This window comes from Apostichopus japonicus, chromosome 3 (genome assembly GCF_037975245.1).
Source record: "Apostichopus japonicus isolate 1M-3 chromosome 3, ASM3797524v1, whole genome shotgun sequence".
In the NCBI taxonomy this organism is placed as follows: domain Eukaryota; kingdom Metazoa; phylum Echinodermata; class Holothuroidea; order Aspidochirotida; family Stichopodidae; genus Apostichopus; species Apostichopus japonicus.
Genome location: NC_092563.1, coordinates 17,320,974 through 17,439,638, shown reverse-complemented (window position 1 = coordinate 17,439,638; position 118,665 = coordinate 17,320,974). Strand labels below are relative to the sequence as shown.

At 37.5% G+C, this 118,665-nt stretch overlaps 6 protein-coding genes across 13 annotated transcripts; 3 read left to right on the top strand and 3 right to left on the bottom strand.

The window, feature by feature from the left end:
* The first annotated feature begins 8,643 nt into the window (after positions 1-8,643).
* LOC139965255 (NFX1-type zinc finger-containing protein 1-like) lies at positions 8,644-22,179 on the top strand. Of its 2 annotated transcripts, XM_071967427.1 has the most exons (4): positions 8,644-8,854; positions 9,696-9,812; positions 17,459-17,778; positions 19,686-22,179. In XM_071967427.1, the coding sequence occupies exons 3-4, from the start codon at positions 17,513-17,515 to the stop codon at positions 22,177-22,179; spliced, it is 2,760 nt and encodes a 919-aa protein (XP_071823528.1). In that variant the 5' UTR covers positions 8,644-8,854; positions 9,696-9,812; positions 17,459-17,512. The 2 variants fall into 2 exon arrangements, with proteins under 2 accessions (XP_071823528.1, XP_071823529.1); XM_071967428.1 differs by lacking the exons at positions 8,644-8,854; positions 9,696-9,812 and adding an exon at positions 14,746-14,833.
* Positions 22,037-27,356, top strand: LOC139965253 (NFX1-type zinc finger-containing protein 1-like). The gene is made up of 3 exons (XM_071967426.1): positions 22,037-24,074; positions 25,058-25,154; positions 25,714-27,356. The coding sequence occupies exons 1-3, from the start codon at positions 22,180-22,182 to the stop codon at positions 26,746-26,748; spliced, it is 3,027 nt and encodes a 1,008-aa protein (XP_071823527.1). The 5' UTR covers positions 22,037-22,179; the 3' UTR covers positions 26,749-27,356.
* Positions 27,357-35,740: 8,384 nt separating this feature from the next.
* LOC139965252 (NFX1-type zinc finger-containing protein 1-like) lies at positions 35,741-55,859 on the top strand. Its single transcript, XM_071967425.1, has 4 exons — positions 35,741-36,112; positions 39,310-43,593; positions 52,509-52,605; positions 53,010-55,859. The coding sequence occupies exons 1-4, from the start codon at positions 35,841-35,843 to the stop codon at positions 54,039-54,041; spliced, it is 5,685 nt and encodes a 1,894-aa protein (XP_071823526.1). The 5' UTR covers positions 35,741-35,840; the 3' UTR covers positions 54,042-55,859.
* Positions 55,860-60,372: 4,513 nt separating this feature from the next.
* LOC139965251 (NFX1-type zinc finger-containing protein 1-like) lies at positions 60,373-81,287 on the bottom strand. 3 transcript variants are annotated; one of them, XM_071967423.1, is made up of 10 exons: positions 81,047-81,287; positions 80,498-80,595; positions 78,993-79,281; positions 75,384-76,034; positions 73,815-74,465; positions 72,101-72,209; positions 70,390-70,590; positions 65,362-69,735; positions 64,469-64,565; positions 60,373-64,068 (listed from the first exon to the last, which is right to left on the bottom strand). In XM_071967423.1, the coding sequence occupies exons 3-10, from the start codon at positions 79,048-79,050 to the stop codon at positions 63,049-63,051; spliced, it is 7,161 nt and encodes a 2,386-aa protein (XP_071823524.1). In that variant the 5' UTR covers positions 79,051-79,281; positions 80,498-80,595; positions 81,047-81,287; the 3' UTR covers positions 60,373-63,048. The 3 variants fall into 3 exon arrangements, with proteins under 3 accessions (XP_071823524.1, XP_071823525.1, XP_071823523.1); XM_071967424.1 differs by lacking the exon at positions 80,498-80,595; XM_071967422.1 differs by lacking the exon at positions 81,047-81,287 and having other exon boundaries at positions 80,498-81,036.
* Positions 81,288-82,895: 1,608 nt separating this feature from the next.
* On the bottom strand, positions 82,896-90,937 carry LOC139965249 (uncharacterized). 5 transcript variants are annotated; one of them, XR_011792195.1, is made up of 7 exons: positions 90,549-90,937; positions 88,920-89,009; positions 87,880-88,045; positions 87,513-87,703; positions 86,215-86,373; positions 85,284-85,402; positions 82,896-84,652 (listed from the first exon to the last, which is right to left on the bottom strand). XR_011792195.1 is itself a non-coding variant. In XM_071967420.1 (4 exons), exons 2-4 carry the CDS (start codon positions 87,953-87,955, stop codon positions 86,230-86,232), a joined length of 411 nt encoding a protein of 136 aa, XP_071823521.1. In that variant the 5' UTR covers positions 87,956-88,045; positions 88,920-90,211; the 3' UTR covers positions 86,209-86,229. The 5 variants fall into 5 exon arrangements, 1 of the variants encoding a protein (XP_071823521.1); XR_011792196.1 differs by lacking the exon at positions 90,549-90,937 and having other exon boundaries at positions 85,284-85,366; positions 88,920-90,211; XR_011792194.1 differs by lacking the exon at positions 90,549-90,937 and having other exon boundaries at positions 88,920-90,192.
* Positions 90,938-97,800: 6,863 nt separating this feature from the next.
* Positions 97,801-109,430, bottom strand: LOC139965250 (NFX1-type zinc finger-containing protein 1-like). Its single transcript, XM_071967421.1, has 3 exons — positions 105,037-109,430; positions 103,948-104,044; positions 97,801-100,382 (listed from the first exon to the last, which is right to left on the bottom strand). Exons 1-3 carry the CDS (start codon positions 109,392-109,394, stop codon positions 99,366-99,368), a joined length of 5,472 nt encoding a protein of 1,823 aa, XP_071823522.1. The 5' UTR covers positions 109,395-109,430; the 3' UTR covers positions 97,801-99,365.
* Positions 109,431-118,665: the final 9,235 nt, after the last annotated feature.

The window sequence follows — 118,665 nt, the reverse complement described above, 5'->3', positions numbered from 1 at the left end:
AAACAGATTTGCAATTACGGATTTTTCAGTCGATCAGAATGCTGGTTACGTCAGCACCAAAAATGACCATTGTTTCGACGACATACACTGAGTTACACACTGACACTTAATTCAGTCTAGTTACGGGGTTTCCCTTCAAACGCCCTAACTTTACTTTTAAAGCTTGGATCACATGTTGACCTGACTTATTATACATACGGTACTTTCCATTGGGTTCGTGTCTACGTTATGTAAGATTCGTGAGCCGTTCTATTGATATCGGAATTCGTTTCGTGGAATGGGTACAATAAAATCAACTTCTGGACGCGAATTCACAAGTCTTGAAAGAATATACGTAAAACAGTTTAGTCTGCAGTTTGATATATTTCCGTTACTGCACTGTGTACAGACTATGCTCTTTCTGTCAGTATTCAAAGATGATCAGCATGATATCTGACTTGCCTGGGAGTGTAACAACCCCCCCCCCCTTCAATCAACAAAAGATGTTATCATTCCCCCCTTCGGGCCCTTCTTTTGCACTGTCTAGGGCTATTCTGATGACTGTCTGCGAACTTATCGACGAATTACGCGCCAAATGTCGGGCATATGAGCTCAATACGGAAACACAAACGTATATACTAGGCTGTTCTGTGTTGAATGTACCTAACCCAAGAAACACAACGCGATTGGTCGCGTAGGCGTAGCAAAACTTGTTGTAAGTTTCAGTCAAAATGCAAATTGTTTCTACATGCTGTGATATTCATTCTGCCATACACGTCACTCATGTTTGAATCATTTCGGAACACAATCCAGGGATCTGGGATAACCATGTGAACATATGAACTGAACGTAGCCTCCGCTTGTGAGTGCCGAGGAGACCGTTTAATTAAATTTCCAACCCGTTTCCACATTTGACAATACAGAGACAGTGGCGTTTTTTACGCTGCTGCTTGGGTCAAATTCTTTTTCAAGGCAATGTTCCCATGGAAGTGATTTTCATTTTGGCCACCCAATTTCGCAGATAGAGAATTAGGTAAAAGGTAAAAGAATAAAAATTGCATAAAAACCATGGTAATATGCACATAGGCCCAGTAACATATTTAGTGTGGATTCAAGTTGTTTTCTCAGTCAATAATTCCATTGGGGGGGGGGGGGGCAAGTGGGGGGGGGGGCGAGCATTTCAACTGGGGGGGCTCCCGCCCCTGCCCCCCACTGGCTACGCCACTGCCTTCAACACATAATGTGATGCACCCTGTACGAAACTTTCATTGTGATGTTATCGATATGTTTCACAGAAAACTTTGATCAAACATCGATAATAGATGATATAATCATTACAAACTAGTGTGCAGGCTAAATACTGTATGTCTAAACCAATTCCAAATGTACGAAAAGCTCCGGGTATATGTCTCGACAGGCGCGGCGGAACGGGAAAATTATTGGGGGGCTAATGTGTGGAGACTATCTAAGCGGAGCGCCACCATCGGTTAGCGCGGAGCGTCCAAGAAAATGTTGGTTTTTTTCAAACCCCCAGATGGCCGGAAACGGCACTTCCCGAGTGTTTTATGCTGCGAATACCTAGCCCTAAAATATGGGTCTCAATCCTGCAATTTCTCAGATTGCACGTAAAAGTCTGTAAAAACATTGTAATTTGTATATTCGATGGTGTTTTAAGAGAGTAGCTATTACTCGTAGTGTACTCGCAAGACGTTTTTGAGTGTAGTAAGGGCAGTGGCGGGGCTAGGGGTATTGGTCAGGGGGGGCAAGAATGGTCTGTAGGGGCGCTTTCGACACTATCTAAGCGGAGCGCCACCACAGGTTGGCGCGGAGCGTACAAAAAATTTTTGAGTAAAGATACTCCCTAGATTGCAGGAAATGACCCCTTCCGGGCCTTGCTAATTTGCAGATAAACGGAGAATAAATAGGTGTCGTCGCCATTTTGTCGGAAAATTACACCAACAGAATATGACAAATGTCAATAGGTATATGACAGCGCAATAAAATAGTCAATAATAAGTAAAAAGGAGTGAAAAGCTGAAAAGGGCGCCAGCAGTCCATTTGAGTCCGTCAGGGGGGGGGGGGGGGCATCCGCCCCCTGACTGTATATATGGACGCTCCGCCACTAAGTAAGGGGATGTTGGAGATCTGGCTGAAATGAGGCAAGTCATTGGCCTAAGACGAAGTTGTGTTACGCTTACCGGTACTCACACTCACTGCTTCCACTTTTCACGGGGCGTGAAGACGCGGTTGGGGTGACAATGTGGTCTATAGCCAGGGGACGGTCCCCCAGCAATTACTAAAATTATTACACCTATATAGTATACGTGTGCATCGGACAGATCGACAAGTATGCATTGAAAAATGGGCAGATGCACGTTTCGGAGCCTCGGTAAATATTGGGGGGGGGGGCTTATTATGCATTTGCCCCCTCAACTTTTTCATTGGGGGGGGGGGGCTGAGCCCCCCCAAGCCCCCCCCCCCCCGGTTCCGCCGCCACTGTGTCTCGATCGTTGCAACGAATTGATGCAGACTTTATGTCATCCCGTGTTGATAGTTGTAATAGTTTACTATATCGTCCCCGTTCTTGCGTAGTGACGAATGTTCAAAATGTGAGTTTTGAGAAAACGCGCTCTAAAGATTTTCATATTTTGACTTTAGTATAGCGTAACTAAAAGAGGATCTTTTTTTACCGAAAGTTGTCAATATTTTAAATATAACAAATAGAACTTCGAGTTCTCATGTTTGTTGCTGAAATTTCTCACATAGTAGTAATTTTAGTGTAAACATTTTCGTCGTTATGTCATGTCATTTCAGTTAATTTTAGACATTCGCCACACATTCGTCACTGTGCTAGAACTAAATTTTGAAGTTTCGTCCTGTCACAGACTTGTATTCGTCACTTTTGTGTGAATAGCCATAGGGTACACCGTGAATGTTCACTGTCACATGGGGAGAGGAAGGGAGGGGGGGGGGGTTAGGTGGAATAACCTTACGATAGAAGAAAATAATCGAAGGGGTGGTACATTGGTCTTATTAATTTTAAAAAGAATGTCCACGGTTTACTTTAATGTACAAAATAGACAAGGAATGGGTTATACGCAGGTATCAACATACGTGTTTTAGTATGTTTTTCTTGAGTGACATGGATGGAGTCGGATATGATGAGGGGAGGTGGTATATAGGGCAAGGAGAGCCGGCTGTTGAAATGGTGGTATATTGGTCTTATTAATTTAAAAAGAACGCCCACGTTTTGTTGCAATGTATAAAATAGACAAGGAATTTGTATGGGTTATGGGTGGATGTAAGTGTTTTAGTACGGTTTCTTGGGTGAAATGTAGGGTGTCGGATAGAGAGATGTTGAGGTAGGGAGGGCAAGGAGAGCCGGCTGCTGAAAGGGTTATATATTGGTCCTATTTATTTTAAAGAACCCCCACCATTTTCTATAATGTATAAAATAGACAATATGATGAAATGTGAACACATGCAGTTGCAAAAATAATAGTTCCAGTGGCGTAATCTGTTAAGTCGGAACTCTTATAAAGCACACAGACTACGGAAAATTGTGTGCAATTCTTCATTTTCAAGTTAGTGTATTACGTGAAATGTCTCTGACAATAGTTTCTAAGTATCCTTCAAACGCTTTGGGAAGCTATTCCACTATACTATCCCCTTAAACGGAATGTGAAATTTTATTACGCTCACAGGCACATTCATAATAACCAACCCAACAACTGTGCCATTGTTCAAGTGTTTCCAAGTTGTACTATAGTATGTTGTTCCTTCTTTTTATTTCCTTCCAGTATACATATAAAAAATTTCTTACGCTCACAGGCACATTCATAATATCCAACCCAACCTCGTGTGAATCCTCAGATTTAAAGAAGGAAATAACTGTGCCATTGTTCAAGTGTTTCCAAGTTGTACTGTAGTATGTTGTTCCTTCTTTTTATTTCCTACCAGTATACATATAAAAATTATAGAGAGGAGTCATATAACACCTCAACAAGAAGAATAACTCATGTAAAAGTTTTTTTTTTTAAGATGATAGGATACCAAACAGTCCAAGAATAACTAATATAAAAAGGGAGAAAATGTCAAGATGATAAAATATCATATAAAATACATCTACTAATACAAAAGTTATTACATAAAACGATATAGCAAACAGACTATAACAAACATGCTAAGTGCTCGAATGGAATGTATAAAGCAGCACGGTAAATAAATGAGTTGCTGTAAACTTACGTTCGGTATTTTGTGTGGATTTCTTAGATTTCTGCTCTATTTTTGCAGGAGAGTTTTCAGTACAGTATACAAAGGGTTATTCTGATCACTGTAAATCTTATTAGCCATTCTTGTAAACTCAGGTCTTGCAGCAGCATTTACCTTTTCTAAAAGTATATTGCATTCCAAATTAATATAGATGATGTGTATTTAAGAAACTTCATTCTTCTTTTCTTTGCTTTTTTTTTTGCAATATAAAATGGTACCAGACAGGCACTGTATAGATCACATGTGCCAGGGTAGAATAATAGTATTGAAAACATTTTCCTTAGCATTTTGGTTAAAGAAAGACACAACGTAAGCCACACTAGATACTATATAATATACTTTTTTAATACCTTAATGATTTGCAAGAAAAGGTCAAACTGTCGTCACTGTATACTCCCAGTACTCAGTTTTGGAGGTTCTAGCCACATCAGATCCCTCAATAATAATATAATACGTTGCGACCTTGATAGAATGAGACCTTCATGTTTTATGGTTTATTTTCAAAAACAAATTTCCCTTATTTTTTTTATTTTTTTTGGGGGGGGGGGGGGTGGGAGTTACGCAATAAAGTCTTGCGGTCACATGTTGGAACTATGTCATTTACAGAACACTGAAAATTTCATTGGTCAGTTTCAACAGCGCTCTTATGAATTGTGCATGATACAGCAGTATCATCGGCATATTTTGTTATAGAAATGTGTGAGTTTGACCTAATTTCATCAGTATATATAGAAAATAATAAAGCATATAATGAACCCCCCCCCCCATCCCAAGGCACACCAACCTTTATTTCCAATATTTCCGATAACCCTTTATCCAACCTTACTTGTCTGGGCCATCCTTGAAGAAATTGTGTCAGCCAATGAATAAGCCATGTTTCTTTGATAAATCGTAAAAGATCCTTCATTAATTGAAGCATTTGGCAAGACAGTATTAAAGGTTGCTATACAGATTTTCTAGGTATTCGGTCTAAACGCCCCCCCCCCCCCCTCCTCGTCCTTTGTAGCAAAGTAACTACTTAAGTATAAACTATGCTAGTACTTTGCAAAGTTTCATGTAAAAGTATGTGACCTTCAATTATGTAACTAGGTATTACTTAGCTAGAAAAAGGTAGTTTTAAGTTAGGCTAGAGTAATGCTCGTGATGAGCAAAGCCACCAACAGCTAAGAGAAACCGTACTTCTTTAGGGAGATGTTACATTTGTAACGATTTGACGATTTGTATCTCGGCAAAACGTCAATTTTCAGATTGTTCTCATTTTGACGAGTTGTCGTATCTCAACAAAACGTCAATTTTCAGATTTTTTTTTCATTTTGACGACTTGTTATACTTCGGCTAAACGTTAAAATTCAGATTTTTTTCATTTTGACGACTTGTTGTATCTCAGCAAAACGTCAATTTTCAAAATTTTGTCATTTTGACGACTTTTTGTATCTCGGCAAAACGTCAATTTTCAGAGTTTTGTCAGTTTGACGACTTGTTGTATCTCGGCAAAACGTCAATTTTCAGAATTTTGTCATTTTGACGACTTGTTGCATCTCGGCAAATTTAATAATTTTGTCGTTTTGACTAGTTGTTAAACTCGGCAAAACGTCTTTTTCCGAATTTTGTCATTTTGAAGAGTTTGTTTCTCTTTCATCACCATGTCCCTTCTACGCTTCCGTAGTATATGAATACTGTATTAATCAATTAAATGACGAGGTGAACTAATAAAGATATTACCTTCCCATAATCCTGGGTGTTTTCAAATGGCAGTTAGTTGGTTCTCAAGTCAGTATGACATGGTTGTTATGTTCGGCTTGTTCCAAAGGGTAATATTCGTCGATATGCAAAAATGCATGGACCTTAGACAAATAGTGTTACTGAGTGGTTGTAATGATGACTAAAGTATTCGTCAGTATGTAAAAACGAGAGTGGGTCTTAGGTGGACATTCGTCAAAAATGAGTTAGAAAAAACGAAAGAAATAGACAGTTTTAAAACTTCTAACCCGGCTCAACCGATTCTTCACCCTCGAAATAGGTAAGAACAATATTTAACTCAATTTCGCCAAAAGTGCACGTTCGCTACTACGCGAAAACGGGGACGATATGGAAGACAAACTAAAACGAATGACAGCGAATGACAGCGAATGACAATTGACTTTGTACAGGGTTAATTATCATTCGCGAATGACAGCTAGCGAATGACACCGAATGACAACGAAGGACGGTGGTGAGTGGAGATTGAATGATTAACGGAGTGGAGTAAATGCGGTTATTGGTTTTCTGTGCTTTTGACATTTACCTTTGTAGATTTGTAAAGAAAGATAACTGAAGTAATTGTTAGGTGCTAGCTGGCTAATTGGTATGTTTGAAACTAATATATCCACGATTAATTTGGGTGGAAAAATGCTATGATATCGTAATATTAAAGTATAAAAATTGTAGAAGCAACGACTGTTTTCTCGAAAATTTTCTAGGATCAACGTTTGCCTGCAGTTCGAAAAAAAATACTTTTAAAATCAGACATACAACCAGGCGTGTAGCCATGAATTTGCCAAGGGAGGGGCGGAACTGTAGATTCGGCATTGCAAACTATCTAAGCGTAGCGCCACCATATTTGGCGCGAAGTGAACAAGAAAATTTTGACTGAAAATGCCTCCCAGATCGCTGGAAGTGGCACTACCCAGGCCTTGTAAGTTGCATCTAAGCATTTTCTCTTATGAAAATACTAGCGATATCATAAAAACATTAAAAATTTAGAAAATTTTAGAAAATATATTGGAATTTCCAGTCCCCCTGGGACCTTCTTCAGCAATACTTGTAAAGAACATCTGTTCTGGGAGTGTAGTGTGACATCCACTTTTATTTAAGGGGTTGAGGCTATGTTATTGAATAAGCAATTCTTCTTCTTCTCCAAGTAGGAAATCCTACTTGGTGTCGGTGTCGATGTAGCTCACCCACAATTTTCTTATTTTATATATGAAGCATTTCATCCTGTAAAATGTAATTACAATGTAAATTGAGCATATTTATAACTGTTGTAGAGGATTTCTTCTATAAATTTAAGTTTACAATAAGTGTAAAAAAGTACACACAACATCGTCATCCTAGTAAAAGTAATGTTAATTTCATGCAGCTTAAACAAGCCTTCGGGACATGCGATTCTATTTTCCATGAATCTTGTTCGATCAATGCTGTTTATCAGAACAACTGTTATTGTGTTATGACGTTTATTTAATTTGAAGCATCTGGTATGGAAGTATGAAGTTTGTTCATTTGACTTAATATATAGATCGATATATGTATAAACACGCTATTCCATTGCGCTGCAATTCAGAGTTTTCTTCTCACTGCGGCGATCATCATCTATATGCATCAATTGTATTGAGTAATATACTGCTATAACTGAACTTTATATACCACGGTTAATATATATATATATATATATATATATATATATATATATATATATATATATATATATATATATATATATATATATAAATGAAAATCGTAATGAGTTGGAAAATCAAGAACAGTGAAAAAACTTTCAGCCTCCACCGGGATTCGAACCACGGGCCTCCCGCTCTGTACGCGGACACCCTAACCACTAGGCTATGGACGCTGATTGTATGTCCAGAGGTTCGAAACCGGTAAGGAAGATCGTAATTCCACTGTAGGCGTTTGTCACCTGTATCGAACAATACTAGTTCTGTTTTTGGTGACATACTTTGCCTTACTCTAGAGATCAAACATGATGCTAACCAACTCGATATATATATATATATATATATATATATATATATATATATATATATATATATATATATATATATATATATATATATATATATACAGGCCTATATAATAAAGAAATAGAACAAAAAAATGTGCCCCTTTGAAGAAGAACTGTCTTGTGGATATCTTAAGCCTTAGTTTTAATATTTACATGCTGTACATCCCATATCTTTTTGTTGTACGGTTAACAATAAACAATCTCAATGAATACAAAATCGATGTTGCAGCGCACCATCATAATATTGATCATATCAATAAAATGTAAATCACAATGGTGTTTACTGGTGATTCGGAATCTCCCGATGTGTCGCAATATGTAAATTTGAGTATGCAACAGCTTACGGGCCATATTTTTCAGGAAACAAACCTAAAAATCAGTTTTTCGGTCAGTTTGTCTCATGAACGATTATGCAAGATATGTATAAACATATATATGTATATGTTTGTATATATATATATATACATATATATTTAAATATATATATATATATATATTTATATATATGGCCCGTAAGCTGTTGCATACTCAAATCTCAATATTGCGACATATCGGGAGATTCCGAATCACCAGAAAACACCATTGTGTTTTCAGTCGTAAATACATTGGTTATACTTTCCATCCGACGAAGCTTATATCTACGTGAACCCAAATAGCAGACTTTCACTTCTTTACTGACATTTCTTTGAACATTTTGTGACTTTCTTCCGTAGATTGACGTATGGAACATCTTGATTGGTTAGTGTTGGAGTGAGACCAGTCAAAGATAGTCACAAGTTCGGTGCTCTGATGACATTGATCTTCAAACAGGACTTCTGTTTATTGGTAAGTTCACTTTTAGGATAGAGAAGAAAAAGTTGGCCAACATTTGAGAGTACTAGTATAGTTTCTTCGCTCAGTTTCCTTAGCAAAGAAGAACATATCACCTTAGCCGTGCACAGTATTTCAAATGCTGCTGGGGATGTGGGTAGGGGGTGGGGGGTGGGGGGACGTGGTAAATTCTTTTATTTTATCCAACTGATTTAGGTATGGGCATGGATTGTAGGAAAGAGCAGGAGAATTTGGCCCTTCGACATTTAACGTTGACTTCCCGGGAGAACGTAACAGTTTATACGTTAAATGGTGCCTTCTGAGGCATATTTAGACTTACATTAATTACCGGTAGCTCTCTAGTAACGTAAATAACATTGAACTTTTGTGTTAGGTCTGGAAAATTGATGGACCGGTTCCTGGAGGTATCCCGGGCTAATGGGAGTGGTCTAATTCCCCCTATCCAGACTTAAAAAGTAAATCCACCGAAGGAACAAATTCCCGGATATGACAATGGAAGGTCAAGGGCGGACCCCTCCATTGCATGTCCTATATATATATATATATATATATATATATATATATATATATATATATATATATATATACGCTCATGAGACAAACTGCCGGCAGAATCGATTTTAGGCTTTGTTTCGTGTAACATATGGCCCGTAAGCTGTTGCATACTTAAATCTACATATTGCGACATATCGGGAGATTCCGAATCACCAAAAAAACACCATTGTGTTCAGTCGTTAATACCTTGGTTAGACCTTGAACCCGACTAACACTAACTAACACTAAATAAACTTCCTTACTGACATTTACTTGAACTTTTTGTAACTATCTTTCGTAGAATGAACTTGCGTATGGAACTTAAATATTGGTTAGTGTTGGAGTGAGACCAGTCAAAGATGGTCACAAGTTCGGTGCTCTGATAACATTGATCTTCAAACAGGAATTCTGCTTATGGGTAAGTTCACTCTTAGTATAGATAAGTAAAAGTTGGCCAACATTTGAGAGTATTAGTACTACTACTGGGAAATGTAGCACATGAAATTTCTTAAGCCCTTTTTGCTACCTCACGGGTCTGGGAAACATACAACCAGGGTCATACATTCACCATTTTCAAGATAGGATGTCGATCGATTTGGAGACCGTAATTAACCAACAAAAGCTGTAACTTGCTTTATTAGTAAAACTTTTACACAGTTATTGGCTGGTAGTGCAGGCCCCCAGAATATGCAGCACGTTTAGAAAAGATACATGTCTGAAAGCGGAACTACACTAACACATAATCTTAGAATCATTAGCTTGATCATAAAATTGTATGAGCTGAGACAATTTATGAATTTTAATTTAAGAAAAAGCATCGCTGATACTGAAAAGGATTTTTCATCTCACAGTATGTTCGCATTCATACCACAGTAATTTCTTCGTTGGAAACTTGTGTACATTTTCTTATTTAAGTGTTTTGGAGCTCCCTCTGATATGGGTTTTGTTAACCTAATCCTGTAAACCACATTGTCAGTATGAGGAAAAATTATTATTCTTGTGTCAGTGAGTCAGGCTTGTGGGAAAGTAGAGGTCCATTGTCCTTTGTTGAGTCATTTCCTCCCAGACACTGCTAGGATGAGATGCTGTTACTCATAGGAGAAATTAATTTTGAATTACAAGAAATGTAGAAAATTTTATCCATCTATGAAGCCAAAGCTATTGGTATTTTGTATACGAACGGTTAAAGGTGCAAATGTAAACAGTCTCTCACAGTCCTTGTTTTCCCATGGCTCTATGTAATGTATTGTGTAGGCTACGTGTGTGTGTGTGTGTGTAGGAGTACCGCCTTGCTTGTAAACACGATATCTCAAGAAGGGAAACTTGAATCAATCTCATTTGTCGTGTGTAGGAGTACCACATTGCGTGGGAGAAGCGTATTGTTTGTTGGGGAGGTCAAAGGTCAGTTGGGTCACGTGGGTCAAATTATGAAACATTGTAAACACGATATCTCAAGAAGGAAAGCTTGGACCATCTCATTTCCAGTATGTATTGTGATACGTAAAGTTTCAGATCCTTATTGTTTTTGGTAGAGGTCAAAAGTAATTAGGGGTCACAAGAGGTCAAATTGTGGAAACCTGGGTTTATTATCTACCGTATCTCCAACCGACCAGCCTATTAGATAACATGTGCGTTACGCCTCATAAGAATAGAATAAGCTAGTAGCCATTGGAAAATTAGCTTATGGGCATCCATAGATAGAATCAGAAGTCGACCAAATCGCCTTTGGCTTATGTGTCGCTTTCTACGTACGTAGCTGCATACATGCCTGTACACAAATGTGTACTGTTTGTACATACAACGTTGCTATTAGAATGGATGATATCATTGTGAATCATCGGTATTATATCATTGCTTCATTTGTTTCCCGTCTTATCTTGAAATTGTTGAGATCAGGTCCAAACAAAAACTTCAGGTTTGGATGTAGTAACGTTTGGGAAATGACCAGGCGCCGTTTACGAAAATTAATTGTCGCCTACATAGATATTTAAAAGGCAAACCACACGCAAAGTCTTGGGGACCATGGGGTAAAAAATCGCCAGGCGCCTGCTTTATGTTCGGCTTGTAGGTGTACCAAATTGAGTAGAAGAATTTGAAGAAGCCTGTTGTCTTTGGTAGAGATCAATCTGTAAGCTGAATAAGAGAAACGCTAGTTTCCATCTCGGTCATCAGCTGCCAGTGTGAATTTTTTGGTCACATCACAATGTTATTTGCTGTACTACTGAGATTGAAGTATGTTTTTCATCCTGGATACACGCTACAACCTAGTGTGTCACATTCATATAGGATTATTCATGTAGCATCATCGAAACCACACTGCAGTTTTGCTGTCTGGTTAAGTTCAACACTAATGATCTCTTAATTTTTCTTCTTATATCTTCGTAACAGAAACAACCATCTAAGGTCAAAAGGTCATGAACATAGAAGTAAAATATGTTTTTTATCAGTTGACTGGAAGGTTGTTTAAGGTATGAGAGGGTTATGCATTGTCTCATGATCATACAGTTCTTTGAAAAAAAAATAACATCGCTCCATTAAAATATGCAAAGGTGACTTACTTTCATTCTCCATAAAACCACGAGGGTGGGGGCTAGGAGAACAGCTCATATTCTTTTATAGAGAACACACCAAGAACTATTATAAACATGAGTTACATTAATTTTTTCGTCATTGAAGTCACTTTGGGCATGCATCCAAAGAGCCATCGCTTTTTACTTTGATTTTTACAAGAGGTCCTTTTTAATACCCCCCTATTTGAATGAACAATGTTTATAATGGTAATAGATAATGAATATCTCTACTAACCCTGTAATGTTTAGGTCGGTGACCCTCTTAATGGTCTTTTCTTCAATGAAAACTCATTAAGTGAAAGCGCTCTTGCCCTGTAGAATCACGCATACGCCGAAGTTTTAATAATTAAAATGCTATACTAGTAATAGCATTCTATATCCTCTGTAAAAATTGTGTTCCTTTAATCTTGTTTAATGGGTATGAGAGGAGATGATCTGAAAAAATATTTACTTTCAGTAAGAACTTGCTGCCATTTGGTTCTGTATAAGTCCTTGTAACAGCAGTATTAGGATTTTTTCTAAGTGAAAAAGGGCAGAGTCTGCGCTAAAGTAAGACATCTTGTTAGCATTTGTTTCTTAAGGAAACTTGATTTATTAATATGATATGATTTTTATAAGAGTGAAAATTCACTCGTTTTTAGAGTGTCTATAAGTATTAAATATATATATATATATATATATATATATATATATATATATATATATATATATATACATATATATATATATATATATATATATATATATATATATAAATATATATATAAATATATATAAATATATATATATAAATATATATATATAAATATATATATATATATATATATATATACATATATATATATATATATACACACATATATATATATATATATATATAAAGAAAGAGATACTTTGAACAGACTTTATGTTAATGCAATGGAGGTAAACGACAAAGGCAAATGAATATATATAAATGAAATCGTAATGAGTTGGAAAATCAAGAACAGTGAAAAAACTTTCAGCCTCCACCGGGATTCGAACCACGGGCCTTCCGCTCTGTACGCGGACACCTTAACCACTAGGCTGTGGACGCTGATTGTATGTCCAAAGGTTTGAAACCGGTAAGGAAGGTCGTAATTCCACTGTAGGCGTTTGTCACCTGTATCGAACAATACTAGTTCTGTTTTTGGTGACATATTTTGCCTTACTATAGAGATCAAAGGGTATATATATATATATATATATATATATATATATATATATATAAATATATATATATGTATCTATATATATATATATATATATATATACATACATATATATATATATATATATATACATACATATATATATATATATATATATATATATACATATATATATATATATATATATATATATATGTATATGGCATATGCCAATGTTCATGGTGGGTATACACGAACAAATAAAGCATATGTATGCATCCATCCATCCATCCATCCATCCATCCATCCATCCATCCATCCATCCATCCATCCATCCATCCATCCATCCATCCATCCATCCATCCATCCATCCATCCATCCATCCATCCATCCATCCATCCATCCATCCATCCATCCATCCATCCATCCATCCATCCATCCATCCATCCATCCATCCATCCATCCATCCATCCATCCATCCATCCATCCATCCATCCATCCATCCATCCATCCATCCATCCATCCATCCATCCATCCATCCATCCATCCATCCATCCATCCATCCATCCATCCATCCATCCATCCATCCATCCATCCATCCATCCATCCATCCATCCATCCATCCATCCATCCATCCATCCATCCATCCATCCATCCATCCATCCATCCATCCATCCATCCATCCATCCATCCATCCATCCATCCATCCATCCATCCATCCATCCATCCATCCATCCATCCATCCATCCATCCATCCATCCATCCATCCATCCATCCATCCATCCATCCATCCATCCATCCATCCATCCATCCATCCATCCATCCATCCATCCATCCATCCATCCATCCATCCATCCATCCATCCATCCATCCATCCATCCATCCATCCATCCATCCATCCATCCATCCATCCATCCATCCATCCATCCATCCATCCATCCATCCATCCATCCATCCATCCATCCATCCATCCATCCATCCATCCATCCATCCATCCATCCATCCATCCATCCATCCATCCATCCATCCATCCATCCATCCATCCATCCATCCATCCATCCATCCATCCATCCATCCATCCATCCATCCATCCATCCATCCATCCATCCATCCATCCATCTATATTTATATATTCATATATTTATATATATATATATAATATAAAAGACAAGCGAGTATCTTTAACAACGACATACTGCTCTATTACGGAGTGGTCACCACTCCATCGTCATGCAATTGTACAAGATCAATTAAATACAAGGGTTAGTATACAGGCTACCATGTGATAACACTCAAACTCGGTTGTGAAAGCTACAAGACATGCCAGTTATGGTCTGATTTAATACCCGTATATATTCGGATTAATACGCGTATATTCGTATTAATACGAGGATATATTATTCGTTGTTTGTCCCATATGACTTGCCATATGCGTGAACTCTAAATGTTGCACAGTTCCTAAACACTTTCGCTATTTCAAAGTTTGATTGCATCAATACGGGCACTGCAGTGTTCACTTCCTCATTTTGTTTTTGCAAGTCATCCGACTATAACTCAACACATCATCAGCTTCAATTTATTGTCTTAGTTCTAAGGATTTCATGTTTTCGCCTTATTCAAATGGGATCAGTCTACGATAGTCATAATCCCGGTATATGATTATGCCTTGATCTTCAAGCAGGAAGCCTTGTTTCTGTTAAGTATGTAACACGTAAGCCAACAGTAGGCCTATACATGAATGTTATAGACGTAGAAGCGGGGAGGGGCACTGTGAAAGCTATCTTCACGATTAACGACGGTAACGTGGCAGGCGTTTTTCACACGTGGAGATGATATATATTACTTTTGAAATGTTCGTGTGTGTTATTTTGGGGGGGGGGGGCGCAAGGGGGGTGGTGAGTGGGTAAGAGGAAGGGTTGATAAACGAATTTAAAGTCCTTTGAAGTTACACATCCGTAAGCATGTATACTTCTATACGTTAGCCACGCCTTCTCTGATCTATTAAGGTACTATATGTTATTTCTTACCGGATTGTCGCCGTATTTATAAGGTCTTATTCGGAATACTGTTTGGATGTGCGATATCATCATTTATCATTATTCTATGGCCTACATTCAGCAATGCTGATTCATTAGCAAAATGAACAACTATTATAAACAACAATCAATATATATACATTTATCGTATTCATTTTTAATTAATAAATGATTAGTGTACTGCTGTAACATGCATGTAGCCGTGACTGAGATAATAATGAATTACAATTGTTACGAAACTATGACATATCATTTGAGAAACGTAACTTTCAGTTTAACTCTTTTAAAGCTGCATTTCGTGTTGATATTCACCACAGTAGCTGACTATGGTGATATCAGGTTAATCAAGCAAGCAAAATGGTCCAGAAATGGTCTCGTAATGATACGCATAACTGCTTGTAATGAGGAGCAACAATCATGTTAGAACTTCTCATGGTTAATACTTATGTATAAATATGGTTTCGTGATCATATGGTTTCGTGACAACACAACGTCAATAGATAGACTACAGTTGTAAGTGCACGGGGTAATTCCTTGACATGCATATGGCAGCAGTTAACATTTAACTGTTTGTCTAAGATATGTAAGAATTGAAGTTAACTATTTGCTTCCAAAGTGCAAGATAGGCTAAATTGTAATAACGAAACCAAAACTGCGGATCTTTCCAATGTTTGTTAAATGACACAGCGTATACGGTGTAGTTTGCGTGCCTTCCATATGTGTAATACATCAAATGGACATAACGTGCCGTACAGTTCTAGAAAACCTTTAACGGAAAAGGGGAGTGACACCAATAAGATGTATAGGACCGGCAATATATGCCGACTATTCTGTCACCATCGACGGTAAAAGGAGGCCATGCAGCTTATTGCTTCAATTTGGGTTAGGATTGTGTAGTAAACACTGAGATGGGGGAAGTCACAAAAGGTATCCCTCTCACAGTCAACTTGGTCTGGCTTTCCCTACCTGCAGCAACATCATCCAGAGAAGGGTCAGCGGGCGGACTTTTCGTCTCTGGCTCTGAAAAGTGATGAAAACTACTTTTGTTTAGCTCAGGTGATTCCTCCCAAACTGACCTACAGGAAATACCCCAATGTATTCCTGAACTGCTTGGAGCATGTTAAACTGATATTGCATGTCACTCCAGATAACTGTTTAGTTGCTTAGAATAAAAGGAGAGAATTGACTGCGTTCTTTGCCAAAAGCATGACTCATCGGGATTTGTAAACCACAGCATCATTGTAACAGTATGTACAATAGTCTATAAGAAAGCTTACTGAAATGCTCACTAGATACATTGTTCACCTCAATAGCATATCCAGTCCAGTTAAAGGTTGTGCATAGGTTGTTACATTGTCTTCAAAGACAGTTACAGGGGAAGAGAGGTGAATAGAGGGACATATTTCATGATGAAACATTCAAACTGGTTGCTCGGCAAAGAACAACAACGACAAATTACCTTATTCTCCATTGGTGGCAAGCACTGGTTCCTGTAGTTACTACAGTAGATCTCTCATGGAAGCATCATGATCTCTTTCTGATGTCAGGGTTGTTTTGGATGTGCTGTTATCTCATCTAACCAGTAGAGTCCATTGATACACACCCATTCAAAGTATACAGCTATGAACCCCGACGACTTAGCACATCAACTTTATATGAAATTGTACCCAAAAAACATACTAATAATGACAGTGAGTAGTCTTACAAAACCCTTGATACACATATACAGGAGCAGAAAATTGCATACTTTGGTGGATTTTTTTGCTGAATAAGACTCAAAACATTCTATGTGCAAGGTATTAGCACTCAGCAGCGACTCCACTTAGGATACATACCTCATTCAGCATTGTGCTACAGCTGGTGTAGACCTTGTCTAGGATACTTACGTAGCGCCATTATGAACCTGAGGCCTAGGACTAAACTAACACATTATGGGAATTTCATGCATTGAAACTGAGATTTTGCCCTTAGTTAAACACTAGTTACTTTAGCAAAAATAACATGAAAATGACTACCATGTACTTTAAGTGCACACAGATGTCAAATTTCACTGAAGGCAAGAACCAAAGAACGGAAGCCTTGACAGGTCAAGGCTTAATGAACCAATAGTTTAATAGGAAGGAAAAACTGATCAGACATGCACAGTAGGCTGTTCTAGTCTCATGTATTTTTAAACACCATATCAACTACTTTGGTCCATGAATGGAGTAGACAGTAGACCTACATAGTCAGATTTAGTGGAAAAGAGACATATGCAGATACAAATTCGGTTTTCTCTTCAATTTACAGTTTGTATTTATAGTTCTGTACTGGTACTGCAACTTGGAGTGACGCAATATCATTATGGCAAGCAAGTTTCCAACATCGGTAAGAGGTCGATCCCGTCGGGGACGTGGGAATCGACATGACCAAAGCGGTCCCACAGGTTTTCGCGGAGAGGTGACTACTAAAGGACCAGACAGATCAGAAAGCAATGCATCATATCAAGGAAGAGCTAGAGGAAGAGCTAGAGGCAGAGGTAGAGGTAGAGGTAGAGGAAGCAGCAAAAGCACAGACAATGCAGGAGGTAGAGGAATCTCTTCAAATCAAGGATCACATCCTCATGACTGGTAAGAAGGATAACCATTGGCAATGAATGCAACCGTGCAATAGTGTCTCTTTTAGATTGTGCAAAGATCAGCCTAGCTGGAAGTATGTCTGAAATGCTTAAGCCACGAGCGTGAAGATTTGTTTTAATTGGCTACCAATACATAAACATAGAACTGTGAATGCCATGACTTTAACGTTTGAAAGGAATGAAGCAACAAAACTATCTACAAATAATACAAAAATTCAGGCTACGGTATTCGGATACATATACAAAACACGCATCCCCCCGTCCCCCGCCCCACCCCTAAAAGACGAGCCAAAAACGTCCACTATTTGTGTATACAGGATCTTAAGATCTTTGGTCGTGAAATTTTTCGGCCTACTCTCCACTTTATAGGTATTTGCTATGATGGGACTGGTTCTCAAAGGCCCTCTACAGAGACATGTGATTCTCGATGGTCCCCGTAGAAAACAAATTGAGAGGCCCTGCTATAAATTCAGTTCGTAGTGTGAGATATATTGTGCATACGTTTTCGTGATTTTCAAGGAAGCGCAAGCAAAAATCCTGTTAGATTCACGCGCTAGTGAAAGTAGTGAAATAGGTATGTCGTATTGTAAAAGCTGTTAACTCGTGTCCAAAATCTTCTACTATATACCAGCTGCTTGTTTACGACGTTCTCTTCATAATGTTGTCGTTTATTATTCGGGATGTTTCTCATAGATTCTCAGTTATAATGTAAATGTTTTTTTAACGAAGTTGGAACAAACTTGATTCATTAATTTTGACAAATGAAATATGTAGGAATCATGAGGATTGTGATTGATTCATCGCGAACTCTAAATTATTCCACGCAGTGTTACTAACAGTAATACATAGATAAATGGAAACGTAATAAGTCTGGGTCGAGGAGAGCAGAGAGGGGAGGGGGGGGGGGGGGGAGGAGGCAGGGCTTATTTTCTTCAAAACTTACTTAGTTAGAAAATTCATAACACAAAAAGAAAATAAATTAATTTGGATCGTTTACCTGCGAAATGTCTTTTTCATTAATCACTCAACATTTCAAACAAGCGTAAATTTAAATTACAAATAACCCTTTTAAGTAAGAGACGAACAACAAAAGCCCACTTTTTATTCATAAAAATAGTAAAAGTGTACATTTAATTGAAAACAAGGTTCTTCTAAACTTAGTAAGCACATCATGGTTAAATGGTTAAAGCTACTTTATCTTGAATATTGGTTAAATTATATCAACAAGAGCTCGGCAAATACTTCTACTAGAAAGAGCAATCTAATGGGCAAAAGTCTATTGACTATACTCATTAAAGCTGAACCAACTGACTTTACACGTCAATTGTATGAAAAAGAACACCGTTAGAATTGTCATTATTAATAAATGAGCGTTAGAAGTGTTGTTAATAAAAGAAAAATAATAATCCTTACCCCTAATTTCGCTGAGTGTCGTTTTTTGAACTGTTGATTAATCATCCTTGTACTGTGAAAGCCCTTAACTTAGTGAAAATAAAGGGAAGGAAAGAAATTGTATATAAATTAAAGCAGTTTTTTAAAACACGATCTCATAGGCTATGGTCCTCATCATGTAAAATGCATTCCTATACCAATGCAATTAACACGATATATGATTATTTACATGTCCAGTTAAATAAACTGTGCACCAGTATATAATGCTCATAAGCAAACTATGAAATTAAGTCAATGTTTATAAGTTGGACAGCAACTGTTTCAAACTTGGCTACACTAATAATTATAAGTGGATGTAGATGCAGTTACCTATATTTGTTTAATTTCCGTGAAATTAAAAAAACAAAACATCGTGTATCAATCATTAGTGGGCAACAGTATTTAGCTTTCAGTGACTTCTAAAAAGAGAGTAAATTTCAGTGACTTCTGGTTTTCATTTATCGACAGGCGATTGGCAAATACTTCTACGAGAAAGACCAATCCAATGGGCATAAATCTATTGACAAGACTCATCACTACTGAACCAAATGACTTTACACGTCTCCTGTATGAAAATAGAACACCATTAGAATTGCTTCTTAAACAACAGAATATGGACAATGAAATAATACAGTTACTGATAAATGTTCTGTCTAAAGCTTGCAGAGTTAGTGATCAACAATCAGAGAGAATGATAGAAGTTTTCAACATTGTTAAAGTAAGTAACTTTCTCGACATAAACTTGGTGCAATGGATCCCAAAATGGACTCAATTGTGTTTCACACAAGACGTTTTGGAAAAGAATTTGCTTTCCACAATCGATATCTGTACAAAAATGTTGGACAAGTTTCCTGGTACCGTTAGTGCTGTTGGGGTGACGCTTCTCGTTTTGAACTCAGTCGTCGAAAGTTTCGAGAAAAATGACATATTCGTTACATCAGAAGTAAAAGAAAAGTTTACTTCATTGCGTGATACACATGCAACCTTCCTCAGAGACAGCAAGGAGTTAAGCGCTCGGAGAGATAGAAGAATGCCCGACAACTCCCGCGAATCACCACCTGACGATTTTAGAGAGATACCTGTGCTACCGTGTCCTGATGAACTGCGAAGTGACTATAAACCGTTTTTACGAAAAAATATCGTTAATGGCGAATATGACGACCTAAATCATTACTTGGATATACATTATCGTCTTCTGAGGGAAGATTTCATAGCACCTATTCGCGAAGGTATCGCGGAATACACCGATGAACTATCCCGAAATGGGGCGAAGGCTAAAAAAAGGTTTCAAAATTTACGATTGTACAACAACGTACAAGCTGTCGGAATCGACCCATCTAAAGGAGGAATATCTTACATACTCCGTTTTGATGTTGACAATCATCTGAAAAGGGTAAAGTGGGAGCTCGGCAAACGACTTATATTTGGTTCTTTAATATGTCTATCGAGGGATGATTTTAAGACACTCATATTTGGTGTGGTAGCGAACAGTGATCCAAAGCAATTAAAGCAAGGATTTGTAGAGGTTACGTTTGACGTCAAACCTGATTTAGTGCAAGAAATCTTCACGTACTCCTTCAAAATGGCCGAATCTCCGTCATATTTTGAAGCATACCGTCACATTCTTGGTTGTCTTCAAGATATTAACGAAGATGATTTTCCTTTTGCACAATATATTATTAACACAACGCGTAAACCTGATCTCCCACTGTACATCAGAGAGAAACCTGGATGTAAATTTGACTTGAGCGACTTAAACAATATTGCACTTGAAGATGCAGAGCAAATGTCGTGTCAAGTTGATGTGCAAAAATTAAAGGAAGTTTGCGTTCGGGATGACGAAAACTGGCCGAGTCATGAAACTTTAGGATTCGACGAGTCTCAAATGCTAGCTTACCAAGCGGCACTTCGGGAGGAGGTGTGTCTCATTCAAGGTCCGCCAGGCACTGGCAAAACGTATGTTGGGTTAAGGATAGTGAAGACTTTATTGAGGAATAGAGCATGGTTGGGCAACAATATGCCATTAATGGTAGTATGCTATACAAATCATGCTCTTGATCAGTTTTTGGAAGGAATAACTGAATTTGAACCTAACGGTGTTGTGAGGATTGGTGGAAGAAGCTCAAGTGAAAAACTGAGAGATTTTAATCTAAGAAAATTAAGACAAAGTGCTGGCAAAGGCAAAACAGCAAAATGGGAATATGGGCAAGTCAGAAGAGAAATGGTTTCAACAGCTAAAAAGATAGAAAACTCTGAAAAATTAGTCCATGTTGCAAAAAAGGGACTGTTAAAATATGAAATACTACAACAATTTATGGACTTTTCGCATCGTGAAAGCTTAACTTGTCTACCTTACCTTTCTGCATCGAGTGATCCTATAGCTTTCTGGCTAGGTATCCTAGATGAAGTTGGTGAATGCTGTGTGGATCCAAGTAATACGTATCAAAAGGATGTTCATTTCTCTGCATCTAAAGAAAGAACGGAGCCTAAAAGAAATCTTAATGCAGCAATTAATGCAGAGATGATCTCTGAGGGTGAGGAAAGTGATATCTCAGAAGATAACAAAGTAGATTCTTTTCAAACAAGAGAGGAAGACACCACTGACACCGAAGCCTCAATTGTTTTTGAAAATGAAGAGTTTGAAAGACGCTACATTGACGACGAAGATGACACTTCCGACGATGAGTTTGTAAACACCTTCCATCGTCTTGCATTGAAAATACCAGAAGAAACCATCGTTGCTCTGCCAGATGCAAATAAAACTACTGATGAAAGTAAATGGGTTAAAGTAAGACGCAGAAACGCACAAAAAACGGCATTGTTTATTAGACACAGGCTTGCAGAAGGTAATGTGATGAACGAAAAAGAAATCAAACGAGTTAGAGATGTTTGGCATCTTCACAGTCACCAGCGCTGGAGCCTTTACCGGCACTGGGTTCAACGTTACACTGAGCAAATTTAAATGGAACTGCGTGACCAATGTGATGAATATAACAGATATGCAACCGTTCTAAACGAGTTGCGAATTGACGAAGATTTACAAATACTGAGAGGGAAATCTGTTATTGGTTTGACAACAACTGGAGCTTCCAAAAATAATAAACTGTTGAGATTAGTCGGACCGCGTATTATCGTCGTAGAAGAAGCTGCAGAAATCTTAGAAGCTCATGTAATTACTTCTCTTAGCTCTTACACTAAACATTTAATTCTCATTGGCGATCATCAGCAACTGCGTCCAAATCCCACGGTCTATAAACTTTGCAAAGATTACAATTTGGATGTATCCTTGTTCGAAAGACTTATCAATAATGGCATGCCTCACTATCGACTAACATTGCAACATCGCATGAGACCAGAAATTTCAAAAATTCTTAAACTGCACAAAGATTTCTACCCGGGGCTTCGTGATCACGAATCGGTGATGATATATGAAGATGTGCACGGAATAACAACGAACCTGTACTTTGTAGAACATGACTTCCTAGAAACGCATGTTGACGACAGCAAAAGTCGATCAAATATTCATGAAGCACAATTTCTCCTGTATCTTTGTAAATACCTCCTTAAACAGGGGTATACTCCGAATCAAATTACTATTCTCACCGCTTACAAAGGACAGGTTTACAGTATTAGACAAATTATGGAAAAGAGTACATTCGAAGGTGTTCGTGTTTGCCCCGTTGACAACTTTCAGGGAGAAGAAAACGACATCATTTTGTTTTCATTTGTAAGAAGCAATTTGGAGGGAAGCATTGGGTTTTTGAAAGTGTCGAATAGAGTTTGTGTTGCGCTTTCCAGAGCCAGAAAAGGTCTGTATTGCATTGGCAACTTTTCCCTGATGTCTCAACAAAGTGAACTATGGGCAACAATCGTTTCGTATTTACGGTCAGAGGGGTTTATTGGTCCAAGTTTAAAGTTAGTCTGCCGTAATCATCCAGAGCGATTCATTGAAGCGAAAACATTTGCAGACTTCAAGGAAGCACCAGATGGTGGATGTAAGGAACCATGTTCTGCTCGACTCGATTGTGGTCACACCTGTCAGTTAAAATGCCACCCTGTGGACAGAGAGCACAGAAAAATACTTTGCCAAAGACCATGTGAGGAGAAAGTGTGTAGTCTGAAGCATGTATGCCCCAAGAGATGCTGGGAGGACTGTCCCAAATTATGTCCAACACTTATTGTGAAAATGTTGCCATGTTCACATGAACAGAAGGTTCAATGCTATCAGAAACCAAGTAATGTTTTTTGTCGCAGCCCGTGCAAAAGGGAGTTATCGTGTGGTCACGGTTGTCGAGAACTGTGTGGGTCAGAGTGCACTGTCTCCTGTCCAGAAGTAGTTGAGAAGGTATTCACACCATGTGGCCACAAAGCGAAGGTACCATGTTTTGAGTCTCTGTGTCCAAAGAAATGCAGAGCTCTGCTTAAATGTGAACATATCTGTCGTGGGACTTGTGGGAAATGCAGAAATGGAAGGTATCACGTAAGGTGCAAAGAAGTGTGCAAGCGACTGTTGATATGTGGCCACATATGTAAACAAACGTGCTCAAGAACTTGTCCCCCGTGTACCAGACGTTGCGAAACTCGATGTCAACACAATAAATGTCACAAAACATGCGGCGAAACCTGCATACCTTGTAAAGAACAATGTAAATGGAAGTGTAAGCATCAAATTTGCAGAAGACCTTGTGGAAGTGACTGCGATAGACAAACATGTGACTTGCCATGTCCACGACGACTAAAATGCAAACACAAATGCATCGGTCTTTGTGGTGAGAGATGTCCAAAGCTTTGCCGTAAATGTCATAACAAGGACGTTACGACCATCTTGTTTGGAAATGAGGATAATCCGAAAGCACGGTAAGTGAATAATATTGAAAGCAAGTGTACAAATCATTCGTCTTTTAACTCCCGATGTCCCCGATCATGATGAACACAACTGTTAGTTATTCGTTTCCTTAGTAGCCGCCTGGTGATGACTCGGCACTGATAGACTGATTCAGTGTTATCAAAATACGAGACTGGGGTCACTGTTTATTAATGAAATATTAAACTAGACTGGACCACAGTCACAATGACTTTAATATATTTGACTAGATTGTATTCACTGTCTATACCTGTAAAATACTGACTGGTTGGTTCGGAGTAGTTTGAGTAACAGTGTGTTTCTAAACGATTGCATTGAATGTGGTTACTGTTCTAGAGCTCGGGTCAGTATGAGCATTTAATGACTTTACGGTGGGAGTGATTGATTGAAAGTGTATGTTTAAAAGCCTGTCATGTAACAAATCGACTCATTCTGTGCCTTCTAAAGACCAAGCAGAACCCGGGCACTTTTATTCCAATCTGAACATATTTTGATATTACAAACTTTCCGCAACAGAATTGAAGTACGAATATAACAGCATGAGCACCATTTAAACTAGCATACTCCAGTACGATTACGAGTACAACATGCCTGTCTACAAGAGTACGGGTAATTTAATTTGCACTAGTTACTTAAATACTATCCAAAATGTCTCTACGTAAAGTACAAATCCACGAGGATGAGTAGGACTACAGGTAACTATGTTATAATACGAGAACTTATTTAAAAATAACACACGCTCTATGTCTCCACCCAACCAACCCACAATCCATCCATCCATATATCAGGCCATATGTCCGACCAGTTTATCCATGAATCATCAATACATTCATCCATTGATTCGTCCATCCATTTGCCGATCCGTATTCGTCGATTCACCCACCCGGAGATCCATCCAATAATCCATCCATCCACATTTCATCAGTCATCTACTTCTTAGTATCTTATACTTCAATATGTTTATTACCATTTCAAGGTTCATTCAACTGGAAGACTGTAACCACATTGTTGAAGTACAGGCAATGGATCGCCTCATGAAACAGTATAAAGATTCAGACGAAAGCATGATCAAGGTGAATACTTTTAAACGTTCCTAAACTACGTGTTTTGTTATCACGTCTGACATATATATGATCGGACAGATCATTACGATCAAGTTCTGCTGATAAACTGTACAAGAGGTCCGTGTGTATTTCCTTATAATTATAAGTTCGTTATTTGTTCACATCCACTCAGTTCATAATATACTTTTACTGACAGTATGTCATATTAATGATTGTTCACACTAAGGACTGTTCATACTGTCAGTAATAGTGCTTCGAAGCATAACATGGGAGGACAATGCAGAGTAGTATTATTATTGGCAAATTGTCCCAAGTGACTAAGCTCGTTATATTGTTTCATTTTAATGTTATCAATTCAAGCCGTGTTCTACAAATTATAGCGTTATTCGCTAGATATGTATTTGTACATCTTTGTTACAGTTATCAGGTTATAGACAAAGAAACAAATATTACAAACACCAACACAAACAATGGATGCGTTCGTCGTATATGCAGCCAGATAGGCTCAATGTAAGCAACGTTTTAATTGAATGGGACAATTAAATCTTTTACCTTCATTTCTCAACAGCTTCCGGAGTGTCCGTGGTGCAAGACCCCAATAAGGAATAACCAGAGGTACAAAAACATAATCAAAGCAATAAGAAGCGACGTTGAGAAAGTTAAAATTCAAGTCAAAGGAGATATCCACGAAATCAGACGCAAGCTTTCTCATTTGATTAAAAGAATAGATAAGGCCCGTAATGTATTAGTAACCACCAATCGTGACCGACGACTCGAATTGACCAAATCTACAAAACGGAAAGGACTTGGGCAGGATACCCAATGGCGTGTCTTTTTCAACAACTTGAAAGAGAAGTTGGACAAAAGTCGTTACACGATATCTCTTGAATACCTCTCCGGTATGAACATTATTTTGGATATGTACGATAAACTGCTGAAGATAAATGACGTTAAAGCCGAAATGTTGAAAGGTATCACACCTAAAACTATATCAGACATGAAAGAGTTCACACAATTTCAAGAATACTACGAGTTTCTTAAAGAAAAGACCAAGTGTTTCCAGGACACACCCAGCGATCAAGAAATTGAAGATTGGCAAAATGAATACCAACGGTGTCGACATAGTTTGTCCCTTGTGCGTGTACTAAACGCGTTCTTGAATTCGGATATCAAACGCGATGAGTTGGAAAGAGTCAACAAGATGGCGCATGAAGTTTATGGTTTGTTGTCAGACGGATTTCCGTTCAGCAAAAACAAAGATGACAGAGTGAAAATTGTTTTAAGCGATATTAAAGATATAAATCCGTTGCTTCTGGAAATAGGCATCAGTGAAGACGAACGAAAGATGGTTGTAAAGGCGATGGGGTTCCGTAAGGGTCATTGGTTTAAATGTGGCAATGGACACATTTATGCTATAGGTGAATGTGGGGGTGCTTCCCAAATAAGTCAGTGTCCAGAATGCAAAACGCGTATCGGTGGTTTGAGCCATCGGCTGGATGCCAGCAATTCACTGGCGACAGAGATGGACGGTGCAAGTTTCGCTGCGTATTCAGAGGAAGCAAACGATGTGCTTAATTTCGAATTGAACGATAATGATATTTAGACAACCAGGGTCAGATTATAAGCAAAATTTTAATACAAATCGATCGTTCTGATAAATATTATTTTGTCGTAAAAAAAATGTTCAAAGTAGTATGTGTAGTGTTAGTATTGTACATGTTAAAGTAGAAAGTCATGTTAGTGAGTCAATTTCAAACTAACTGTGGATAGAGATAGCACATTTGAAGAGAAGCATATGGTAAACAGAGCAATCTTTAATGTCTTCGGTCGTATTGCATTTAGTTGTAACTATGTGGTATTGTCAGCTTTCTCTTTTCTCTTTTATTATCATGATTATTCAGTCAAAGATTTGTGAAAAGTGTCAGTGATTTTATGTTTTCTGCTTTCGAATTTACATACATTGAAGTTTAGACACTGATTTGTTTCTGCCTGAAGGAATGGTCTGTTATAGGACTATCATTAGTAAAGCTATTTAGATGACCAAATTAGGCAAAGCTTTAATCTTAATATGTTTAAATCCAAGAAAATGTGCTAGCAATTTTTCTTCAGCATTTCTGGTTTTCAATATTTTTAAGTAAACTAAGAACTTCTTTAACGTTAAATTGACTATTACGTCGGTTTTTCGGTGTCGGCCTTAATGTCAGTGTTATTGCGTTGTTTCTAAGTTATTGCTTTTTTTTTTGCATCTGAGGAACTGCTCCATGGTTTGTGCATTAGACAATACGATCCATTCACTCAGCTGTTTTACAGATAATTTCCCAAAATGCCCCATGGGCTACAGAGCTGCCACCTGGACTAAAAGGAGTGTTTGTCAATGGTCTGCATTATATCAAAGATAAATATCGTGTCTAAAAACATCCTTTGAAGTCAGTTGAGAATTTAAAGCTATAATACTATTTTTAAACAACGAGAATTCTTGTAAACTGTATTATCTTGCATATACATGTTTCTGATTTCAAAGATTGACTACCCATTAGACCGTTTTTACATTTTTTAATATTAATTATGGTATTCTCTTTTGACATTTGCCAACATTTGTTCATTTCTTAATTAAGAATTTGTTTTTACGTACTTGAACAACATATGAAACATAGGTTGATGGTATGAGAAAATACTTGTTCTTAAATTGAAGAACACAAACTATTGCGGTATAAATACTGTTTTTTATTGGTCTCATGCAGTGCTTATAAAATCGATCAAAACGAAAATTGAAAGGTTTTATTGGAGCAGTGAACAGCAGAGCAGAGAGACCAAGAGACTCATTTTTTGTTTATAACATTTCAACCTTCTCTTTCTTGATTAATCCAGTAAAACTCTCATGTTTGTAAATGTTCTCGGTTGAGGTAAGAAAACTCATGAAATAAAACATGGATGGTAAAAAAAGATTGTTGTTTTATTAGTATTTAACATATTTTAGGCACTACGGTGTGCATAATATAAACTTCAAACACAACGAAATCATATATATATATTTATATATGTATATATATATATATATATATATATATATATATATATATATATATATATATATATATATATATATATATATATATATATATAGGAATAACGGAAAAACTGTTAAACAACTATGCTGCATTTAGAGAAAGGCTGGATCTCGAGTGAGATACAAAAATTGAATTAGGTAAGTGATTGGAAGTAAAACAGCCAATGTTTGGTTTTTGCAGAGCTTTCGAGCAAAACTAGCTCTTCTTCAGTGCATGATCACCGAAAGTGACAAGGAGTAGCAGGAATTGAAACTGTTTTATAGAGAAGATGTCGGCATGGTTGTAAAGGCAAAGCGACTTACTAATTTCTGCTGAATAGAGCAGAAGTTTTAGAAATTCGGATTATTTTAATCCGCGTCGGATTATTTTAATCCGATTCCGTCGTAATTGTAAAGGAATTGTTTTGGTTTATCTGGGACGGCAAATCGTTTCTGATGTTTAAACCGAATGGTGCCGTGGTCTTTAGGTTTAGTTCCCAGAAATTTTCTTTCGCTTTCCTAGATTTATCTGTCCAAGAATCGTTCTGGTCAATGGCAATAACACGCAAATTCTCAATTGAATGATTTTGGAGATTGAAGTGATTTGCAACAGGTTGGTAGATCTTTTTTGTTTTGATCGCCGATCTATGTTGTGTCATTCTCATTCTAAGAGTGTTTTTTGACTCTCCAATGTATTGTAAGTTACAAATATTGCAGTAGATGAGGTAAATGACATTTTTGGATAGGCAGTTAATTTTGTGCCGAATTTGGAACGTGCGTTTGGTTTGGTTGCTCTGAAAGGCCCCGGTCGAATCGACAAGTAAGCACGTTTTGCAATTTTGTGTACAGGGCGATGATCCTGTAGTTTCTGTTTTGCTTTCCCCTAATGGGGTGTCATCCCGAAAGGATGCCCGAACTAAGATATCCCGTAGGTTGCTGGGTCTTTTAAAAGCGATGACAGGTAATTCTGGGAATACTGATTTCAGGCGTTCGGTGCCTTGAAGTAGGTGAAAATTCTTCTGAATGATATTAGCCAGTGGTGGGAGACCAGGGTGGAATTCAGTAACCAATGGTACCCTTTTGGAACTGGTTTGACGAGTTTTGTACGTCAATGTTTCGGTACGGGGTTTGCTTTTAGCCTTTTTGATGGCATTTTCAATAGTACCCCGAAAATACTGTCTGTTTAGGAGGTGTTGTGACAGTTCTTTAGTGCGTGAATCAAAATCGACTTCAGAGGAGCAAATGCGTCGAATGCGCAACGCTTGACTGTACGGAATATTTCTGGTACAGTGACGTGGATGGCAACTGCTTGGTAAGAGGTAGTTGTGCTTGTTCGTGGGTTTATTGAACAAGTCTGTTTTGAGTGAACCATTTTGTAGGGTCACGGTGGTGTCCAGAAAGTGAACGCCATGTCCAGAAAAATCAGCAGTGAATTTGATAGTGTGATGAAACGAGTTTATGTCATCAATGAAGAGTTTTAGATTAGCCTCACCATGGGTCCATATCATAAAGATATCGTCAATGTAACGTAACCACGTGTGTGGTTTCAAGTTTTGTCGAGATAAAAATTCTTTCTCGAGGTTTCCCATAAAGATGTTGGCAAAAGACGGTGCCATTTTGGTACCCATTGCGGTGCCATGAATTTGGAGGTAGTGTTTGTTGCCAAATACCAGATTATTGTTGGTCAAGATAAGTTGCATTAATTCGGCCAATTCTTTCTTCGTGGGGGTTTTGCCACGTATCGGTTTGAATGCTTTTGTGCAGGCCGAAATGCCCTCTTCGTTAGGGATATTTGTGTATAACGAAGACACATCCAAAGTAACTGACAGAGAAGATAAGGGAAGATTTTTTATTTCCCCAATTTTCCGGATGAAATCCGTAGTGTCCTGCACATAGGACGGTAGGGCCGAAACGAGAGGTTGGATGAGGAGATCCACGAATTTGGAAATTTTTTCAGTCGCTGTGCCATTACCCGATATTATGGGCCTCCCGGGATTGCCTTCTTTGTGAATTTTAGGCAGAAAATAAAAGCGACCAGGTTTGGGGTCGTTTTCCAGGAGGTTTTGGCCTAACTTGCGGTCAATGGAACCGTTAGAGACTATCTTTTGGATGACTCTTTTCACGTTTTGTGTGATTTCTTGAGTTGGATCAGAATCCAGGAGTTTGTAGTGTTGAGGGTTGCCGAGTAGTCTGTTGGCTTCCTCTCTGTAGAATTGTTTGCCCATAGCGACAATTGCAGAACCCTTGTCGGCTGGCTTGATGACAATGTCATCGCGCTTCCGCAGTTCATGAATGGCCTGTCTCTCAGTTTTGTTGAGATTGTCGCGAAAGTCTGGGGCGGAGGTGTGTGTTTTGACATCCTCTTCAATGGCCGAAATAAATGATTCAAGAGGCGCACAATGGGCCTTGGGTGGATTCCACGAGCCTTTTGGCTTAAACTTGGAATGCAAGTCGTTGGTTTCTTGCGTGGTGTTATTGCCATTTTCGTCGGCAAAAAATTCACGGAGACGTAAGCGTCGATAGAACAGATTTAGGTCAAGAGAAAGTTTCTGAGCGTTTACTTGCCGTGGTTTAGGGCAAAAATTTAGACCTTTGGAGAGTAGGTTTGTTTCTCCTGCCGAGAGTTGGCAATCAATGGTAACAACTGCACTTTTGGTGGTGTTGCATGCGGTCTGTATCTCTTTCCGACGGAATCTGCGAGACCTGGTTCTTTTTGAGGTTTCAAGTTGGGTTTCACCAGAAGACTTAACTCTTTGCGTGACATTATCCCTCTTCAATTTGTGACATTGTCTTGAAGCTAGGGTATGTGAGAGGTTCAAGCAAATTTTGGAGATGGAGTCAAGCTTTCTTTCGAACTCGTTCTTGGGGAGTTCTTTTTGCAGTTTTCTGGTTTTGGAATCAATTTGCTGGCTAAGTTCGTGAATTGTTTTGCGACAAATACTTATTTGCACAGCCATTAATTCAAGCGAAGCATTCTTAAGGATGCCTTTCCAATTGGCAAAGCTGTCGCTATCAGAAAGTGGTAAACCAGCACGGACCTTGATTTTAAGTCCTTTTGGTACCGTTTTGTTTTTACGGTATAGTCTGTAGTTGGATAGATGATGCCGATACCTAACCCGTTTTTCGGAAAGGCGTCGAAGCGTTTTCAAAGTTTCAAAGGTGCTCTCCATTTTGAAGCATAGTTGGATCAATTAGATACCAACAGTGAAAGATATAGATAGGAATAACGGAAAAACTGTTAAACAACTATGCTGCATTTAGAGAAAGGCTGGATCTCGAGTGAGATACAAATATATATAGATATATATATATATATATATATAACTCGGTTAGACTGTCATTCCCAAAAATTGATATATTAATTAAAGTTCCATTATATGATTGAACTAAATTTCTTTTGTTATCATTGCGTGAGCATTTTAGGATAAATTTATAATGTATAAATTGATCTTCTCAATCAATGTGAATAGTCTTTGAGTGATTACGTTCGAACATGTCATAAAAAGTAAAACTGAAAGAAAATACTAGTGTAACGAATAGTAGACGTTTGGTTTTGGTGCTTAGAACGTTCATTATTATTTTTTTTTTGTGACAAGATGATAATGTTTAGTATTTCAAACGAACTAAGATCAGTAATGTCAATGGGTTTTCATTGTTTTTGATCTAAGTTTTACAAGTGTTTCTAATCTGTAATTCTGATCATCTGAACCTGAGCTGAGGTTTGCTCAACAATTGACTTTGACGGGTGCTGAATATCAAATTGTCATATCCTATACTGATGCAATAAACAAAAACCCGATAGCGTCCTACGGTAACAATATAAACGTCGTTAGTGCATGATTAGGGCAACATGTAAAGATATAACGTATCCATGCGTATATGTTAGACAATTGGCAAATATCTAACTCCATGTGAATAATGGCCATCCAGAGCTACGGGAAGTCCTGAAAGTAAACAACAATACAGATTTTCAACCTCTACCGCACCAAATGTGACATTTGACTTTTAGTTTAAAAGTCAGACTTAAAGTTGAATTATTCACCCTCCTACTTCCCACAGGCATACACATACACACTTTTCAACATCACGCACAGTATGTACACAGTATGTACACCCACACAAGCACACAAAGTATATTTACACTGCATTCTTAAGGATGCCTTTCCAATTGGCAAAGCTGTCGCTATCAGAAAGTGGTAAACCAGCACGGACCTTGATTTTAAGTCCTTTTGGTACCGTTTTGTTTTTACGGTATAGTCTGTAGTTGGATAGATGATGCCGATACCTAACCCGTTTTTCGGAAAGGCGTCGAAGCGTTTTCAAAGTTTCAAAGGTGCTCTCCATTTTGAAGCATAGTTGGATCAATTAGATACCAACAGTGAAAGATATAGATAGGAATAACGGAAAAACTGTTAAACAACTATGCTGCATTTAGAGAAAGGCTGGATCTCGAGTGAGATACAAATATATATAGATATATATATATATATATATATAACTCGGTTAGACTGTCATTCCCAAAAATTGATATATTAATTAAAGTTCCATTATATGATTGAACTAAATTTCTTTTGTTATCATTGCGTGAGCATTTTAGGATAAATTTATAATGTATAAATTGATCTTCTCAATCAATGTGAATAGTCTTTGAGTGATTACGTTCGAACATGTCATAAAAAGTAAAACTGAAAGAAAATACTAGTGTAACGAATAGTAGACGTTTGGTTTTGGTGCTTAGAACGTTCATTATTATTTTTTTTTTGTGACAAGATGATAATGTTTAGTATTTCAAACGAACTAAGATCAGTAATGTCAATGGGTTTTCATTGTTTTTGATCTAAGTTTTACAAGTGTTTCTAATCTGTAATTCTGATCATCTGAACCTGAGCTGAGGTTTGCTCAACAATTGACTTTGACGGGTGCTGAATATCAAATTGTCATATCCTATACTGATGCAATAAACAAAAACCCGATAGCGTCCTACGGTAACAATATAAACGTCGTTAGTGCATGATTAGGGCAACATGTAAAGATATAACGTATCCATGCGTATATGTTAGACAATTGGCAAATATCTAACTCCATGTGAATAATGGCCATCCAGAGCTACGGGAAGTCCTGAAAGTAAACAACAATACAGATTTTCAACCTCTACCGCACCAAATGTGACATTTGACTTTTAGTTTAAAAGTCAGACTTAAAGTTGAATTATTCACCCTCCTACTTCCCACAGGCATACACATACACACTTTTCAACATCACGCACAGTATGTACACCCACACAAGCACACAAAGTATATTTACACTGCAAGGTCTGCTGCACTTGGCAAAAAACAGACCATTAGAACCACGGAAAGCACTGTTCCACGTGAGTATAGTACGTACGTGACGAAGGTAAACATCAGAACTCAATTAGTCAAATCATAAAAGGCGTAAGTGTTCTCTCCAGTAGTTATATGTATACATTTAAAAAAACAAGAATTTTAAAGTCATTCAGTTATTACATATGCTACAATTAAAGAATTAATATTGATGTGTATCTATCTGCTGACACAAACCGTATGATACTTCAACCGGTAATTCGATTTTGTTTTTGCTTCCTGTAACCATAGTTATCATAATAACTATGCTGTAACATGGCCCGTAAGCTGTTGCATACGTCAATGTACATATTGCGACATATCGGGAGGTTCCATATTACCAGAAAAGAGCATTGATTGTCAGTCGAAAAGACCTAGGTTAGGACCCGACGAATCTTATATCTATGTGAATCCGTTTAACTGAATAACACTTCCTCATCGACTCTCAATTGAAATTGTTGTAACAATCTTTCGTAGATTGTATTTGCGTCTGGATCATCGTGATCGGTCGATCGATGATTATTGGAGTTCGGTGCTTGATATGATTGATCTTCAAACAGGAATTCTGTTTATGGGTAAGGTCACTCTAAGGATTAATTAGTAAACGTTGGCCAACATTTGAGAGTATTAATGCTACTAATAAGGAAACATGGCGCATGAAATTTCTTTAGCCCTTTTTCGCTACCTCAAGGGGAGGTAAGGGATTTGAGAAACATAACCAGGGTCCTACATCCACCATTTTCAAGATGGGATTTCGATCGATTTGATCACTCTTAGGATAAATGAGTAAACGTTGGCCAGCATTTGAGAGTGTTAATGCTACTACTTGGGAACATAGCACACGATTTTTGTTAGCCCTTTTGCTACCTTACGGCAAGGTAAGTGTGGGAAACATAACCAGGGTCATAAATTCACCATTTTCAAGATGGGATGTCGATCGATTTTGAGATCCAATTAACCATCAAAACTAGCAATTTGCTTTATAATTATAACTTTACACTGTTATTGGCTGGTAGTGCAGGGCCCCCAAAATATGCAGCACGGTTAGAAAAATATATCTGAAGCGGAACCACACTTACACATAATTTTTGAATCATTAGCTTGATCATAAAATTGTATGAGCTGAGACAATTGATGAATTTTTATTTAAAAAAAGCATCGCTGATACTGAATAGGATTTTCCATTTCACAGTATGTTCGCATTCATACCACAGTAATCTCTTTGTTGGAAACTTGTGTACATTTTCTAATTAAGTTTTTTGGAGCTCCCTCTGATATGGGTTTTGTTTACCTAATCCTGTAAACCAAATTGTCAGTGTGAGGAAAGGTTATTATTCTTGTGCCAGTGAGTAGCTAGGCTTGTGGGCAAATAGAGGTCCATGGTCCTTTGTTGAGTCATTTCCTCCTAGACACTGCTTGGAGTAGATGATTTTACTCATAGGGGAAATTAATTTGAATTACAAGAAATATAGAAAATTTTATCCATCTTTGAAGCCAAAGCTATTGGTATTTTGTATACGAACGGTTAAATGTGCAAATGTAAACAGTGTCTCACAGTCCTTGTTTTCCCATAGCTCAATGTAATGTAATGTATTGTGTATATATTGGTGTCTTTGTGTGTGTGTTTGTGTTCGAAAAGGGCTTAGATGCAAATGATGCTATCATTTCCATTTTTTTTTAAACTACAATCGTGCACTAAAATTTCCCTTTTTTGGTACGTAAACTTGACCAATTTTGGGTAAAAAATAATGTGGTCGCCTGGGCGGTCGAAAACCATTCTGTTACATCACATATTGCAAAAAAAAATATATGTGTGGATACAAAATATGGCCACTCAGAGAGACACTGTAACCGCGCGCGTAGCGCACTTATATTTAAGGTGACCGTTCATGACATTCTATTTCGTGGTTGAACCCCCCCCCCCCCCACAGCGTGTAGCGCACGAAAGTGACTTCTCATTTCTTTCTCTTTAGTAGTTGACCACCCCCCCTCATCATCGGCCCCATCCCCCAGGTTCGAGTACAGTTAGATATGTTTTGTTCCCTTTGATTTTTCACCGTCGCCCTTGGCGTACCCAAAAAAATCTGTAAGGGTGGGGCGCTCTGCCCCCGCTGGCTACGTCACTGTGGCTGAGTTAGGCTCCGTTTGTATGTATGATACAAAAACAGATGTGATAATTCTCTTTGAAGAGAAGCAAATACGTGTAATCAATGAATCTCATAACATATATTCTTTAATGTCACAGTTTCTGTAGGTATGAATTGCTGTGGTTACTGCATGCGATGAATAATGGCAAGCAATGACTTTCCAACATCGCAAAGGGGAAGACGTAATCTGCAGGATGGGTCCCGGGGAGGACGTGGACCCAGACATGTTGTAAGCGATGATCATCCAAATTTTCAAGGAGAAGTGATTATTAATCGTCGCGCTGGCAGATCAGAAGGCTGTGCACCATATCGAGGAAGATCAGCTGGAGCAAGAGGTAGAGACGGTAGTGAAAGCAGAGACACTGCTAGAGGAGGAGAAACCGCCTCACATCACAGAGCTCATCCTCATGGCAGGTAAGATGGATAACCAATTGGATAGCTAAATGCAATCAAAATGAAATAACGCGTTACAAAGAAACATGTATGGCACTGCCTATGCTCAATTGCGCGGTATGAAGTGTTTACACCATCTTGGATTCGATAGCAGTATGTGTTTCTTCTATGAAAAGCACTCAACCAGAGCAACGTATAGTGCCATCAATGCGTTATTGTTTCATCGGTTTACTTTCTTCACACCATTGCAATAAAGTTCCGTAGAAGGTATTGTCTACGTGGTAAGTGTAGGTGTACGGAGCTCTTAAGGTGACATTGACACGTTGAGATACTCACATAAATATTTCAATTTCTTACTTAGATCTTGTTACCGTAATTGGTTATATATTTTATATGCTTTGTTAATCCTTATTGCTTGATATGCAAATATCGTAATGTTAGATATTTAGGTATGACAATGTTTTAGTAAGCATCTTTTATCTGTTTATTTTATTTCTTTATGCTCAGATAGAAAGATATTACGATCTTGTATGCGATTGTCTTAATTTCGTACAGTTGACATATTTAACTATACAACATATGCATATGTAAATAGGCCCTATAAGTTACAATATTACAATATTATAATATTTAACAATTTATAATGCTTATTTTGAAAACCCTCTATTTCTAATGAAATGAACTATTGTATTTGAATGGCTTTGTTGAGTTTGTTTGGATTTGAATAGCGTGATTTTAATATTAGGATTATGATCAGTGGATGATTTATACATAAATATAATATAAGGCATTTATATAGCGCCATAACTAAACAGTATTCTATGGCGCTTTACAAGGAAAGTATGAAACATAAAAATGAACAAAAAACAGCAACAAGACAGAAAAGAGAAAAAAGAGGATTACTTAAAGGCCTCATTAAAAAGAACTGTCTTCAGAGCTTCTTGGAAAGAGAGAAATGTGGATTGATTAGCAACCGAAGACGACAAGTCGTTCTACAGCCTGGCCCCAGTTACAGAAAATGCACGGTTGCCAAACTGTTTTGTGGAGGTGGTGGGATCGTTTCAAGATAATTCTTATACGGTATGACGAAACCCCCTTAGTAAACTTCTTACACAAATAACCGGGGCCTATTTATTAATACATTTACAAATCAAATAAAGAACTTTGAATGTAATGCGTTGCTCGATGGGGAGCCAACGTAAAGTGAAAAGACAGTCCCTGGCACTGTCATATTTTCTTCTGCACACAATCATTTTCACAGTTTGGTTTTGTATAGACTGTAAGGAAGCAGGGTAGAGGCAGGTAAACCGATCAGTAAAGCATTACAATAGTCAAGATGAGATATTACTATACCCAAGACCAAAGATTTACAACTTTCACAATCAAGGAGCGTACGAATCTGTCTGATTTAGTTAAGGTTGCCACTATCAATCCTGCATTTCTCAGAAATATGTTTTTTTTAAGAGACAAGTTAGTGTCAAGCTGAACCCCCAATAGTTTAACATTAGTATCACCCACCAAAATAGAACTTACATCATGTATCTCAAAAACTCGTGATGTTCAGATATGCAATAATGAGATAAAGTCTCCCAAAATCTATAATATCCAGCTACAAAACATTAAAGAGTGCGAAGACTCGCGCACTATGAAACGTCTCATGCCGGTAAACTGACCTAGTTTCAAATTAGGTGTAACAGAAGTGTTAGACACCACCATCGATCCCAGAAAATACACACACACAGCTTGCTAACGTCGGTAATTAGACACTAGTGTACAGTCAATACATTCAGCCACGGTCAATACCCACAACAAAGTGCACATAGCAGCGATGGACATCTCAGGTCTAGACAAAAAATAACAAGGTATCACGTTTCATTATTGTCGGCATTTTGTAGCGACAAGAAGAAACTTCACTTGCAAGCAACGGAAAGTTAACTTTTTCAGAGCGCGGCACGCGGCTTAGGGCGAGTCTTTAATGCCTTTAAAAAGGATATTTCTGGTGATAAAAATGTGAGACTGGTAAGGAACAGAAAACATACTATTTGATTGGCTAAACCCTCGAATCATCCCGTAGTAGATAATTGTAGTGTAGCAGTAATAACCTTCTTGATTTACACATGAGAACTGATGCATTTGTAATGTTTGTTTAATTATCAAGATTCTCTGCATGTATTTAGAATTTTATCAAAACACAACTACGTTGTAGAAATATTATTTTCCTCTTTGAATAAGGGAGTTAATTAATATCATGCAGACATTGCGGTAGTATCTCAGTCTCTCAAAACCTCAGTGACACCAGGTAAATGGTGTGACATTAGCGGCTACGTAGGCATGTTAGCTAAGTTTGTGGTATCGCTAATAATGTAAAACTAAATTGTATCAGGAAGAGAAAACAGTGGACGAACAGACACATAAAAAGATCTCTCAAAGTAAAGTGGTAAACGTAACCGCGGTTACAAACGCCCTTTATTAACATGTACATGACCAATTATTGTTTTACAAATTACACAATACGTTTATTGAACAAATCAGACTGTCAGGAAAGTTAGGAACCTTTTTATTTATGACAATTTGATTCTTTTGTCAATTATTATGACTGGCTTACTTGATAAAAGAATATCGATATGTCTGACTCCCAAAGGAAGTGCAATAATTACAATACTCAAAATTGGCGCAGATATACGATCCAGCCATTATTAATAATTAAAGTGTTGTTAATAAAAGAACAATCCATACTCATCATTTCGCAGAGAGGCGGTTTTTAAAATGTCGATTAATCATCCTTGTACTGTGAAAGCCCCTTTTCTTAGTGAAAACAAAGGAATGGAACGAAATTGTATATAAATTATAGCAGTTATTAAAACACGATCTCGTCATGTAAAATGCATTCCTATGCCAACGCAATTGATACGATATATGATTGTTTACATGTCTAGTTAAATAAAGTGTGCAGCAATATATAATGCTCATATACAAACTATGAAAGTAAGTCAATCTTTATAAGTTGGACGGGCAACTGTTTCAAACTTGGCTACACTAATATAAGCAGATGTAGATGTAGTTATCAATTTTTGTTTAATTCCCGTGAAATTAAAAACAAACATCGTGTATCAATCATTAGTGGTTAATGCTGCCACAGTGTTTAGCATCTGTCTTTGAAAAGTTTTGATTGTGTTTGAAACATTCAGTGACTTCTGTACCGCTTCTTTTATCGACAGGCGATTGAAAAATACTTCTACCAGAAAGAACAATCCAATGGGCATGAATCTATTGACAAGACTCATCACTACTGAACCAAATGACTTTACACGTCTCCTGTATGAAAATAGAACACCATTAGAATTGCTTCTTAAACAACAGAATATGGACAATGAAACAATGCAGTTACTAATAAATGTTCTGTCTAAAGCTTGCAGAGTTAGCGATCAACAATCAGAGAGAATGATAGAAGTTTTCAACATTGTTAATGTAAGTAACTTTCTCGACATTAACTTGGTGCAATGGATCCCAAAATGGAATCAATGGTGTTTCACACAAGACGTTTTGGAAAAGAATTTGCTTTCCACAATCGATATCTGTACAAAAATGTTGGACAAGTTTCTTGGTAACGTAAGTGCTGTGGGGGTGACGCTTCTTGTTTTGAACTCAGTCGTCGAAGGTTTTGAGAAAAATGACATATTCGTTACATCAGAAGTAAAAAAAAAGCTTACTTCATTACGTGAAACTCATGAAACCTTCCTCATAGACAGCAAGGAGTTAAGCGTTCGGAGAGCTGGAATGTCTGACAACTCCCGCGAACCACCTAACAATTTTAGAGAGGTACATGTGCTACCGTGTCCTGATGAACTTCGACGTGACTATAAACCGTTCTTACGAAAAAACATCGTTAATGGCAAATATGACAACCTAAATCATTACTTAGATGTACATTATCGTCTTCTAAGGGAAGATTTCATAGCACCTATTCGCGAAGGCATCGCGGAATACACCGATGAACTGGCTCGACAAGGCGCAAAGTCTAAGAAAAGGTTGAACAATTTTCGATTGTACAACAACGTACACGCTGTTGGAATTGAACGATCTAAAGGAGTAGAATCTTACAAACTCAAATTTGATATTGATAATCATCTCAAAGCGGTAAAGTGGGAGCTCAGTCAACGACTTATATTTGGTTCTTTAATATGTCTATCGAGGGATGACTTTAAAACAGTTATATTTGGGGTGGTAGCAAACAGTGACCCAAAAAAGTTAGCGGAAGGATCTGTAGAGGTTACGTTTGACCTCGAACCACATTTATTGCAAGAAATCTTCACGCACTCCTTTAAAATGGCGGAATCGCCGTCATACTTTGAGGCATACCGTCACGTTCTTACTTGTCTACAAGAGCTGAACGCAGATGACTTCCCGTTTGCACGATATATAATTAACACAAAACGTAGTCCTGATCTCCCGCTGTACATCATAGAGAACCCTGAATTTAAATTTGACTTGAGCGACTTCAACAATACTGCGCTTGAAGATGCAGAGCAAATGTCGTGTCAAGTTGATGTGCAGGAATTAAAGGCAGTTTGCGTTCGGGATGACGAAAACTGGCCGAGTCATGAAACTCTAGGATTCGACGTGTCTCAAATGCGAGCTTACCAAGCGGCTCTTCGGGAGGAGATGTGTCTCATTCAAGGTCCGCCAGGCACTGGCAAAACGTATGTTGGGTTACGGATAGTAAAGACTTTATTAAGGAATAGAAAATGTTGGGGCAACAATAAGCCATTAATGGTAGTGTGCTATACAAATCATGCTCTTGATCAGTTTTTGGAAGGAATAACTAAATTTGAATCTAATGGTATTGTCAGGATTGGCGGAAGAAGTTCAAGCGAAAAATTGTCACAGTTTAACCTGAATAAATTGAGAAGTACATGCAGCAGCACATGGGAATATCGAAGAGCCAGAGAAGAGATGGACAAGAATGTAAAAATGATAAAAAATTATGAATCTTTAAACGGCGTTGCAAAAAGAAGGCTCCTGAAATTTAAAGTTTTACAACAATTCATGAAATGTGAACACCGTGAGTGGTTATCTGGTCCTTCTATGCCTCCCTCAATTGATCCAATTGCTTTATGGCTAGGTATCCTAGATGCAGCTGGGGAATATTGCTTCGATCCACGGCAAGCGTATTATTACGAACAATATAGAGGAGAAGTTGACACAGTGAAGAAGTTTAAAGGTAACCAATATGATAGTTCAAAAGAGGCACAAAAAGACGCTGGTACCGAAAATTTAATTGCTCTTGATAATGAAGAATTTGAAAGACGCTACATTACAGACGAATGTGACACTTTCGCTGATAGAGGAAACACCTTTGTCTCTCTGCGAAGACCAGAAGAAGTAACTGTTTCTCTGCCATATGAAAATCAGCACCAACCTCCTCAGCAAAATGAACGGCCAAACATAGCACTATTAGCTGATATGTTTATAGGAAACAGGCTTGTAGAAGATAGTGTGATGGCCGATGAAGATGTCAAGGAAATTTGGGATATTTGGCAGCTTAACAGTTACCAGCGCTGGCGCCTGTACCGTCATTGGGTTCAATTGTACATTGAAAATAATGACCAGAAAGTGAGAGAACTTTGTGATGAGTATTCCAGAAAAGCTGCCATTCTAAAAGAGCTGCAAATGGACGGAGATTTGAAATTACTGAGAGGGAAATCTGTTATTGGTTTGACAACTACTGGGGCCGCTAAAAACAATAAACTGTTGAGATCAGTCGGACCGCGTATTATCGTAGTAGAAGAAGCAGCAGAAATTATGGAATCTCATGTTATAACTTCTCTAAGCTCTTACACGGAACATTTAATTCTCATCGGCGATCACCAACAATTGCGTCCAAGTCCTACGGTCTATAAACTTTGCAAAAATTACAATTTGGATGTATCCTTGTTTGAAAGACTTATAAAAAACGGTGTGCCTCACTATCGACTATCATTGCAACATCGCATGAGACCAGAAATTTCACAAATTCTTAAACTGCACAAAGACTTCTACCCTGCGCTTCGTGATCACGAATCGGTGATGAGATACGAAGATGTGCACGGAATAACAAAGAACATGTACTTTGTAGAACACGACGTCCCGGAAAGGCATGTTGACGACAGCAATAGTCGATCAAATATTCATGAAGCAAGATTTCTCCTCGATCTTTGTAAATACCTCCTGAAACAGGGGTACAAACCGGATCAAATAACTATTCTTACCGCTTACAAAGGACAGGTATACACTATCAGACAAATTATGGAAAGGAGTACATTCGAAGGTGTTCGTGTTTGCCCTGTTGACAACTATCAGGGAGAAGAAAATGACATCATTTTGCTTTCATTTGTAAGAAGCAATTTGGAGGGAAGCATTGGGTTTTTAAAAGTGTCGAATAGAGTTTGTGTTGCGCTTTCCAGAGCCAGAATGGGTCTGTATTGCATTGGCAACTTTTCTCTGATGTCTCAACAAAGTGAACTATGGGCAACAATCGTTTCATATTTACGGTCAGAGGGGTTCATTGGTCCAAGTTTAAAGTTAGTCTGTCGTAACCATCCAGAGCGATGCATTGAAGCAAAAACATTTGCAGACTTCAAGGAAGCACCAGATGGTGGATGCAAGGAACCATGTTCTGCTCGACTCGATTGTGGTCACACTTGTCAGTTAAAATGCCACCCTGTGGACAGAGAGCACAGGAAAATACTTTGCCAAAGACCATGTGAGGAGATAGTGTGTAGACGGAAGCATGTATGCCCCGAGAAATGCTGGGAGGACTGTCCTGAATTGTGCCCAAAACTTATTTTGAAAACGTTGCCATGTTCACATAAAAAGCAGGTTGAATGTTATGAAAAACCACACGATGTTTCTTGCGATAGCCCGTGCGAAAGAGAGTTACCATGTGGTCACGGTTGTCGAGAACTTTGCGGGTCAGAGTGCACTGTCTCTTGCCAGGAAGTAGTTGATAAGGTATTTACACCATGTGGCCACAAAGCGAAGGTACCATGTTGTGAATATTTGTGTCCAAAGAAATGCAGAGATATGCTTAAATGTGAACATATCTGTCGTGGGACTTGTGGAAAATGCAGCAATGGAAGGTATCACGTAAGGTGCAAAGAAGTGTGCAAGCGAGCCTTGATATGTGGCCACATATGTCAACAAACGTGCTCAAGAAGCTGTCCCCCGTGTACCAGACCTTGCGAAAATCGATGTCAACACAATAAATGTCACAAAACATGCGGGGAAACATGCATACCTTGTAAGGAACGATGTACATGGAGGTGTAAGCATATCATTTGCAGAAGCCCTTGTGGAAGTGACTGCGGCAGGAAGACATGTGACTTGCCATGTCCACAACAACTAGAATGCAAACACAAATGCATAGGTCTTTGTGGTGAGAGCTGTCCAAAGCTTTGCAGAAAATGTAATAGGGATGACGTTACAACCATTCTGTTCGGAAATGAGGATGACCCAGAAGCGCGGTAAGTATACGCCAGTGAACATAATTCCCTTATTTTTTATCATAATAAACATCTGATAATGATTTGAACTAGAGCCCATTTTTCTTATTTGAAGCAATAATTTCTCTAATGTGCTCGCTGTAATACGTGAAGAGAGAACTTCATATAGTATTCCAAAAATACATTTTGAAGAATGAAAAGACGCAAAATTTTCCTTTTAGGCTTTAAAAATGTCAAATGCTGCAGGGGCGTCGTGCGAAAAAATATATATATATTTTTTTGGGGGGGGGGGGGGGCGTGGGCAGATGATGACTATCTAAGCGGAGCGCCACCACATGTTTGCGCGCAGCGTACAATAAAATATTTCGTCTGGCAGACCCCTCAGATTGCAGGAAACGGCATTTCCCGTGCCTTATGGCAGTAAGCAACACCCCTAAAATTGATAACAATTTCCGGCAATTTTTTTTTTCGGGAAATATTCTCGAAGGAAGTGATCGCCATTTATTCCTCACTTTACCAATTTCTCGTCTCCCAGAAGCGCCCAAAATTTAAGAAATGGAAACATTTTTGTGTTGGCTGATTCATTATCGCCGCCCATGCCCATGAGAAGTGGTGACTGGCCGAAGAAAAAGCTATGCCGTTTGAAAACATGGATAGAAAAAGCGAAAGTAGCGAAACCTAAGGTAAAACGTGCGATAACGAAGTGATTATTTCCAGGTTAATTGTGACTGTATTTGAAATGATTATTATTCATTTTTTTCGAAACAACCTATCAGATCATGAGGAAAATTTATCCTGGTGGACCTTTTAGCGAACTGATTGCATGACTTAAGAAGAAGTTCACATGGAGTCCAATAATCTCTGTTCAATACATTTATCGTAACCTTCCGAACTTTGTTACAGGCTTAGAAAACAGCTTAACAATTTTTTTTTCATGGAAAATTGACTGACTTTGGCAAAGGTAACGGGTTGCACTTACTCTGGGACTACGTATATATAATATTGTTCAACGATGGCAGCATTGATGGCACATTTGGTTCATTAGTTATCAACCAGTAATTATTGAACTGTTTCGATTGACTGAATATCAACAATTAACAACCATTGACCAAGCAGTCAACAGAAGCTTAGGACAAACATATTCAAAAGCAATGGCATTACTAATCCCGATATGTCGTCTTTGAGGTGTGTGGAAAATCCGCAACGACCATCAAAGAGCAACTGACTATTCAGTCTTCTTTTCGATTTCGAAAACCCTTTTTTTTTTAATTATGACTACATTTTATGACACCTTTAACAAAATTTGGGGAGGGGGGGGGGGCCTGAGCCCCAATGGACACGACGCCACTGGCTGTAACGGCCAGATAGCAGTGGTCAAATTCATGTTGCAGACAATATCTTGTTGATATTTAGGTTAGTGGTCTTTTTTTAAACATGCAGAGGCGGCTAAACGGCTCACTTGGGACCCCTCTTTGGGTATTTTGAGTGCTACGTGGCGCATGACATGACACCAGTTTGTGCAGTGCAATGTGCCCTTTCAAATTTTTAATTAAGAACACCAGAGCCTGCTACCTTATGTCATTTTCAATCTTACTTCATCCTCTCCAACCCCTTCCCTTGCTAAAATGCTGACTATTCCATCAGTATTGCACCATCGGTTGCCGGACAAATACCCCCCGGACAAATACCCCCCGGACATATAGCCCCCGGACTCATACCCCCGGGACAAGTACCCCCCGGACAATAACCCCCCGGACAAAAACCCCCGAGGACGAATACCTCCGAGGACAACTACCCCCCGGACAAATACCCCCCGGACATACACCACCGATGACAAATACCCCCGAGGATAAGTACCCGCCAGACAAAAACCCCCGGGACAACTACCCCCGGACATACATCCACGAGGACAAATACCCCGAGGACAATTAACCCCACCCCCAACAATTACCTCCGGGAAAACTCTACCCGCATAAATACACCGGCACAGATACCTCACCCAGGTTACTACCCGAACAACTGAAAAAAGGCCGTGGTCGGCGCAACTTAAACCAATTGGTTAGAAACTGAGCCGTAAAACCTTAACAAATCAACAAAACAACTTTCTCTCTCTACCGGACAGGGTGCTGCGAAAGGGACCAACTGGCGTAGCAAGCGGGGGACAGAGGAAATAATACCATCAGAAATGTTGGGATCGCAAAAGCGATTGTGAAAAGAACGAGCGATCAAAAACTATTTCAGTACATGGATGTGTAACTGATGATTGCTCCGGTTTGCATCCAAGGGCATTTCGAAAAATGCGATATATGCAGGCCCATACGCTGGTTCGGACGACCATCATATAAATAAATATTGAAAATTAAGGGGACACCCCTCCCCTAAGACTTCTCCCACAGGATACAGATCAGTATCGTGAATTCGACCCCCATGGCGAAATCATGCGTGCGTGTCTGATTTACAAAGCAGAGTGGAAATGAGGAAATGGTGACGGTCGTGGGGAGGGGTATAAGGGAAAAGCGCATTTTGCACATAATGCGAAGAACGCGTATTTTATGTAGAATGTATGTAGACTTAGATCTCATTTGAGAATCACGTCACATGCCAGTGATATAAAAAAAAGTACACATGACAAAGTTCTCCTATCCCCAGTCTCTTTTCGGTCCAACAACAGCGAATAATTGTCGAACAGTTGCACTCCGTGCTTCTGTGAATATTTAGTTTAGTGAGAGTTAAAGATTGAAATAGAAAGTAAGAATGTATATGATGTCATGCATGTATTACAAGTTGCAAGTCTGATTTAATCATTTTTACTTCAACTGTTTTCATTTATGACAAGTGATGTCTCTAACTTTGTTTGTTTAGCCTACCTTCTGTTTGTATTTCAACAAGAATTATGACCGTAGGATCGGACACGATAGTACGGCTGAAAAAAAATGCGTTTCGAGTTTGTGCGGCAGTCGTAATTTATGGGCTTTAAAGACTTACCCTAATCAATTTTTTTACCCTATAACCCCAATTCTGGTCCTACCAGTCCTAAGTACGGCCCTGCCTATAAGCTATACAGTATCAGTATTCTGTAGCAACTATGATAAAAAATATAACATTGTTAATAACATATTACATAGGAAGATTTATTGCACATGCCTCAATTTTTTCTATTGGTGCGTCCAGGAAACTGCTACTCAGAGTAGCAGTTCCATGGAGCGTCGTCGCGCCTGTAATTTTGTGTGTATACCGAATTTGCATATACACCCGATTTGCGTGTATATATACTAATTTTGTGTTTATATACCGGGGCCCCTTGTCGACTTGTCTCGAGTGTGATTTAATCTTCCTTGTAGTTTCGCACAGTGCTCAGAGTAGAGGAGAGGCAGGTTTGTAACTATTACAATCTGATCCTGTTCCCGGGGTCGTCATTTAATGTCCCAATCCGACAGACGTGAGTCAATTCTCAGCCTTTAGCCACTTTCCGGAATGCTGAGAGAGTAGGTAGCAACCTGTCCGTCGCTACTGCAGGAGAGCCTTGTCGAACCTAACTAATGAACACAGTTAACCCGAATCAATTGCTTATCACTACAATGGAATCAACAACAATTGCAGTACAGCTATTGGACTGCACCGGAAATTGAAAAAAAAACTAACATTACAGCTTTGACAGCCATACTCGAGATGGGAATTGAACCTGTGGGGCCAGCGTCACAAACACACAAAATGGAGGCGCCAATGATGTTAGTATAGTCTTGCCTTAGAAGGGCAACATATTACACCATTTGGCATCTAAGCACACTTTCGTACAGTAGAAAATCTCTTAAAGGTGATGGGACACCCCATCAAAAATCCCGGGTAAGCGCCAGACGCTACCGGCCTTAGTGAAAATTATTACAAGGAAAACCTATTATTCTTTGGCTTATGGGTGGCAATTTGTTGGCAATGTAGCAATCACTAATCTGTTTATAGTTGGAATGTAGAATCATTATAACTAGGGAAAATTAAATTGATTTCTTAGATTATCATCATTCTTTTTGCAAACAAAATGACCAGAGAATAGGTTTTTTCAAATGGTAGTGACGTCGTGGTCTCAAGCCTCTTTCTTTACTTATGTTTCATACAATCGTACATACTATTATGAAACCTTACAGGCAATTCTGCTGGTATAACGGGCTACACCGTAACCGGGTTTGACTATGATAGCCCAGCGGTCCATGAAACAATGCATGGGGGGTATGGATGATGATCATGCACACCAAACTAGAGGGGTGGACCGTGGTTGTGCCTGCCCCACCCCCCCCCCCCCCCCCCTTTCTGCTCCTCCCATCCTAAAATGGCGTGCACTCACAGGAAAAAAATAGCTTAGAATAAGCAAAACAAGAGGAACGTGGAGGCCGAGTGGCTAATGCTTTTGTTTGATATATATAATCCTGTTAAGTTGTGTCCTTGGGCAAGGCACTTTGATCTCGACAGTCCCTCTCCAACCAGGTGTATAAATGGGTACATGTGAGGTAACTAAGGTGTGTGCGCTGGATTCTCAGCAGCCAGCCTGATGACCAGGGATTCAAAGTGCTATGAGATGGCTGTGCCATATAAAGCGCTATACAAAAACTTACATAACATAACAAATCATCAAGTAAACTTACTCAGAAGAAAACTTGAAAGTGGTAAGTCGCAATAAGCCAGAATTGTTCGGAGATTAATAATACAGAATAGTTTCACTATAACAAATACTAAATTAAGTACCAGCAGTGAGCAATGCCCAACCCAACCCGCGGGCCTCGGTCCATTGTCAAACCCTATCCAGGAGTTTTGGGGGCTTATATATCAAAAGCTCGAATCTTTTTAAAAGTCGGGAGGAGGTTTTAAGGGCCAGGGCACACGACGACCCTAGAGGTGCCAGTTAAACCGTCACCCTGACCCAATTGTAAATATGCTCTCGGAGTTGCCCGAGGGACCAGGGTATATGTTGAGGCCCGCGGGGAACTAAACTCGAAAAAAAGACGGGCGTATCCGTCGCTGCATCCGTCTCCTATAGTTAACGGCATGGGTACACGTTGTCAGTCCGACACGTTTTCAGTCCGAAAATAAAATACACGTTTTTAGTCCGAAAAAACGAGTTTTCAGTCCGACACGTTTTCAGTCCGAAAATAAAATACACGTTTTCAGTCCGAAAATAAAATACACGTTTTCAGTCCGAAAAAAACGAGTTTTCAGTCCGACACGTTCTCAGTCCGAAAACAAAACCCACGTTCTCATAAAAAATCCACGTTCTCAGTCGGAGCTTAAATATATACTGTTCATTATATATATAGGCCTATATATTATTAAATTATCATATATATATATATATATATATATATATATATATATATATATATATATATATATATATATATATATATATATATATATATATATATATATATATATATATATATATATATATATTTATATATATATATATATATATATATATATATATATATATATATATATATATTTATATATGTTGTTTCGGATAGAATAAGCTGAGGAAAAGGTGAAGAAAGTGTTTTCCCTCAAGGCAGTATGCTGTTTGCTAATTAATTTTTATACTCATATCCAGGTCTCGCATAAACCCCATGGGAGTCCGTGCACGGAGGGGGGGGGGGCGGGGGTAACCATTCCCTACATGCGCATGTATACGTTACGTTCGATTTATATCTGTAAATCTGTAAATGTTTACCTGCATCTCATAAAATTTGATACGCTGTTCTTTTTATGTAGGTAACATTGAAAACGATATAATTAACATAAATGTTCAGTGACGGGATACAAAATTGAAAATAAATCTTTATTTGCACATAATAAATTATGTTCGTTACAAGTATATATGAGGACGCGATAACTTTTAATAATATTTTAATACCTATTTCTTTCTTTTTCTTTCTGGAATACACACGTCTACGCGGAAATATTATATTCAAAACTGAAATAATTAGTCATATGATACAAACCATTTAGACACTTTCAAAATTAATCATCAAAAAAGATGATTTGTTTCTAAAAGATCTCTCTACATTTTCCTTCAAAATTTGCTTTGTATACCGTATATAGGCCATACTGAACCTTGCTCATTTTTATTAATAATATGCAAAGCAGTGATAAAGCCATATGACGATAAAAAATATCAATATGGAAACTTTATAAGAAAATTCTAAGAATAGATATATTTACATCAAAGTATATTTACAATGCTTGTGGTGATAATAATAATAAAAATTGTAACAATCTAAAGAGACAGCAGAAAACCTCCCCGTTTACACCACGTATTATGTTGAGTTTATATATTGCCTGTTGAATCACTTGAATGGCCAATATATATGAACATTTCTGTCTCAATAGATACATCTTACTGAGAGTACAAAGGCCGCACACATGAGTTTGAAATCGATTATCTCTAAACACTATAAAAGACAATTAAAAGGAAGAACAAAGGGTTTCTTATCGTCATGTGTTTCTTTAAACTGATCATTGTGTACAAATTATCAATCTTGATAGAAGCAACCACGGCTTCAAAATTCTACATTATTAAAAAAAAAAAGAAGATTATTACTACCTCATAAAAAAATCATAGCCCGAGTTTAATTCATTTTGTGCGATTACTGATTTTTAATTGTTCCTCTTGTAAACATATAAGACGAAATGAACCATAATCCTCGGCTCCTCGGTCGAAGAGTCTTGTCAAGTTAAACTTGACGTTACGTTAATAAATGAATCAATTATTGCTTGCCAGTGTTTAACGACAAGGCTTTCTTATAGCCTTTTCTGAATTGCATACAAGATGACGGTTGTATTATTGCTTATACGTATTGTAGAAGATGTAGAAAGAAAAGTATCGTATATGAACAAGATTATCGAGTTCGAGGGCGAGGGGGATATAAGAGGGTGAGAAGGGGGTGAGGGGTGTAAGAGGGGAGAAGGGGGTGAGGGGGTGCACGAGGCCGAGAAGGGGTGAGGGAGTGTCCAAAGTTACATCAGTTAAATGTTTGCTTTATAATCATTGCATTTAGAGGTCTTTATGATCACATTTTCAAACGGTCACGCCCCACCCTCCACCGTATAATAATAATAATAATAATAATAATAATAATAATAATAATAATAATAATAATAATAATAATAATAATAATAATAATAATAATAATAATAATAATAATAATAATAATAATAATAATAATAATAATAATAATAATAATAATAATAATAATAATAATAATAATAATAATAATAATAATAATAATAATAATAATAATAATAATAATAATAATAATAATAATAATAATAATAATAATAATAATAATAATAATAATAATAATAATAATAATAATAATAATAATAATAATAATAATAATAATAATAATAATAATAATAATAATAATAATAATAATAATAATAATAATAATAATAATAATAATAATAATATCCCTGCTCCTAGTATCCCTGCTCCTAGTAGAATGTGTCCAATTGTAAAAATAACAATTTACCTAGTTTGACGTCAGGTCTACGAGTCTATGTGTGAGTCTGAAGGTTCAGTTTATGGATGGGGGGGGGGGGTGACTTCCAAGGGCAGTGGTACACTTAACTTTGGTATGAAGGGGAAAACCACAAAATCACCTAAAACTACCCCAACAAAGTGGACCTTCTGTGCATTTTGTACTACATATTCAAGTATTTGAATGGTGTTTTATTAAATTGCAAAAATTGCAACCAAATAAAAAAAAAAAAAAATAAAAAAAAATATATATATATATATATATATATATATATATATATAAATATATATATATATATATATTTATATATGTCAATTATGAGTCATATATATATATATATATATATATATATATATATATATATATATATATATATATATATATATATATATATATATATATATATATATATGACTCATAATTGACAAATAGGGAGAAAAGGTTTAGAAAATATATTGAGACCTTCGTCAGCAATACTTGGCAGTCGAATGAAAAGTACAAAATGTAACACAATGAAAGTATGACGCTAGGTAAGTGTAAATTGCATTGATGGAATTAGAACCAAATAAACCATGACTATACAGGAAGCGGATTAAGGAGCAAAGAACGGATTACATATGTTTGTAACTGATAGTTGTTAAGGGGTCCCAAGTCTTTGTTGAGGCCGGTGATGTGAGACATAATACGAAAGATTCAATCGATTTCTTTACTATCAGTTCGGGCTGTCACCGTTTATTGGTGGTATTATGGCATTAAAACTGCATGCTTTCATTCTCCAACTGAAAACGTGTATCTCATTTTCGGACTGAAAACGTGTATTTCATTTTCGGACTGAAAACGTGTATTTCATTTTCGGACTGAAAACTTGTCGGACTGAAAACTTGTCGGACTGAGGGGTGTACCCCAACGGCATATGTCCAGGGGTATATTCGTCCGGGAGTATTTATCCGGGGGGTAATTGTCTAGGGGGTATTCGTCCGAGGGGGTAGTTGTCCGGGTGGGTACTTGTCCGGGGGGTTTTTGTCCTCGGGGGTAATTGTCCGGGGGGTATCTGTCCGGGTGGTAGTTGTCCTGGGGGGTAGTTGTCCGGGATGGTATTTGTCCGGGGGGTATCTGTCCGGGTGGTAATCGTCCGGGGGGTTATTGTCTGGGGGGTAATCGTCCGGGGGGTATTTGTCTGGGGGGTATTTGTCCGGTCACGGCACCATCTCACCGAATTAGGCTTGCTGAATGAATATAGTCTAGTATCTGACTTAGTAAGGGTTTAGGGAAATTTAACGTTTATTAAATTTCAATGTATATGTCGTTCTGTGCAATATTACAATCGATGAAGGGGATGGTGTAAAATTTATTCACGAACAGTGGCGAAACTACCGATCAATTCAATTTTCAGTATCTTTTTGTTTGAAGGTTCATACATTTGGATGACTGTAACCACATTGTAGAAGTAAACGCAATGGATCATCTTATGAAGCAGAATGAAGAATCGGGAGAGAACGAGATAAAGGTACTAGTTTGCTGTAGGTTAATTTCAATAAAACTTAACGGAAGTCAACTTGTCGAATTTGTGATACATGTATTGTGTACAAGACCCCCTCTCCTTCCCCAAAACCCTTTGAATCCCCGCCCTGGATGGGGAAATGGAATTGTGTATGGGGCTGAATACTACAAGGTGCATTGGAACATGTGACGGAGTACAAGATATTGTTTTTATTTAAAGAAACAACGAAAAACACGCCAAGAAAATCCCACCATTTTATAATTATTAATATTTGCATGAATAGTCACGAGCGAGGTAGTATGTTAGCAGTTAATATTTCAACATTTAAAGTACTCTTTATTGTTTCAATTTGTGATGCTTCAATTGGTATCCATGTATCAGTTTAGACCATTCGCTATTTTCCTTTACAGATTCCAGTGTGTCCATGGTGCAGGACTCCAATACGGTATAACAAGAGATACAACAACAGAATGAAGTCACTAAGAAGAGACTTCGAGGAAGTTAAAACTAAAATTAAAGGAGATAAACACAAAATTGAAACTGAACGTTCTGGTTTATTTGCAAGAATAGCCAAGGCACAAGAAGGTGCACAAGGTGCAAGAATCAATTACAGGTATTTAAAATTGAGAGCATTCGCAACGCCAGAACTTGGGCAGGATAAACAATGGCGTCCTTTTTTCCAAAAATTGAAAGACAAGTTGGACAAAAATCCTTACACGATATCTCTAGAAGACCTTTTCGGTGTTAGCATTATTTTGGATATGTATGATAAATTGAAGCAGATAAATAACGTTAAAGTCAAAACATTGAAAGGTATCAAACCTAACCTAATTGTAGACATGAAAGAGCTCAAACAATTTCAAGAATACTACGGGTTTCTTGAAGAAAAGACCAAGTGTTCCCTGGACACACCCAGCGATCAAGAAATCGAAGATTGGCATAATGAATACCAACGGTGTCGACATAGTTTGTCCCTTGTGGGTGTACTATGCGCGTTCAAGAATTCGGATATCACACGCGGCAAGTTTGAAAAGGTAGACAAGATGGTGGATGAAGTTGATGGTTTGTTGTCAGACAGATTTCCGTTCACCAAAGAAAAAGATGACAGAGTGAGAACTCTTCTAAGCGATATTAAAGATGTAAATCCGCTGCTTCTGGAAATAGGCATCAGTGAAGTGGAACGACAGATGGTTGTAAAGGCGATGGAGTTCAGCAAAGGTCATTGGTTTAAGTGTCCCAATGGACACATATATGCTATAGGTGAATGTGGGGGTGCTAGTCAAAGAAGTCAGTGTCCAGAATGCAAGGCAACTATCGGCGGAGTGAGTCATCGCCTAGACGAAGGGAACTCACTTGCGCCAGAGATGGACGGAGCCAGCTTCGCTGCTTATTCACAGGAAGCTAACAACATGTTTAACTTCGAACTAAATGATGTTATTTAGGCAATACAAATCAAATTAAGTTGAACGTATGATTATTATCAACTATCAGATTAATTATGACTGTGCCTTTGTTAAAAGTAAAGTATTCCTAAACCACATGTTCCAGGCACTGCATGGTCTTTGTGTTGTACATATCAAAGCTAAAAACATTGTATAGGTTGCACTGAGTATATAACTGCGTCATTTTCCTATACTCAAGTCATTTGGAAACACAAAACTTTGTATTTTACAAAAATCAGACGTTAACAGAAGTCAAACATAACAGGGTGAGGTGGGGGTGGGGGGTTATTTTCGAAGAGGCAAGGAAAGGGACATTGATGTTGAATTTTATATTCGACGATCCGCTATTGCTTTACATCTGCATGCTATCACTCCTGCGATATTTAAAGGCACTTTTGAAAGTGGTTTCTCAGTGATTGTTAAATTCATATATAAATGATAGAAATGATTTTGCCTAGCTAAATGAAAAGTTGATAGCTTGCTCGTTTCATGAAAATAATTTTTATGAACCTATTCATAACAATTGATCATTTGTTCATACGTAATTTGTTTCTGTGAGTTACAATAGTGCTGGTGGCCAGCTGGGGTGTACCTGTGGACAAGAATTGTAAGAAGGCGGGGTGGAGTCGAGGGGGGGGGGGGGGAGGGGAGTTCGTAGCTTAGAAAAGAACTTTGAACAGTTAACGGCTTATCACGAAGCCAATGCAAATTGCGAAAGATAGAAGTAACATTAGCTATATAGATCTCGCCTGTGAAACTGGTCTTTCCACGGAGTTCTGAATGCAAAATATTAAAAAAAGGAGGGTATATACCAAGCTATTACAATGGGAATCCACCTAGATATCTATTACAATAAGGAACCGTTAAACAAGGTAATACAATAAGAGGCCATATTATTACGAGTACAGTACGTTAAAGCGTTTAGTTGTGATACATGTTTAGGTTTTGTTTCCTCTTCTGTTTTAAGGTGTTCATGAATTAGTGTTAATGATAATTTGTTTCACCAAAAACCATTCTCTTTATTAAAAATAAGTGGGTTGGAAAAATGAAAATGTTAATTGTAGTTTATATGTAACCGTTTTCATAGAAAGTTTGATCTTATTTATCTTGAATTTTGGACGTTTTAAGAAAGTCTTTATTTCAGAATATCGATCAAAAAGCCGAAAGGGGACCAGAGGTAAGGTTAAAAGATTGGAAGATGAAAGAGGAATATCTTCTTATGATATCACACTGGTGAAATTTGCATACAACTCCCATCTGGCGTTCCAGAGATATGAACGATTGGAAGTGTCACAGTTTGTACCAAAAGTGAACTTGAAGAAAATTGGTATGTGATGTCATAATTGCACACTGATAGAAAACGTTTTGTTGCACTTTACTTTCTTACTTTGTTTTTGACCTTTGCTTTGATATGGTTCAAGGTTAACTAATTGGATGTGGAGTTAGCAATATCCCAACGATGGTAATGTATTCTTACTGAGATGCATCACAATTTTGAAGAAAAAAAACATGAAAAAAACTTGTTAGAGTGCTTCTATGACATGACACCTATTTGCTTAAATTCCACTTCTGCTACAAAACGTCAAACATAGGTATGTAGGAATCGAATGCAAAATTCATCAGGTTGTTTGAAATATGTTAACCTTTCGTCTGCCAAATGTCAATTTGTTTCTCTGGACTATCATTAGGAAGTAAAAAAAAGATGATATTATTGCCTCGTATTTTTAGCCTGTTTAATTGAATCAGTTGTGCCATTTTAATCTTGTTTTTATAGAGGTATCAGTGATGTTTCTGAACCATTGGCGAATATATATCGAATCAATATATGTCACTCTCCTCGTCGTTGCTTCTTGTCTCTCGAAAATCGATACTATTTAAGGGTACTCATTTATGCAACATTTACTAGAATTACTACTTAACGCAGGCCTATATACTTGTATCGGTTACGTTGATTTTCTAAGACAATCTACGTACAACGACAGCGACGAAGTGAAAGACGGCAGCAACAACAAAATTTGTGTACACGACGAGATGAAGTATTACACCTGTTACAAACTTAGTTTTGATATTCAGTACATTGTAGACAACAAAATAACAAAATAATGCTGCTGGAATTCCATGTTTTTTTTTTATGGACTGAACCTAACATTACAAATGGCGGCACTACATACTCTAGCACACACTACCATTAGGCTTGTTCGTCAGAGCCGATGCAAACAGACTGAATAGGAACAAATTAAACTCCCAATTTATGTCGGCGAATTTTTTTCTCAAGGAAGTAAATCAAGTGAATTAATGAATTTCGTTCAATGAGATGTATACATAAAGACGTTGGGAAATTTGATAACGGGTCTCGTTGTGAAATGATAGTTAAACATAACATATAAACAATAGGTATAAAGGGAATAATCTTTACACTTTGTCATGGAGGTATATACGTAGTTTGTGCTATGACCCTGAACTGAGTACAAATATTCTACTGTGGCCCGTAAGATTACTTAACCAAAACCATGCACTCCAGTCAACACTCATGTCATTAAAAGACAAAAATCTTATATCGACTCAAATTAAATCCACCCTCCTACCCAAAAGGAATATTTATTATTGAATATTTAGATTATTACAGACTTGATAGCGTTTCGCAGCATGTAATAAGTCTTTTGATTCTTCTTATTTCCTTTTAACAATCAGAACTGATCTATACCATTTTATACTTACTACTTAATAAATAGTTTATAAAAGCAACACAAGAGTGGGTTGCTTTACAGTACTTTCTCAGAAGATAGCACACACTCGATAAAGTAAAGGAGCTGTTCACTTATTGATATTAAGTACGTTAAGTCGTCGTCGCCCAAGAGGGGGAAAGGCATTGTTAGCCGCTGTTATGGAAGTGACAGTAATCGAGACACATGTGACGTGTCTTTCGAATTGTAAAATGTAGGCACAAATGTGACGGCCGTTGTGGTGAGCAAAAAGCCTCAAGTATGATAGGTATAGGCTTTTTTGAACAATTCTGTTCGGAGATGAGGAAAACTTAAGAGCGAGGTAAGTATACGCCAGTTAACGCAAGTAAGTGTAAGTCACTCGCCTTTTAACTGCCGAATTCATTAAACAATACCTACGTAAGGCTGAACTGGACTCTGGTCAATGTGCACCTTTCGAAGACTGGACTTGTCTGCATTCGAAAACAATGTGCGCCTTCGAAAGCTTGAACTAGACTGTAAGTGATGTTACTTGCACACTGTCTTGCGGCGTTCGTAGTAATATACTGAAGGGATTTTGAAATAACAGGTATAGCTATAGCCAAGTTTGATAAGTTAATGTAAGTTATATAACATACAGGAGTTTAGCGACGAAACACATTGCCAGTCAGAGCCTGCTACGCCAACCAGGTAACCTATAGATGTGGCTACAAAACGAGTTGTTCTAATAAAGTGTTATCTATTGTCCCACTAGTAATATACATACAGGACGGATGGAACGAGGTGTGTGTATGTGTGAGGGGGGAGGGGCTGCGGTTTGGCTTGGCAAATTAATATTTTTTGCAATCCATGACATAATATCTTTTCCCAAGTTAGATAAACGCGCAGTAATGTTTACGAATTATTGGTCAGTAAATGTACAATCGTGCTTTAGTTTGCTTTATCCTTAACAATTTCTCTGATAATCGCGTGTCAGAATATGAATACCCCAAAGTTTTTGAAATATTGATAACTTTATGATCATCTAAAGCTAACTTTTACCCTAGGAATTGTATGCAAAGATGTAGCTTGGATGCCAAGAATATTTTTTTCTAAACCGTACTTCAAATAATTTCCCTCTAAACTATCCTTTTAGGTTTTGCCATTTAATATCGTCTATATAACTAATGCAAAATTATGAAGCTGAAAAGTATGTTTGGGTAAGAACTTCTAAACCAGAGATACATTTTATAAAAGTAAATTATTGAGTTAGGTATGGGGTTCCATGTTAAGGATGAAACTGCAGAAGCAATCTCACATTCCAAAACAGGAGGAAAGTTATGGAAATACTGAGGTGCCGTCAACATGTTTAGATCTATTTCTGCACTTTTGCTGCGATTCATCATTTTGTTGCAAAATGTTGAAATGATGAGATTTCTTAATTGATCAATTAAACCTTTTCTTTTTGCAAAGGACTGAATGATGGCATGCTGACACACAAGTGATGAATCCTTTTGTTGCAAAATGTTGAATTGGAGAGATTCATTTAAATGATTTATTTTCCCATTTTGCCGTTAGTTGTTCAAGTGATGAAGAATCATTTTGCATCAAAATTTTGAATTCGTTTCTCATTGAATGTTAAGCAATTTTTTTCATTTCGTTGCAGATTACTTAATATATTAACTGAACAATTAATCATTATGTTGATAATTTCTACTTTATTTACAAAAATACCTTAACACTTTGACGGCACCTTATAACGCATAATAAGAAGACCAGTTATGTTCTGAACAAAAACCTCGAAAGGGTTTTGCGCAAGTTTAAGCCGATGAAGCTGCCAGTTTTTGTCTGATTTAATACGTGTATATATTCGAATTAATACGCGTATATCTTTGTATTAATACGAGGATACATTATGCGATGTTTGTCTCTCATGGCTTGCCTACCCGTTGTCTTATATACATGCAAACCACTTTTGCGTTTTGGAATGTCCTGAGTTGTCGAAATAATGGGAAAGGGATAGGTGCCTATGGCTTGGCGGCTATAAAAATGTTGAGATTTGGAGTGATTACCAAATATATCATGGTGTGTCTGCGGATTTACATATAGGGAAAATAGTAATATGTATTTGTTTTTGTATTCTGTATTTGACAATTCACGAAAACCGTCTGTCCTACATGATTATGATGGATAGGAAATTGGCCTCTTCAAAAAATAAAAGATTTTCAAATTTGCCATTTCTATGCATATAATTGAGGTGTGCAATAACATCGATAACAGTCTAGTTCAAGCTTTCGAAAGCACACATTGTTTTCCAATGCAGACAAGTCCAGTCTTCGAGAGATACACATTAACTTGAGTCTAGATCAGCCGTGCGAAGGCAGTTTTTAATACAGTCACATTTAAAAGGCGAGTCACTTACACTTGCTTGGGTTTACTGGCGTATCATAACCTCGCTCTTGGGTTTTCCTCATCTCCGAACAGAATTGTTGAAACAGCCTATACATATCGTATGTGAGGCTTTTTCTCACAACGGCCGTCACATTTGTGTCTATATTTTCGAAAGACACATGTGTCTCGATTACTGTCACTTCCATAACAGCGACTAAACAATCCCTTTCCCTCTCTTGGTCGGCGACGAATGAAAAATTATGGGAATAGCGGTTCACTACGCATTTAATATCGAAAGGTGAACAGCTTCTTTACTTTATCGAGTGTGTGCTATCTACTGAGAAAGTTCTGTCAAGCAACCCACCCCTCTGTTGCTTTCTTAAACTAGTTAGAATAAAATTGCTTAGATCAGCTATGATTCTGAGAAAAGCGTTATTAGAAGAATCGAAATACTTATTACATGCTGAGAAACACTATTAAGTATGTGATAATCTAAATATTCAACCATTCTTGGGGGGGGGGGGTGGATTTAATTTTTTTTTAATGACATGAGTGCAGACTGGGGTAAATGGTTTTGGTTAAGTAATCTAACGGGCACAGTGGAATGTTTTGTACCCAGTTCACGACCCTTAGCAGAAAATACGTAAATACCTCCATGACAAACTGTAAAGTTTATTCTCGATATTCCCATTGTTTAAATGTTGTGTGTAAATATTCTTTCACAAAGAGACCCGTTAACAAATTCCCAAGTTAACGCCTTTATGGGTACATGTCATTCGACGAAATTCATTAATTCACTTGATTTACTTCTTGTAGAAAAAAATTACGCCGACATAAATTGGGAGTTTAATTTGTTTCTATTCAGCCTGTTTGCATCGGCTCTGACGAACAGGCCTACTGGTAGTTTGTGCAGAGTATATAGTGCAGACATTGTGTAATGTTAGGTTCAGTCCATAAAAAAAACATGGAAATCCAGCAAATTGTTTGTTATTTTGTAGTCTACAATGTACTGAATATCAATACTAAGTTTGTAACAGGTGTAATACTTCATCTCGTCGTGTACACACACTTTTGTTGATGCTGCCGTCTTTCATTTCGTCGCTGTCGTTGTACGTAGATTCTCTTAAAAAATCAACGTAACTAATAAAAGGATATAGGCCTGCGTTAAGTAGTAATACTAGTAGCTGTAGCATATATGAGTATCCTTAAAGAGTATCGATTTTCGAGACACAAAAAGCAACGTCAACGAGAGAGACGAGTATTGATTCGATATCTATTCGCCAATGGTTCAGAAACATCACTGATACCTTTATAAAACAAGAGTAAAATGACACAACTGATTCAATTAAACAAGCTAAAATACCGGTCAATCATATATTTTTTTTACTTCCTCAGGATAGTCCAGAGGAACAATTGACATTTGGCAGATGAAAGATGAACATATTCAAACAACCTGATGAATTTGCATTCGATTTATGCTTACCCATGTTTGGCGTTTTGTAGCAGAAGTGGAATTTATGCAAATAGGTGTCATGTCATAGAAGCACTCTAACAAGTTTTTTTCATGTTTTTTTTCTTCAAAATTGTGTTGCATTTCAGTAAATATACATTAGCATCGTTGGGATATTGCTTACTCTACATCAAATTATTTAAACTTTGACTCATATCCAAGCAAAGGTCAAAACAACAAAGTAAGAAAGTAAAGTAAAACAAAACGTTTTGCTATCAGTGTACAACTATGACATCACATACCAGTTTTCTTCAAATTCACTTTTGGTACAAACTGGGACAATTTCAATCGTTAATATATCTGGAACGCCAGATGGGAGTTGTATGCAAATTTCACCAGTGTGATATCATAAAAAGATATTAGTCTCTCATCTTGCAACCTTATATCTGGTCCCCTTTCGGCTTTTTTATCGATATTTCGACATATAGACATTCTTCAAACGTCCACAATTCAAGATAAAAAAGATCAAACTTTCTATGAAAACAGTTAGCTAGATACACGTTTATAGGCTACAATGAATATTTTTATTTCCCCAAACCACTTATTTTGTATATAGAGAAACGTTTTTGGTGGAACAAGTTCTCATTAACGCTAATTCATGAACATCTTAAAACAGAAGAGGGAACAGAACCTAAACTTGCGTCACAAGTACACGCTTCAGCGTACTGTACTTGTAACATGGCCTCCTAATGTAATACGCTGTTTTACGACACCTTGTTGTAATAGCTATCTACGTGGAATCCCATTGTAATCGCTGGCTATATACCCTCTTTTTGTAATATTTTGCATTCAGAACTCGGTGAAAAGATCAGTATCATCGACGAGATCTATTTAGCTAATGTTACTTCTATCTTTCGCAATATGCATTGGCTTCGTGTTAAGTCGCGAACTAATGTTAACTGTTCAAAGTTCTGCGCTAAGCTATGAACTCCCCCCCCCCCTCAACTCCACCCCGCATTCTTACAATTCTTGTCCACAGGTACACCCTAGCTAGCCACCAGCACTATTGTAACATACAAAAACAAAATACGTTAGAAGAAATGATTAATGGTTATGAATAGGTTCATAAAAATTGTTTTATAATAAAACGAGCAATCTATCAACTTTTCGTTAAGCTAGGCAAAATATTTCAATCATTTATATATGAATTGAACAACCAATTAGAAACCACTTTCAATGGTGCTTTTAAATACCGCAGGAGTGATACCATGCAGCTGTATAGCAATTGTGGATCGTCGAATATAAAATTCAACATCAATGTCCCTTTCCCTGCCTCTTCGCAAAAAAAAAACAGTCCCCCACTCCCTCCCCTATCCTTCCAAGTCCTGCCAACTACACAAATTCCCCCTTTTGAAATAATTTGGCTATTACCAATTCAATATAATACAGTTATAAACTTTGCCGTTTTCGCAAGGTTGTATCTATTTCCGCATATTTTGTTTGTATAGATTAAAGTTGTTCTTTATTTTACTTGTTGTTTGTACCTACGAGCTTTCTTTCTATATATTTGATATGTACATTAATTAACAAGCTATTTGGTTATTACGATTCAATTAGTGGTACTTCCCCCACCCTTTTTTAACTATACTATTTAGAACTAAACCCATTGAGCGGGTAACGTTAAAACAAATATAAAGAAATAACTTCTGTTGAATTTTTCGTATTTGCTGTGCTAGTAATTATACTGTTTTTATGTTCTTGTTTTCACACTTTTATTTTTGGCTGTTGTGCGTGTTTTTCTTCATTGTGGCCAACTTAGCTATTTATGTCGATGCCAAATTAATTTAATTGTATATTATGTGTTTTAATCTTTGTTTTTACTTTGCAATCTAAAACTGTACAAACTTTAGGCCGATCCCAAGTAAGATTTTTTTCTCTTTTTTGTTGTTGTTGTTGGTTGTTTTGTATTAAAAAAAGTATGAAGTTGAAATTTCTTACCTTTCTAAGTCATTTCCTTAAAACTTAATTTATAAGTTCGATTAATGCATATTAGTAACATGAAAGGTTAGTTCAATTTTGCTTGAGAATCCTGGATTGAATTGTGAGCAGAACGATATTAGGATAAAACCATGTAGATGGCACATAACGTTAACGGTAACATGCATCAGATAGCGCCCTAGAAATGCAGTACACCGGAGAGAGAATCGACAGAGCTATTTGGCTATAATGCTTTCCTTCTGTTCACATCTTATTGTTGTATAATACAAAGTTTTGTGTTTTTAATTGACTTGGGTATATGGAAATGACGCAGGTATGTATTCACTACAACCTAGAAATTTGGTTTTGCTTTGGCATGTACAATACAAACACCGTGCAGTGCTTGTAACATGTGATTTAAGAATACTTAACATTTGGAAACTAACAGTCAAAATTAAACGGATAGATGATGATTATCACACGTTCAGCTTAATCTGATTTTTATTACCTAAATAACATCATTTAGTTCAAAGTTAAACATGTTGTTAGCTTCCTGTGAATAAGCAGCGAAGTTGGCTCCGTCCATCTCTGGCGCAAGTGAATTGCCTTCGTCTAGGCGATGGCTAATTCCGCCGATAGTTTCCTTGCATTCTGGACACTTACTTCTTTGACTAGCACCCCCACATTCACCTATAGCATATATGTGTCCATTGGGACACTTAAACCAATGACCCTTGCGGAACCCCATCGCCTCTACAACCATCTGTCGTTCCACTTCACTGATGCCTATTTCCCGAAGCAGCGGATTTGCATCTTTCATATCGGTTAGAAGAATTCTCACTCTGTCATCTTTTTCTTTGCTGAACGGAAATCCGTCTGACAACAAACTATCAACTTCATCCGCCATCTTGTCTACCATTTCAAACTCATCAGGTTTGATATCCGAATTCTTGAACACGCTTAGTACACGCACAAGGGACAAACTATGTCGACACCGTTGGTATTCATTTTGCCAATCTTCGATTTCTTGATCGCTGGGTTTGTTCTGGAAACACTTGATCTTTTCTTTAAGAAACCCGTAGTATTCTTCAAATTGTTTGAACTCTTTCATGTCTGCAATAAGTTCAGATTTGATACCTTCCAATATTTCGGCTCTTACGTCATTTATCTGCTTAACTTTATCGTACATATCCAAAATAATGGTTACACCGGAGAGGTCTTCAAGAGATATCTTGTAACGACTTTTTAACATACTTTCCAATTTAATGAAAAAAAGCTCCCCATCGAGTGTCCTGCGTAAGTTTTGGCTGTGAGGATGGAGTCCATCCGTAACTTGCAGTCTAAATCTGCTCTCCTCTTGTGCCTTGGCTATTCTTGCAAATAAACCTAAACGCTCAGATTCAATTTTGTGTTTATCTCCTTTAATTTTAGTTTTAACTTTCTCGAAGTCTCTTCTTATTGCCTTTATTCTGTCGTTGTATCTCGTATTATACCGTATTGGAGTCCTACACCATGGACACACTGGAAGCTGTAAATGAAAAAAAGCAAAGGGTCTAAACTGATACATGCAAATTGAAGCATTACAAATAGAAACAATGAAGGGTGGGTTTTAAATGTTGAAATATAGAATAATAAATACATTCTAAGTCGTGATTATCCCTGCAATTACACATAGTAATTAAATAATGGGTTAACTCTGCGTGTTTTTTGTTTTATTAATTTTTGTTTTCAAACTTCTTCTTTCATTCCGTCGCATGTTCCAATGCACCATGAAGTCTTCCGCCCCAACCTCAACTCCCCTTCCCCGGGCTCTGATTCGAAGGGATTGTTTTTTTTTTGGGGGGGGGGGGTTCTTATACACAAACGTATCACAAATTCGACAAGTTGAAGTTAAGTTGTATTGAAATTAACCAACAGTATACTAGTACCTTTATCTCGTTCTCTCCCGATTCTTCATTTTGCTTCATAAGATGATCCATTGCATCTACTTCAACAATGTGGTTACAGTCTTCCAAATGTATGAACCTTGAAAAAAATAAACTGAAACTTGAATTGGACTTCACATTTGTAAATGATTGGTAGTCTCGCCACTTTTCGGGACTAAAAATTAAGACCATCCCTTCATCGGTTGTAATACTTTTCACAGAACGACATACACATTGTTCGTCTAATTCACGTTTAATTTCCCTAAACCTTACAAAGTCAGATATTGACTATATTAATTCAGCAAGCCTAATTCGATGAGATTGTGCAATACTGATGAAATAACCAACAATTTAGCATGGGAAGGGGTTGGAGATGAAGTAAGATTGACAAATGATAAGTACGGTAGCAGGTTGTGATATTCTCAGTTTCAAAGCTGAAAAGACACATTGCACACGCTGGTGTCAAATATAATGCGCCATGTAAATGGATCATGTAACACTCAAAATTCCCAAAGAGGGGTGCCAGCGGAGCCGTTTAGCAGCATGTTTAAAAAGACCACTAACCTAAACAACCTAAATAAAAGATACTATAGTCTGCAACATAAATTTGACCATAACTATACATATCTGAAAGGATGCTATATTATTTTTCTTCGATTCTCACCTATCTGGCCGTTACAGAATTTGGCATCTTTCAGGCCTGAAATGGAGATTTTCATTCTCCAAAATGTACTTTTGGAATACTATATGAAGATCTCCCTTCACGTTTTACAGCAAGCACATTATAGAAACTATAGCTTCAAATATTAGTCTACGAAGGGACTCTAGTCCAAGTCATTACAAAGTGTTTATTATGATTACAAACAAGGAACTACCGTTCACTGGCGTATACTTACCGCGCTCCTGGGTCATCCTCACCTCCGAACAGAATTGTTGTCACATCCTTACTATGGCATTTTCGGCAAAGCTTTGGACATCTCTCACCACAAAGACCGATGCATTCGTGTTTGCATCTTAGTCGTCGTGGACATGGCAATTCACATGCTTTTCTATCGCAGTCACTTCCACAAGGCCTTCTGCAAATGATATGCTTACACCTCCATGTACATCGTTCCTTACAAGGTATGCAGGTTTCCCCGCAGGTTTTGTGACATCTATTGTGTTGACATCGATTTTCGCAACGTCTGGTACACGGGGGACAATTTCTTGAGCACGTTTTTTTACATATGTGGCCACATATCAAGGGACGCTTGCACACTTCTTTGCACCTTACGTGATACCTTCCATTATTGCATTTCCCACAAGTCCCACGACAGATATGTTCACATTTAAGAAAAGCTCTGCATTTCTTTGGACACAAAGATTCACAACATGGTACCTTCGCTTTGTGGCCACACGGTGTGAATACCTTCTCAACTACTTCCGGACAGGAGACAGTGCACTCTGACCCGCAAAGTTCTCGACAACCGTGACCACACGCTAACTCCCTTTCACACGGGCTACGACAAACAACATTATCTGGTTCTTCATAGCATTGAACCTTCTGTTCATGTGAACATGGCAATATCTTCACAATACGTTTTAGACATAATTTAGGACAGTCCTCCCAGCATCTCTTGGGGCATACATGCTTCAGAATACACACATTCTGCTCACATGGTCTTTGACAAGGTATTTTCCTGTGCTCTGTGTCCATAGGGTGGCATTTTAACTGACAAGTGTGACCACAATCGAGTCGAGCAGAACATGGTTCCTTACATCCACCATCTGGTGCTTCCTTGAAGTCTGCAAATGTTTTCGCTTCAATGCATCGCTCTGGATGGTTACGGCAGACTAACTTTAAACTTGGACCAATAAACCCCTCTGATCGTAAATATGAAACGATTGTTGCCCATAGTTCACTTTGTTGAGACATCAGGGAAAAATTGCCAATACAATACAGACCTTTTCTGGCTCTGGAAAGCGCAACACAAACTCTATTCGACACTTTCAAGAACCCAATGCTTCCCTCCAAATTGCTTCTTACAAATGAAAACAAAATGATGTCATTTTCTTCTCCCTGAAAGTTGTCAACAGGGCAAACACGAACACCTTCGAATGTACTCCTTTCCATAATTTGTCGAAAAGTGTATACCTGTCCTTTGTAAGCGGTAAGAATAGTTATTTGATTCGGAGTGTACCCCTGTTTCATGAGGTATTTACAAAGATACAGGAGAAATTGTGCTTCATGAATATTTGATCGACTTTTGCTTTCGTAATCATGCCTTTCCGGGACGTCGTGTTCCACAAAGAACAGGTTCGTTGCTATACCGTGCACATCTTCATAACTTCTAACCGTTTCGTGATCACAAAGCCCCGGGTAGAAATCGTTGTGCAGTTTAAGAATTTGTGAAATTTCTGGTCTCATGCGATGTTGCAATGATAGTCGATAGTGAGGCATGCCATTATTGATAAGTCTTTCGAACAAGGATACATCCAGATTGTAATCTTTGCAAAGTGTATAGACCGTAGGATTTGGACGCAGTTGCTGATGATCGCCAATGAGAATTAAATGTTCAGTGTAAGAGCTCAGAGAAGTAATTACATGAGCTTCTAAAATTTCTGCCGCTTCTTCTACTACGATTATGCGTGGTCCGACTGATCTCAACAGTTTATTATGTTTTGCAGCTCCAGTGGTTGTCAAACCAATAACAGATTTCCCCTTCAGTATTTTTAAATCTTCGTCCATTCGGAACTCGTTGAGAAGGGTCGCATATTTTTTATATTGGTCAGATAGGTTACGCAGTTGAAGTTGAATTTGCTCAGTGTAAACTTGAACCCAGTGTCGGTAAAGGCTCCAGCGCTGGTGACTGTGAAGATGCCAAACATTTTTAACTCGTTTTGTTTCTTCTTCAGTCATCACATTATCTTCTGCAAGCCTGTGCTTAATAAACAATGCTGTTTCTTTAACCCAATCTCTTTCATAAGTAAGATGTTTCTTATTTGCTTCTGGCAGAGCAACGATGGTGTCTTCTGGTTTTTGCATTGCAAGTCCATCAAAGGTGTTTACAAACTCAACATTGGAAATTTCATCTTCATCGTCAATGTAGCGTCTTTCAAACTCTTCACTTTCAAAAACGATTGCTTCATCGGTATCAATGTTGTCTTCTTCTAGTTTTTGATAAAAGTCTCTTTCGTTCTCTTCTGAAATATCGCTTTCCTCACACTCAGAGATCGTCTTTGCATTAATTGCTTCTTCACTATTTCTTTTAGGCTCCGTTCTTTCGTTAGTTGTAGAGAAATGCGCATCTCTTTGATACGTTTTACTAAGATCCCCACAGCATTTCCCATCATCATCTAGTATACCTAACCAGAAAGCTATAAGATCACTCGATGGATAGAGGTAAGGTAGACAAGATAAGCTTTTAAGATGCGAAATTTTCATAAATTGTTGTAGTATTTGAAATTTTATCAATCCCTCTTTTGCAACATGGACTAAATTTTCATAGTTTTCGATCCTTGCAGCTGTTGAGAACATATTACTTCTGACTTGCCCATATCCCCTTCTTGCTGATTTGCTTATGAAAGCACTTTGTCTTAATTGACTCAGATTACAATCTCTCAGTTTTTCACTTGAGCTTCTTCCACCAATCCTCACAATACCGTCAGGTTCAAATTCAGTTATTCCTTCTAAAAACTGATCAAGTGCATGATTGGTATAGCACACTACCATTAATGGCTTATAATTGCCTAACCGTGCTCTATTCCTTAATAAAGTCTTCACTATCCTTAACCCAACATACGTTTTGCCAGTGCCTGGCGGACCTTGAATGAGACACACCTCCTCCCGAAGTGCCGCTTGGTAAGCTCGCATTTGAGACACGTCGAATCCTAGAGTTTCATGACTTGGCCAGTTTTCGTCATCCCGAACGCAAACTTCCTTTAATTTCTTGACATCAACTTGACACGACATTTGCTCTGCATCTTCAAGCGCAATGTTGTTTAAGGTGCTCAAGTCAATTTTACATTCAGGGTTCTCTCTGATGTACAATGGGAGATCAGGTTTTCGCGTTGTGTTAATAATATATTGTGCAAAAGGAAAATCATCTTCGTTAATATCTTGAAGACAACCAAGAATGTGACGGTATGCTTCAAAATATGACGGAGATTCGGCCATTTTGAAGGAGTACGTGAAGATTTCTTGCACTAAACGTGGTTCGAGGTCAAACGTAACCTCTACAAACCCTTGCTTTAATTGCTTTGGGTCACTGTTAGCTACCACACCAAATATGAGTGTCTTAAAATCATCCCTCGATAGACATATTAAAGAACCAAATATAAGTCGTTTGCCGAGCTCCCACTTTACCCCTTTGAGATAATTGTCAATATCAAAACGGAGTATGTAAGATATTCCTCCTTTAGATGGGTCGATTCCGACAGCTTGTACGTTGTTGTACAATCGGAAATTTTGAAACCTTCTCTTAACCTTTGCGCCAATTTGGGACAATTGATCAGTGTATTCCGCGATACTTTCGCGAATAGGTGCTATGAAATCTTCCCTCAGAAGACGATAATGTATATCCAAGTAATGATTTAGGTCGTCATATTCGCCATTAACGATGTTCTTCCGTAAGAACGGTTTATAGTCACTTCGCAGTTCATCAGGACACGGTAGCAGAGGTATCTCTCTAAAATTGTCAGGTGGTGATTCGCGGGAGTTGTCAAGCATTCTTCTATCTCTCCGAATGGATAACTCGTTGCTGTCTCTGAGCAAGGTTGCATGTGTATCACGCAATGAAGTAAGCCTTTCTTTTACTTCTGATGTAACGAATGTGTCATTTTTCTCAAAACTTTCAACGACTGAGTTCAAAACAAGAAGCGTCACGCCCACAGCACTTACGGTACCAGGAAACTTGTCTAACATTTTTGTACAGATATCAATTGTGGACAGCAAATTCTGTTCCAAAACGTCTTGTGTGAAACACAGTTGTTTCCATTTTGGAATCCATTGCACCATGTTCATGTCGAGAAAATTACTTACATTAACAATGTTGAAAACTTCTATCATTCTCTCTGATTGTTGATCACTAACTCTGCAAGCTTTAGAAAGAACATTTATCAGTAACTGCATCGTTTCATCGTCCATGTCCTGTTGCTTCAGAAGCAACTCTAAAGGTATCCTGTTTTCATACAGTAGACGTGTAAAGTCATTTGGTTCAGTATTAATGAGTCTAGTCAGTATATTTTTGCCCATTGGATTGGTCTTTCTGGTAGAAGTATTTGCTGAGCGCCTGTTGATAAAATACAACAAATATTCAGGAAGAAGTAAAGATTTAAGCATGATGTGCTTACTAAGTTCAGAAGTTCCTTGTGTTTAATTAAATGTACCCTTTTACCGCTTTTATAATTTAAACGTGGACTTTTGTTGCGCGTTTTTAAGTTAGAAAGGATTAATTGTTACTTAAAATGTGTGCTATTTTTAAAATGTTGAGTGATAACAAACAGCTAGTCAGCTAGTAAAATGATCAACCAAGCAATCAGTCAAGTAATCAATCAATCCAACAGTCAAACAAGTCATTTACTAAAAACTTAAAGCACTATTGAAAAGAAATAGTTAATCAATATGCATCCATCCATTCAATCAATCAACCAATCAGTCAATCGGAAAATTATTAGTAAACCAATCAGTCAAATGATCTGTCAATTCATCACTGAAATGATTAAACACTTTAGTTAAAAAATTATTCACAATTTTAGAGAATATTCAATCAAACAGTCAACCAAAAGATTCATCAAACAATCAATCTATCAATGAATGTCTCAGCTGCAATTATATTGAACCCACTATTATGACTATACTGAAAAAAGACTACACAACACTGCCTTAACTGATCAATATGATGCTATAATGCGAACCATCCAACACAGAAAACTGTAATTCATACCTCATGTGAGGGTCCCTAGTCAAATGTCTACCCCTGTAGGCCGGACCACCTCTCCTTTGGCTAGGCGAGCCTCTCGGGCCCATTGTATGCATTCCTCTGTAAGGGCCTCTGATTCTGTCAGGAGAGCAAGATCTATTATAATATGTCTGAGGACCAATCGGGCTACGTGATGGTGGTGGGTCGTCGGTTCTTCGGTCTGGTCTGTGGATGGAATAAACGTAACACATCTCATTTGCAGTTTGTTTCTACACACATTCAATCGGTTTACTATATAGCTATTAATCTCTAACGTCAAAAACCTGGTGGTAGCGTTAAACTTCAAAATTCTTTGTAAAACTTAAACCAGAAATAAAATAAATGGAGAAGAGAATCTGACTATTTATAATAGAAACATGCTTGTCCACACAGTTTTTTGTTGTTTTAAACTATCTGCGGATAATATTTAACGTTTCTTATACAAAATAGATATATAAAATGTATATATATATATATATATATATATATATATATATATATACATATATATATATATATATATATATATATATATATATATATATCATAAACAAAAGGGTATACATCTTTGAGTTACACCTGATTAAATTGTGAACAGGCGGAATTAGTATCTTTCAATTACAGCAGCTGGTTGATTTTCCGTAATATACTTGAATAACACTAAGGGAATAGTCTGGAGGAAAAAGTAGATTGTGAGACAAATTTGCTCGAAAGCTTCTGTAGCCTTTTGGACAAATCCACTCTTCATAGCAATCTTTATGGCAAAGATATGAATTTTTCATATTTTCAGGATACGTGACAATTCAATCGTGGCAATTGAGATGAGTGTAGTCTGTTTTTGGTCTTTATAATGTAGAAATCATTTACTATCCACTAAGGAAAATAACATTCTCACAAACAATTTGCACTTTCATGAAAGAAAAATTCAATGAAGAGAACGTCGAAGAATAAAGCAAACATTTCAAACATATAGCATTTTAAGGATAAATCAACAACAATATTATGACAGGAAAGTAAACTTTTGAGGAACAACTGCCGTGTGACATCACATACCACCCACTGTGATCTACTTCCAGGAATAAGGAATAGTTTATTTGTTAAAAGTAGTTTGCATTCAAAACAACTATATTCAGCTTTAAGAATATAAGTGTTTTGAATATTATTTCTTTAAAGTACCTTGTATCAGTTTTAAATCACTTTTCACCCACTAGCGAATACTGTCAAGTAAGTTCATCTAACCCCAACGTGGGGCAAACTGGTCGATAACTTTCTTATAGCATCAACAACACGAGTCCAGAATTAGAAATGTGTTATATATTTTTTGCTTTTATTGATTCTGTGCATTGTTAAATAGTTATATAGTTATTTTAGTAGTTGGTCACATATTTGATGTAGTTTTACACTGTATTTTTTAACATTTCCTCTACTTTACATTGTGTAATTTTATCTTTGTTAGGTGTATTGGTTTTGTATTTATGTTTTACGACTTTGTTTTTATGTATGATGTTTTGTAAAGCGCTTTGAAGCCTTTGCATATTGGGCTATATAGGTTGCATATTATTATCATTATATGCAAATTAAGCTAGGTGCCTTTGCAATGAGAACAATATTTGGGGTAACAGTTGACAAATTTCGATATTAACAGACTTTCTGGAGTTACAATTGTTACAATTTATAGTTTAAAAATTGTATTTACCTTCTCTGCATGTAACTTCTGTCGGCTGGTCCGTGGTGATAGTTTGATATCATTGGTTTCCAAACTGGACCCCACTGTACTCTCCCTCTTTTCATCCCACTTGGAGGGCCTTGAATTCGATCAAATGAAATTGCTCCTTTCTTATTCTTAAGTTTCATTTCTTCGATTTATAATTACACCACATGTTGCTTTATATAGGTTTAATTAACAACCATGAAGATTTGATCATGTTTATGTGTGATGTTCAAGTAAATAATGCATTCTAGCTTTCCCAAAAATATGCCAGCTATTTCTACAGAAAAATCTGAGCAATAATTTGTATTATATAATAATCCAAATTATATCAAACAAGAGTCAATCTAAAACAAGTGTGATATTTGGTTTACCCCATCCTACTCCTCCTCCCCCTGAAAAAAGTAAAGAAACCAGAATCCCTAAAACTGATTAATTATGGCTCCACCAGAGTCACAAAACTGTTAAATTATAGCTCCACCGGAATCACAAATACTGACTAATTATCGCTCCACCGAAATTCCAAACACTGTTTGAATATAGCTCCACCGGAATTCCCCAAAACTGTTTAATTATAGCACCACTAGTACGTTTCAATAATAGCTCAACCAGAGTCCCAAAAACTGATTAACTATGGCTCCACCAGAGTCACAATACTGTTAAGTTAAAGCTCCACCGGAATAAACCTAACTCTTTCAGTATAGCTCCACTGGAATTCCAAAGACTGTTTAATTATAGCTCCACTAGAAACCCCAAAATCTGTTTAATTAAAGCTCCACCAGAACGTTCAATTATAGATCCACCAGAATCCCCAATAAAATATATTTATATTAACAAACAGAGTGTATACAGTTTTTCAAGTTTTCCAACGGAATTTCAAAGACTGTTTAATTACAGCTACACCAGAGTCCCCCAAAACTGTTTCATTATAGCTCCATCTGAATCCCAAAATATAAATTATAGCTCAACCGGAATCACAAAAACTGTTTAACTATAGCTTCACCGGACTCACAAAAACTGGTTATTATAGCTCCACCAGATTTCTAAAGACTGTTTAGTTATAGCTCCACCAGAATCCCCAAAAACTGTTTAATTATACCTCCACCAGAATCCCCCAAACTGTTTAATTATAGCTCTACAAGAATTCCCGAAAACTGTTTAATTATAACTCCACCAGTATCTTTCAATTATAGATCAACCAGAGTCCCCAAAACTGATTAATTATGGCTACACATAGAGTCACAAAACTGTTAAATTATAGCTCCACCGGAATCACAAATACTGACTAATTATCGCTCTACCGGAATTCCAAACACTGTTTGATTATAGCTCCACCGGAATTCCCCAAAACTGTTTAATTATAGCACCACTAGTACTTTTCAATAATAGCTCAACCAGAGTCCCAAAAACTGATTAATTATGGCTCCACCAGAGTCACAAATACTGTTAAATTAAAGCTCCACCGGAATTAAACCTAACTCTTTCAGTATAGCTCCAATGGAATTCCAAAGACTGTTTAATTATAGCTCCACTAGAAACCCCAAAATCTGTTTAATTAAAGCTCCACCAGAACGTTCAATTATAGCTCCACCAGATCCCTAATAAAATATATTTATATTTATATTAACAAACAGAGTGTATACAGTTTTTCAAGTTTATGGTCCCTCGTCTGCATTACTTTAGGTTCTATAATGTTACTCACCGGCTGGAAATCTGTCTGAACTGAGGGGTTCTAAGAGCACCTCCGGCTTCCTTCGTCTTCTCCTCCTGTCATCAACGTTCTTTTCCTCTGGTTCTCTGGGATGTCTTCTCTTCCTCTTGCTCTCATAGCTTCTAGGGCTTCTCGTTTCTCCTGGTGGAGTCATGGGGCCCTTACCCTTACCCTTCCTTCGTCTATCACCCTGGTCCCTCTTCCGATCCTCCCCTCGTTCAGATTCGTCCCATTCAGCAGCGTCTTGCGGCTCCCAAGAATCTGTGATTACCCACGCTCCGTCGTTCTCCTCCCAGTTCCCTGTTGGTTCCTTGGAGGGAGGAGTAGGCTCTGTCGCCTGGCCTTCTACCCATAAGTCCTGTTTTTGCCATACATCAGGAGAAACTGGTTCCTCTTCACTCCAGTATTCTCCCTCTTCCGGGCTTTCCCATTGTTCAGTCGAAAGACGAGGTGATGGAGATGGGGTCCTTGGTCCACTCCTACCAGGTGTCGCAGGATCTGTTGGTTTTTGCTCTAGAGTTTCTGTGTTCTGACTATGAAAGTCTGAATTCTCCGGGTGGCTCTTTTTTGAAACCTCCCCATCCCAGTTTGAAGGTCGAGATGTGGACTTGATAGTCACGATTTGAGAGATATCTTCGACACCTGGGAGGAAAACAAAGAGGTTCAATCACAAAAGTGTTTAAATATAGCTCCAACGGAATTTCAAAGACTGTTTAATTACAGCTACACCAGAGTCCCCCAAAACTGTTTCATTATAGCTCCATCTGAATCCCAAAACTGTTTAATCATTGCTCCACCAGAATCCCAAAATATAAATTATAGCTCAACCGGAATCACAAAACTGTTTAACTATAGCTTCACCGGACTCACAAAAAACTGGTTATTATAGCTCCACCGGATTTCTAAAGACTGTTTAGTTATAGCTCCACCAGAATCCCCAAAAACTGTTTAATTATACCTCCACCAGAATCCCCCAAACTGTTTAATTATAGCTCTACAAGAATTCCCGAAAACTGTTTAATTATAGCTCCACCAGTATCTTTCAATTATAGATCAACCAGAGTCCCCAAAACTGATTAATTATGGCTCCACCAGAGTCACAAAACTGTTAAATTATAGCTCCACCGGAATCACAAATACTGACTAATTATCGCTCTACCGGAATTCCAAACACTGTTTGATTATAGCTCCACCGGAATTCCCCAAAACTGTTTAATTATAGCACCACTAGTACTTTTCAATAATAGCTCAACCAGAGTCCCAAAAACTGATTAATTATGGCTCCACCAGAGTCACAAATACTGTTAAGTTAAAGCTCCACCGGAATAAAACCTAACTCTTTCAGTATAGCTCCACTGGAAATCCAAAGACTGTTTAATTATAGCTCCACTAGAAACCCCAAAATCTGTTTAATTAAAGCTCCACCAGAACGTTCAATTATAGCTCCACCAGATCCCTAATAAAATATATTTATATTTATATTAACAAACAGAGTGTATACAGTTTTTCAAGTTTATGGTTCCTCGTCTGCATTAAATTAGGTTCTACAATGTTACTCACCGGCTGGAAATCTGTCTGAACTGAGGGGTTCTAAGAGCACCTCCGGCTTCCTTCGTCTTCTCCTCCTGTCATCAACGTTCTTTTCCTCTGGTTCTCTGGGATGTCTTCTCTTCCTCTTGCTCTCATAGCTTCTAGGGCTTCTCGTTTCTCCTGGTGGAGTCATGGGGCCCTTACCCTTACCCTTCCTTCGTCTATCACCCTGGTCCCTCTTCCGATCCTCCCCTCGTTCAGATTCGTCCCATTCAGCAGCGTCTTGCGGCTCCCAAGAATCTGTGATTTCCCACGCTCCGTCGTTCTCCTCCCAGTTCCCTGTTGGTTCCTTGGAGGGAGGAGTAGGCTCTGTCGCCTGGCCTTCTACCCATAAGTCCTGTTTTTGCCATACATCAGGAGAAACTGGTTCCTCTTCGCTCCAGTATTCTCCCTCTTCCGGGCTTTCCCATTGTTCAGTCGAAAGACGAGGTGATGGAGATGGGGTCCTTGGTCCACTCCTACCAGGTGTCGCAGGATCTGTTGGTTTTTGCTCTAGAGTTTCTGTGTTCTGACTATGAAAGTCTGAATTCTCCGGGTGACTCTTTTTTGAAACCTCCCCATCCCAGTTTGAAGGTCGAGATGTGGACTTGATAGTCTCGATTTGAGAGATATCTTCGACACCTGGGAGGAAAACAAAGAGGTTCAATCACAGTAACCATAGTTGGCAAAGCTACATCTGCACTAGGATAAGGTGACCAAACGTCCCAAATTGTGTGCAGCCTCCTGAATAAAAAAGTTGCCAGAAATATCCCCGAATTATTGTGCTATCCTTTAATTATATCTAAATTTGTAAAACTGTCCTAAGAAATTTCAATCTTACCCTTTTAGGTCTGCCATTTAAATAAACAGCTTCAATGTAAGCTTTCAGTGTTCACAATTTCTTGACGACGCATAGATACACTTCATCGGCTGAATTTGACATGGATAACAGCTTTTTGAACTTAATAATAAATAAGGAAGCTCCCAGTTGCAACTTTCGACCCTTTTGTATTTTTTATTTTATTTCAAGAAGGAGGAATGAAATTTTCAAAGGCCAAAGAAGCCCAAATCTCATAAGATGACAGAAAGGAAGGGTAAGGCGATCAAATGTTACACATTACTGCCAATGGTGGTTTTCAATCATGTATGGCAGATGAATCACTACTCATCAGGCCATAGGACACCAGATTAAACACAAGTAACACATACAGTAGCTCCCCACGACAAGTTCCTTTCCAGAAATTCTTGTGTGACACACGATTGATTTCATTCGGAAACCAATGCACCATTTTAATGTCGAAAAGTTATTTTCATTAGCAATGTTAAAAACTTCTGTCATTCTCTCTGATTGTTAATCACTAACTCTGCAAGCTTTAGAAAGGACATTTATTAGTAACTGTATTGTTTCATTGTCCATATTCTTTCTTGTTTAAGAAGCAATTTTATTGGTGTTCTATTTTCATATAGGAAGCGTGTGAAGTCGTTTTGTGCGATATTGTTAAGTTTTATAAAATATTTTTACCCATTGGATTGGTCTTTCTGGTAGAAGTATTTGTCGATCGCCCGTTGATAAAAGAAATACAGGTACAAAAGTCACTGCACAACCAAGATTCTTCAAAGACAGAAGCTAAATTCCGTGGAAGTATTTACCACTTATGATTTTTAATAGCTTTCAAGGCCACTAAACACGATAAATTATTTTTCACGGAAATTAAATAAAAAAGGATAACTACATCTTGCGTCTGTTTATTATTAGTGTAACCAGGTTTGAAACAATGACTTCGTCCAACTTATAAAGATTGACTTGCATTGTTTTTATATAGGCATTATATACAAACATACAAATATATATTGAGTAATTAAAAAAGTAATCCTATAGAATTTTTTAAATAGTTATTAACAACATTCGCTCAATTATTTAGTTGCTGCATCGTAAATATGAGCCAAATTGAGTAAAGTAATTCTTGCACTTCTGTTGGAAATCAAACATATTGACATTCTTCAATTTAAAAAAAAAACAACTTTATTATTAATAAAAAGGGTTACCAATTTTCGCATCCTTTCCGTCTGATATGTTCTATGTACGTATTGTATAATTTTTAAAACAATAATTGGTCCTGTGCTTGTTATAAAGTGACGTTTGTTATCGTGGTTATGTTTGCCACTTTACTTTAAGAGATCATTGTATGTGTCTGTTCGTTCTCTCCTGATACAATTTGGTTTGACAACAATGACGATACCACACACTTACCTAACATGCCTACGTAGCCGCTAATGCTACACCATCTTCCTCTGTATGACATTTAACTCACTTATTCAAAGAGGAAAATAATATTTCTATAACGTAGTGGTAATTTGGTAAAATTCTAAATACATGCAGAGAGTCTTGAAAACTAAACAAACATTCCAGATGTATCAGTTCTCAAGAATGTTCTACAAGAAGGTATAACTGCTACACTATTATTACAGAGTAGTTTACAATTGATAATTCAAAATCATGGACGTTAAATATGAATCTAAGAGACTGACCTTCGGTCAGCTTGCGGCTTTGATATGCCAGTGAGGCTGTGTCGCGAGTTCCTGCTTACAGGAGGATCTAAAATACATACATACATGATCTACTACTGGGACGATTCGAGGGTTTGGCCAATCAAATAATATTTTTGTGTTACATACAAGTGTCACATTTGTAACACCAGAAATATACTTTTAATGTTTTTTAGCTGGATATTATAGATATTGGGCGACTTTATCTCATTTTTGTATATCTGAATATCACGAACTATTGGGAAACACAACGTAAGTCGTCCACTGATCATCCACCTAATATTAAATTCACGCTATTCAAATCCGAACAAAATCCATTGAGACATTTATATACAAGAGTTCATGTCATTACAAAATTAAGGTTTCAAAGAAGAAATATAAATAGTTAATATTGTAACATGACAATGGGGCCTATTCACATACAGATAAAGTATGTTTACATATATGTTGAGATCACAAACATCGTCTTATCTAATTATCTAACCATTACGATATTTACATATTAAGCAATAAGGCCTAACAAGGCTTAATAAAGCATATAATTTATTCAACCGATATATAATGATATATGCTTTCTTGTGAAGCCTTGTTGCTTTTTATGTTTATCAAGCAATAGGGCTTAACAAGAAAGCATATGAAATATCCAACGACTTAGATTGTGAGTTAACAAGTTATAAGTTCTTAGTAAGAAATTGAAATATTTATCTGAGTATCTCAATATCTCAATGGCACCTTAAAAGCTCCGTTCACGTACACCCATCCACACTGTAACGCTTATGCAGGTTGACAAAAACTTCTACCGAACTTTATTGCAATGGTGTAAAGTAAAGTAAACAGATGAAACAATGACATTTTGGTGGCACTACACGTTGCTTTGGTTGAGTCCTATTCATTGAAGAAATACATACTGCTATCCTTTCCAAGATGGTACCATGTAATACACATCAGTTGTGTATAGGCAGTGTTATGCATGCTTCTTTGTAATATACATGCATACTGGTGTGTTATTTCATTTTGATTGCATTAAGCTATCCAATTGGTTATCCTAATTACCTGTTACGGGGATGTTCTCCTCCTCCAGCAATGCCTCTGTTTTCACTACCGTCTCCATCTGTAGCTCCAGCTGATCTTCCTCGAGATGATGCACTGCCTTCTAAACTGCCAGCGGGTCGATTAATAATCACTTCTCCTTGATAACTTTGATGATCGCTTACAACATGTCTGGGTTCAAGTCCTCCACGGGACATTCCATCAGAAAACGTCTTCCCCTTTGCGATGTTGGAAAGTTATTACTTGCCAAATTCGTCACATACAGTTACCACGCCCATTAGACCTACATACACTGTGACATTGAAGAATATTTGTTTAGAGATTCATTAAATATAAGTATTACCTTCTCTTCAAAGAGAACGATCACATCTATTTTTATCGTACATATCAGCGGATACTCTCGCCTACCTCATACCCCCCTCCCCCTCCAAACACAAGACACACACAATAGCATCACATAGAGTTATAGGAAGCAAGTGTTGTATCAGGGACCGTGACGCACTGTTTGCTTTTGCACTTTTAACCGTCGGTATACAAATTACCAATATCTTTTAGCTTCAAATACCAATAAAATCTTCTACATCTCTTGTAATTTACAATTATTTTCTCCTCTGAGTAAAAAAAAGCATCTAATCCAAGCAGTGGCCGAGAGGAAGTGACTCAACAAAGGTCAAAAGACCTCTACTGGCCCACAAGCCTACTCACTGGCACAAGAATGATCAATATCAATGGGTTAACAGGATTAGGTATACAAGCCTCGTAATAGAGTTAACTTCAATAAACTTAATTAAGAAATTTACGCAGGTTTGCGAAGACAAAATTACTGTGGTATTAATGCAAATTTTACTTTAGCAACTCTCTATGCTAAGAGAACGAACGTCCTTTACTGTGAGATGAAATATCCTTTTCAGTATCAGAGATGTTAGCTTCCCATAAAATTCATAAATTGTCTCAGCTCATACAATTTTATGATCAAACTAATGATTCAAAGTTGATGTGTAAGACGTTGTTCTGCTTTCAGGCAGGTATTTTTCTAAATGTGCTGCATCTCTGAGGGCTCTGCAATCCCAGCCAATAACAGTGCAAAGTTATAATTATAAAGCAAGTTGCCGCTTTTGATGGTTAATTGGGTCTCAAAATCGATCGACATCCTATCTTGAAAATGGTGATATATTACCCTGCTTATGTTCCCCAAACCCCTTACCTTGCCGTAAGGTAGCAACAGGGCTAAAAAATTCATGTGCTATGTTTCCCAACTAGAAACATTAATAATCTCAAATGCTGGCCAACGTTTACGCATTTATCCTTAGAGTGATCAAATCGATCGACATCCCATCTTGAAAATGGTGGATGTATGACCCTGGTTATGTTTCCCAAACCCCTTACCTTCCCGTGATATAGCAAAAAGGGCTAAAGAAAATTTCAATGCGCCAAATTTCCTTATTCGTAGCAGTAATACTCTCAAATGTTGGCCAACGTTAACTAATTAATCCTTAAAGGGAACTTACCCATAAACAGTATTCCCGTTTGAAGATCAATGTTATCAAGCACCGAACTCCAATAATCATCGATCAACCGATCACGCTGATCCAGATGAAAATACAATCTACGAAAGGTTGTTACAACAATTTCAAGTAAACGTCGATGAGGAAGTGTTATTCAGTTAAACGCAGTCACATAGATATAAGATTCGTCGGGTTCTAACCATTACGACTGACAATCAATGCTCTTTCCTGGTAATTCGGAATCTCCCGATATGTTGCAATATGTACTTTGACGTATGCAACAGCTTACGGGCCATGTTACAGCATAGTTATTATGATAAATTTGGTTGCAGGAAGCAAAAATAATATCGAATTACCGGTTGAAGTATCATACGGTTTGCGTCAGCAGTTGGATACGCTTCAATATATTACTTCTTTAGTTGAGCAAATGTAATAACTGAATGTTTTTTTGTTGTTGTAAAATGTAACGACTGGAGAGAATCCTTAGGCCTAGGCTTGTATACTCTCAAATGTTGGCCAACGTTTACTAATTAATCCTTAGAGTGACCTTACCCATAAACAGAATTCCCGTTTGAAGATCAATGTTATCAAGCACCGAACTCCAAAAATCACCGAACGACCGATCACGATGATCCAGATGCAAACACAATCTACGAAAGATTGTTACAACAATTTCAAGTAAACGTCGATGAGGAAGTGTTATTCAGTTAAACGCAGTCACATAGATATAGGATTCGTCGGGTTCTAACCATTACGACTGACAATCAATGCTCTTTTCTGGACTAGAGTCAAGTGAGCCGCACATTCAGCCGTAAATTCGTGATATAACCGTAAATAAACCCAATTGAAGATAGCATGCACGTTCAGCACCAACTTGCTGAACGAGTATGCTAACTGTACCTTCCATAGTGTGAGTTTACGGTACTGTTTAATGAACATAATTGTCTAAACGGTTAGGTTAATTCCTTGCCGTTGAATCCCACGTTGAGAAAGACGGTGTAAGCAGCTTATCATCGTGACTTCAAAGGTTGTCTAGGTGTCACAAAGGAGTTGTTATGGAACTCCCTGCTTTTCAAAGCCAATTAATATTACATCAGCGTTAATTTGTATTAACAAATGATACATTTATGTTAACTATATACAAAGGCCGGTCAAGGAGGTTCAGGGGAAATTATTTACCAATTTTAATTACTCAAAATCCAGTCACGTTTTGCAATAGGAACATATGCATTGTTGGGAAGGTATTGAAGTGAGGTTTCTTAAAAAGTTTATAGTCCATTTGAAATTATTTGGATGAAATCTTGATAGCTCGATGAGTTCAAGACGTATTATTTTTTTTTTCAGTAAAGTATAATTTGATGTTAAATGTGTGGGATATGACTTTGTTGACATTGTTTTTAACATTCTGTTAAATTTTCATTCGTGAATAATTAGAATATATTACAGGCTACAAAACTTCTCGAGTAATAAGTGCTGCTGTGCATCCACATCATCTCTGACACCTCAATTGTTGAAACTGGAACAAGGATCTGATGAAAGGCTAATTTATATGCGCATAATTTAACACTTGTACAAACAAATACACAAAAATGAGAAACAAATTGCTTTGACTTCTATTCACAAATCAATTCGTTCCCCTCCCATCAATCATACCCACTGCCCGATTGTCAACCTCCCTCCTAATACCCCTTCTCTCATCAACTGAATCTCTCCCCATAGCAACATCAATATTCAATGATAAATCATATGCTTATTGTAAATAGATTTTTTACTAATAGTCACAATACGACAGTGAGTAGGAACATTTTCAACCAAATTTACCCATCTGTAGTACTCTGTACACTCTAAAAACAGTTGGTTAAAAAATTAACCAATACCTTAACCAACACTGGGCACGTATGTCAAATTCGATATATTGGTGATATTTTAACCAACACCTGTTGGTTAACGGCTTTAACCAGCCGTTGGGTAACATTTTTAACCAATAAAATAACTATAAGTTTGTACCCAACAGTTGTTGGTTAAATTAATTGTGTAAATTATGCCCATCATTGGTGAACTTACAAATGTAGGGATCATTAAATTGGGGAATTAAAAATCATTGTATTGGGCAATTACTATATTTAAATTGGGCAGTGGCTTTTTACCATTACAAAAAAAGTTGGGCAGTTAAATGAGCCTTTATTGCCCAATATATGTTGGCGAATGCAATATATTGGACAGTGATGGATAAGATCCTCAGTGAATTTTACTTAATGTAGTTGAAAGACTCCTCACAAGTTTTGTTCATGCAGACCTAGTTTGTAACAATCAGCTGAATATGGCAATGCAAAGAGTAAACAATTCCTTGAAAAATATTGAGAAATTAACAAACAGTTACATTACAGAAGCCAGATGGATGACATTTTGAGAACTTGTTTTTATTGAAAACAATAACCAGCTGAACCATGCATGTGAATAAAATACAAACAAAACAAAACAACACACAAATATGCTTGGATGTAACAACTTCTTAGCTGTGCTCTATCAGACCTTTAAGGTGACACAAAATCCTCTACTCTTCAAGAAGAACCGTATTCATAGAAAACTTGTAACACTAAATATCTCACATATGTAACTATAGATCAATTGATGTATAAACAATCTATGAATCTAAACATCAATCATGATCTGATTAATCAAGGTTTACCTATAGTATACATACAGTTAATTAAGAATTACATTGAGTATCACATACATATGTGGTGTACATGATTACATTTAGCGCCATATTTATGATATATGCAGTACATTGCAGCCAGTGCATTGTTCGTTTCCAGTATTTGGATGTATAGTATATATATCTTCACCACATATAGAGATACATGTGTAGGTGAAATTTAGCTACATTAAACCTTACTCACTCATGAAAGATCAGTTGATCAGATCGGGATTCCAATAAAAATTAGTAATGAAAGTTTTGATTTGTACCAGCATGGTATGTAAAAACATGTCATATCATGAGTTTTAATTAAATGTCGCTTCAAGATGATGCTATCTGCACCTGATGCTGGTGTGTGAATATTAAAATAGTAATATTATACAAACTTCTTGCTTACAATTATTATATGAGCTTCTTGCTTACAATTTCCTTTTAAGGCAGTTCTTACTTTTCAGGGCCAAGAATGCTATAATACAACTTGGCATATGTGCTTCTTTGATTTCATTAATCACATTTTGAATGAACTGCCAAACAAGACTGCATGAACAGTGGCGTAGGAAGGTACTTTTGAGTGGGGGGGCTGAAGACTGAATGTCGGCCTGGGGGAGGGGTCTAAGGGGAGGGGGTGTGCCCCTCCCCTTTGGATTTTTTTTTGCATTTCCAGGTGGCCTCAGATGCAATTTGGTGCAATATAGCACACTTCAACATCCACTCCATTTTGTAAATAATTTTGCATTTTCACCTGGCCTTAGATGCAGCTCCAAATGAGATTTTTTTCTGATTTGGAAATGAAAAAGGGGTTTTCTGACTTGCTGAGCGGGGGGGCGGAATGATACTTCCGCCCCCCATATTTTTCACTGGGGGTGCTGGCGCCCCCCCGGTTCCTACGCCCTTGTGCATGAAGGTCGATAAGCCATGTCCAAAATGCACATTTGCCATGAAACAGAAATAGACATCTTTTATAGAAGAGATTTGTGAGAAACTGACCTCTGTTCTAAAATAGCAAATATCTGGGTTGGTACCAAGAGGGCTCCTTGCATACAAAAGTAGCTGCAGTATTTTTGTGGCATCAATATCCTTTGAACTTTGTAGAATATCAGCCATGAATATCTTGCTTACAATTCTTTCCTTTTAAGCCACTAATTACTTTTAAAGGCCAAAAATGATCTAAGATCTCTTATGCAACTTGGCACATGTGCTTCTTTGATTTCATAAATCACATTTTGAATGAACTGCCACACAAGACAGCATGAAGGTTGGTAAGCCATGTCCAAAATGTACATTGCTTTGAAACAGAAATCGATAGCTTTCAGTAGTGATTCTTGACGGACTGGCCTCCGTTCTAGAATAACAAATGTTTGGGTTGGTGCCAAGAGAGTTCCTTTGCATACAACAAATGGCTGCGGCTTTTTTGTGGCATCAATAGCCTTTGAAATTTGTAGAATATCAGACACTTCCTGTGAGAAAAATTGAAAAAAAATGAAAATTATCACAAGCTGCTCTTTGTCAATCAAAAGGAAGTTGTGACAGCAAAAAGCCCTCCATTCTAGCAGATTTGTATTTCGAAAAAACTTTATATAAAATTATACTTGGCACAGCCAAACTTAATAACCACCCATATCTATGCTTACAATGACATGCTAGTTTAAAAATAAGTACTATGAACGTTTGATACATTTGAAATTTACTGTTTAGTTATCATGTTTAGAAGATACTTTTACTAGCATTAAATTTTTATCACCAACTCATAATTTATTCCTTTAAATCAGCTACACGTGTGACCCATATCCTACTACTGTCATTTACCAAATTGAGCAAAATTTGACAAGCCTATTGTTGTTGTGAAATCAATATTTAAGTAATATCAAGTAGGCCCTGCCCACTCATGAATATTAATTATCCATTTTGAACCAAACGGAATATGGTTCATGTGCTTGGGAGCATCTATGTACATTGACACATATCCAGCATAATTGTTGAGATTCCACTTTTACAAGCAATCCATCACAAACTACAAAACACATATATGTCATAAGCATGTTGTCAATGAACTCCAACAAATAGGCAAATGAATGCTTAAAATCCTACTGGTTGAATGTCCACGAAGGAGGTGATTGCCTCTTTTACTGAACACAATCCTTTTTTTCCCTTTCCTTTCCCTCTCAAGATGACTGGAAGAAGAAAAAATGCCAATGTTTCCTTCTTATCTGTGAAAGTGACAAAACATAACTAAAGATAATCTTCCCTCCAAGGTTCACAAAGTCCTTGTGCATAAAACTATAACACAATTAATGACCACTTAACATATAAATTGTCATTATCACGTACAATACCCGCACAAATTATTTGTATTTTCCCTTGCCTTTATTTGTCTCTAACACTAGAAGTCCTTCAAGTCATTTTTATCAGAAAATAGCATATCATGAGAATGCAATGAGAAAATGGCATATCATGAGAATGTAATGAGATAAGTTAGCATCTGTTTGGTATTTTGTGTATGTTTATTTTCAATAATACATGTCTCCATTAAAAGCCCACATTCATAATGTTGTGCTGCTATCACAACCTGTTTGCAAAGTTATCTACTCTTTATATTTTATTATATATTCAGATCTCAAAACACTGATGAACCTTTGACATATTTTGTGTACTATTGTTCTATAGTAGTCACTAACTTTTGGCTTAAATGAAATCCCAAAGATAGGTCAGATGGAGTCTAAGCAAGGGAATATATCTGCACCAACCCAACTTGGTTTCTGTCTGAACCAGATCCCATTGATGCTTTTTGTTCAATTTCAGTTTATTATTTTTATAAAAAAAGAAATGGAAGTGTTGTTGTCTTTACAAAAAGCAAACTAAGGCTATTTTGAGAACAAGATCAGATATATTACAGATAATTGGTCAAACCTGATCTTTCAGAAGTTCCTAGTGTGATGGTGGTAAAAGGTTGCAAGGAATGATCAACATACAAAAATTAAATTAGCTCAACTATGTGCACTGAAATAAGAAGCACTCTTACCAATAGACAAACTCTCTAGGTCAACGTACTCCAATCCAAGAGGCCTTGCCAATTTTCAACCTGTTTGCCATATTCTATAATCCCATTGTAGTACAAGTCCCATTTCTCATACAGGTGATCCTCATGCTCAGGCCAAAGCACTGAAAAATCTTGTTCTACCTGAAAGAGCAAAGGGAAATAGAATACTTTAATGTGTGTAAGCGTATTCTTTTTTTTTGATCCACTATGATCCATTAAAAATCCCTCTCACTGAATTTGTTAAAGTCTGGTTCCATGCATCTATACAAACACTAAGTATTGTTGAAGCTGGATGTGGTAAATCCAACTGCTTGATACCTTTGGCTAGTTTAATAACATTTAGAAAACATCTGGGAAAGAAAAGTAAGTATTTAACATTTATTGACATATGCTTTGAAAATATCTCAGAATACAGCTCAAAAATATATTTTTTTCAAAATATTTTTTTAATGTGGTGGGGGGGGGGGAAATTTGAATTGCAAAAATTCAATATTTAACATTTGTGATATCATTACTGATCATAAGCATATTCATGGGAATAATTTATCTTGTCTCCCTGTAACAAGGTGATAGACAAGTTGTTAGATTGGTACACAATTGCAAGAAATGCAGAGCAAACATTGCACATAAAACCATAGCAATGAATGGCAAAGACACCATATTAAAACAAAAAAACTTTGTACAAATTGTAAACCATATTATACCGCTTGAATCTATACCTTTTTTTACACTCAACATCAGCAACCTTTCTTAAAATCCTAGCTATATCCTTGAATAAGGCAAGATTTTCATCCAAAAATAAAATTTATTCCCAATCTGGTCTTTATAAAGCATACTGATCTGCCAGATGCCTAAGGTTAAATTAAAAGTCAGTCACATTTCTTCACTGTGTGGCTGATAACTGTCATAAACTTCCAGACATAAATTAAAAGAGATTTAAAATATAATGCCATCATTTAAAAAAAGCAGTGAAACTAGTTCTTTCCAATCAAACTAGATATGTAGACAATCAAAGTACTGTTTTTAAGTTGGCCAAATAGGCTTCAAAGTGAAATATAGTATTAACTCATCAGTGAGGTTAGTGACTTAATTCATTTCAGTGTTTCTGCTAAATCAAAACCTTGCTAGTAATTTTTCCACTTCCTTTTTCAAGAGTTAAAGGATATGGTCTTGAATAGTATCTTCGTGTATTCAGAGCTCACTTCTTTAGTATTTTTGATGCAAAATCACCTACGTATTTCTCTTTAATTAAGCAGCAAAAAATCAAATTTGATAGTTACCATCCCACGGTCTAACAACCTTTGATACTCTTTCAGAATATCTGAAATGTTAGTTGAGTGGTCTTTGATCTGCTGTTGTCTGTAAACTGCAGTTTGCCTCATGAAGTCCAATACTTTCTCTCTTGGTTCCATGTTACATTTCAGCCACTCAGTCATCATCACCAATTCCTCTTTATTCTCCAGATCAGCTTCTGGCAAGGACAATAAAAACATATATTTCCTACTAAACAGAGATGCCTTAACATCAAATTTTGAAGTTACCAATGGTTGTGGTAGGTATAACGTGTCCTATGCCAGTCTTTGATCATTGTCATGGCACGAGAGATAAGTCAAATCCTGAGAATAGTTAGTAAAACCTATTACACACCTCTCAATTTTGGTGGAGTGGACACTTTAGTCAAAGGAGTAGGTGGACTTGATGCACTGGGGGAATCTTTCACCATGGCAATCTTCTTTTTACGTACGTAGCGTAGGTGCTCTTCTAGATACCCTGTCGCCGGTCGTCCTGCAGCACCTTTGCAATACCATGCTTCCTGCACATGAAATCAGCATACTCTTTTATCAAACTGAAGTATGGTAGCAAAATTCAAGTCAACTCAGAAAAAGATTTATTGATCTACATGTAAAGCTGTTGTACACCAACATTTAAAACTTCAGAGCTGGTTGAAACATAGGCTTTTAGCCAGCAAACCACAAACATGTCTTGTACATGTCCACAACTGCAAGGTAACAATATGGACGCTATGACTAACGACACTGTGGCACTCCATACTGTCCTCACATAATATTGTATGCTTACTGATGAAACAGTATTGTCCCAGGGGACACTATGACAATTGATTTTAAGTGATAAGCCTAAAAGTAATGGGTTTGACCCTAATTGCACATATAATCAATAAGTTGCAGAATTCTGATATTTTATGGAATAATGAGGGTACCTACTGAACAACAAACTTCATTAATACCTTGGTTAGATTGAGAGATGAAGCCCACTGAAAACCAGTGCCTATGTTACAGTTTTTGGATTTCCCAATGTGACAATTTAACAACCATTTTGATATTTTTAACATATTAAAAGGCCTTGTCACCCTAGTGCTGACTTCAATTAGAAATTATTCAGTTAAATGATGCTTATATAATCCTGGTAGTATTGAAAATATATTTCAGTATCACAGTCCTCTATAAGATGAACAAATTACTTGGTAGAACCCACAGAAGATTATATTACTTGACTACAGATGACAAAAAGTAGTGATATTGTGGGCAGTGTGTTGTGGTCCACATTTTAGAGACATTTTGAAAGGGCAGGAAAAAGGAAACTAGTCACCTCAACACAACAACGAGAGTGGTCTATACTATGGCTAATGACAACTAAGCCGAGGGATATTAGAACATAAACATGCTTACATAACCCAAGGGAGATTCTGGATCCTTCAGAAAGGGAAACAAATCAACAACTGCTGAGCTGCTAACGCTGCCTTAATAAAGGAGCTTGGCCTGTAGATTAAAAGGAAATAGCTAAAATGTTGATAACAATACAGCAAATTGTATCCTAGGCCTATCTATTGACAATTGAAACAATCCATTCAGAAACATAACCATATTGAATAATTTTTATTATAAATTCTATTAAAAATATCTCTTGGTCTCCAGGGCACTTGAAAATAGGGTGTATACACTAGGCTAGGCTATAGACAATAGGTCAAAGATTTTGTACTTGGACTTTAAAAGGATAGGCCTACAACATTTAGGCCTATCTATTGACAATTGAAACAATCCATTCAGAAACATAACCATATTGAATAATTTTTATTATAAATTCTATTAAAAATATCTCTTGGTCTCCAGGGCACTTGAAAATAGGGTGTATACACTAGGCTAGGCTATAGACAATAGGTCAAAGATTTTGTATTTGGACTTTAAAAGGATAGGCCTACAACATTTTCATTAATAATTAGGAGTAATTATAGAATACAGGGCCACTCGATGATACTATCTGAGCATCCGGATGCGCGGATGCTCAGTCTCACCCCAGTACGTATGTGAGTAAAAAATGTCAAAGTCCCAGTTCTTTCTTTTTGAGTGGATGCGCGGATGTGTGGATGCGGAGTCAAAAATTTCCTAAGTCTTTTGCTAGTACTTCTGTGGTGGAATTTTAGAGGGCGTCACACATGTACGGATGCCTTTTAAGAACGACACACTATTGATGTGGAATATCTTCGTACATTCGGAACTTTCAGTATTGGAAATACGTGATGGTATATGTCGAAACTTTTTCGAAAATTATTTAAGTCAATTCCTAGTACTCCCGGGGTGGATGCGCGGATGCGGAGTCAAAATGAAATACGTGATAAAATGAAATACGTGATGGAAATTAGAGGGAGTCAAAATGAAATACGTGATGGTATATGGGGAAACTTTCGAAAATTATTGAAGTCCATTCCTAGTACTCCCGGGTGGATGCGCGGATGCGGAGTCAAAATGAAATACGTGATGGAATTTTAGAGGGCGACATACGTGTACGGACATGTACAGACACACCGCGCATCCGGATGCTGGGAAGAGTTAATGAATGGCCCTGTATTCTATAATTGTACCAATAATTAGGCCTAGGCCTATGTCGTTTACACGAACAACACTATATGGTGAAAAACACGAAAAAGATTCATAACATTTAACATCGGAGTAATTATAGAATACAGGGCCACTCGATGATACTATCTGAGCATCCGGATGCGCGGATGCTCAGTCTCACCCCAGTACGTTTGTGAGTAAAAAACTATATGGTGAAAAACACGAAAAAGATTCATAACATTTAACATCGATTAAAGCACTGTGTTAAACTCAGTGGCAGTTTAGTAGTATACTGTTACTAATATTACTAGTGTTAGTATTAGGCATACTAGTATAGTACTAGTATTAACGTTAGCCTAGTATAAGCCTAACGTTGGCCTCTGAGCCTAACGTTATACTGTCACTGGGGGTCTCAGTGCCCACATAAGTTCAAACTTTTTACCGATGTTAAGCTACAATTACCGATAAAAGTTTCATGTAGAGACTCGATCTCGTATTTTTTCAAGAAATTCAAGACAGCACTGTCTTCGATATCTGCCATGGCGTTAGCTGTATTCTTGATTACTAAACCACCCTGTCAGGGATCGTACTATGCATGACGTGTTATGTAGTGTGTGTTATAGACGCTGCGCTGATGTACGTACAGTGTACATATATGTGTACGCGCGAATTTTTTTACTCAGTGAGCGGTAAAGTTATAAACAAGTTGGTTAAACGTCGGACTGTGAAATGTACATACTTATTGGAATAGCCCAAATACTGCCAGTTAACCAACTTAAGGGTACAAACTAACCAATTAAGTGAACGGGGGTCCTATACCATTCTTTTTTTAACCAACGTTTTAAGAGTGTACAATGCCCCCATCCACAACCCAGCATATACACAGTAAATATACCTATAATCACTAGTCCCTCCATCAAAGCTGCGACGTGTCCTAACCATACTTAAAGCCCCCCCCCCCCCCTCATCCTCTCACTCTCCTTCTACTCCGGAAATGGTAAGCCTTGCAGTATAAAATGATGTACAGCTTTCAGATCATATTCGACCCTTTAATGTTTGGCGATATCTCAAATTTCTTAAAAATGAATTTTAGATATCAGAAAAAAATTAAACATATCAAGTATTGAAAACATTTCTGAGAGATCTTCAATTGATTCAGACATAATGTAGGGCTCCCGTTAGTTTGCTGACCCATTAGTTTCCTCCCCTTAAAACATTAATTTCCTCCTCCTCGAAATCATAGGAAAGAAAAGTAACGCTTGTCGGGGAGGAAACTAACGTTTCTCATGAGACGAAAGAGAGAAGGCTAATTGGCTACGGTTTTTTGAAAGAGTTAAATTTAGGTAGTTAAGCAACTGTAGTAAATGTAATTTATGGTTTTAATCAAAGAGATTTTAGTGAAAAAAATATTTCATATTTCACGGGACTCAGAAGCTGTGTGGGAAGAGATATTTGCAGTACTTGAAGAAACTGTGTACTAAAACGACTTAGTGAGGAAAGTAACGCTTTTAGGGGATAAACCAAGGAAGGCATATAGGCTAGGCTATTTCGACAAAGTAAAATCTGGTAGGTGTGGAAAGCATTGTTGAAGGCATTAGGAAGTTTTCTTTAATACCAGTGTCGGCAGGCCTCCATGTTATTGTATTTTTGCTCTGTAATTAGAACATGGCATAGATAGGAAGGATTTGGTGGGAAGGCTGTCAATAGATGTTTTAGTATATTTAAGATGGGTGAGTTTAATAATAGTTTCTTTTCTCTTGAATAATGGTACAAGACTACAGTTTAGGATTCTTGTAGACAAGACATAAAAAGGTGAGTTTCCTTTTTACTTGCTTTCTTTTACTTGTTTTAGGCTTAGGGAGAAAACATGGAACACATTAACAAGGGAACGTACCTTTTACATACTTCATGTAACGCTTGTCACCAGTTCAGTCTGTTTTATGTTTTTGTTGTTGTGAAAATGTTAGTTTTTTGTTAGATATATAAAGTAAAGTTAAGCATTTTGATATCCCAATATTTTAAGGAAGGGGTATTTGATGACGTCATATGTCCTTGTGTGGGCTTCGGATCACTCCAATCTTAACATGAGGGTATAGAAAAAGAGTAGTTCTACAATATATATAAATTTGAAGGATTTTCTATGAGGCAAATTGCAAATATAAACTCAGCCGCACATTAGATTTATGTGTAAATTTAAGCCTTAATTTGAAATCCCAATATTTTTAAGGAAGGGGTATTTGATGACGTCATATATCCTTGTGTGGGCTTCGGATCACTACAATCTTAACATGAGGGTATAGAAAAAGAGTAGTTCTACAATATGTATCAATTTCAAGGATTTTCTATGTGACCAAATGCAGATATATACTCAGCCGCACATCCGATGTTTACCTAGAAATCAGTCGTATTTTTTTTTAGGAAGGGTATTTGATGACGTCATATATCCTTGTTTGGCCGTGGATCATTCCAATCTTCACATGAGGGTCTGAGGAAAAGTAGTGCTACAACATATATTAATTTGATTATCAACTTTTGTTAAGCTGATGATACTTATCATTCCATATATTTTTTATTCTTTTTTCGTCAATTATGGTTACGTCTCCTATTTTGTCATGGTTGTATAGAAAACTACAAGGGTATTACGACAAAACATATACATGCACTCACTCGCTGAATTTTTATCTGGGAAAGAAAAGTCTATATTTACAGCATTCTCCTTTTCGACGCACACGTTGACCCATCCTCACATTCATGTTACGTTAAATAAAGATTCAGAATGGACGTCTTGCCCTCACAAAATGAAAATGACATGGGGATTAATTTATGATCTGTATATGTTTCACGTTTCCATTAGGTGCACGTTTGTCCTCGAAAAGCGTCCAACGGGGATTTTTCTTTACATCACGAAGCTAATATAGTTTGAGTCCGAAAAAAAGGGGGAAAATCAAATTGCCAAGTTATAATAGATAATTATTATTATTAATATTAAATGTAAAACTAATGTACCTGTTGTCAGACTTATGATAATTAATGGCCATTACAAGACAACGTATTGCGCTTCGCTAGCTTGTCTAGTTGCACATTTCGAGTATGCACACTCTAACTTCAAAAATTGCTGTCACCTCTCATCGTTTGAAAACGCGGCTGAAATTGCGGCTCACTTTACTGTGGTCTTTTCTGGTAATTCGGAATCTCCCGATATGTTGCAATATGTACATTGACGTATGCAACAGCTTACGAGCCATGTTACATACTATGGAACGCGAAAAGGACCACAAAATATGATGATGTTAATGATGATCTAATTTATACGATCATGTTCTGAAAACTTATGATCATGTACTAAAAATACACGATCATGTACCGGTACTAAAAATTTACGATCATGTACCAAACATATACGATCATGTACTAAAAGTATACGATCATGTTCTAAACATATACGATCATGTACTACAAACGTACGATGTACATCAAAACAAATACGATCATGTACTAATAATGTTATGTTCAAAAAAAGTGGCGTCTCATACGCGTATGTATATTCATATGTGGCGTCTCCATACGCGTATGAATATTCAGTATAAACTCATTAAGAACCACTAGGGGCGGGGCTTCGGTATCAACTTTGATATTCCTAGGGGTACGGTACTTTGTAATCAACGGGTACCCGTAGAATACTATATTATTAATTTGAAGTGTGTGATATTCACTGAGGATTGGCTGTAATAATACTTAATACCTATGTGTATGAATATTTAGCAGTACATGATCGTAAGTTTTTAGTACATGAACGTATAAAATTAGATCATCATAAACATCATCATATGTTGTGGTCCTTTTCGCGTTCCATATGTTACAGCATACTTTCAGGACTTCCCGTAGCTATGGATGGCCATTATTTGACTTGGAGTTAGATATTTGCCAATTGTCTAACATATGCGCATGGAGACGTTATATCTTTACTGTTGCCCTAATGATGCACTAACGACGTTTATATTGTTACCGTAGGACGCTATCGGGTTTTTGTTTCTTTGTAATCAGTATAGGATATGACAATTTGATATTCAGCACCAGTCAAAAGCATTTGTTGAGCGAACCTCAGCTCAGCTCTGGTTCAGATTATCAGAATTACAGATGAAAAAGTATTGCAAAACTTAGATAAAAACAATCAAAACCCATTGACAGTACTGATCACATTTAGTTTAAAATACTAAACATCTTCTTGTCACAAGAAGTTAAATAATGAACGTTCTAAGCACCAAATCAAACGTCTTCTATTCGTTACACTAGTATTTTCTTTCAATTTTACTTTTTTTGACATGCTCGAGAGTAATCACTCAATGACTATCCATATTGATAAAGAAGATCAATCGTACATTATTAATTTATCCTGAAATACTCCCGCAATGATAAAGAAAAGAAATTCAGTTCAATCATATAATCGAAGTTTAATAAATAAATCAATTTTTGGGAGTGACAGTCTAACCGAGTTAACTCCAAGTCGTGCCGTTGGAATGCCGGTAGTAGCTAATAAAAGTAATCCGTCCTGGTCTATGTTAACAAGCGACGTTAGTAACAAGACCAATTCCACGGAGGGCGTCTACGTACCAGGAAGGGGTAAACAATCTGTTTCGATCCTCTTGGTGAATCTTGTAGCAATTACTTAATGTCATTGTAAGTCGCCATGTTTTCTTTAGAGCAACAAAGTGCTATTGTTTCAAATGGTTTAATATTAGCTTATTATATATTGCAGTTCATATTTTGAATTAAATGGTACGAATTAAAAATCTTTTATATTCAAGTAGACATAAACTCTACCACAATTATTAGTATATATGATACAGAGATATCTGGTCATAAATAACTTCCCAAGCAACTAAGAAAAATATTGGGATATGGTCTCGAAGACTTGATCAAGTCGAAATATAACATCATCATTTAAGCTCTCTTTTTCTTTTACTTACTACAATTGGTGAGACCATATAGTCATGAGATAAAGATGAAGATAAAGAAGGCCTAAACCGAAAACATATATAACATCGCCAACTGTTCCTTGTCTTACATATTCATCTGTCTAGCCAATATCTTGTATCCCATTCATCTCAAAGAAACGTCCTTTAAAGAAATTCTCCTGACGCAGACAATGTGGGACAACTTCCTCTTTCCTTCCAATAATTTAAGAATATAAATTAAAAATGCCAGCAATTGCGAATTCGTCGGTAGAAATGTGATTCATTTTGCTTTTTAAATACATAGAGACGCTATCAATTTGCAATGAAAAAAAGATGATGCCGAAGTCTGTGATAGCCTAAGCCAGTTCACCAGGTTCTGGAAATACGTGTTTGCGGCCCTCACCGAGCGAGCGACAGGAATATACTCCGAGAGTATATATGGCGATGTGGAGCTCATGTAAGGAGGTGGGTAGTAATCAGGGGATTTTTGTACATTCAGCCGGGGATGAATTAGACCACTGCTATATGGGTGTATATCCAGGGCCGGATTTAGACATGTGGAGGCCCGTGGGCAACCTTCAGTGGTGGAGGCCCCCTCCAGTGATCGCCGTCCTGGGGGAGGTGTGTAAGGGGAGGGGTTTTGGATTTTTCCAATAATTAAGGGTTCTTGGACGCGAAATGATGCAGTATTTTGTGATTTCTGAAGTAAATTTTGTGATTTCTGAAGAATTTTCTTTACGGTATGTAGGCCTGTTTGTCAGCCTACATTTAATTTTTTTTTCTTCTAATTTCCTGTTATATATATATTTTTTCATGAAGTATGTGGAGGCCCCTTGTTGTGGAGGCCCGTTGGCAGCTGCTCACGTTGCCCATTGGTAAATCCGGCCCTGTGTATATCCCTCCCTACCCCTATCGCCTCTTTTCAACCTCTCATACAGCATATATTAACAATCATTGTAAGTTCAAGAGTGGCGACACAGGCAGAGCCACGGGAAAATAATGAAGAGGAGAGTCTGGCTTGGGTACGTCTAACAGTAGACATAAGTAAATTAACGCTACTGAACTGTGTGTATGGTGAACATTGTGAATAATGCTAATGAGATGAGAATATACATAAAGTATGTAACTTCATCACTTAAATCATCTTACTTGTCATTATCAACGATAATATTTCTTAGTTTTTGTTGGTGGTGGGTTGGGTTGGGGAAGGGCGGCTTAAAATTTACACGAGCTCTGGCTCACACCACACTATTATTTATTGTAGTCCGTCTTAGGCTTGATCCATCACATTCAAATCAGTCCTACAATAGACGTTTATAATTGCAGGATTTGTCGGAGAAGGGCAATGACCTTATAAGTGGAGGTCAATTGTCGTCTACATGCACGAAATCAAAAGACCATTGAAAATTAACAGAACAATTCTTCAGATGCGAGATCATATGACGCCATCTTGACCGACTTCAATCGACGCACCGGAAGTGACATAGAAGACATGCTTTATACGTTAATGAATCACTTCATAGAACGAGAGGAACCTTAGGGAAACTGAAAATAAAACATATATCAAATTTGTATACTATGTGTAGGTTCTATTTCAACATTTGCTTTAATAATATTTTGTATTTCGGTCTATGTAATGATTGTACATTGACTTTTTAAATATAACTTTTAAGTTTTCTTTACATTAAAGTATGACCAAATTGCGTGAAAGATTCAGCAAGCGGTATGAAATATCTCGTCGATAAATTTTCATCCCATTTTCGCCCGATAGAAGACTTTTGGTGGTCTTTTATCATATTCACAGAAATGTCAGAGGTAGCTTTCGACCTCCCCGCTGTGCTTTATCTTTTATTCATAAAAAATACATAAAATAAACAATTAGTTACGTACATTGAAGATGCCAATATGAATGTTGGGAATGTCATAGAACAGTACCATTTACCATCGCCTCGGCTTGAAGAGAGTCGTTACAATGATGGATCTAGACGAAACGAGACATGACCACGCAAATAATATACCTCTTTGTAAACCATATGCCTTTTCTAGTCTTTTGGATAACATAATGTGTAGTATCTGTTCCGTGACCCCCCCCCCCCCCATTTAACATACGATCGTCATGGTCACATGATCACAGTCTCGATGTAAGGGAACTGTGGATCGAGAGTGGATCTGTTAATTCGTTTTGTTTTCATACCCAGCCTCTATCTTGGGTGACCTTTCTTCAATAAGTAGAAGAAAGTGTTGGTTTATGAGGATATTGGCACCATTGGGGGGGAGGGGGGGGGGTTGTACTCACATAATGTGGGGCAAATATTGTATACCACACTGGGTACGTTTGTATACAACCAATTTTGTGTAAAGTTGTTGCCCCAAAAGGTATGAAGAATCGACTGTTTAACCAATTCCAAGTTGCCAAAAGGTGATATTTTTTATATATAGTTCCTGGGGTGGGTTGAGATAAGGGCAGGGGGAGGGAATCTTTACCTAACATTTATATATATATATATATATATATATATATATATATATATATATATATATATATATATATATATATATCTATATATATATATATATATATATACATATATATATATATATACATATATACACAACATATATACATATATATATGTATATATATATATATATATATATATATATATATACATATATATATATATATATACATACATTTAACATAACAGTAATATTAAGTGAGTGTGATATATAATACCAGAAAGAACGACAAGATAGCGTTGTTTGTGAAGTTTATATTATGCACACCTAAACTATGCTGGATACAAATGAAATAATAGTCTTTTATACCATCCATGTTTTATTTCATGCGTTTTCTTACCTAACCAAGAACATTTAGAAACATGAGAATTGTACTGGCTTAATCAAGAAAGAGAAAGGGGAAATGTTATAAACAAAAAAGGAGTCTCTTGGTCTCGCTGCTCTGCTGTTCACTGCTCCCATAAACCTTTCAGCTTTCGTTTTGATTGATTTTATAAGCACTGCATGAGCCAAATAAAAAACAGTATTTATACCGCAAATGTTTTGTTCTTAATTAAAGAACAAGTATTTTCTGATACAATCAACCTATGTTTCATATGTTATTCAACTACGTAAACAATTGTTCCTAATTAAAAAATGAGCAAATGTTGGCAAATGTGAAAGGAATATACCTTAATTAATATTAAAAAATGTTAAATCGGTCTAATGGGTAGTCAATCTTTGGAATCAGAATCATCTATATGCAAGATAATACTCGAGAATTCTCGTTGTTGAAAATAGATTTATAGCTTTTAATTCTTAACCAGCTTCAAAGGATGTTTTTAGACACAATATTTATCTTTGATATGATGCAGACCATTGACAAACACTCCTTTTAGTCCAGATGGCAGTTTTGTAGCCAATAGGGCATTTTAAGAAAATATCCGTAAAACAGCTGAATGAATGGATTATATTGTCTAATGCACAAAACATGGAGCAGTTCCTCAGATGCAAAACAAAATCTTAGGGGAAACATAATACTTTTATAGCCTAAAATGGCATGTTAACAATGTAGTATAATTTGTCAAGTACAAATTTTGTTGAATGTCATGCTCAGTTGTTTAATGAAGTTTGTTGATATATAATAACTTATCAACGATGTAATAACACTGGCATTAAGGCCTGCACCGAAAAACCGACGTCATAGTCAATTTAACGTTAAAGAAGTTCTCCAGAGTCTTAGTTTACTTAAAAATATTTAAAACCAGAAATGCTGAAGAAAAATTGCTAGCACCTTTTTCTTGGATTTAAACATATCGAGATACAAGTTCTGCCTAAATTGTTGATCTAAATAGCTTACTAATGATAGTCCTATAAACTTCAATGTATGTAACTTCGAAGCAGATAACATAAAACCACTGGGCACTTTTCAGAAATCTTTGACTGAATAATCATTATAATACAAGAGAAAAGAGAAATTATAATAATAATACGACTTATAATGCGCACACACCACTCAAAGAATGAAAGGAAGCACACAATACCCACATAGTTAGAATTAAATGCAATACGACCGCAGACATTATATATTGCTCTGTTTACCATATGCTTCTCTTCAAATGTATATCTCTATCCACAGTTAGTTTGAGATTGACTCACTAACGTCACTAACATAATTTTTTAAACTTTAACATGTACAATACTAACACTACACATACTACTTTGAGCAATTTGTTTTACGACAAAATAATATTTACCAGTACGATCGATTTGTATTTAAATTTTCCTTATAATCTGACTCTAGTTGCCTAAATATCATATTCGTTCAATCGAAATTAAGCACATCGTTTGCTTCCTCTGAATACGCAGCGAAACTTGCACCGTCCATCTCTTGCGCCAGTGAATTGCTTGCATCCAACCGGTGGCTCAAACCACCGATACGCGTTTTGCATTCTGGACACTGACTTATTTGGAAAGCACCCCCACATTCACCTATAGCATAAATGTGTCCATTGCCACATTTAAACCAATGACCTTTACGGAACCCCATCGCCTTCACAACCATCTTTCGTTCTTCTTCACTGATGCCTATTTCCAGAAGCAGCGGATTTATATCTTTAATATCGCTTAAAACAATTTTCACTTTGTCATCTTTGTTTTTGCTGAACGGAAATCCGTCTGACAACAAACCATAAACTTCATGCGCCATATTGTTTACCATTTCCAACTCATCGCGTTTGATATTCGAATTTTTGAACGCGCTTAGTACACGCACAAGGGACAAACTATGTCGACACCGTTGGTATTCATTTTGCCAATCTTCGATTTCTTGATCGCTGGGTGTGTCCTGGAAACACTTGATCTTTCCTTTAAGAAACCCGTAGTATTCTTGAAATTGTGTGAACTCTTTCATGTCTGATATAGTTTTAGTTGGGATACCTTTCAAAACTTTGGCTTTAACGTCATTTATCTTTAGCAGTTTATCGTACATATCCAAAATAATGTTCATACCGGAGAGGTCTTCAAGAGATATCGTGTAACGACTTTTGTCCAACTTCTCTTTCAAGTTGTTGAAAAAGACACGCCATTGAGTATCCTGCCCAAGTCCTTTTCGTTTTGTAGATTTGGTCAATTCGAGTCGTCGGTCACGATTGGTGGTTACTAGAACATTACGTTCCTTATCTATTCTTTTAATCAAATCAGAAAGCTTACTTCTGATTTCTCGGGTATCTCCTTTAATTTGAATTTTAACTTTCTCAACGTCGCTTCTAATTGCCTTGATTATGTTTTTGTACCTCTGGTTATTCCTTATTGGGGTCTTGCACCACGGACACTCCGGAAGCTGTTGAGAAATGTAGAATTTTTTTTTTAAAAGGATTGTCTGGTGGCCCCAAAAAAGTACCTTAAAAGATGATAAACAATTTTCCAAACATGTTGTCAAAGTATGAGAACGCTAATGTTGCGTTTGATAGAGAAACAAATTTTTAATTGTTTGGGATGGACATTCCAATATGATTTGAACAGTACAGAACGTGAAGTCATCTACGCTAATGCAGATTGCGACATAACCCACGCCCCCACAGTAATCACAACAAAAACCGCGTTTGTATACAGATACATTTCTTCCTTAAATTTCTTATAAATTAGATATGTTTTCAAAAAGTCCTTATGCCGCCGTATATGTAGTAGATCGATGGTTTCGTGGTCTTTGTGTAACCCAAGATAAGTTTTAACAGCAGAATCTTCGTTGTTTATACATCGTGCTATCCAACCCCAACGCAAATAATGTTCGCAACGAGGCTACTCTAACGTTTACAATCGGACACTGCTCTGACATCGTCTTTTGGTGTTCCGAATAAATTTGATCCGTTAATTTTATTTCAGCGATTTCGAAGAACAGTTTATGAACTGTGGTTTGAGTGTGGGATTATATAATGTGCAACGCTATACGTATACCAACTGTTCATGGAATGTTGTAACGATCGCGATAGGTACGTTTTATGTAATAGGCAATCACCCGTGCGTGTACACGTGAGAGTGTATTTGCTGCGGAAATGGGAGTGCTAACTTCAAGTCGCCTGTTTTGCCTATTTGCCAGCACTACGTCAATCACCATATTGATGCGTTCGAACAAACGGTACTTTTGGTGAGAAACTGGTAAATTTGAAAACCATATTTCTAAAAGAGGAAAACGTAAAATGTGGACAATTTTTACATGGTTAGAAAGAGAGAAAAAAACTAGAACAATGTATCAAAATCTTCCACCAGACAATTCCTTTAATTGTCCCATTCATTTAAAACGTTGCTAACATTGAGCCTATCTAGTTTCATATACGACGAAAGGCGTCCGTTGTTTGTGTTGGTGTTGGTAAAATCTGCTTCTTTGTCTCTAACCTGATAACTGCAACAAAGATATACGAAATACATATCTAGCGAATAACAATAGAATTGTAGTACACGGCTTGAATTGATAACATTAAAATTAGTCACTTGGGACAATTTGCCAATAAGAATACCAGGCGCGTATCCAGGATTTTCTAACCCGGGGGGCGCGAATTACTATCTAAGCGGAGCGCCACCATCGGTTGGCGCGGAGCGTACAAGAAAATTTTTGGTTTTGATACCCCCCAGATCACCGGAAATGGCACTTCTCGGGCTTGAAAATGAGCAACCAGATGTACACTTTTGCCTGAGAACCAAGTATTTCCCAAAAGTTTTTTTTTCCATCCATAACCTTTTTGAAGATTGTCACCAGTCACACATCATGTTCGACCTGATTGCATGTCCTATGGATGATTGCTTTTGTAGGTGATTCTACGTCACGGCCCAGAATATCCGAAAGCCCCACTTTTGAAAGTTTCAAGCCCATTATTTGTTGAGAATTTGAAAATTCACATTTCTCGTGAATAAAATCACTTGAAAACATACCCATAATGTTGCAGAAAATTCAATCTATGGATAACCAATATAGAAAAACCTCCTTGAACCCCTAACAGACAGGTCAAAATTGCACGAGTAGAGGAAAGTATGATGAATAATGTTGGTGAGGAAATTTTCTAAAATTCCGACACAGTTAATTTATTGGTGTAGAAATATTGCAACCTCTTATAATGGCTATTGTAAAACTTGGTTGAAGGAACAGAAAAATAGCAGATATTTCCGATATCAGGTATATCGAAACCGAACACTACACACATAGGCGTAGGTCCCGTAGGAGGCGGGGGCTGCAGCCACCCCAACCCCCCCCCCCCCCGCAACCCAATTTTTTCCAATTTTTTTCGGACACCTACTAAAAGAAATATAAATAGCAATGAATAGCTTTAAAATGATCTCCGTGGTAATTAAAATAAAGTTGTAAGCTTGGCCGACATTACTACTGTAAAAGAGAGTTTTGACATAAATGGATCTGTATGCTTTTTCCCCATCTACATAGGATATTTGGTTGTTTACATTAGCATTTGGCGGTATACTGTGCAACTTTGACGGACCGTGCGGTACACGATGCCACGCAATATAATGACCGATGTTTGCTTATATGATATTGGCATCGATATGTTGAACGCGCGCTTTGCGCGCGAAAAATTTTGGCTTTTTTTTCGGGCAAGTCATTACAGCCCCCAAATCCAATTGGGCTCCTACGCCTTTGACTACACACATAGACAGTTTTTGAGGCTGTTCATCATGGAAAATGCATTTCAATGCTCACTGATATGATGTTATATCTGCTCTTTGCTTTACAAATTCGAACAGGCGTGTAGCGAGTAATTGCCTGTAGGCAAACTATCTAAGCGAAGCGCCACCATGGGTTGGCGCGAAGCGTACAAGAAAAATTTTGGCCGAAAATGCCTCCCAGATCGCTGGGAATGACACTTCCCAGGCCTTGTAAGTTGCATCTAAGCATTGTCTATTTTGAAATTACTAGCGATGTCATAAAGAAAATTTGCTCGGGGGGGGGGGGCGGTCGCCCCCTTCCCGAAATGTTCCCCGACGACTCGGTCGAGTTCAAGACCAGCCACAGTTGGTTCCATATAGCACAATTCTACAATTGTTTAAGGCGTCCATACACACACACGCGTTATGATAGACCATATATAGTATTTATATAGATACATTAGTGAGAGAGGAAAAATGGAAACGTCAAAAATGGAGTTGTCGATGTAAGGGGTAGGGTGAGGCGCACACCCCTTCCGTAATCCTTGATCTGTCACTGGCTACCTGTGTATATAATAGGGATCAGCGCTTTAACTATGACTGTTACTCTTTCTCTTCCCGAGGTCTTGGCTATCTTCTACTCCCTCCTTTCTCCTTTTTCCCACTTTTTTTCTTTTTCTTTTCCCTTCCTTCCTCTCCTCCTTTTCTTTTTTTCCCCCTCCTTTTCCCTTTTTTCTTCTCTTTTTTTCTCTCCTCTTTTCCTTACCCGGGGGGCGCGCGCCCCCAACGCCCCCCCCCTGGATACGCACCTGAATACTACTCTACATTGTCCTCCCATGTTATGCTTCGAAGCACTATTACTGATAGTATGAACAATCCTTAGTATGAACAGTCATTAACATGACATACTGTCAGTAAAAGTATAGTATGAACTGAGTGGATACGAGTAAATAACGAAAATATAATTATAAGAATATACACACTGACCATTGTCCTCCCATGTTATGCTTCGAAGCACTATTTCTGATAGTATGAACAGTCCTTAGTATGAACAGTCATTAACATGACATACTGTCAGTAAAAGTATAGTATGAACTGAGTGGATATGAGTAAATAACGAACATATAATTATAAGAATATACACACTGACCTATACAGTTTATCAGCAGAACTTGCTCGTAATGATCTGTCCGATCATAATTATGTCAGACGTGATAACAAAACACTTGGGTTTAAGAACGTTTAAAAGTAATCACCTTGATCATGTTTTCGTGGGAATCTTTATACTGTTTCATGCAGCGATCCATTCCCTGTACTTCAACAATGTGGTTACAGTCTTCCAGTTGAATGAACCTTGAAAAGGTAATAAACATATTGAACTATAAGATACTAAGAATTAGATAACTGATTATAAATGGATGGATGGATTATTGGATGGATAACCGGGTGGGTTAATCGACGAATACGGATCGGCAAATGGATGGACGGATCAATGGATGAATGTATGGATGATTCATGGATAAACTGGTCGGACATATGGCCTGATAGATGGATGGATGGATTGTGGGTTGGTTGGGTGGAGAAATAGAGCATGTGTTATTTTTAAATAAGTTCTGGTATTATAACCTAGTTACCTGTAGTCCTACTCATCCTCGTGGATTTGTACTTTTAGTAGAGACATTTTGGATACTATTTAAGCAACTAGTGCAAATTAATGTACCCGAACTCTTGTAGACAGGCATGTTGTATTCGTAATCGTACTGGAGTATGCTAGTTTAAATGGTGCTCATGCTGTTATATTCGTACTTCAATTCTGTTGCGGAAAGTTGGTAATATCAGAATATGTTCAGGTTGGAATAAAAGTGCCCGGGTTCTCCCTGGTCGTTAGAAGGCACAGAATGAGTCGATTCGTTACATGACAGACTTTTAAACATACACAGTCAATTCAATCACTTCCGCCGTAAAGTCAGTAAAGGCCCATACTGACCCGAGCTCATTGTTTCTAGAACAGTAACCACATTCAATGCAATCGTTTAGAAACACACTGTTACTCAAACTACTCCGAACCAACCAGTCAATATTTTACAGGTATAGACAGTGAATCCAATCTAGTCAAATATATTAAAGTCGTTGTGACAGTAGTCAAGTCTAGTTTAATATTTCATTAATAAACAGTGACCCCAGTCTCGTATTTTGATAACACTGAATCAGTCTGTCAGTGCTGAGCCATCACCAGACGGCTGTTAAGGTAACAAATGACTAACAATTGTGATCATCATGATCATGGACATCGGGAGTTAAAAGACGAATGATTTGTACACTTCCATTCAATATTATTCACTTACCGTGCTTTCGGATCATCCTCATTTCCGAACAAGATGGTCGTAACGTCCTTGATATGACATTTACGGCAAAGCTTTGGACATCTCTCACCACAGAGACCGATGCATTTGTGTTTGCATTTTAGTCGTCGTGGACATGGCAGGTCACATGTTTTTCTATCGCAGTCACTTCCACAAGGTCTTCTGCAAATTTTATGCTTACACTTCCATTTACATTGTTCTTTACAAGGTCTGCAGGTTTCGCCGCATGTTTTGTGACATTTATTGTGTTGACATCGATTTTCGCAAGGTCTGGTACACGGGGGACAATTTCTTGAGCACGTTTTTTTACATATGTGGCCACAAATCAACGGTCGCTCGCACACTTCTTTGCACCTTACGTGATACCTTCCATTTCTGCAATTCCCACAAGTCCCACGACAGATATGTTCACATTTAAGCAAAGCTCTGCATTTCTTTGGACACAGTGACTCAAAACATGGTACCTTCGCTTTGTGGCCACACGGTGTGAATACCTTCTCAACTACTTCTGGACAGGAGACAGTGCACTTCAAACCGCAAAGTTCTCGACAACCGTGACCACACGCTAACTCCCTTTCACACGGGCTACGACAAACAACATTATGTGGTTTCTGATAGCATTGAACCTTCTGTTCATGTGAACATGGCAACATCTTCACAATAAATGTTGGACATAATTTAGGACAGTCCTCCCAGCATCTCTTGGGGCATACATGCTTCAGACTACACACTTTCTCCTCACATGGTCTTTGGCAAAGGATTTTTCTGTGCTCTCTGTCTACAGGGTGGCATTTTAACTGACAGGTGTGACCACAATCGAGTCGAGCAGAACATGGTTCCTTACATCCACCATCTGGTGCTTCCTTGAAGTCTGCAAATGTTTTCGCTTCAATGCATCGCTCTGGATGATTACGGCAGACTAACTTTAAACTTGGACCAATAAACCCCTCTGACCGTAAATACGTGACGATTGTTGCCCATAGTTCACTTTGTTGAGACATCAGGGAAAAGTTGCCAATGCAATACAGACCTTTTTTGGCTCTGGAAAGCACAACACAAACTCTGTTCGACACTTTCAAAAACCCAATGCTTCCCTCCAAATTACTTCTTACAAATGAAAACAAAATGATGTCGTTTTCTTCTCCCTGAAAGTTGTCAACGGGACAAACACGAACACCTTCGAATGTACTCTCTTCCATAATTTGTCTGATACTGTAAACCTGTCCTTTGTAAGCGGTAAGAATAGTTATTTGATTCGGAGTGTAACCCTGTTTAAGGAGGTATTTACAAAGATACAGGAGAAATTGTGCTTCATGAATATTTGATCGACTTTTGCTGTCGTCAACATGCGTTTCTGGGAAGTCATGTTCTACAAAGTACAGGTTCGTTGTTATTCCGTGCACATCTTCATATCTCATCACCGATTCGTGATCACGAAGCCCCGGGTAGAAATCTTTGTGCAGTTTAAGAATTTGTGAAATTTCTGGTCTCATGCGATGTTGCAATGTTAGTCGATAGTGAGGCATGCCATTATTGATAAGTCTTTCGAACAAGGAAACATCCAATTTGTAATCTTTGCAAAGTTTATAGACCGTAGGATTTGGACGCAGTTGCTGATGATCGCCAATGAGAATTAAATGATCAGTGTAAGAGTTCAGAGAAGTAATTACATGAGCTTCTAAGATTTCTGCCGCTTCTTCTACGACGATAATACGCGGTCCGACTAGTCTCAACAGTTTGTTATTTCTAGCAGCTCCAGTTGTTGTCAAACCAATAACAGATTTCTCTCTCAGTATTTGTAAATCTTCGTCCCTTCGCATCTCGCTTAGAACGGTTGCATTTCTGTTATATTCATCACATAGGTCACGTAGTTTACGTTGAATCTGCTCATTGTAACGTTGAACCCAGTGTCGGTAAAGGCTCCAGCGCTGGTGACTGTGAAGATGCCAAACATCTCTAACTCGTTTGATCTCTTTTTCGTTCATCACATTACCTTCTGCAAGCCTGTGCCTAATAAACAATGCCGTTTTTTGTGAGTTCCTGCGTCTTACTTTAACCCATTCACTTTCATCAGTAAGTTGTTCATTATTTGCATCTGGCAGAGCAACGATGGTTTCTTCTGGTATTTTCATTGCAAGACAATCAAAGGTGTTTACAAACTCATCGTCGGAAATGTCATCTTCGTCGTCAATGTAGCGTCTTTCAAACTCTTCATTTTCAAGAACAATAAAAGCTTCGGTGGCAGTGTTGTCTTCCTCTCTTGTTTGAAAAGAATCTACTTTGTTCTCTTCTGAAATATCACTTTCCTCACCTTCAGAGATCGTCTCTGCATTAATTGCTGCTTTTAGATTTCTTTTAGGCTCCGTTCTTTCTTTAAATGCAGAGAAATGAACATCCTTTTGATACGTATTACTTGGATCCACACAGCATTCACCAACCTCATCTAAGATACCTAACCAGAAAGCTATAGGATCACTCGATGAAGACAGGTAAGGTAGACAATTTAAGCTTTTACGATGCGAAAATTCCATAAATTGTTGTAGTATTTGATATTTTAACAGTCCCTTTTTTGCAACATGGACTAAATTTTCAGAGTTTTCTATCTTTTTAGCTGTAGAGACCATTTCTCTTCTGACTTGCCCATATTCCCAAATTGCTGATTTGCCTGTGGAAGCACTTTGTCTTAATTTACTCAGATTAAAATCTCTCAGTTTTTCACTTGAGCTTCTTCCACCAATCCTCACAATACCGTGAGGTTCAAATTCAGTTATTCCTTCCAAAAACTGATCAAGAGCATGATTTGTATAGCATACTACCATTAATGGCTTATTGATGCCCAACCGTGCTCTATTCCTTAATATAGTCTTCACTATCCTTAATCCAACATACGTTTTACCAGTGCCTGGCGGACCTTGAATGAGACACACCTCCTGCCGAAGTGCCGCTTGGTAAGCTCGCATTTGAGACACGTCGAATCCTAGAGTTTCATGACTCGGCCAGTTTTCGTCATCCCGAACACAAACTTCCTTTAATTTCTTGACATCAACTTGACACGACATTTGCTCTGCATCTTCAAGCGAAATATTGTTTAAGTCGCTCAAGTCAAATTTACATTCAGGGTTCTCTTTGATGTACAGTGGGAGATCAGGTTTACGCGTCGTGTTAATAATATATTGTGCAAAAGGAAAATCATCTTCGTTAATATCTTGAAGACAACTAAGAATGTGACGGTATGCTTCAAAATATGACGGAGATTCGGCCATTTTGAAGGAGTAAGTGAAGATTTCTTGCACTAAATCAGGTTCGAGGTCAAACGTAACTTCTACAAATCCTTGCTTCAATTGCTTTGGATCACTGTTCGCTACCACACCAAATATGAGTGTCTTAAAATCATCCCTCGATAGACATATTAAAGAACCAAATATAAGTCGTTTGCCGAGCTCCCACTTTATCCTTTTCACATGATTGTCAACATCAAAACGGAGTATGTAAGATATTCCTCCTTTAGATGGGTCTATTCCGACAGCTTGTACGTTGTTGTACAATCGGAAATTTTGAAACCTTCTCTTAGCCTTCGCGCCATTTCGGGATAGTTCATCGGTGTATTCCGCAATACTTTCGCGAATAGGTGCTACGTAATCTTCCCTTAGAAGACGATAATGTATATCCAAATAATGATTTAGGTCGTCATATTCGCCATTAACGATGTTCTTTCGTAAGAACGGTTTATACTCTTTTCTCAGTTCATCAGGACACGGTAGCAGAGGTATCTCTCTAAAATTGTCAGGTGGTGGTTCTCGGGAGTTGTCAGGCATTCTTCTATTTCTCCGAACGCTCATCTCCTTGCTGTCTCTGAGGAAGGTTGCATGTGTATCACGCAATGAAGTAATCTTTTCTTTTACTTCTGATGTAACGAATATGTCATTTTTCTCAAAAACTTCGACGACTGAGTTCAAAACGAAAATCGTCACCCCAACAGCACTTACGGTACCAGGAAACTTGTCCAACATTTTTGTACAGATATCGAGTGTGGACAGCAAATTCTTTTCCAAAACGTCTTGTGTGAAACACAATTGATTCCATTTTGGGATCCATTGCACCAAGTTTATGTCGAGAAAGTTACTTACTTTAACAATGTTGAAAACTTCTATCATTCTCTCTGATTGTTGATCACTAACTCTGCAAGCTTTAGACAGAACATTTATTAGTAACTGCATTGTTTCATTGTCCATATTCTGTTGTTTAAGAAGCAATTCTAATGGTGTTCTATTTTCATACAGGAGACGTGTAAAGTCATTTGGGTCAGCATCGATGAGTCTTGTCAATAGATTTATGCCCATTGGATTGGTCTTTCTCGTAGAAGTATTTGTCAATCGCCTGTCGATAAAAAAAGTCACCGAAATTGTAAAGCACAACCAAAACTCTTCCAAGACAGAAAACTAAAACTGTTGCAGCATTTAACACTAATGATTGATCTATGATTTTTTTTTAATTTCACGGAAATTAAACAACTATGGATAACTGCATCTATACATCTGCTTATAACTATTATTGTAGCCAAGTTTGAAACAGTTGCTTGTCCAACTTATAAAGATTGAATTAATTTCATAGCTGCTTATGAGCATTATATATTGGTGCACACTTTATGTAACTAGACATGTAAACAATCATATATTGTATCAATTGCGTTGGCATAGGAATGCATTTTACATGACGAGGAACAAAACCTATGAGATCATGTTTTAAAAACTGCTATAATTTATATACAATTTCTTTCCTTCCCTTTATTTTCACTAAGTTAAGGGCTTTCACAGTACAAGGATGATTACTCGACAGTTCAAAAAACGACACTCAGCGAAATTAGGGGTAAGGATTATTATATTTCTTTTATTAACAACACTTCGCACGCTCATTAATTAATCATGGCAATTCCAATGGTGTTCTATTTTCATACAATTGACGTGTAAAGTCAGTTGGTTCAGCTTTGATGAGTCTAGTCAAAAGACTTTTGCCCATTGGATTGCTCTTTCTGGAAGAAGTATTTGCCGAGCGCCTGTTGATATAATGTAATCCATATTCAAGATAAAGTAGAGCTTTAAACATGATGTGCTTACTAAGTTCAGAAGAACCTCGTTTTCAATTAAATGCACACTTTCACTATTGTTATGATTAAAAAGTGGACTTTTGTTGTTCGTCTTTTACTTAAAAAAGGGTTATTTGTAATTTAAATTTACGCTTGTTTGAAATGTTGAGTGATTAATGAAAAAGACCTTTCGCAGGTAAACCATCCAAATTAATTTATTTTCTTTTTTGTTATGAAGTTTCTAAGTATGTTTTGAAGAAAATAAGCCCCCCCCCCTCCTCGATCCAGACTTATTACCTCCCCATTACCCCTTGTATTACTGTTAGTAACACTGCGTGGAATAATTTACAGTTCGCGATGAATCAATCACAATCTTCATGTTTCCTACATATTTCATTTGTCAAAATTAATGAATCAAGTTTGTTCAAAATTCGTTAAAAAATATTTACATTATAACTGTGAATCTATGAGAAACATCACGAATAACAAACGACAACATTGTGAAGAGAACGTTGTAATATGGTATAAAGTAGAAGATTTCAGACACGAGTTAACAGCTTTTACAATACTACATGCCTATGGCTACTTTCACTAGCGCGTGAATCTAACAGGATTTTTGGTTGCGCTTCCTTGAAAATCACGTTAACGTATGCACAAGATATCTCACACTACGAACTGAATTTATAGCAGGGCCTCTCAATTTGTTTTCTACGGGGACCATCGAGAATCATATGTCTGTGTAGAGGGCCTTTGAGAACCAGTCCCATCATAGCATATACCTAGAAAGTGGAGAGTAGGCCGAAAAATTTCACGACCAAAGATCTTAAGGCCCTGTATACATAAATAGTGGACGTTTTTGGCTCGTCTTTTAGGGGTGGGGACGGGGGACGGGGGGGGGGTGCGTGTTTTGTATATGTATCCGAATACCGTAGCCTGAATTTTTGTATTATTTGTAGATAGTTTTGTTGCTTCATTCCTTTCAAACGTTAAAGTCATGGCATTCACAGTTCTATGTTTATGTATTGGTAGCCAATTAAAACAAATCTTCACGCTCGTGGCTTAACCATTTCAGACATACTTCCAGCTAGGCTGATCTTTGCACAATCTAAAAGAGACACTATTGCACGGTTGCATTCATTGCCATTGGTTATCCTTCTTACCAGTCATGAGGATGTGATCCTTGATTTGAAGAGATTCCTCTACCTCATGCATTGTCTGTGCTTTTGCTGCCTCCTCTACCTCTACCTCTACCTCTACCTCTACCTCTGCCTCTAGCTCTTCCTCTAGCTCTTCCTCTAGCTCTTCCTTGAGATGATGCATTGCTTTCTGATCTGTCTGGTCCTTTAGTAGTCACCTCTCCGCGAAAACCTGTGGGACCGCTTTGGTCATGTCGATTCCCACGTCCCCCACGGGATCGACCTCTTACCGATGTTGGAAACTTGCTTGCCATAATGATATTGCGTCACTCCAAGTTGCAGTACCAGTACAGAACTATAAATACAAACTGTAAATTGAAGAGAAAACTGAATTTTTAACTGCATATGTCTCTTTTCTACTAAATCTGACTATGTAGGCCTACTGTCTACTCCATTCATGGACCAAAGTAGTTGATATGGTGTGTAAAAATGATTTTCAAGAAAACGTCTGAATATTTCACGCTTGGGTTTTTTACGCATAAATGAGTATTTCAGCCTAAGTACCACAAAATTCATGTGCGTTTCTATACATGAGACTAGAACAGCCTTCTGAGCATGTCTGATCAGCTTTTCCTTCCTAATAAACTATTGGTTCATTAAGCCTTGACCTGCCAAGGCTTCCGTTCTTTGGTTCTTGCCTTCAGTCTAAGTAGGTGCCAAATGCACGAAATTCAAAATCCTTCAGAATCAGACCCAATGTCGGCAGTGTGTGTGACGTTAACGACTTAGTTCAGTGAAATTTGACATCTGTGTGCACTTAAAAGTACATGGTAATAATAATAATAATAATAATAATACGCAGTTCTTATAAAGCGCAAATACACACTTAAGTCTCAATGCGCTGATTATTAACCCCTGGTCATTGATAACTTGTCACACCCACACACCAAAGTGTGCACAATTCAATCAATCTCTCCTGGGGCACCACAGTGCACCACAGCCACGTGTCCCCCGGGGGACTTCCCATAGGGTGCAGCCACAAACCGGCGCACGAAACTATATTTACAAGTTACCTCGCAGGTCCCCATTTATACACCTGGGTGAAGAGAGGCAATGGAGATAAAGCGCCTTGCCCAAGGACACAACGCAATGATCTGGCCGGGGCTCGAACCTGTAATCCTTAGATCACAAGTCCACTGCCTTAACCACTTGACCACAACGCCTTCCATGGTAGTCATTTTTCATGTTATTTTTGCTAAAGTAACTAGTGTTTAACTAAGGGCAAAATCTCAGTTTCAATGCATGAAATTCCCATAATGTGTCAGTTTAGTCCTAGGCCTCAGGTTCATAATGGCGCTACGTTAGTATTCTAGACCAAGTCTACACCAGCTGTAGCACAATGTTGCATGAGATATGTATCCTAAGTGGAGTCTCTGCTGAGCAGTGGCGTAGCCAGGATTTTTTCGGTGGGGGCGCTGGGGGGCTTGAACATTTCCTGGGGGGGGGGGGCTTGACCATTTTCTTGATACTATCTAAGCGGAGCGTCAGCGTACCGAAAATTTTTAGCTAAAAAAGCCACCTAGATCGTTGGAAATGACACTTCCCAGGCCTCCTAAGCTGCTTTAAAATTTTCTCAACATCTTTTACTTGAGATCCCATGTTTTGAAACGGTCATCAAATAGTTTAGTGAAATAGAAAAAAAATACAACCTGGTAAGTTACTTTGAAATATCATGACATATCTTTTGTGAATTTGACACCGGCATTGACATATTTCGACAAATCTGCAAATTTCGCGTGGAAAGTAAAGAAAGATTGACATAAGTTACATACTGAAATGACCGAACTATATATCAAGCTGACATCAAAGATTGCGTCTGAAATATTATTAGGGTGATAGACTGACTAGCCGGCAGTGGCGGAGCGCTTTCGACACTATCTAAGCGGAGCGCCACCACAGGCTGGCGCGGAACGTACAGAATTTTTTTGAGAAAAGATATTCCCTAGATCGCCGGAAATGACCTTTCCGGACCTTGCTAATATGTGTATAGATAAACGAAGAATAAATATGTTTCATCGCCATTTGTGACAGGTCGGAAGTTTAAATGAGGGTTGAAAGTACATGCGCTTCATCACAATCCCTGTGGTATCTTTTTGAGTGCTCATGTTTTCGTATAACAGAAATAGGTGCCGATAAATTAAATACCGTCGTACGTTAGAGCATTTTGTCATTAAACTACTCCAACAAAATGTGACAAATGTCAATAGGTAAATGAGAGTGCAATAAAAAAGTCAATAATCGCGAATAAGTAAAAAGTGCTAAGAAGCTGAAAAGGGCGCCAGCAGTCCATTTGAGTCCGTCAGAGGGGGGGGGGGGGGGGGAGGGGCATCCGCCCTGACTGTTTCGACTCTCCGCCACTGTTTGCCGGTAGTTCTCAGCGATAGTCTTGTCTCCTTTCTTGAACATTTGGTTTTTTAGCGGTTTTAAGAACATCAGGGTACGTCCCAGAAGTGAAAACCCGATTGAAAATGTAACAGGGTATTGCGGCAATGACGCGAGCAATGATGTGAGAAACATGTGTATGATGTCAGCATTTTTTACCTTTTAACATCTTTCTTGGCATTCAAGTACCTGGAAACCACCTTTCTATAAGGGTATAGTATTGCTCACTAGCTTGTTTGATCAGTTAATGCGCACTGGTTACAAGATACTGATTGGCTGTTTGTATTAGTATTTATTTGTATGTTAGGGATAATGGATATTTTAAAAAAGAGTGACAAAAGGCAAAGTTTGCCCGAACAGTCGAACACACAGATTCAGAAGTAAATATTATGTGTGTTGTAGTCTTGTAGAGCAGGAATTATATTATTCGACGGTCGTAACATGCGTTTTCAGTACAGTGCGACTACTGTAGACTTCTCGGCCTACGCGCTATGCCACGTCAGGTTTTTCGGCAACTATAGCCTACTGCCGGTCCGCAGTCGAAGGGTCGTTCATGAGTGGTCATTATGTAATTCGAGACCATTCAGACCAATGATATATTTTTCGCACATGGGATTTTCTTCGACACCCAAAATCCCAGTGGGGGGCGACTGGGGGGCGACAAGCTTTCATGGGGAGGGGCGGCTGTCGCCCCCACGCACCCCCCCCCCCCCCGTAGCTACGCCACTACACTGCTGCTGAGTGCTAATACCTTGCACATTATAATAATACACTAAAGTATGCCATTTTCTGCTCCTGCATATATGTATCAATGTGTTTTGTCAGACTACTCACTGTCATTATTAGTATGTTTTTGGGGTACATTTTAAGATAAAGTTGATGAGCTAAGTCGTCAGCATTCATAGCTGTATACTTTGAATGAAACAAAAGTAGCTTTTCAGAGCCAGAGACGAAAAGTCCGCCCGCTGACCCTTCTCTGGATGATGTTGCTGCAGGAAGGGAAAGCCAGACCAAGTTGACTGTGAGCAGGGATACCTTTTGTGACTTCCCCCCTCTCAGTGTTTACTACACAATCATAACACAAATTGAAGCAATAAGCTGCATGGCCTCCTTTTACCGTCGATGGTGGCAGAATAATCGGCATATATTGCCGGTCCTATACATCTTATTGGTGTCACTCCCTTTTTCCGTTAAAGGGTTTCTAATACTGTACGCCACTTTATGTCCGTTTGATGTATTACACATATGGAAGGCACGCAAACTACACCGTATACGCTGTGTCATTTAACAAACATCGGAAAGATTTTCTTTCGTTATTACAATTTACAATTTTACAATTCTTGCACTTTGGAAGCAAATAGTTAACTTCAATTCTTTCATACCTTAGACAAACAGTTAAAGGTTAACTGCTGCTATATTCATGTCAAGGAATTACCCCGTGCACTTACAACTGTAGTCTATCTATTGGCGTTGCTTTGTCACGAAACCACATGATCACAAAACCATATTTATACATAAGTATTAACCACGAGAAGGTTCTAACATGAATGTTTTTCCTCATTATAGAGATTAACAACCCGTTATGCTTTATCATAACGAGACCATTTATTGACCATTTTGCTTGTTGGATTAACCTGATATCACCAATGTCAGTTACTGTGGTGATTATCAACACGAAATGCAGCTTCAAAAGAGTTAAACTGAATGTTACGTTTTTCAAAATGATATGTCATAGTTTCGTTACAATTGTAATTCAAAATTTTCTCAGTCACGGCTGCATGTATGTTATAGCAGTGCACTAATCAATTATTAATTAATAATGAATACAATACATATATATATATATACATATATATATATATTAATTGTTGTATATAATAGTTGTTCATTTTGCTAATGAATCAACATTGCTGAATGTAGGCCATAGAATAATGATAAATGATGATATCGCACACCCAAACAGTATTCCGAAATAAGACCTTATAAATATGGCGACAATCCGGTAAGAAATAACATATAGTACTTTAATAGACCAGAGAAGGCGTGGCTAACGCAGAGAAGTATACATGCATACGGATGTGAAACTTCAAAGGACTTTAAATTCGTTTATCAACCCTCCCCTCTTACCCACTCACCACCCCCCTTGCGCCCCCCCAATATAACACACACGAACATTTCAAAAGTAATATATATCATCTCCCCGTGTGAAAAACGCCTGCCACGTTACCGTCGTTAAACGTGAAGATAGCTTTCACAGTGCCCCTCCCCGCTTCTACGTCTATAACATTCATGTATAGGCCTACTGTTGGCTTACGTGTTACATACTTAACAGAAACACGGCTTCCTGCTTGAAGATCAAGGTATAATCATATACCGGGATTATGACTATCGTAGACTGATCCCATTTGTATAAAACCCAACAACGATGATCCAGGCGAAAACATGAAATTCTTAGAAATTTGGCAATAAACTAAAGCTGATGATGTGTTGAGTTATAGTCTGATGACTTGCAAAAACAAAATGAGGAAGTGAACACTATTGATGCAATCAACCTTTGAAATGGCGAAAGTGTATAGGAACTGTGCAACATTTAAAAGTTCACGCATATGGCAAGCCATATGGGACAAACACCGAATAATATATCTTCGTATTAATACGAATATACGCGTATCAATCCGAATATATACGGGTATTAAATCAGACCATAACTGGCATGTCTTGTAGCTTTCACAAACGAGTTCGAGATTTATCACATGGTATCCTCACCAGTACAATACAATGAGTAAGTCTCTATTGACGTATATCCAGAACAAACGCACTTGGTCTAGACAACAGCATGATTTCATACTGTTTCGTACTGTAATGATTAATTCAATTTCAGAGGGAGGGTTAAACGTTACTCATATAAGCAGTTTTATTAACGGTATAAAATGTACATGGGTTAAGAGATATACTGACATACTGAGGCTATAGGGAAATGTATTTTTCCTATTATCTTAAAAGTTTGGTAAACAATTTCTATTTGAATGTAATGTTATGCCAGGCGACGTTAACACGGAAAATCATTCCATAAATAATGTACTATATGCTTGGTCTGTTTTTGCTCATTAAGAACCCTACTTGTAATTTTATTGATCAAATTTTTTGGAACAACCACAATATTAAAATAAACCATTATGTTATTTTTCACAAACATTGGTACGAGAAATATCTTATTCTTATTCATAATCTTTCAGATGCAAATAACCGGTTTTTAATTTTTCTTGATTTTAAGCGGAAATTCGACATAAATTGTCCTTTCACATTTTACTGTGTCATTATTTATGCTATCCCAGGTCATTGGAGAAGGTCATTAGATGCCTACAATGGTATCGAGGAAATTCCTTTGAAGATAATTCATAACAAAGCATCACTATCTCGTTTCATTTATAAGCAGCTTATTCAGGGACATGTAACTATTCCAAAGTGTATTGTTAAGTGGAATGTAAATTTCGATTATAGCTCTCTACAATGGCGTGTTATTTTTCAAATTCCTTTATCGTTAGGAGACAAAATTACAATACTTTCAATTTCGTTTTCTTCATCGTATACTTGGGACAAACCATTTTCTGAGTTTGATGGGTTGAATTGACAATTCACGATGTACTTTCTGTGGCCTAAAGGAGGAGACTATTGAACATTTGTTTTGGGAGTGTAAAATTATTTCTGATTTTGTTTTAGATGTTGAGCAACATATTGTTAATAGACAATTTATTTTCTTTATTTTCTGTATTTATTTTCCAAGTCGGATGTGTTTTTCGGCTAACTATTATTGAAGCATCCGTTGAACATATTAATTTTTCATATCAAATACTATATATTCCAAAGGAAAGTAAATTTGAGCATTCCCAAAATTAAAGAATTTTTGTCTCAATTACGGCCCGGGGTTACACAGAAGAAAAGGACGATATTTGAAGACATAGTAAACAAAACGTGATTACGGTTAGTGATATTTTAAACTATCTGAAGTTGTCTCTCTGCATGAGTTAAAATATGTTCGGTCGGGGTTGCGCCAGTAATACGTCGGTTACTACTTGTAGGTGCCAGACGTGGCACGAGAAGTTGAGAGCGCAATTGATGGCCATCTTCTACATGTCATCTATCCATTAGCGACAGGGCTATTATTCAATGAAAACGTCAAGAAAATATACTGTGGGGAGGAGATGAAGAATTGTATGCACTGTATGCCTAAAAAGTCGATGTAGGCCATCCGTTCTTTTATCTTTTTTTCTTTTGACTTTGCTACCGTTTACTATAAATACGCCGGACGTCCCTTCTGTAATTCCACTAATTTCAGTTCTCTCTTCATTGCAAGCAGTGTAGTCTAGACGTTGGATTGACGTCATTCTTTGCCTTAATTTAGTTGTTCGAACGACTCCAACGACGGCCCGGGGTTTCAGAGAAGAAAAGGACGACATTTGAAGACATAGTAAACATAACGTGATTATGGTTAGTGATATTATACATTATCTGAAATTATCTGTCTGCAGGTATGTCTGTCTGTGAAGTTAGCCTATGCATAGTCTGTAACTATACCTAGTCTAGGCCTATCAGTATATGCCTTACTTTTTACTTCATGTTTTATGCATAACGAGAACAGTGTAACGTCATGGAAATGAACCTATTAGCAACTGAGACATTTTGACGGCACTTAATGCTTTCTGGGATCAGTGTAGAAATGTCTGTAGGAGAGTTAAAATATGTTCGGTCGGGATTGCGCCAGTAATACGTCGGTTACTTCTTGTAGGTGCCAGACGTGGCACGAGAAGCCATCTTCTACCTATCATCTATCCATTAGCGGCAGGGCTTTTATTCAATGAAAACTGCGAGAAAATATACTGTTGAGAGGAGATGAAGAAATGTATGCACTGTATGCCTAAAAAATCAATGTAGGCCATCCGTTCTTTTATC

Coding starts and splice junctions, on each gene's coding strand:
- LOC139965255 (XM_071967427.1), top strand. CDS start 17,513: ATGGCAAGCAAGTTTCCAACATCGGTAAGAGGTCGATCCCGTCGGGGA. Junction 17,779..19,685: donor GGATCACATCCTCATGACTG/GTAAGAAGGATA, acceptor ATTTATCGACAG/GCGATTGGCAAATACTTCTA.
- LOC139965253 (XM_071967426.1), top strand. CDS start 22,180: ATGGAACTGCGTGACCAATGTGATGAATATAACAGATATGCAACCGTT. Junction 24,075..25,057: donor GAGGATAATCCGAAAGCACG/GTAAGTGAATAA, acceptor TACCATTTCAAG/GTTCATTCAACTGGAAGACT. Junction 25,155..25,713: donor CAGACGAAAGCATGATCAAG/GTGAATACTTTT, acceptor ATTTCTCAACAG/CTTCCGGAGTGTCCGTGGTG.
- LOC139965252 (XM_071967425.1), top strand. CDS start 35,841: ATGGCAAGCAATGACTTTCCAACATCGCAAAGGGGAAGACGTAATCTG. Junction 36,113..39,309: donor AGAGCTCATCCTCATGGCAG/GTAAGATGGATA, acceptor TTTTATCGACAG/GCGATTGAAAAATACTTCTA. Junction 52,606..53,009: donor CGGGAGAGAACGAGATAAAG/GTACTAGTTTGC, acceptor TTTCCTTTACAG/ATTCCAGTGTGTCCATGGTG.
- LOC139965251 (XM_071967423.1), bottom strand. CDS start 79,050: ATGGAGACGGTAGTGAAAACAGAGGCATTGCTGGAGGAGGAGAACATC. Junction 74,466..75,383: donor TTCAGACAGATTTCCAGCCG/GTGAGTAACATT, acceptor TTTTCCTCCCAG/GTGTCGAAGATATCTCTCAA. Junction 70,591..72,100: donor AGAAGTTACATGCAGAGAAG/GTAAATACAATT, acceptor TTCCATCCACAG/ACCAGACCGAAGAACCGACG.
- LOC139965249 (XM_071967420.1), bottom strand. CDS start 87,955: ATGGTGAAAGATTCCCCCAGTGCATCAAGTCCACCTACTCCTTTGACT. Junction 87,704..87,879: donor CACTCCACCAAAATTGAGAG/GTGTGTAATAGG, acceptor TGTCCTTGCCAG/AAGCTGATCTGGAGAATAAA. Junction 86,374..87,512: donor GGTTGTTAGACCGTGGGATG/GTAACTATCAAA, acceptor TTGCTCTTTCAG/GTAGAACAAGATTTTTCAGT.
- LOC139965250 (XM_071967421.1), bottom strand. CDS start 109,394: ATGGGCATAAATCTATTGACAAGACTCATCGATGCTGACCCAAATGAC. Junction 104,045..105,036: donor GAGGATGATCCGAAAGCACG/GTAAGTGAATAA, acceptor TACCTTTTCAAG/GTTCATTCAACTGGAAGACT. Junction 100,383..103,947: donor CCCACGAAAACATGATCAAG/GTGATTACTTTT, acceptor ATTTCTCAACAG/CTTCCGGAGTGTCCGTGGTG.